This window comes from Punica granatum, chromosome 1 (assembly GCF_007655135.1).
Source record: "Punica granatum isolate Tunisia-2019 chromosome 1, ASM765513v2, whole genome shotgun sequence".
Lineage (NCBI taxonomy): Eukaryota > Viridiplantae > Streptophyta > Magnoliopsida > Myrtales > Lythraceae > Punica > Punica granatum.
The window spans coordinates 11,943,456-12,085,913 of NC_045127.1; the positions used below are offsets into that span (position 1 = coordinate 11,943,456).

The 142,458-nt window shown below is 38.1% G+C and overlaps 12 protein-coding genes, 1 long non-coding RNA gene, 1 other non-coding gene and 2 pseudogenes across 18 annotated transcripts; 9 read left to right on the plus strand and 7 right to left on the minus strand.

Moving 5' to 3' along the window:
* The first annotated feature begins 355 nt into the window (after positions 1 to 355).
* Positions 356 to 1,585, plus strand: LOC116187756 (60S ribosomal protein L29-1-like). Its single transcript, XM_031516688.1, has 3 exons — positions 356 to 510; positions 627 to 730; positions 1,302 to 1,585. The coding sequence occupies exons 2-3, from the start codon at positions 629 to 631 to the stop codon at positions 1,383 to 1,385; spliced, it is 186 nt and encodes a 61-aa protein (XP_031372548.1). The 5' UTR covers positions 356 to 510; positions 627 to 628; the 3' UTR covers positions 1,386 to 1,585.
* Positions 1,586 to 1,880: 295 nt separating this feature from the next.
* LOC116187747 (dihydrolipoyl dehydrogenase 2, chloroplastic-like) lies at positions 1,881 to 8,447 on the minus strand. The gene is made up of 15 exons (XM_031516676.1): positions 7,921 to 8,447; positions 7,251 to 7,397; positions 7,029 to 7,163; positions 6,718 to 6,823; positions 6,414 to 6,538; positions 5,507 to 5,632; positions 5,293 to 5,373; positions 4,900 to 4,962; positions 4,734 to 4,808; positions 4,580 to 4,658; positions 4,389 to 4,489; positions 3,994 to 4,107; positions 3,412 to 3,525; positions 3,087 to 3,158; positions 1,881 to 2,268 (listed from the first exon to the last, which is right to left on the minus strand). The coding sequence occupies exons 1-15, from the start codon at positions 8,263 to 8,265 to the stop codon at positions 2,221 to 2,223; spliced, it is 1,731 nt and encodes a 576-aa protein (XP_031372536.1). The 5' UTR covers positions 8,266 to 8,447; the 3' UTR covers positions 1,881 to 2,220.
* An 18,758-nt stretch (positions 8,448 to 27,205) lies between these two features.
* Positions 27,206 to 39,541, plus strand: LOC116193128 (serine/threonine-protein phosphatase 4 regulatory subunit 3A-like). Its single transcript, XM_031521899.1, has 24 exons — positions 27,206 to 27,502; positions 28,971 to 29,051; positions 29,156 to 29,255; positions 29,380 to 29,464; positions 29,575 to 29,624; positions 30,622 to 30,701; positions 31,338 to 31,397; positions 32,765 to 32,864; positions 32,943 to 33,020; positions 33,232 to 33,296; positions 33,461 to 33,529; positions 33,609 to 33,686; positions 33,769 to 33,864; positions 34,184 to 34,254; positions 34,418 to 34,495; positions 34,685 to 34,778; positions 35,825 to 35,923; positions 36,693 to 36,910; positions 36,999 to 37,113; positions 37,514 to 37,645; positions 37,749 to 37,856; positions 37,938 to 38,047; positions 38,143 to 38,244; positions 38,998 to 39,541. The coding sequence occupies exons 1-24, from the start codon at positions 27,458 to 27,460 to the stop codon at positions 39,539 to 39,541; spliced, it is 2,658 nt and encodes an 885-aa protein (XP_031377759.1). The 5' UTR covers positions 27,206 to 27,457.
* A 1,512-nt stretch (positions 39,542 to 41,053) lies between these two features.
* LOC116193129 (outer envelope pore protein 16-2, chloroplastic) lies at positions 41,054 to 44,235 on the plus strand. Its single transcript, XM_031521900.1, has 7 exons — positions 41,054 to 41,578; positions 42,304 to 42,355; positions 42,526 to 42,594; positions 42,852 to 42,883; positions 43,101 to 43,134; positions 43,243 to 43,310; positions 43,815 to 44,235. Exons 1-7 carry the CDS (start codon positions 41,441 to 41,443, stop codon positions 43,956 to 43,958), a joined length of 537 nt encoding a protein of 178 aa, XP_031377760.1. The 5' UTR covers positions 41,054 to 41,440; the 3' UTR covers positions 43,959 to 44,235.
* Positions 44,236 to 46,008: 1,773 nt separating this feature from the next.
* On the plus strand, positions 46,009 to 46,705 carry LOC116193715. The gene has a single exon (XM_031522464.1). The coding sequence runs from the start codon at positions 46,153 to 46,155 to the stop codon at positions 46,513 to 46,515; it is 363 nt and encodes a 120-aa protein (XP_031378324.1). The 5' UTR covers positions 46,009 to 46,152; the 3' UTR covers positions 46,516 to 46,705.
* A 1,914-nt stretch (positions 46,706 to 48,619) lies between these two features.
* On the plus strand, positions 48,620 to 50,691 carry LOC116192520 (zinc finger CCHC domain-containing protein 10). Of its 2 annotated transcripts, none has more exons than XM_031521087.1 (2): positions 48,620 to 48,733; positions 49,523 to 50,691. In XM_031521087.1, exon 2 carries the CDS (start codon positions 49,592 to 49,594, stop codon positions 50,366 to 50,368), a length of 777 nt encoding a protein of 258 aa, XP_031376947.1. In that variant the 5' UTR covers positions 48,620 to 48,733; positions 49,523 to 49,591; the 3' UTR covers positions 50,369 to 50,691. The 2 variants fall into 2 exon arrangements, with proteins under 2 accessions (XP_031376947.1, XP_031376948.1); XM_031521088.1 differs by lacking the exon at positions 48,620 to 48,733 and adding an exon at positions 48,770 to 48,976.
* Positions 50,692 to 52,012: 1,321 nt separating this feature from the next.
* Positions 52,013 to 53,683, plus strand: LOC116187676 (lichenase-like). The gene is made up of 2 exons (XM_031516568.1): positions 52,013 to 52,169; positions 52,501 to 53,683. Exons 1-2 carry the CDS (start codon positions 52,073 to 52,075, stop codon positions 53,526 to 53,528), a joined length of 1,125 nt encoding a protein of 374 aa, XP_031372428.1. The 5' UTR covers positions 52,013 to 52,072; the 3' UTR covers positions 53,529 to 53,683.
* A 128-nt stretch (positions 53,684 to 53,811) lies between these two features.
* On the minus strand, positions 53,812 to 53,883 carry TRNAH-GUG. The gene has a single exon. It is a non-coding gene; the product is annotated as a tRNA-His (tRNA).
* A 4,597-nt stretch (positions 53,884 to 58,480) lies between these two features.
* On the plus strand, positions 58,481 to 60,426 carry LOC116187692 (annotated as a pseudogene).
* Positions 60,427 to 65,208: 4,782 nt separating this feature from the next.
* LOC116187684 (probable bifunctional TENA-E protein) lies at positions 65,209 to 67,127 on the minus strand. The gene is made up of 3 exons (XM_031516580.1): positions 66,744 to 67,127; positions 66,145 to 66,362; positions 65,209 to 65,847 (listed from the first exon to the last, which is right to left on the minus strand). Exons 1-3 carry the CDS (start codon positions 66,888 to 66,890, stop codon positions 65,538 to 65,540), a joined length of 675 nt encoding a protein of 224 aa, XP_031372440.1. The 5' UTR covers positions 66,891 to 67,127; the 3' UTR covers positions 65,209 to 65,537.
* Positions 67,128 to 69,735: 2,608 nt separating this feature from the next.
* On the minus strand, positions 69,736 to 71,875 carry LOC116192510 (DELLA protein RGL1-like). Its single transcript, XM_031521068.1, has 2 exons — positions 70,651 to 71,875; positions 69,736 to 70,544 (listed from the first exon to the last, which is right to left on the minus strand). The coding sequence occupies exons 1-2, from the start codon at positions 71,779 to 71,781 to the stop codon at positions 69,912 to 69,914; spliced, it is 1,764 nt and encodes a 587-aa protein (XP_031376928.1). The 5' UTR covers positions 71,782 to 71,875; the 3' UTR covers positions 69,736 to 69,911.
* A 1,431-nt stretch (positions 71,876 to 73,306) lies between these two features.
* On the plus strand, positions 73,307 to 75,917 carry LOC116202063 (ubiquitin-conjugating enzyme E2 32-like). Of its 4 annotated transcripts, none has more exons than XM_031533786.1 (5): positions 73,307 to 73,535; positions 73,696 to 74,028; positions 74,163 to 74,247; positions 74,656 to 74,819; positions 75,252 to 75,917. In XM_031533786.1, exons 2-5 carry the CDS (start codon positions 73,771 to 73,773, stop codon positions 75,609 to 75,611), a joined length of 867 nt encoding a protein of 288 aa, XP_031389646.1. In that variant the 5' UTR covers positions 73,307 to 73,535; positions 73,696 to 73,770; the 3' UTR covers positions 75,612 to 75,917. The 4 variants fall into 4 exon arrangements, with proteins under 4 accessions (XP_031389646.1, XP_031389473.1, XP_031389489.1 ...); XM_031533613.1 differs by having other exon boundaries at positions 73,912 to 74,028; XM_031533629.1 differs by lacking the exon at positions 73,696 to 74,028.
* Positions 75,918 to 76,082: 165 nt separating this feature from the next.
* Positions 76,083 to 78,890, plus strand: LOC116202339. Its single transcript, XM_031533901.1, has 3 exons — positions 76,083 to 78,098; positions 78,303 to 78,463; positions 78,550 to 78,890. Exons 1-3 carry the CDS (start codon positions 77,797 to 77,799, stop codon positions 78,582 to 78,584), a joined length of 498 nt encoding a protein of 165 aa, XP_031389761.1. The 5' UTR covers positions 76,083 to 77,796; the 3' UTR covers positions 78,585 to 78,890.
* A 10,331-nt stretch (positions 78,891 to 89,221) lies between these two features.
* Positions 89,222 to 89,773, minus strand: LOC116203366. The gene has a single exon (XM_031535065.1). It carries the CDS (start codon positions 89,771 to 89,773, stop codon positions 89,222 to 89,224), a length of 552 nt encoding a protein of 183 aa, XP_031390925.1.
* Positions 89,774 to 121,171: 31,398 nt separating this feature from the next.
* LOC116203374 lies at positions 121,172 to 126,462 on the minus strand (annotated as a pseudogene).
* Positions 126,463 to 140,541: 14,079 nt separating this feature from the next.
* Positions 140,542 to 141,817, minus strand: LOC116193217. Its single transcript, XR_004154217.1, has 3 exons — positions 141,665 to 141,817; positions 141,303 to 141,461; positions 140,542 to 140,715 (listed from the first exon to the last, which is right to left on the minus strand). It is a non-coding gene; the product is annotated as an uncharacterized LOC116193217 (long non-coding RNA).
* Positions 141,818 to 142,458: the final 641 nt, after the last annotated feature.

The window sequence follows — 142,458 nt, forward strand, 5'->3', positions numbered from 1 at the left end:
TGATTTTCAGTTCTCTCTATATAATGTCTATTTCAGCTGCAACCATTAGAACTGATGTCCTATGCTAAAAACGTATACATTCTTAAGCAGTTGGTTCCTCGAAGGGGTTTACGTATTGTTTGACCAGTACCCATCCACTTTTCATTATTTTGTTGAACATATTCAGCCCATTTTCCATAGATTGCAACACTCTCAAACTACTGAAAAAAAAAAAGTGAAAAGGAGAAAAAATTGTAATGGCAATAAACCTGAACATGGGCGGGCGAAAATTGGGCTCGACTCTTTTAGGCCCGGAAAAGGTTCGGGCCCCCTGGGCCGGTAATACGGGCAGGGCCTGCGAGTTCGAAGAGCCTGGGAGGGCATTCTCGTCATTATGTGCTCCCGGAGTCAGACTGCTGCTGCTAGGGTTCATTTTCTAGCTCACAGTCTTCTCCGTCGACCGCGAAATCGCCGAAAACCCTCGGCCGAGCCTCCGACGTTCACAATCTCAGCTCCTCCCTCTGATTCGCGGTAATTCCGCCGATCCCTTCCCTCTGCTAACTCTGTTCTTCCTATCGTGGAATCTATATGTTTCGGAGTTCCATTAAATGAAAAAGAAAAAAAATAATTTTGAACTTTTGTTGCAGAAATGGCGAAGTCGAAGAACCACACGGCGCACAACCAGTCGTACAAGGCACACAAGAACGGCATCAAGAAGCCCCGCCGCCACCGCCACACCTCCACCAAAGGGGTAATTTAGCAATCGCCACTATCGCCCCTCAAAGAAAATTTATTTAGTCTTACTGTTCGCTTCTGCTCGTGCTTCCATATCGATGAATTTCTGAGCGGGAAAGTTTCGTCTTGCCCGCTTCAGTTCGATGTCGATGTTTTCGTCTCATTTTGCACCGTTGCCCTGTTGATTTGACCGTTAGCGGCCACTTCTGAGAGATTAGAAATTGAATTTTGCGGATTGAATTTTCGATTAAGGGGTTGATCGGGCAACTCCCGGCTGGGGGGGGAATCCTGCATTGTCGGAAAACTTGTGTTTAGATGGATTACTTCTCATTGTGCAACTCCGTCAAGGATCCTGAATCATCCAAATGATTCCTTTTGGAATTCTCATAGAAACATATGGCGTAGGATGGACTCACATTCAGGTTTAATGTCGTTGTCTGTTAAATCCATGGAAAGTTTCTGGATCGTGCGGTGCAAGGATGGGATTAAAACCGAAGTTTGGTGCAAAATGGTTCAAATAGAATGCAATTCAATCTAGGTTTCGGACATTATTTGATTGATGTTTGATTTGATATGTCGAATGATAGATGGACCCAAAGTTCCTGAGGAACCAGAGGTATGCGAGGAAGCACAACAATGTGAAGAACGAAGCAGCTTCAGGGGACGAGTAGATTCGGGATGATATCAGAGAGGCCATGTTCATTCTCTCTGTTACTCTTGACCCGTTAATTAGGAATCCTTAGCACGATTCCACCTTGCAATTTTGTTTTTCTTGTTGATGATCTTGTTTGCTGTTTCCTCGTGTTGATTATCGACAAATTTGAGATGTTATTGAACAATCAGTTATTGACGAGGTTTGTCTTCACTCCTACCTCTTCATGGGTTGCGGCTGCAAATTGCTGACTTTTACATTGTCGGTTTTGGAAACGAAGAACCCAAATATGGCATTTAAATTTGGGATATGATGCTTGCAAGAATCAGAAAGTACGCTTCATCAGGGTACTTGGAGGCACCGAATTTTTGCGTTTTTCATCATGATGCTTTTGCGCCCAAGTATGTTCTACTAGTGGAATGAAATTGCCAAACCGAACAATTTGATTTTTCCCTATGGTGACTGTTTATGTTCCTTCATACCAGTCGGAGGAGAAGTGATAAACATGGCGGTCTTCTAAAATTGCCAACGATAAGGAGAGCTTTCTTATTGCATATCATGTCCAATTCTAAAGAAAATTCGAGAATATGTCTCTCCATGGCGAATAGATAAGGGACAAAAGTACATCTGTGAGGCAACAAATAGCAAAATCAATAAGCCAGGGCACCATTGAAGCCTTGATCCTTTCAAGCCAGGACTTCCGCGACTTACTCGCCGAGTCCGTGTTCCATTTGACAAGGTGGCTCTTACGCTGATCATCTATCCTGTCGGAGGCTGAATAGTTTGTTGAATCTCCCTAACACAAGCACATTCCTTCAAAAAAAACCTATACTCGGATTTCGATGAAAATCTTATCAGACTGCGACTGGTTCACTTACTGGACTGGGAGCTTGAGAGTGGACCTGCGTCCATGCAAGAGAGAGGAAAGATAAAACCCCTGCCATATGTTCTTTTTCCTTTTTATGGGAACTTTCAGTTTTATGTTTCCTTAACGGTGTGTTTGGGTGTTTGGAAGTTTTTGAGAGGAGAGGAGAGAAGAGGAGAGGAGAGGAGAAATTAAAAAAATATATAATAAAAGTTTTAGAAAAACTATTATAAAGAAAGTTGTGTAGAGGAGGGAATAGAAAATAGATGAGTTCCTCTTTCTCCTTGGAGGATTAGGAGATTCTTAACAATGGAGGGAATGGAGGGAGAGTGTTTCCCTCCAAATTCCTCCTCCTCCCTTCCCTCTCCCTCAAATAAATCTCCCAAACAAGGGAAACACTCCCTCTCCCTCCAAATCCAACTTCCAAACACACCCTAAGTGGAAAATATGTGTTAAGGTGCTCTTTCCTAGACCACGTTGTAGAGAACAAGTTATTTGGTATTTTACTTATTAAAGAAAGAAAAAGAAGAAGAAGGTGAATTGTTACTTTCATTTATAAGAGATCGCAATTTTGCAACCACAAGGCAAACTTGACTTTTCCATCTCTATTTATCAGCCATTTTCTAAAAGGAAAAGCAAAGGTGTGCTGGGATGAACTCAAAACTCGAGTTGAGGATTCCGCTTGAAAAGAGAGGGTGTTCATTATTGAAAATTCTATGTTTGGTTGAGGCCACAGCTACAGGGAAACATGTGATGCATGTGGAAAATTGAAGTTAGGCTCTCAACCGGAAAATCAAGATGCAATCCACTGTAAGCACTCAACAAGCAATGAGAAGTCTAGTAATGGATGTTTACCTTTGCCGATTTGAACAGTTCATCTACCACCTCGGACAAGGTCGGATGTGCATGAACAGCGTATTTTATCTCCTGCATTTTACAAAATATAAGATTGCAAAGTGTTACCATGGAATGCAGCTATCACCCCATCAATACTTCTATAACAGATGTCGAGATTAGCTTGGGACCAAAGAACATGACAGTAATGATATTTCTCATCCAGGAGGTAAGAATAGCACATCAACCGAATGGAATCACTTTGATGCTCAAGAAGGTGACTACTAAGAATAGCTATTAGCATCTAAAGCAAAGCATACTTCAATTATTAATACAGAACACTTACATGAATACGTGTCCCTAGAGCAATTGCATTTGATACTTCGTGGATGAGGTCAGCAGCGTGCAGCCCGAATATATGGACGCCAAGTATCTCTCCATTGTCTGGTCTGTATATCAACTGTAAGAAAGATGGCATATAGAGGTTAGCAGCGGCTTAGTGGCATGACTCAATGATGCAGTTAGAATGTCACAACTGCACTAGGAAGAAAGCTATATCAACTGTAAGAAAGATGGCATATAGAGGTTAGCAGCGGCTTAGTGGCATGACTCAATGATGCAGTTGGAATGTCAGAACTGCACTAGGAAGAAAGCTCATATCCTTCAGGAAGTTGCCGCACCTATTCATGCTTCTCACAGTGCATTAAGTCTAAAGGGTAAAGCATTGATGGAAGGGACTATAGACAGCTGATGACAGTAAAGCTTTGATAACAAGGTGAAACATGAAACTGAGATACAAACAATAGGTTTTAAATTCGGGCCTTGGATCCTTTCAAAAAATGCATACTCTACATTATCTAGATAACAGAAGTTTATTGTGCACGAGAGAGAGAGAGCGAGAGAGAGTGAAGGGTTCAAAAATAATAACCTTTGCGAGTCCTTCCCCCTCATTTTCTGCTAGGGCTTTTGTGTTGGCCTTGAAGCTTGTCTTTGCAACACTCACTTCAAATCCCTCCTTTTCTGCTTTTTCTCTTGCTTGTGGCTGCAATATAAGATGTCCGACGTGGGAAAAGAAAAAAAAAATGTTTTTTTATATCACAGCTAAAAACAGGAAATAAAAAGCCATGCAGAAATAAAAATGAAAATGTTCATATAACAGTCCACGAGAGGAGAATCGCGAGCAATAAAACCATAATGAGTATGTTAGTTTAATTACCAGCATAGTCATTTTAGAAAGCTAATCTGGGAAATATATTTTGTGTAATGTATACTCAGGATCAGATGCAAATATCTGGAAGTTTGCAAGAAGGATAAAGATTTTACCTCAGTTAATCCCACCATACTGATTTCAGGATGCGTAAAACAAGCTGCTGGGATGCTGAGGTGATTGAGCACATGATCCTTTCCAGTCACTTGTTCAACCACTGTTTTATGATCATGCAGAAATTTTAGGGGAGTGAAAATGGTGGTTCAGTCAAATTATATAGACGGTGAAGAGCAAGAGAATCTTTGACCTGAAATTCCTTGTGCACTAGCAGCATGAGCAAGCATCATTTTACCATTTGCATCACCGATACAGTACAAGTGAGGAACCTAAAGCAAGTGAAAATTAGTAACTTTTGCCCTTCTTCTGCAGGAATAAAGTCCCAAAAGGAAACAAGAACTAACCAAATTCCCATTTGCATCAATTACTCGCATACGTTCATCTACGGGAACAAATCCACGTTGCGTCACTACATTGACCTGCGAAGAAGCAATGATTAAGTAATATTTTTCTTTTTTGTTGCTGAAAAATCCTTAGCATGCACTATCAAATCATTTAGCGAGTTCATACGTTTTCCAAGCCAAGACCTTGAGTAAATGGAGCCCGCCCAGTTGCAATGAGTGCTGCATCTACCTGAACATAGAATGAAAGATTTCGCAGATGGCATTACATAAGCACGTAGTCAGGGGAAGAAGAAATGCTGCATCAATCTCTTATGAATATAATTGGCCAGTCAAAAAAGGTGATGCAAATGACCACTTGAGTTTCATATTGATTGAGAAGTTATGTCAAAAGAGTACACACTAGATAGCTATTTATGTAGCATAGAAAAAGATTTCAAAACAACAATAGAATAATTAGACATAGCCATATTCAACCATTTGCTCATATTGCTAATTTCTCAAATAAGAAGCCAATATATTTTTTTTCATTACAGAATTCTAAAACAAGGATGCATAATACCTCCAATGTGTCTTTTGGTTCCTTGGTCTTAGCATCGATAAGCTCTATGGTGACTGGTTTGCCATCCTTTGCTGGGGTGATCTATAAACAAATGGAAAAAGAGAAGTACATAAGCACATGCATTTCTCTCTGCTTTCCTTTTCCTAGAGAGAATTCCAAAGGCAAATTGAGGGCCTCCTAAACAAGCTTGGCATTTGTAAATAAAGTAAGTTACCTTGCTAGCAAAGACTCCTGTGTGATAATCAATCTTCCGTGGATTTATCAGAACTCTTTGGGCCAATTTGCCAATTTCAGGATCAAATCCAGGCATAAGCTGATCTAGAGCTTCAATAAATGTTACCTAAAAGGAAGCATAAAGATCAGTTAATATAACCGAAAGGATAACAATAAGCAAAAGAATAAAATAAAAATCTAAAGAGAGAACCCAAGTATTTCCCAATATCTGAGGCTCAGAGGAGAAACAAGAACCGGGGCATGGTAGCAAACGTATTTATTTAAAAAACAAATAGTAATTCAGTGGTTGACTTGTTCAGGGTAATCTGAAGAGAAAGTGGCAGATAGGCCTTAATTGACATGTGTACGTCACAAGTTCTTTCAAATATCTGAAACAAAAAACAAGTGACTTTTGCACACAAGAGGCCTAACCACAAAACATCTCAAATTTATCATAAAAGCAGCTAAGAGTATTCTGTACCCACAAGTTGCAAAGAAATTGCAAAACGGGAAACTAAGAGGGGACAGTCACTTAGATCTAAGGTGTATTAAGCGGAAACTAGAAAAAATTTCATATTAACTTTCAATGAAAGGACCGTCAGCTGATTCATGTGAAAAAGAGCAACATAAGAAGTAGGGGATCCAACATAAAAATGGGCCATAGTGTAAAATGATATGTATTCATGTGAAAAATCGGAAAGATGGAGATAAAAAGAATAGTTCTGCACATGAAGCTGAAAAGCCAAGAATTTATCCCAAAAGATTGCCTGATCTAATCATTAGAATACCACTGATCCAGTGAAAAATGCAAGAAAGATCAGATAACTCGCTCAGAACCATTCCATTTTGTACCAAGCTCAGATGACAACTGTCCAATACTAGCATGATTATATAGAAAAGGAAACTACCTCACTTCCAAGTGCAGTATACACATCACTAAATTCAAGACCAATGTAACCACTTCCAACAATGGCTATCCAATCAGGCACAGACTCCAACTTCAGAGCGTGGTCACTAGTGATAACAGTCTTCCCTGCAGGTTGTTTCAAACATAGACATGTGTGACTTGATCAGCATGTATGCAAGAGTTCAAGGGAGAAAAAGAGATAAGGAAACGATCCTCAATGCATCCCACAATTCCAGGGAGGAAGGTCAAATTGAAGCTTCAATCATATGAACCAAATTTTCTTTTCTCAGGAAGAGAAGGTTTACCATCAACTTCGATGCCCCTGGGGACAAAAGGCACAGAGCCAGTAGCGATGATTATATCCTTTGCAGTAATCACGTTGTCCTTTCCATATTTCACTTTTTGTGGGCCCTGAATGAATTAAAAGACATTTCAATAGTCAGGAACAGGATGGAGATCATCTTACAGCATGACAACATAATGCCTTTATTTGGCATATTGATGAGATACTTTTTTTTTTAATTAAGCTACAGCCATTAAATCAAGTCAAGATAATCATATCATTTCCTAGTTAGCCGAGTCTCCGTGCCTAGAGAAGGATTTATTATAACTTTACCAAAACTGTGCCAACACCAGTAAGAATATCTACGCCAAGTGCCTTCATGGAATTCGTCAAATTGTTCCGTATTTTCGAAGCAAGATTATTTGCATGATCAGCCACCGCTTGTCTGTCATACCCAGCAGCTGCAACCTAAGGCAGGAAGGATATAGACTCTGGACATGAGATCCAACAATAGGAAAATCTAACAGTTCAAATGGCTACAATCATAAAATGTACCTGCAAACCCAAAGCCTTCAAGTGATGATCGCTCTGAAGTTCCCTCATCCTACCACTTACTGCCAGCAGGGCTTTGGAAGGAACACAACCTCTGTTCACACATGTTCCTCCCACAACATCACCTTCAATGATGGCAGTTTTCAGACCCTGCAGTTATGCAATTTAATTTAGAAGTCGAGAGAAATCATGATCTTAGAGCTCAATTTCTTACTCTAGAATCATAGCACAAGAATTTGAACAAGTTATCTTTTTTAACGTCCTTGGTTAAATTCAAGACTAATTTTTTGAGATTAAAGCATAAATATAGATGATCATTGCACCACTGCAGAAGAAAATTCACCGCAATCAGTAGACTGTGCTATTCTGTTTTTTTCAAGAAGAAAAATTTCCTCTGTCCTAAGAACAAACACAGGCCGGAAGATCGATGAGAGCCTGGACATGTCAATGGAATTTCGTATGTACATAGAATATTTGAATTTGATAAATAAGTAAAATAGTCATCAATGCTAATACAACGTCAAATGAGCAAGCTCAGCTTAAGTAAGCGATCCACTGAGCTGTAACTGATCATTACTGCATAGCGATGGCTAAGAACGAGCACGGACAATAAAAGCTGCAAATTACTGGAATTCGTAGGCTTAGTTCCAAATTCATCGATGATCGACGTTACCATTTCCACGGCATTAAGTGCGGCTCCATGTCCGCCGACGCCAGCTCCAATTATGACGAGGTCGTAGTCGAACGACTTCGGAGCGCTTCCATTGTCAGAGGCGGAGGCCGAGACTCGCCCGGGAGCGCGGTTCTGGCTCGCCACGAGGACGCTCCCGCTGGCACCGCAGCCTGACTTCCTGAGGGAGCTGAATCCAAGGGCCTCGCGCCTGAGGCCGCAGAACCTGAGGCTCGCCGGCGCCGCCGGAGAGGCTAGGGGGAGGGAGTCGGGAGAGAGGCGCGATCTCGGGGCCAGAGCCACGGCGGAGGAGCCCTGGGAGAAGGAGAGGGAGAGAGAGGACTGCATTGTCGAAGCAACGAATGAGGGAGAGAGATCTGAGGGCGCGCGCGAGAGAGAGAGAGAGAGCTTTGGGATGTCCGTTGGGGAGGAGCAGGGGAGGAAGGAGTTAATGAGTGAGTAGGGGGGTGAAGGGAGGCGGAGATATCGAAGTTAGAGCGGCGGATAAACCACCATGTCCGCGCTGTCCCCATTTCCTTGTTTGCTGGTCGACAGAGACGGAGAGCCGGGCAGTCGTTGGATTGGAGGAGTCGCTTGTTTTGCTTGGCTGCAGCTTTATTGTTTAGTGGATCGATCCGACCTAAATTAGTAAGTACTCGAAGAAATTTCCAATAACAAGTGACGGAAACCGAAAAAAATCTAAGAAACCTTAATCGAATGGGAGCATGCAATTTTATTTTTTTTCACGGAGATAACAAAAGTCTCCGTATATTATTTAAAATAATGATTCAGACATTGATTTGCCATGATCATAAAATACTTCCAACATTACAAGTGAAATCTTTCTATTAAGTTTCGGATCACCAAGGTCTTGCTTTTATGCATTATCTCCATGGGGGGCATCTAGTCGAGTGAACCCGATCCAAAACAACCTGATTTTTTTTAAAGCCAAATTCTAGCAACACAACCGAACCAAAGAAGAATCCAAACCAAATCGAAGTGAATATTTGGGTTCGGTTTGAAGAGGGCCCAACATACCCAACATTGAATTAAGGATAATGTTATAACCAAGATTGTCAAAAGACAAGACTATAAGGGGTCCAAAGTTCGGAGATCAGGGATCTAATCCACGATCATAAAATCTTACTTGTAATTAAAAAAATATATAAGGAAATATAAATCTATATTTCCTTTGAATTTACCACTCACTAACTCTCATCTATATATACTAACCCTCACGTACGCACGAGTGCGATTGCTTTCGAGCCTTGGAGCAAACTCGTATACCATTTGGACTGTTAAACCAATAAGCGAGTTTGCTTCAACATATTGCTTTCGAGCCGTCAAGCAAATTACAAATCGTTGCCGTGGAGCATGGGAACAAACTCAATTATGGGATTAATGGTCCGATTCGTTGCGTTATTACATTCCACGTAATTAAAACCTAAACACGTATGAACTTAATAGCCTAAAGAAATTGCTATTGAGTATTTAGCAATCGCGCACGTGCTTCGCGTGTGCATGATGGCTAGTATTAGTAGAATGAAGTTGCTTTTTACAACATCGATTCTCAATCAATATATATTCATAGGATGTAAAATGAGTGTATACATACCATATTTCATAGTCTTGTTCCTTTTACTGCTTTGAAAACCGTAATTACAAAATGAAAATGACATATGCACCAAATATTAGAGAAAGAGAAAAATCGAAACTATAAGTACGAAATGAGAATGCTTTGTACCGCAATCTCTTTGATTCAATTATACCAGCAACTTCAACAAACAAATTAAACTTTAGATCCACATAGAGATATCATCGAGGCAACCAATGTAAGAACTATACGTTACAAGCAAGAATACATCTTCTTCTAACTCTATACGGAAAATGCCAGATACGAAGAATCCATGCTTTGCCATCTATATAGGCTAAATGCAAGGAGGTTTTCAAAACTCATTGGTTCTGGGAAAGATACTTCCTGGGCCGTTTGGATTCAGAGTTAAAGTTACTTTGATTTTGATTGTGGAAAAGGACAAATGAGATGTGATTATAAATTTGACTTGGGAAACGTGTGTTTTTGTTGTGTAGTATGTTGATTTAAAGTTAAAGTTAAAATTTTTGAATTGGGAAATGTGTATTTTTGTTGTGTAGTGTGTTGAGTTAAAGTTAAAGTTAAAGTTAAAGTTAAAGTTAAAATCAATTGACTTTGAATCCAAACGGGGCAGAATTCATATATCCAGTTAGATGCATCTATAACCGAATAGCATCAAATGGGAGTTCGAACAGGACAGATGAAACAATAAGGGGTTACTCCATCATGCGCAACCCAAAAGAGCATAATTTTAGCAGAGTATTAGTCACCAAACCTCGAGAGGACAACTAATTGATTTACTTGAAGCAGAGATGTTCTAACATTAAAGGGATCAAATTACCTGAAGAAATGAATGGAAGGATAGAGAACCAAATCAAAAGCAATAAAAAAAAAAATGCAAGCAACTACCTGTAGAAAGAGGCTCCATCGTTGCTCTATCGCTAAAACCCCTGATTAAATGCTAATCAAATCAAAATCATCCGCATGAATCCACTGGAAAACTCCAGCTAAAAATGCAGGATCGCTCAAGCATGAGAAAATCCATAGAACATAATTATATATATATATATATACATAAATCAAAGTTATACCTTCTTGTAGATATTTCACTTCTTCCAAATCCATCCCTACCTGCTTCTTCTTCAATCGAGGTCAACGTCAATTGATGCCGGTAGTGGCATCGGCATCTACCAGGGGAAGCAAACTGCATGACAGTAATAATATAATTTGAAAGCCACTACTTGTTTAGTATTTGGCGGTTCGAGTTGCAACCTTAAATGGAGTTACAAGGAAACTATATCCATATCATTTGATTTAATTAGCTCAATGTCAGCTAAGAGGCCTAAGTTGTTCCATCATAGAGCAATAAGCCAATCAAGAATGAACCCCAGAGTCTCACTTTCATCTACATGCCCAAATTGACCCATTTCTATACTCAGCAACGAAATAAATAATTTGTCATAGTATTTAGATTGGAGGTCTAAAGAAAGTAAATATTTACAAGATAATGCTGTCACTTGTATATAAAAAGAATACTCCCACTTATAAATGTGTTTATGCCCATTTTTCGCACTTCGCTGTAAATACAAGTCTTGACATGTTAAGGAACCAATGGAGCCTGCAATTGGATTAGCCCGATGGAAAGATGCGGCCCCGAGAAGCTCATGCCCACGGAACAACCCGATTTGGACGGCTTCAGGTGAGAATTTATTTCTATAATCAAAGGATTTGGTCAGCTTGCAACATTTACAAGAATTGCCATATTACTTGGAATTTTGCTTGACAGCAAAAGGAATGAGCACCAAAAGGAAATTGTGGCATTTTCTGAGCCAATTGAGTATGACTATGGACTTGCTTCTTGGGGCATGGTTCATGAGGAGATGGCCATGAGGTGGCCTTCCATATTTGCTCGGATATTATTCTCTCTGATTGATCTTAATTAGGCTATTAGATTCTCTAAATAAATGAAAAATATTTTCCATAGTTCTAGGATTAGCTAGTTGCTTATTTTGTTAGATGTTTTCTGATTTTGGTGGTCTTGGCCGAGATTTTATGAGTTCGACTATTGTATTTCCCCCTTTGGCCAATCCAACATGCACGTTTTCGTAATATCTTTACCTTTCCGCAACTTTTCACGTACTTTCATCACTACTTTCACACACCTTTAATTCTCGTACCAAGTCGATCCGTCAACACCAGGGGCGGAGCCAATGTTATGGCAGGGGGGCAATTGCCCCCCTGAACTTTTTTTTTTCAATTTTACCCCAAAACTATGAGTTTTTTTTATGTAAAATTAGTATTTTGCCCCCCTGAAATTTAAATTTTTTAAATTTTACCCCAAAAGTATGAGTTTGCCCTCCTGAATGGAAATCCTAGCTTCGCCCCTGGTCAGCACCCTACCATTCTACCTTAATCCAAGCTTCCGGGCAAAGAGAGGTCATCCACCCGAGCCTAGGCTTCCGAGCTGAGCATGGTTGCTCTCGGTTACCTCCGGCCAAGATCCACGCGATCACATTTCTTCTAAGTTTTGTGGTTGCAATGCTCCCAAGACAAGCTCTGGGCCATCCACTAAACAGATTCGGGCATTTATCGCGCTTACACTTGGGAGGATTGAAGCAACTGAATCCTCGAGCTACGACATCGTCTATCCAACTATATCACTTCCGGAACCTGGTCGCCAGCTAATCCTTTGGGCCTCTGGGACCGAGGAGCTAAGCGTCAAATTGGTGAGGATGGCTGGTGTTTCGCGATGACATCCTTGGGGCAGCACCCTAACATGTTTAGTAACTTAAACCGCCACGTGGAGGTTAGAGAGGTGCTCGTACGAATCTAAGCGAAACAATATGAAATGTCAAAAAGTCTATAGCTATAGCCTAAGAACCTAGTGAGCTAAGATGTCAAAGTCTAGCTTTGTTGTTTTATAAATAGATGTTATTCGTCAGTGGAAGGGGAAGCACGAAGATGAGGAGCACTCCAAAGATAGAAGTTAAGAATGCATCAAGAGGAGAGAGGATTATGAAGATATCCCGACAAGAGTGAAGCTTACCAAAAAGAGCTAGATATAGGGAGTGTTTATAGAAGAGAAGACAATTAAGACTCCCAAAGAAATTTATTTAACAATTTTTGTATCAACCATGCACAAACAACCATAGCCAATTCAAAGCCAATGCTCGTGATGTCCATCAAGAAGCAAAAAAGAGCACTAACCGATTTCTTAAAATGTCAAAATGATTTTATCAAGAAACATCTTAAACAACTAGATTTTGCTTCTTTCATGGATGAAAATGGGAAGAGGGGATCACTCACCACATAATAATCTTTAAAAGGGGAAGCAACAATTTCACTCATCCTTTTTTACGACTATCTAACACAGAGAGTAGTAGTAAAAAACCCCAACAAAGTTAGAATAGTTCATAAATTACACACACAGAATGTAAAAGCTATAACAACAAAAGCATCATTATTGGATAGAAACATGCTAAAAACTAACACAGGGTAAGAGAAACTTGAAATAAGCTCAGAGGTAGCGTTGGCACAACGGAGCTATCAATGAAGGAACTCTAATTGAATTAAGACAGCGAAAGGGATTGCTTACTCGCCGCATTATTGATAATACCCTGTGGCTGCGGTGGTAGCCCTTGAGTTTGCTAATGTCGGCCTAGTGGTCGAAGCCCTACTTCCACACAGGCCAAGGCGCTCCTCGAGCTCTCCCCCCACTCAGGCCGTGGAGTTCCTCAACCCACTCGAGCCCTGCAGTTCAAAGCGTACTTCCACTCGTTTGCCAATGGGTAATCTTATGAGATAAAATGATTTTGCTGCACTTTAAAGCCCTGTAGTTCTTTTTTTTTTTTGGAAGGAGATTTTCATAAGCGTGTTTTTTTTAAAAAAAAGTAGACTTTTGTATTTATTACATGATTTCTTTTTTTTTGGGGGATATAATGAGGGGTATACAATTTTAAACCGACTATTCTCTACGATTCTCATAAACACCTTACAAATTCTCTAGACATATTAATTCGACCACAAAAATACCGATGTCCAATGGGGAGTATAGTCTCGCATGATATATGAAGTATTCTGTACATGTTTTTCATTGTTGCTTTTAACTATTTTCCCCATATTTATAATTGTTTCTTTTAGTATTTTCTCTCCTTTTCATATGCATAGATGAGAACACACCCACGCTACACGTCCCACTATTAAAATTCATAAAAAAATAATAATATATCAAATAATAGCTTTTGGCTAAATGATCGATTTAACGTCAAAAATAATTTGTAATGATATACAATACATCATTTAAATAAGTAAGAACTAATTTATAAGTTTATAGGAAGAAATAAACCAGCGCTAGCTTCTTGAAAGTACTCTTTTTTTTTCCTTTTCTCACCAAAATATATGTTGTTGCCTATTGGGGTACTGAGAGAGAGGGACCTTCTTTATTTTTTTAGGAAATTAATTAATTAAATTGATCGTATATGTAATTCCTAGAGTTATTTTTCGATTATAAGGGAGGATCATGGGTCTAGCACAATGAAATATAAATTCTAAGTATCTAATAAAGGGACACGACTAGTCTTGCTTGAGTATTGAACTTGGGACCTTATGGTAGTCGAGGAAGTACACTACTGCGCTACACCCTTGTTGATAATTTCTCGAGAATTAATAAGGTTTTTTAAATTATAGCGACTCGTCTTTTTGGTTATTTTATTTAATACTTTTATTATAATAGTACATGTTTGAAAATCATTTTTAGCGCCATCTATTTATTTAGACTATTAAGGTTAAGTTCTAAAAACTATTACATTTAGATTTTATTATATCTATCTATATATAATGAATGAAATCGGTTTTAGTATGGATATGGAGTCATCTTAGCCTGCCACATCGTGCCATAAATTCTTTTGTCATTTTTTAATTTTTTCCATCCGAAAATTTTGTGCTCATGTTTTTATACCAATATACTCGACATTTTCCAATTTTCTACTCATTCCATTGTTAATATTTTCACTTTACATTTATCAAATAATTGTAAACAAATTTCCCCACTTTGTTGTAAATTTGGTTCTTCATAAATATTTTATAACGAGTTTCTTTTTAATGAGTTTTAAATTTTTTCTTTCAACACTAGTAAAATTTCCTCTTGTAATCATATTTTTCTCTTCCTATTTTCTCATCATGAATTTTAGTCACTAATCATGTTGTGGTATAATTTAAAAATTTTCTATAACACTTTTCAAGTTATATAATAAGTCCTGATATATCATAATGATTATCTTTTTATTAAAGATATTATATAAATTCTTCTCATATATTTCAATATCGAGAAAATGACACTGTTGGTCTTAAATATTTACCAATTTTTGACATTGAGTCCTAAAAGTTTCGCTTTGAAAAAACAAGTCCTAAAAAGTTTGGAAAAATGTCAGAATTGGTCCTAAACGTTACCCCCGTTAACGGAAGTGCCAGCAAGGCAAATGGCGCATCCAGCTAGCCGTTAAATGATGATGTGGCACACTCAACCGACTCCACCCGAGCGGACGGCCCAAATTTCGGAAGACCCAGAAGACCCAACTTTACACCCAACTCGAGCAGAGTACAAAGTTTGTAAAATTCCCAAATCGTAACCCTAATTCCTCCTTCTCCCTCCCCAAAATTCCCAAATCGTAACCCTAATTCCTCCCTCTCCCTCCCTCCTAAAATCGAGCGCCTCCTCCCTACCAAGAACCCCAAATCCGATCGTAACCCTAATTCCTCCCTCTCCCTCCCTCATGAAATCGAGCGCCTCCTCCCTAATCGAAATCCTAAATCCGATCATAACCCTAATTCCTCCCTTTCCTTCCCTCCTGAAATCGAGCGCCTCATCCCTACCAGGAACCCTAAATCCCAAATGGAGCTCTTCGATTGATCCCCTTTCCCGAACCTAATCCCCTCGGCCCTTCGATTGAGTGTATTTTCTGTCCCCTTCGATCGTGCTTCAAACTCCATTTCTTGACGCAATCCCGTGTTGAAATCTTGACCCTACCAGGAACCCTAAATTGAAGATCGATTGACTTTGTCTACCCCCTTCGATCGAGCTTCGAACTCCATTTGTTGACGCAATCTTGTCCTGAAATCCCCTTCGCAGTTGTCATGGAAGCGGTGATTGGTCGTGGTTCCAGAGGAAAGTCCCGAAGAGGGGAGACATGTGGTTCAAGGGAATCTGCTACCTTGTTTGGGAGAAGTGCGGGCATTTGTAGCTGCGGATTGCGACTTCAACAAAAAATTTCACGGACAGCAAACAACCCAGGTAGAAGATTCTTTGGATGTCCAAGGTACCGAAATAATTGGGGGGGGGGGGGGTATGGGTATTTTAGATGGATTGACCGTCCATTTGAAGCTTCGATTTCGGAAATTGTTGCTGAAGAAGAAGTTTCCTCTTCTGAATGGGAAATGAAGTACCTGAAATTAAAGATGAAGGAATTGGAGGAGGAGTTAAAACACTGACATAGTCATTGTTGTGATGTTAGGGTAGTTGTTTCTGCAATTTGTATCTGTATTATGTTTGGAATTTTGTTTGGGATATGGTTGGGCAGTCAATTATGTATTAGCAAGTAGGCTTGTACTTTGTACTGAGTCAGTTGACTGCTAATGAAATACAATTTCTTTTTGGATATCAGTGTTTCGATCGTTGGATATCAGTGTTGGATTTATATTTGGATATCAGTGTTGGATTTACATTTGGATATCAGTGTTGGATTTCTATTTGGATATCAGTGTTGGATATTAGTGTTGGATTTCTATTTGGATATTAGTGTTGGATATTAGTGTTGGATTTCTATTTGGATATGTTTGTTCAATTTTGATATCTGGTCAAAGGGTGCTGGTTGAATATGTTTGTTCAATTTCGGTTGGATATGCTTATGCCTGGTCCTGCCCTGTTTCCTCGTACTTAGTGATTATAGCCCAAGTTGTGCTGCATTGTCTTTGTTGTCTAGTTTGTCCTTGATATTTGGTTCAATTTCGATTGGATATGATGTTGTTGTCTTGTTTGTCTTTGCATTGTGCTACTTAGTAATTATAGGTGAAGTTGTGCTGCATTGTCTTTTAGGTTGGAAAGACAATGTTGTTGTCTTGTTTGTCTTTGCATTGTGTTGCTTAGTGATTATAGGTAATGATGTAGTCTTGTGTGTTTTTGCATTGTGCTGCTTAGTGATTATAGCTCAAGTTGTGCTGCGTTGTGCTGCATTGTCTTTTCGGTTGCATTGTCTGGTTCTCTTGTTGACATAGTATTACGCTTGCAGCTGGTTTGTCAAGTTTCATGGTATAGGCTTGCACTATTTCCTCCACTTTCCAGTTTCCCGTTTCCACTGTACATAGGCACTGCATGATCACACTTTGGACAGGGCAAGGAAATGGAATTTTGTTTTTCTCCTGCAGCAGCAAACTTGGTGAATTCTCGCTGCACCCAAGTTGTCCTCTGCTGCCCCCTAAGTGACAAAAGTGGCTCATTGTCTTTATATGTAATGTTGCCTAAGTTTTTGGCTATTCTGCAGTTCTATCATGTAATGTTTGGATATCAGTTGTTGGCTAAGTGTTTGTTATCATTTCTATTCAGAGTGTATTCTACTGAATGTTATCAGTTATACAATTTTCAACATAATACATCACATATCCGCTGTTCTGTATTGGCCAACAACAAATTCCATTTTTTCAACATAATACATCACATATCCATAGTTCTATATTAGCAAATAACAAATTCCATTTTTTCAACAGAATACATCACAATATCGACTATTCTATATTGGCAAACAACAAATTCCATTTTTTTTCAACAGAATACATCACATATCCACCGTTCTGTATTGGCAAATAACAAATTTCATTTTTTTAACAGAATACATCACGTATTCATTGTTCAGTATTGGCCAACAACAAATTTCATTTTTTCAACAGAATACATCACATATCCACTGTTTTGTATTGACAAACAACAAATTCTATTTTTTCAATAAATACATCACAATATCAACTGTTATGTATTGCAAACAACAAATTCCATTTTTTCAACATAATGCATCACCATATCCACTGTTTTGTATTGGCAAACAACAAATTCCCTTTTATCAACAGAATACATCACCATATCCACTGTTTTGTATTGGCAAACAACAAATTCCATTTTTTCAACAGAATACATCACAATATCGACTGTTATGTATTGGTAAACAACAAATTCCATTTTTTCAACATAATACATCACCATATCCACTGTTCTGTCTTGGCAAACAACAAATGCCATTTTTTCAATATGATACTTCACATGAACAAATTGTTTCTTCCATCAGACACGTTTTCCACTCGAACTTCCTTAAGATGATTGCAGGGCTATTTTTGTGCTCCTTGCTAACTTTTTGTGTGTCAGTCTCCTTTGTACTTGGGCTTGAAGTTGGTTGGTTGTCACTGTCTGCTTTGACATATCAGCTTCCCTAGCCACGAGCAATTCGCCTACACTTCTAGGCTGCACTTACACAGAAAATGTATTATACATATATGTTTCCATAAATTGTGTATATGTATTCATTACAACAATTCACTCACATTTATTACAATGTATTCTCTATTATCGAAAGGCGTTGTTGCTGCAATGCTTCTATTTTGTTCTGATGACTGAATTGAGGCTGCATGGTCTTCGTATGTAGCTGCACTGATCTCTGTAGTCCCCTTCTGTGTGTTGGTTTTTTTCGTCCTTCCTCCATCTTTAAAATTCACATGCCTTTTCTGCCCCTAATTATGATGGATATTTAAAGTGAGAAATAAAATGATACAAGGAAGTATGTATATGATATCTACTATGTAATAGCATACATATTTTTTTCCGAACATACCCTTAACTTTGTTGGGTTGGCATTTGTTGCACTGTAGAAATAGGGCCTGCAGTTCCACTTACAGCCTACATAGACAAATAAATAATTCCATAATTCCAATAACCTTAAAATGAACTTACACAAATTATGAAATCCATAAATCGGTTAAAGTAAAAATGAGCTTACCAGTTTAGTGTTGTCTTTGGCTCTTAGATTACACCTCCTCCTATTATGCCCAGGCTGCCTACATAGGCTGCACGTATTAGCTGTATCTTTACGAGACATTTGCTCAACCCCATCTTTTCCAACGGTAGTCTCCAACATGGTCCTTCTTCTCACTTTCTTGGGTCTGCCTTTCTTCTTCTTTAAGACTGGTGGTATTGGTGGTTTATGCATGTTAGTTTTGTCCCAAAACTTGGGATCCCTCACAGGCTCCATCATCTTCCCATAAGCTTCTAAAAACATCTCATTCTTGTAGAAGTTATGAACATAATCACTTGGGTCTAAACCCTTATGTAATAAGGCACAAACAACATGACAATAAGGAATTTCCAGAAAGCTGCCATGCCCTACAATCACATAATTATTCTTGATGTCAATCACAAACTTGGTGCCCTAAGCCTCGATCTCATAACAATTTTCACCATTCTAAATAACATGACAATACCTACTCAGTTTCAGATTTTCTTGCAATTTCTTTTTAATCCTAGAACCAAAATCATTCATCCATTTCTCACAGTTTGCTCTCTGAGTAGGGATCCTTTCCATCACTAACTTTCTAATATCCTCTAACATTGAATAAATGGATTTACACCTTGCTTCAAGTATTCTCCCATTGAAGGCTTCACACAGATTATTATCAACAACGTCACACTTAACCATGGGATTAAAGAAAGCCTTACACCAGTGCTTGTGATTTGGTTTTTCCAGCAAGTCCTCATATGCTTGGGGTGACATTTTACGGAGTAATTCCATATTTTCCTTGAAATCGACTTCAGCGATTGATTTGGCAATGTTCCAGAATTGCTTTTGTATCTTTGGCCCCTTATGACTTCCACCCCAATTAGCATAGATGTGCCTTGCACACATTCTATGCTTTACAAGAGGGAACAACTCATTGACCGCTTGTACCAACCCCTACATAAAAAATACCAAAATTATCACTTTTTAAAATTAAAATGAAGAGAATAATTAAGCAGTACATATATTATTTACATTACCTTTTGTTGATCAGATATGATTGACCAACCCAAGCCATCAGTTATGTTTAAGTCCTCCTTAAGCAGACTCAAAAACCAAAACCATGTATCTTTACTCTCAACTTGAACTACGGCCCAAGCAATGGGAAACATTTGATTGTTCACATCCCTACCAATGGCAGTGAGCAGTTCACCCTTAACCACTGTCTTCAGGAAATAGCCATCAACACTAATTATTTGCCTAACCCCTTTACAAATTCCGTCTTCAAATCATCAAAGCACACATAAAATCTATAAAAAATAGGTGGTTCAGCTGGTATTGGTCTTTGAACCTTCATACAAACAGAGGAATCCTTATTCGCTCTCTTCAACTCATCGGCATAAAATCACATCAATGCATACTCTGCTTTACTATCACTAACCAACAAATCATAGACATTTTCCTTTGCCCTCCTACACTGAGATCTAGATACCTCCACACCTAGCTGCTCCTTCACTAGCTTTTTGAATTCATTTAGCTTGATGGATGGAAGAGATCTGATTGTGCCCATGTAATGTCTAGCCAACCATTGGCTATTCACTCTACTATTCTTGTAACTGATATTGCAAGTGTGATTGTCAAACATTTTCCTCACCTGGTAAGCACAAATGTTCTTCATGAATTTAGCAACTATCTTCCAAGGACAGCTCCTTTCTTTACACCTCACTCCTATATACTCTTTGCAATTTTTTTTGAAGTATAGGTTCCTTTGGCTCTTCACAAAAGTCAAACAAATTGCATCCTTAAATTGTTTTCCATCTTCAAACAGTTGGCCTATTGTAAAAGTAGGCAACTCACAAAGTCGGTTCATATTGAGGGAAAGTACCCGACTTTCTGAAGTAACTTCTAGGTTGCTTTTCTCTCGCTGTGTGTTCATCATCCCCAAACTCCGAACTTGATTCACCAGAGTTAATACTGCATGCCTCATTCGAAGATGGATAATCGGTTATGTATCCTTCATCTCCTGCATCAACAACAACAATAGCGCCCTCTTTCTCTTTACCCTTCTTGTCTTGCTTCTCTTGTCTTGCTTCCCATATAACAGTCTCTAGATCCTTCTGCAACCGCAAATTCTTCAAATTTTCAGCTCTCTTCTTCTTTGCAATTTCAACTTGGGATCTAATGTCTTGTAGCTCAGGATCATCTTCTTCACTTAGATCTGCAGGCACATTCGTATATGCAAAATCACTCTCACTCCCACTGTTATTTTTTTCACTTTCTTCTACTGCTCGATCTACAACAGCATCGACTCCCTTCCTTCCTACAACACCTCCCTCAGTAGCCTCAACACCTCCCTCAGAAACTTTAGGGCAAGGGTCGGTTATGTGGTTCACATACAATTGGCAATATTTATATTCCAACAATTGCCCTATGAGTTGAATGACAGAACTATCCTTGTACACCTCAAATAATCCCTCTTTTAACCCCTTCCCATGGACCCTACACAAGACTACCTCTACATTACCTTTATACCCCATTTTTTCTAATTCTTTCACCATATGAGTGACAGAAACTTTGTCCCGATCAATATCCCAACGCAATATCTCACCCCCAATGTACAACAGTTCCCTTCCTTCTTCCTTAAAGGACCCGCCATGGTGTATTTCAAGAGTATATCTATGATAGTTCAAATTGTGAATGTCATCCATTCTACAAGACCAATGTAATAGAACAAGCATCACAATATTGATAATCTTTCATTAAAACACGGTTTGCCAAAAAATTTCAATAATTCATGAAGAGTACCTACTAAGGAAAGCTCCGTAAATAATCAGTACTGAGGACTTCTTCTTGTTTGGGTCGAGCTTCCATTTTCTTCTTCTTCGGGTCGGGTCTACTACTCTCCACCTCCCTCTCCTCCTCTCTCGTATAATGTGGCCTCATAAACCAATTGGGGGTGCTTTGTCTTGCTGTTCTCCTGCGAACAGAGACAATAACTCACAATCTTCTTCGGAACTTTTCTTCTTCAGAGCTGTTTTAAGCTATGAGCAAGCTCATGTTAGTCGATGACCTCTCATGTGAACAAACACAAAATATTCACCAGCAAGTACTCGTTTTTGTTGTTCCATTTTTAGATGTATGCTGAATATGCTAATTAATATCATCAGTTCAGTTGGTTTCTACGATATGCTTCTCATTAAAGTTGAATGATGAAAATCAAGAACACCGAGATATTGAAAGCTCCCTCATTTACTAAACTCACAAACTAGCTCAACTGGTTTCTACAAAATACATCACAGTTCAATGAGATTGGAAGAAATTAGAAGAAATTGGAAGCTCCCACATTTACTGTGCTCACAATCTTCGAAACTGAAGAAATTAAAGTTCACCTCCACGTCCACGATTTCGAATTGGAAGAAATTGGAAGCTATGGAAGAAATTAGAAGCTACAGAGCACCGACATTGCACCGAGATCTCCACATTTGGAAGAAATTTCAAGCAGGGTTGGGGAAAGGAAAAGAAGGGCGGGAATCCAGAAGTTTTAGGGTTTCGACCCGAACGGAACTTTTTGGGTTTCAACCTGAGATTTCGGTTCTCTATTTGGGCCAATGGTGCCACGTCATCATTTAACTGACACGTGGAAGGAGTTGTCGGCGTTACATCCATGGTGGCGGGTCGGTAACGGAAGCGGATGGAAAGGACCACCGCTGACAGTTTTGCAAACCTTTTAGGACCAATTCTGACACTTTTCCAAACCTTTTAAGATTTATTTTTTCGAAGCGAAACTTTTAGAACTCAATGTCAAAAATTGGCAAACATTTAGGACCAACAGTGTCATTTTCCCTTTCAATATCCCAATGAATATTGGTTGAGCAAAATGGCTTGATAAAATTTTAAAAAAAGCTTTGTAACTATTAAAAGTAAAATTTTGATAAACCACAAAGAGATATTATAGCTTTTAAATGTAACATATATTAATCAGTATACCTTATAAGAAGTTTAAAATTTTATGAACAATTAAGAGTTTCTAATTTTAATTCTATTACTATATGTTGAGGTTATATGTCATATGAAGTATTGTATGAATTATGATTATGATATTATTGGTGGAAAAATTTAGATCCCTACAGCACCATGCGAGCACTTTGCCTAGTTGTATTAAAAAATTAGATAGAAATTAACAATTGAATAAAAAAATGCCATAGAATACAACATAACTAATTAAATTATTATCTAGATAGGAATTAATGAGATTCTCACTCAAATAAAAATTAATATGATTTATAAAAAAGTATTCCGTTACGTTTATTTGCACTTAAAGCTTGTTGAGATGTTTAATTTAAGTCAATTTATTTGCGATATATTATTTTTTCACGAAAAAATTATTTGTTTGTCTCAGTAAATTTACAATTTCATGGTGCATATTTTATTTTTCATATTAATTAATTATAAAAGTGTAAGAATGAATACAAAATGAGAAGAAACGTACTCAAGAATACCTGTTTATAATCTTAAAAACAAAATGACAGATGAAGATAAAGAATTTGATGAAATGATTTTCAACTTTCAATTAATTTTGTGATAGAAAATGAATATACTTTAATTAACGAGAACGTATTAAAGATGGAATAAAATAAATATTGTAGCAAAAGTAACAAAATTGAAAAGTTTTATGGGCCACTTGCTAACTAAAGGAGAGTTATTTTTTTTCGATTATAAGGGAGGTCTATACGCCAAATACAATAAAGGAGAAATCCTAATAGCTAATGAAAGGGTACTAGTAGTCTCCAAGTATCGAATATGAAACATCTTGGTTATTAGGGGAATACTTGCGTCATTACACTACATCCTCTTTTGATCGAGAGTTACTTTAACTCTTATTTAGCTTATTGTATGAATATAGATATGAAAATGAATATGGATATAGCTATGGATTATGCATAATATGTGCATTTTGAGAAGGTAGAAGTGAGACGCAACATGGTCTTTGGCCTTTATAATAGTAGATAGTGGTAACTTTACGATTTTGTCTTATTCATAACGCATAATATTAACAATTTTGGAAGTGAGAGTGAGACAAAATTAGGTATTCGACCTTTATTAACAGTATAGAAGGGAAGATGTATGCCTATATTATCTTATGCCATATGGCCATAACATTATGTTTGGGAGAATGGATTTGGTGGGTGAGGGAGGGAGAGGGTTTGAAGGGAAAGAGTTTTTCCTTATTTGGGGGAGGGAGGAGGGGAGAGAGGGATGGATTTGAAGTGAGGCACTCTCTCACCATTTTCCTCCATCACAAAGAAATTCTCCAATCTTTCATGTTAGGAGAATTATTTTTCGGTTACAAAGGAGGCCAATTGCATAATACAATAAAAGAGAAATCCTAAATAACTAATAAAGGAAACCCCCAAAGGTTAGCGCAAGTGGTTAAAATGTGCGTATACTTTGTGAATAGTTCACAAGGTCGTAAGTTCAAATCTCCTCTTGCATGCGTAGCCCTTGGTGAGACCACCCACACATGTACTTGCATATTAACTTACCTGGATTCATGGGCTTGTGAGGTGTTCATGGGCCCGAGGAGAATAAACTCTTCGTTATCAAAAAAATAATTACATAAATAAAGGGACACGAGTAGTTCTACTAGGTATCGAACCTGCGACCTCTATGTCAACAGGCGAGAACCTACGTCACTGCAATACACCCTCTTTTGATTCATATTGGGAGAACTTGGAGGATCTACGCACTCCATTAATCTCAACTTTCTTAAAACATTTTTCTTTTACATTACACTCTTGTCCTATCTACTCCTCTTTTCTCCCGCGCTAATCTATACTTATAAGCTAATTGAGAGTCATAAAAGTGAACTCTCATTTGCTTGACACATGTCCATTAATTATTGGTTAATTCACTATTTTTCTTCAAAAGCTTACCAATATTATTTTTCATCTTCGTATGAATCCCTCTAACTTCTGAACAAATATTTTTCCTTTCAAAAGTTCCCATAACTCTATTAATGTAAAAAAGAACCTATTTAATATTTTATTCAACAAATTATATAGTTTTACATAAGTTTAATCTACATTATTTTGAATGCAACTTATTTCTATATTTTCTTTAACTTTCTATTTATTTTTAAAAGTATTTTTAATTCATTCAACGTTTTTTAATTCTCAAATGCAGTAATATAGTTCCCATATTTGATAATTTGAATTATGAAGGAATACCAGTGGAGTTCATATTAGAAATAATCAAATATAGCATATTCAAGAAAGTTAAAATAATTTCAAATTTAAGATAATTTAATGAGTTTCAATTTTTTTTTATTATGAGATTAGTCCACGGTAATGCGCGGGAATTTTTTTCTAGTTACTCTCAAACAAGAGAGAGAACTCTCTTCTCATGCCCCTTCATTATTTTACATTTAGGAAAAAAGACAAAAACCCCCCTTGTGGTTTGGGGTCGGAGCAAATTGCACTATCTTCTTTTGTTTGGGACAATTAGCCCCCTTGTAGTTTGCTCCGTTAGACATAGGGGGTTGCGACGTTTATTTTTTTCCATTTTCAATTATCAATCTTTAACCTTTTAATCATTTTGGTTCTAAATATTTTTCTTTTATCATTCATATTCTCAACTTTTCATTTTATTTTAGTCCTATAAAGAAAATTGAAAGGGAAGGAGGGATCGGGGTAACCGATTGGCAGCCCCAACTCCGAATCGACCGAGGACTGTTGGAAGTTCTCGGTCGATTCGGAGTTGGGGCTGCCAATCGGCAACCCCAACCCCTCCACCAAGGTCGTCGGCGTCCTCCGTGGGTACCGACGACCTCGATGGAGGGGTCGGGGTCGCCGATTAGCTGCCCCCAAACCTGAATCGACCGGGGACCTTCGACTCGGAGTCCTCGATCGACTCGGGGTTGGGGTCGCCAATCGGCGACTCCGACCATTCCACCGAGGTCGCCGGCGTCCTTTATGGGTACCGACGACCTCAGTGGAGGGGTCAGAGTCGTCGATTGGCGATCCCAACCCCTCCTTCCTTTTCGATTTTTTTATAAGATTAAAATGAAACAAAATGAAAAGTTGAGGATATGAATGATAAAAGAAAAAGATTTAGAACCAAAATGATTAAATGGCTAAAAATTGAGGACTGAAAATGGAAAAAAAATTAACGCCGTAACCCTCTATGTCTAACAGAGCAAATCACAATAGGGCTAATTGTCCCAAACAAAAGAATATGGTGCGATTTATCCCGATCCCAAATTACCATGGAGGTTGTTGTCTTTTTCTCTTACATTTATAATAGTAGTAAGTTACACTAATTTGATTCATAAAGTCAAATCGGCAACTGTTCTATCATTTCAATGTAAGTATATATCTTCTAAGGTAAGTCGAAACTTTCATATCTTCTTAATTAAGTTGAAGCTAATCCTAATTCAAAGTACCTTCCATTACATTTTGGTTATGATTCTGCCCATGGATTTCTCTGCATTGCCCGAACCAAATGCCACTTCAATCAAGCACTAAAATGAAACACATCCTTCAACAAATTAAAGGCGAGCTAAAAGCAACTCACATTTGAAGTTATGCGAAAACAAATAGATCGTGTCTTTCGTACTAATAATATTGTTATTGTGATCCCTTTGGTCGAAAGCAACACTGCCAGAACAAAATGCTACTTAATCGAATACATAAATTTGATGGTTGGATTAGTAGACATTTATTAGGTGAACTAAGAGAATTATTGTGATCACATTTATATCAAATTGCTTAATTTTCTTCATAGTCACATGCATAAAATGATTTTGCAGCAGATAAAGAATTGCATGGACCAGATGTTTAGTGATTGTTTGGATTGAGGGTTATGGAGAGGGAGGTCATGGAAGATTATGAGAGTTTCTGCACAATAATCTGCATACCCAATTAAGCTATTAATATAATCTATTTAAATATGTCATCAGCTTTCTTGATTACTTAACAAAATTATGAGATGCGAAATTGATACAATCTTTAATTTGAGGAGTTCCACTTGATGAAAAGCAACAGTATATGGATCACACATCATATTGGTCGTATAGGAAAATGAAATAGCTCGACTCCTTACTACACAAAGAAAAAAAAAATCTAGCAAAGTTGAATATTTGTTGTAACTAGTGCAGTCATGTCTATTGACAAGAACTGCCCTTTATTGTTGTCCTCACTCACTATGCTTTATAAGTTACAACCATTTTATATTATAAGGTGTAAAAGTCGAAGAACGAAATATCGTAACTCTTTTTGCTAATTCTCGTCTCTTGAAATTCTCATTTCCTTATTATTTTAAAATCATTAAAATTATAAATCATTGAATTGTTCTATTTTTGAACATTGCAAATGAAAATCAAAATTTTTCTCAAAAAAAAAAAATCTAATAAATTATACTTCACCAGTTGTCTTTAAACACCCGCACGATGAGAATGCCGGTACCTAATTAAATTTCATGGCGGGGGAGCCGTCTTCCAGGTACAGGCTATACCGGATTATCAAGGGCTTACTTGAGACAACTTAGTGTAAATTGGAAGATATTTCAAATTGAGAAAAATCAGGGGACCAAAATGAATTTTCCGCGGGGCTTCCAGACCTTTTTCATTTCTCTTTGGAGTCGGGAGATGGGAAGGTCGGGGAACAGACTACCACTAGCACGGAACAGGAAAGGGGAGAGAGAGAGAGAGAGAGAGAGAGAGAGAGAGAGAGGGAGGGAGGGAGAGAGAGGGAGGTAGAAGAATCGAAGGTCCAAGCTGCTATTTCAATGGCGGCCAGGTGTTATCTAGCGGCTAACTAATCCCCCCGAAGCCCTCAAATCTCAGCTCTCGTGCCTTCTTCCCGCGGTTCCCCCGCAAACCCTAGTTTTCGCGCGGTCCGGCCGAATTTCATCGGCTCGTGCCATGGGCCAGCAGGAGAAATCCTCGGCGAACTCTAATTCGATGCAGGTCAGTTGTTCCGTTCCAGTTCTGCTGGATTTTGTTACTGTTGTATCGAACTGCCGATCCTCTCAGAGGTTGGGAGTCAGTTCGAGGATGAGCTTGGCTGTTTGCGGGTGTTTGAGCTCTGTCTGGCGCTTTTGTTTTTGATTGAAGAAGTTGAGGATTTGTGGAGTTCGCGGATTCTCAAGTTTTCCGAGTTTCCAAGCTCGTGCTGGTTCATCTCAGTTGTTGGTGTTGTGGCAGAGTAGTTTGAGCAGTGGCTTAGCGCAAAGCTGCTAATTTACGTTTCGCTTTGGGCATTTTTGGTTGTTCGATTTATCTGTCTGAGTGGATGATCGTATGTTGACAGTTGAACTGGTTCATGCGTTTATGTGGCTGATACAGACTCTGTTAATAGGCACGAGCTTGACTCTAATGTATATAGGAGGTCCTGTTGCTGAATAAATGATGAAGTTTAGTGGTAAATGGAGACTGCTGAATGTTTCAGTAGGTTTTATTATGAAGTTGCACTGTGTGTGGCTGGTCCATGTTTGTGAAGGGATAGGAACGAAAGGGGCGAGAAAGGAAGGGATTGGGAAGAAAAATAGTCTCTACCTTGAAGGCGATCAGGGAAGAAGAGGATACTATCCTTGAAGATTTAAGGACAGGGAGAGGAAAGAAAAAAGAGTAGACCTACTTCTTCTGTTTACAGTATGCTTTTGTTTATCTCTGTGTAAATTACGTATACTCGGAGGGTTGAGGGAAAATGCATGCAATGGACGGAAGACAACCTCCTTTCTTTTCCGTATTTCTCCCTCCTAAGACAGAACTTCCAAAATGATGGATAATGCTCCCCTTCCAAATCCCTCCCATTCGAGTTGCTCTGAATCCCTCCATGCAAACAAAGCATTAAGGTTCAGAATGATGTCGTTTTGCCTGTCCCTTTTTGTGGGATTGAACGTTGTTTTGTTATTCTGCTGTGCAGCTACAAATGTCCTATTTGAGAAAATAGCAAGAGCTGATTGTACCTTTTACTCTCCATTCTCTTCTTAGAGAATAATTTATTTTCCATTCTTTATCATTCAGTCGTTTTGAATTCTTCTTCATGATAATATTAAATTAGGCAGTGTTGTTTAAGATGCTGCAATTATGCTATAGATCTCCAGGATCTGGTTTCATGTAATTAAAAATGGTATTCTTTACTTTGTGTGTTATTTTATTTTGCAACAGCTGAAAGTTTGTTTAGTTTTCTCTATAGACGTGTTTGTGGTGCGTTATGAACACAAGACAATATATTTGTAAATGGCTAAGTTGTTTACAAGTTATAAATAAGTTATTTGGTTATTCCAGCATCAGTGAAAATCTGGATAATTTAAAGCCCGTATATGATACTGTAGATTAGTAACTCTTGAATTTAGAAAATTTTCAAATTTTTTCGTTATATATTTTTTGTAACTGTAGAAATACCTGATCTTCTTTTCTCTCTTAATTGCAGCGTGTTAAAGTTTACTGCCTGAGCGATGATGGCAAGTGGGATGATCAAGGAACTGGGCATGTTAGTGTTGACTATCTAGAGGTTTGTTTTCATGGGACATCGCACTTAGTTTAAATTTTGATGTTATAGATTTTATGTTTAACGATGCAGCTTTGATCTTGGTCTGGATTTGAACGCTGATGCAGAGGTCAGAAGATTTGGGTTTGTTTGTATTTGATGCTGAAGACAATGAGACACTGCTTATGCATCGTATCAGAGCGGAAGACATCTACAGGAGGCAAGAAGGTCAAATGTTACTTTATAAGAATTAAGTGGCCGATTTATGCATTGATAGATCAACTTCGAATTCATTTCTATTCTTGCTAAATTACTTTGATGTGATAAATGACATTGTTTCTTTATTTTACAGACTCTATCATTGCTTGGAAAGATCCTGATTATGCTACAGAATTGGCTCTCAGTTTCCAAGAGCCTGCTGGATGCTCATTCATATGGTAGAGATTTATTTTAATTTAATAATTTTATTGTTATATGTTCCTCCATTTTATTCATATATGTTCCTCATGACTGGATTTAGTAGTCACAGTGTTCTTGTTTAATCCAGGGAACATATCTCTAATGTGCAAAGAAATCTGCAGTTTTCTGCTATTAACAGTAAGTCTACAAAGTAATCTTACATTTGTTAAATACATTCCTCTATTTGTTTATTTCTTATTAATTGATATTCAAGGGCATGTTAATGGTGTATGAGTTGGAATTAAACATTGAATTATGCTTCTCTTTTCCTTCTATAATGTTTTATTGACTTCTCAGTTACATAAGTTTTTTGCATCTCAGTTCCATAATTATGCTCCCTTATGGGGAATTGTTTGGGCGTCTTTTGTACATTTTTCTTTTTGCACCTTCTCGGTGATTATTATTGGATTTGTCTATCTTTTGTCTCTCTCTCTCTTTTGCATTTTTTTTTCTTCTGTTCTTCAATGGGAAGCTTGCTTATGTATAAATTATTCCATCGAGCTAGTAAGTTTCTGGATTTTGCATGTTATGCGGCATGTAGCTTGTGGTCATGTAGCCTACAATTATGTGGCCTTTATTGTCTATGTAGAATTGATATGATGAAGATTTATATGTGAGGGACTACAATTGCACATATATATTTTTCTGTCTAAAACCAGAATATATATTTCTAAGCTTTACATTTTTAGCAACTATTATGGCATGAAATTTCTATGTGACAGCTCAGTCCAAGAGTGGTTTCTCTTTCAGTGATCCTTCTTTTCATGTAGTTTTGTCAGAATTTCAGGCCATAACAGAGATTTGAAGCCAAAGATTTAAAATTGTTTTAGTGAATCTATGTCAATATTAAACACTTATTTGCACTTTGGAATCCTAGATATTGATTCAAGATAAATGCTTTATCCACTCAACAGAGATGGTCTTGCAGTCCCTGGAAATGTAGATTGGTGATGGACATTTACTTTGGCATTTATGCAGTCTGCAATGTTACTAAAAACTGATGAACAATGTACTTATTTGATGTGGAAATTGATACTTCCTGCAGATTGTACATTTTGATAGAGTCAGAATCTGTCTTTATTGAATTATCATTTGAGAATTTCTTATATCACTTTATTTGTTGATATTTCCACAGATGATACATTTCAAAGTGTGAATAGTGAGTTGAGGGAGCTGCCTGCAGTTGACCTAGCCAGCCTTCCGTTACTGCATAAGGTTCCAAATGATGCTTCACCTTTCCTTTTATTGCTCAAGCTTGTGTGGGATTCTTTAATCTCCTTCTCAGTGGGATTGACCAAAGAAAACTCAAACTTGGGTGGCGGTGATTAAAATTTATTGGCTATTAGTAGTATGGAGTTTCTTCATTTTTATTCTGTGGTACTAATGTCATGCTGATGAGTCTAATTATATTGATCAGTTTATGGATTTCTATTGAAGTTAAGAGGTCTACCTTTTTTGTGTTTTGGTGCATTTGTGGTGCACATTTGAATAGTTTGAGACTTTGAGTGCATGCAATATGAAACAGAGACTTCTGACTGGTGACATTTTTAACAACTCTTATGCTAGCTTTTCTATCTGGAATGAGAAAGGTTATGAAGAAAAAGGCAGGATAAGAATCTTCTCATACTTTTCGCTCTACTGAATGATGTACTTTGTATTGCATGTATGATGGTTTTCTAAGGTTTTTCATTATTTTATTTCTTGAAGAAAGAGTTGGATTCTATGGTCTCTCCTTTAGAGCTAGCATATGAAATTTCTGGCGTTTTTAATGAGTTATGAATTTTTTACTTGTACATTTGACTAGTATATATAATTTTTTACTTTAACTACATTGATTTTTTGCTTATGCAGATGGTGGTTGAAAGTGGGATTGCTGATCAGATGCGGTTGACGGAACTTTTATTGCATGATGTAAGCGTTTGTATGCAACTCATTGTGGATATCTAGGTGGAGGCATGGTATTCCCATTTTGATCTAATTCACAGCATTTGTAAAATACTGATGTTAAGTATGTTGGAGTTTTATCATTTCCTTCGCCTTTAAAGCTGTCTACTGATGTATCTTTTCTAATTTATTGGCTGGTATGGCGATTAGATTGTTGTTTAACCGGGAGTGGGCTCCTGCTTTGTTGATCATTAATATATAGAAATCTTTTGTGCTTTTTAATCAGTAAAAGAATGGAATAGGCATAATTATGACACCTCCATTAAATTTGTACCTGTAATTCTCAGTTTTAACTTTTCTTACTGGAAAATTGATTTCTGACATGGCACCTTAAGTATACATGTCTTTAACAGGGTAGTCTTTTTTTATGATTTAGCTTGTGATGACCTTTTACTGGTAGTCTGTCAAACGATAATGGACAATCCAAGAAGTGAAAATTACCAATTGGAAGTTTAATTTCTTAACATTAGCCGAAAGCTAGTTAGATATGTTTTGCTCCACAATTTGCTGTCATTGAGTAGCAAAACACCAGAGATTAGCCGTAGAGGGGGTACGAATGAGGTGATGATATCTCATCAACTATAAGCTCTTAAAAAGAGGACTTATTTGTTAAGAGTGATACCTCCTCTCCAAATGGGTCTTCCTTATATTAACGAGATAATTTTCTTTGACATTGTTCATGGTATTACAAAGTGGATAGTTCCTGTGTAAATGGAAGTAATAATTGTTCCTGCAAATAGAATCCTCGACAATACAATTGAATGTGGAGCTGGACCATTCTTTTAATGGACTATAGAGAGATGCTGTCTTACCTTTTTGTATACTTGACAAAGGAAAATTGCACTTTCTAAAAATAGCTGAGGGTGATCTATTTCCGTCTTTGCTCTGACATACTCCACATGCCTTCTTCTGATTCCATTGGATTTGCCAGTGCTTGATATATGATGCTCTCTGCATGCTAGCTGCCTTGTCATGTTTGGGAAGTTCTATGATTTTGCATGCCTTGGGTGTGTGCAATATGGTAGATGGGGGTTGGTGCATTGGAATAAGGTTTATGAATTAATGTGTGCATATCATGTTTATATTATTTATAACGTGCAAATCTAAAAGTAGTTGTCTTAATGTTAAAATTAAGATATTTTGCATCTATGTAAGAGATACTCTGAGAAGTTTGTTAAATAAAGCCCATGTAATTGGTGGTCTTGCTTCACATTCTTTCTATTTTGTTTTAAACATATACTTGATATGAAATTTTTTTTGCAAGTTTCTTCATATGAGATGGTTTACTGCTTTACGGAAGAGAATTTCTACTGATGGTAGATTATCTTCTGCAGCTAGATTTTTTCCAAAGGTTGATGGAGCTATTCAGGATATGTGAGGACTTGGACAATTTAGAAGGTCTGCGCATGATATATAGAATAGTCAAAGGGATAAGTAAGTACCACTCTATTCCGAACTTTGCTATCTTTTCTACAGTTTGTTGGCCCATTCTGAATTTGTTGCTTATGGCAGTCTTACTCAACAGCCCTCAAATTTTTGAGAAAATATTTGGAGATGAGCTGATGATGGATATCATTGGATCTCTTGAGTGTGAGTTTCTTTCTTCTTGACTTCAACAGGGCCTCTCTCTTAAGTTACCTTGATCATATACCTTGCTACACTTCCATCATAGTAGCATGCAATTTTAGTCTTGTGAATAGAAATGAACTTCCAGATGTATTGTCCACTAGTCAGCCTTTTCCCCCCTTTTGTGATTTATGATATGTTAGTTTATGACAGTTGGATTGTAATTGTTTGGCAGATGATCCTGAGGTCTCTCAAGTACATCACCGTAATTTTCTAAAAGAGCACGTCGTGTTTAAGGAGGTGAGACAAAAGTCCTTGGTCCCTGTCTTTATAACTTGAAGTACAGCAGAATTATGAATGCACTGAAGCTGGATAAGATGCCTGCGCATATGAGTTGATTCTTGGTTTTTCTGCATATGTTTTATTTTTTCTTTCCTTTTTTCTTTTTGGCTTCCTTTTTCCAGGCAATTCCAATTAAAGATCCCATTGTCCTGTCAAAGATACACCAGACATATAGAGTTGGTTACTTGAAGGTCTGGATTTATATTTGAACTTCTGCTTAAAAGTTTCCTTCTTTTCCAGTATTATTCTTACAACACCTTTCCTGTTTAGGATGTGATTTTGGCTAGAGCTCTGGATGATGCCACCATCGCAAACCTCAATTCCATTATTCATTCAAATAATGCTGTTGTAAGTAACCAGAATAAATTGATTTTTTAGTTTCCTGAATCCTGAGGTTCTGTTTCTTACTACAAAAAATGCTGTACTGTAGGTTGTTTCATTGTTAAAGGATGACAATACGTTTATCCAGGAGTTGTTTGCAAGATTGCGGTCACCCACGACTTCGTCAGAGTCGAAGAAAAATTTGGTAAGTGATTCTGGAATTGTCACTATTGGTGTTCTCACGCATCGGATTGTGGTATTCTGTTTGGCCCTTATCACAATTGTCATGTGCCTCTGCAGGCCTTGTTTCTATTCCTTTTTTTTTTTCTATGGATTTAGCTTGGAATTAATTTATGGAGAGATTACAATATTCTTCATTGTATGCGATTCCTTGCTGTAGGATTATCTGGATGTAGCTGTGGAAATTCATGATTATTATTATTATTTTTTTAGCGTAATGATTTGCCTAGAAAAAGCTGATCATTTGGTGCTCCTTTATGCTTTATACTCTTCCGGATTAATAGGTCTACTTCTTGCACGATTTTTGCAATTTAAGCAAGAGCCTGCAGATGGTCCAGCAACTCCGGCTATTCAGGTATAACCTATCTAAAGTTTCGGAAAGAAAGATCTTTCAAGATTTTCTTTAGCGGCTGCTTTTGAAAAGCTACTAAACAGCCAATTGAATCAGATGAAGGCTCTAATCTCTTTCCTGCTCTCTAAACGTATGCATCTTTTGATGAAAACTTATTCTCTTGTAGGGATCTCATAAATGAAGGTATTTTTGACATCCTTAAGGATGCTTTGCAGAGCCAAGACAATAGGCTTGTATTAACTGGGTATGTTGTGAACTCAATACTACTTTTCAAGTTAATCTACTCCTTATGCCTTCCCTCTTTCTTTTGTTTGCTTATCTGGATTGACCATGAGAAGAATACTGGAGAAATGCTTCGCTGCTGTCATTTATTATTTTACATATTCTCATGACAATTCTCTGATATTGACATGTGAAATTTCAATTTATGCAGGACAGATATACTTATTCTCTTTCTAAATCAGGACCCAAACCTTCTGCGTTCTTATGTTGTTCGGCCAGAAGGAGTTCCACTTCTGGGACTCCTGGTAAGATCCTTAAATGGAAGGTCTTTCCTGCTTTATAGATTGTTCCACGTACTTTTTAATTTGCAGCTTGCTTATGACCACATTGTCCTCTCCAGAGAAAAAAAGCCCTCAACCATTACCTTTGATGAGCACATAGGTCAAATTGGTCCAAGCTGTAATTTACTGACATGCTTAGATCACATGATCAGGAATTGGTCTAAACCTTTTTTAAGTTTTGTGATGCGAGTGAGAGGCATTTTCCTGCTTTTGTGAACCACTTTCACTCTGCCAGTAAACTGTAGATGGGGTTGTTGTTGTAGGATAATCTCCAGTTTCAGTTGAGACTGTTCTCATGAGATTGGATTCTTGCTCAGTGTTTCCTCAGATTTAACCTTTTTCCGGGCGCTCAATTCTTTTCTCGCACGAAGCATTTAATAGTAACTTCAGTGGACCTCCTTATCACATTTTTTGAAGTATTTATATTTATATTAATGGGGTATGGTCTGCAAAGCAATAATTTTATGAATTTGGCAGCTGACGCAGTTTCTTTGTCATAGTATTAGATTTTAGTGAGTCTCTGCCGACATAACTTTTTTGGTACATTTTTCTTTTATTTGTTTTTGTATGCTTAAAAGTATTCTGCCCTCTTGGCGCCTCTATAAATGATAAAGGATGAGTCATCGTGTCACCTTTTTTTTTTTTTTTTGGGTAACACCTCCCCACCCACCCACCCACCCCCAAAACCCAAATTTGATAAACATACTGGTAAAGTGCAAAACATATATACAAGCAAGAGAACAACCATAACGTACAAAATTGTTTCTCTAGAAAAAGTGTGGGAATCAATCATATCCTTAAGGACATGAAAGTCCCATCTATATACCCAACTACATCAAAAATTTATGGTCTCAACCCTGTAAAATACCTATTTCCCTCTGACATATCCATTAGTCATAATCTCTTATTTACCATCCATGATACACCCACAAAAGAAAAAAAGAGAAATGTTATTTTATTGGAATGACTCTTTGATGTTCTCACTACTGATTCTGCTTCTTACTTTGCAGGTTAAAGGGATGATCACTGATTTTGGGGAAGACATGCACTGCCAATTTCTTGAAATTCTTCGGAGTTTGTTGGATTCACATCCGCTAGCAGGAGGACAGGTTGTCTCTTGTTGTCAACTTACCCAATCGACTTATATTTTTGAGTTTTTAATGGTTCCTGAATCCATGTTGAAAATTTTATGGTTGGTTTTTCTATACCTGCAATTGATTTCATGAGTTATTGTGGCTTTCTTTTGGCTTTTTCTACCTGCAAGAACTTTTTATTTAGTGCAAGACTTGAGCTGGGATGTTATAGAAGGCTCAACTTAGTCTGATCAAGACACGCAAATGCCTTTTAGCATAGGACAGAACATTTTTTGTCTATCTCGGAAAATTATGTCACATTCTTTTTTGAAGTCCAAAATGTCCAATTTTCTTTTTTCTGTTGAAATCTGCTGTCATGTGCTGCTATTTTTGATTGTTCCGTGGTAAGCTTCTTCCTTTTATCTTAATGTAGTAATTCAATTAATACTATATTTTGTTATGACTCACTATGTATTCTCTTATTCAAATTGGATAAAATTGTTTCATTGTTAAAGTACATCGGAGCTCCAAATTTCTACTTTCAAATGAAGGCATTAGATTAAAATTCTCACTGTGCTTGGCTCTCCTTTACCTATTATGTTCTGATAAAGACCTGCATGTGCATATTAAGCAAGACCTTAAAATCCTAGAACAGGCAGGGCCTTGGTTTCCCCACATCTTGACCTGTAAAACAAGATTGTCATGTTTCCTTGGCTTCTTTTTCTTCTTCTTTCTTTTTTAAAATAATATTACTTTGTACTAATCTTGTTATGATGTTGACTAGTCTCAGTTTCTATTGTTTCAGAGGGACATCAGTATCATTGAGATATTCTATGAGAGGCATTTGGGCCAATTAATTGATGTTATCGTAGCATCATGTCCCTCAGGAAGCATTCCACCTTCATTGGGTAAATCAGCGGGTTCTCCAAGAGTTAAAAATCCCAAGAGCACAAAGCCGGAGATACTTTCAAACATCTGTGAATTGCTTTGCTTCTGTGTCATGCACCATCCTTACAGAACAAAGTAATTATTATGTGCGTTGTGCGACTTTCAATGATTTCCTATTGGAAGATAACCTGATAATTTATCTTTTTGGCTTTTCTGGTTGCAGGTGCAATCTTCTGCTTAATAACTTTCTAGACAAAGTTCTGTTGCTATTGCATCGAAGGGAGAGGTACCTGAGAGTTGCTGCTGTCCGATTTATCCGTACGGTTCTTTCCCGCCATGTAGGTGATTCTACACTAAATGATTCTTGTTCGACGTTACCTGATAATGATAGTGTAGAGAAAATTGGTAATTAATGGAAACAGAATTGGAGACGATTATTCATGGATCAGAAGTCTGGCATTATGATTGTAAGAATGCAAATGCAATTTTTGTTTGCAAATATAGAGACGAGGCGGAGCTTATGGGCATTATTTCTCATTCTTCATGGGAAATGCAAGTTTTTGTGTGTGTGTGTGTGTGTGTGTGTTTGGATTTGAGGTTTTTAACTGCTTTCACTCATAAAACGCTGGCCCCTAACTTAAAGAAAAAATTTTGGGTGTGACTGCTTTTTAATTATTAATATTATTTTCATTATTATAAAAATAATAATTTGTGATGGAACTTTTGTCTTGAATGCAGGATGAGCATTTGATAAATCACATAATTAGGAACGACCTTCTCAAACCAATTGTAGATGCCTTTGTGAGCAATGGTGATCGTTACAACCTTCTCAATTCTGCAATTTTAGATCTTTTCGAGTACATTAGAAAGGTGCGCATACTTTTGCTAAAGCACCGCCCTCTTTCTCATCGTAACTAAAGTATGCATTTTGAATATATAGGAAGTGTTTGTGGTGATGGTTCAATTCTTGCAGGAAAATCTGAAGTTGTTACTCAAATATATAGTCGACTCGTTTTTTCAAGATTTGGTGAAGTTTGAACGTTTTCCGACGATACAGGCCTTGAAAGTCAAGTTCGAGCAGGTAACTTCCTATTTGGTACAACCAATTCCTCCACATTCCTAAAGAATTATGTGCACATAATCGCTAGCTCCCTATTTGCAGAGCCAGGACAGTTCTGGACCTAAAAGCACCGGTAACGTCTCGGATCCTCGGAAACGCATAGACGAGCGCGCTTTAGAGAAAGAGGAGGAGGACTATTTCAATGAAGACAGGTTTGTATTTTACCTGCTAAATGCTGAGCATGTTTCATTCTTTTGGAAAGTTGTTCTTTGACAATATCTTTCTTTTTTTTTCTTTTGGTTTTCAGTGATGAAGAAGATACTGCATCAGCTTCCATGTCGCATCCCCAAAAGACACCACCTCAACCTGTTGCATCTAATGGAGTTTCACCGAGCTCCCAGTCATTAAGGTATGCCTTGACCTTATAAAGAGCCAATGGGGATAATCTGTTAAAATATAGTGTATAAATAAAGACGATCTTACTGCCCCATATTTTTTTTTCAATAAATAATCCTACTAGCCCATATTTTATATTAGCAGAAAAGAAAATACTATGATTGCTGTTAAAAGGTGTGCATCCACCGCCTCTGTCAAGGGCGGCGGTGACAGGCTTTTCTTATAGCAGCATGGCTAGGAGAGACCATTAGGGCCTTTGATTGAGGCCAGGCTGGCAAATCTTGATAGAATGGCTTCGGGTATCACCTGAAGACGATTGACCTCATCCCCTGCCCAGATGCTCTGAGTGGCCTTGATAAAGGTCGATCTGGCATCAGCCATAGAATGTCAGTCTACTATGAGATGATTTGTGCCGAGATGCCAAGATTGGCCTTGATTGAGTTCTACTTGTCTGCACCCTGAAAGATCAACTAAGAGGTGATTTGGCCTCGAGAGGCCAGATCCCACCTACAGGAAGCTGTCTGATATGGACTTTGTGAGAAATAAGTAAAACTGTGTTGAGGGGTTTCTGTTGTTCAAAAAGTTTTGGAATCCCGTTGAATGCTCTGCCTCCAGGATTCCTTGTCCCCCTTTTATCTGGTTGAATCCTGATCTCGTTGTCATCGAACAGGGATAGGAAATAGTAATGACCTATGTTTTGACTGCCAAACATTAGCTTTTTATTGTTGTGTTTATTTATGGGAATGCAATGATCTTTTTTATGTAGTCCAAGATCAGGAGGTCTTGTCGACTATGATGATGATGAAGATGACGAGGACTACAGACCACCACCTCGAAAGCAACCTGATGCCATGGATGAGGATGACGGAGCAATGGAGTCCCTTAGGTTGAAGAGGAAGCCTCTCAAGGAAAAAACGCCCGAGCTCGGGAAGAAGCAGCGATTGAACAAAAGCACTAAGTCGAAAGACAGCGTTTTTGCCGCTCTCTGCTCAACCCTAAGCCAAGCAGTGCTTCCTGGTAAAAGGGGGTCGAACTCAAATACAACACCGGGTTCTTCTCAAGCAGGGGAGTCTAACAAGGGTTCTGATGAGAAGAATGGACAGGAGACGGAAGCACTGATTTCTCGGGGATCTCCCGATAGCAGCAGTTCAAAGGAGGAAACAGGTAACAAGGAGGAGCCTTCATCTCCGAGGAGCTGCTCTGATTCCTTGCAGAACCAATCATCTGACAGCACGAGACAGTTGGGGGGAGAGGAAATTCCATTGGTGCCACCCAAGTCTTCGCCAGAAATGGCCGTGAATGGATCCTGACTTAGGTTTAGCCATTATCGGTCTCCTTTCTATTTACCTTTGTTCATCTTTAATAGTGGATTTGGTTGGTTGGAAATTCGGGCTTCAAAATACGAAAGAGAGGAGCTCTCAGGAAGATCAGGAAAGGACGAAAGGATGGGTGGGTGAAGGATCTGGAGGTCAGTCTCTTTTCAACGACTGGTCACTGGCATGAAGAGATTACTGTGCTATGCTATGTGCTGAGAAGCCTGAGATAGACGCGGATCAAATCGAATCGGTCTGGAGTAATCGTGATTTTTGGCCGAGTCTTTCTATTCAATTCTTATGCGGTAGAATGTTGTAATTTTTGCTGCGTGTAAAATATACTGAGCATTGAAAGACTCTTTCCTCTCTCAGGTACGATTTTGAGATCTTCCCCTGTATTTTGCCCCTGCGATGGGGGGAACTGATACATATGTTAGGGTATGAAATATAGGCCCGTCTTATAGTGTCTGTACATTGTATCTTGGTTTCGTGGCGGTTAAAATGTGGTTCCGTGGTGGACGAATGTTGGCCTCTATTCATAGACGTGTAAATCGGAAGGAAGGGAAAAAAAAAAAAGGAAAGAGGAAAAAAGTTTGGACATCTTCCTATTGTTGTGATTCAGTTTTTAATATTGTGAAACTCGTGGAGATTATCTTGTTACAGTCACTTCATGTAGTGTTACCCGTCGATATACTCTGCTTATCGATGTCAGGATCGGGATTGACCTGAATCCTGAATTCGTGCTCAAACTTCGGTTGGTCATGGGGGGAACATTCGTTAGCTTATGCTTTCGCTGTGGATCAGTTTCATTGTGCATCTAATTCTAGTCCTTGCTAAATTGAGCCAACTACACAATGCGCGGCGTATTGCATTACACACCCATAAAGTGTCACCGCGGCGCTGCCGTATAAGCTTTGGAAGCCTTCGAGGGGGCACGTCCAGCAAGTTCTGAGATACCGCGAGGCGTCTCCATCTCTGGCAGAGGCGACTAAAAAACGTGGAGTGATATGACAATGACCGTCGGAATGGCAGCAAAAAAACGTGGTGTCCTATCGTAACGAAAATTTTATATCGGGACCCAATTCCATCAATGATTCTGTTGGCTTCCTCACGAGACTATACTGATGCCAAGCCACATGGATCAATCTTAAATTGTTTCGAGCTGTAATGAATGGATGAAGTTTAGCTCAATCATCGTGAGCAATGCTACATGACAATGGGACGACATGGCACTCTCGGATGCCACACACCACACGAACCCTTTATCATTTTCAGCCATTGTCCTGGAGTAGGCCTCTTCCCCAAAATCATCATTGGTACCTTAAAAGGCTTTCGCTCCGTATATGATTTTCTTTTTCCCTTCTTTTCGGTATGCCCATCTGATATTAAAAATTCAGCACGTGTTCTATCTAATTCAAATTTGAATCGAATTGAGTCTGAAAATATTAAAGATTGTTTTATTTCGTTCACAACATTTAAATCTGACGAGCAGTCTACCCACTTGGGATCGCTTCCCTATCATCCATATGTGGTGCGATTTTTTTCCATTGGGAGGAGGCTGCTCGTGGAAGGTTAGGACACGTGGAGAGGCGGTTCTAGAGAATGCCACGGACATCGGATCTAACATGACACCTCAAGCTTTTACGGGGGACACTTGTCCGGCCCATTCTGACCGGCTATTCCCCCGCCTCTCTGATCTGATCTGATCTGATCTCCCCTTGACGATTGACTGAATAGTTACTTAATAAAACCACATTTATTCCTTTCTTTTTTATCCATCTGGGCGGTGTTTGCCTGATTCTGCTTCAGTTCGAGAGTGTAGTGTGCAGTGAAGAAACCAAAAAGGCGTTTTCCGATCATCATCATCATCATCATCATCAGAAGGAGAAGGTGAAAATGAACGGCGTCAGCAAGCTGGAGAGGGAGGGCCGGTCGCTGCTGAACGAGCTGCCGGGGTTCGACAAGGGAGGCTTCCTCGACCTCGGCCACCCTCTCCTCAACCGCATCGCCGATAGCTTCCTCAAGGCTGCTGGGGTCCCCTTCCCTTCCCTTCCCCTACCCTCCCTTGAATTTTCATTTTCTTTATTTTATTTTATTTGCGTGTGTTTATATATCTTCTCGACTACAAGGAAATAAAGGGACAACAACACACACGATGAGTATCGAATCCGGGATGATCTATTCGTATCGGCAACGGCGCGTGCCACTTATATGGATAGTATATTTTTCAGAAGTGACCGTTGTTGCAATCTACCGTGGATTATTATATGATGATCGGCATGTCGGTCCATTCTGATCTGATACCGTTGCTTTGCCATCCGTACCAAAAGTGGCTATGGCAGTAAATTAAATGGCGTTGCCTCGATGATGCCGTCCCCGCAGTTTCTTTTTTCCATCCCTAAATTTCTGCTTCTTTCAAGAATGCCACTAAGGTTTTTTGAGTTTTCAATTTCGTCCCGCCTTGTGTCATCGGTACATGAATATTATTTGGCACCCGTCTTAGTGGGAGCGGGGAAAAACGGGTCGCTTGGTTTCGGACCAGGTCATGCTCGTTCGACTCGACTTGACTCCGGGGATCCACTTTGCACGAGCAATCTGCGTAATTCTGTATTAGATTACATTTACACACGGGGGATGACAGGACATGAGGGTTACATGAAGTGATCGGTGATCATTGTTTGCTGATATATAGGAATTTACCATTTGAATTTCGATCGATACCTGATGTTTCTTTATGCTTGGTGGTGTTGTTTTGATAGATCGGGGCGATTCAGGCCGTGTCGCGGGAGGCTTACTTTATTGCCATTGAAGGTAATGTGATTCGAAGTGGGCCCTAACTCATGAATCCTATATAGCATGATGCTCTTGCCACTGTGAAACAAAACGTACACCTATATGTTCGTTTTCTTTAGAAAAAGAAAAAAGAAGAAGAGATCTGATGTGCCAGTAATTAACTTCTGGTGTTAAAGCGGTTGGTGCAGGCCTCGATTCTACCGATGGTGGCATGACAGAGGGCACCAAGAAGGCGCGGCGCTTACCGAACCTCAGAGGTAGGCATTAATCTGGATTTGAATGTGAATTTCGGTATGTATGGGTATTCCATCATATGAAGCTTCAGGTGTGACTGTGAGGTGTGATAGCTTGTCCCATCAAACAGAGCTCTGAGTGAGTTCGAGCTGAGTTGCTCGTGATCAATCGAGGACTAGTTACTATAGGATGAATAACCGAATTCCCCAAATAGTAGTTAACTCGTAATCATGTTCCTCCTACCGAGTTTATGACAGGCTATTGTTTTATTTGTTGGCAGGGGAAACCAACAGAAACTCTCTGGAGGCTTTGGTATGTCTTCCTATTTTAACTTATATTTACCGTAACACGAAAGTTCAAGCTGAATTGAACTTTACTATCCGTGCTGTCGTGTTGGGATGCAGTGTTTGTTTTATATGTAACAAAGTTGAAAGACGCTGGTGGTTTAGGATTTTCCAGTGTGGCAGTGGAAGCTCTGGTTATAGTTAATCTAAATGCTAACATATTAATTAATCTGAATGTCTGTCAGGTGAAGAGCACTGGCAAAGAATCTCTTCAATGGGGTAATAAGCAGCAGTTACCGGTTTGCTTTGTGCATTTGATGACTCATATGCTCAAAAAATTTCTGTGTATTCTCGGAGCTTATGCTTCGGTCTTTCATGTATCATCAGGACTAGCTGCGGGAATTTATTCTGGTCTCACTTACAGCTTGAAGGAGGCTCGAGGAGCTCATGACTGGGTGAGTTCTTGAATATCCTCTTTATCAATTATTGCATCCCTCTCTTCGCCGGCTGAACTTTTACTTTTTATCGAGTCCTCTTTTTAATTATGCAACTCTTTCTTTTGTCTTCTAATTTATCGGGATAAAGACACTGGGAGAAATTTCAACTTGCCCATTCACTTGCACAGCTTGGAATCTGTTCTATTGCAACGATATAATTTCAAAACACAATTCATTTTGGTTTGTGTTAGTTCAATTCAATTCAGCTGTACTAAACGAACTACTGTTATCTGGAATACCCATGAATTGAAGGGAAGTTAGAATACACTAATTTAGAAGTTTAGGTCTTAGATGCCTAATCGATGCGAAAACATAGGGAGGATTAATGTCAACTGTCTGAATTCTGAAAGCTTAAAATCTGGAATACCGCAGCTTATTAGTTGGCAGATAAAAATCTTGCCAAGGCTCGGTTTAGTGGAATGAGGCTTTAACATCTGCTGCTATGTGCAATTCCTTGTGCAGAAAAACAGTGCAGTGGCCGGGGCAATTACGGGCGCGGCACTCGGCCTCACGGCGGATGGATCATCACACGAGCAGATCGTGCAGTGCGCTATCACCGGCGCTGCTATCTCCACTGCTGCAAATCTCCTTTCCGGGATTTTTTAGATATCGGTTCTATAGCAGTGAATCGGGACTTTAATAGGATAGTATCCTTCCCTTTTCAAATGACTCTTGTGTCTTCTTTTCGTCTTGGATATTGAAATGTTGGTACTGTGCCTGTTTGTTTTCCATCACTTCAATATGTTTACCACTAAGTGATGGTTTTCTTCAGTGGTGCACCCGATGTATATCGGGTCGATGTTATGTTGTACGTCTGAGCTGTAGCTCTGCATGTAAACGCCCCTCGAGTATCGGGTTCTATTAAGCGATCCGTCATCTCTGAGCTCTCGTTCCATCTTAGATATATTTGTTAAAAACTTTCTACCTAATATTCACGATCAAGAAAGTTTTTAACTCCCTCCATTGCAAATTGCAAATTTGTTACACTGAAAGTGTACACATGATTCTGATTTTATCACCCGTTTGGTTTTGCAATCTGGTTTAAGATTTTAACTTTAATTTTAAGTATATTTACTAAATAATAAAAATTAACTCTTTTAATTCAAAAAGGTGAACTCTATATATAAATTCACATATAAATTTATTATATTCAATTTAATTTTTAATGTTAAATTCTCTCAACTATTTATTATTTTTTTAGCAATTCAACAACATAATCATTATACAATCATCATTTTCTCTTAATTATTCATTATTTTTTTTTTCATAATTCAACAACATAATCATTACAATTCAATTAAAATTAAAATTCTAACTCTAAAACTAAAACTAAACGTACCATACTTCACTTTGGCTTTTGATTCTATTTGTGAGGGATTAGTCATTCCGCTGATTTTGATTCCACTTGTAAGGAATAAGTCATTTCGATCATTTTAGTGTGGACGGCATGATCAAATTTTAGATGAATATCGAAATCAAAATGGGAATCAGACAAAATGAAATCAAAATGTCAATCAGACAAGGAATCAAAATTAAAACGAAATGGAATCAGAATCAAATTGATCGAAATAACTTATTCCTTACAAATGGAATCAAAATCAGCGGAATGACTAATCCCTTACAAAATAAAATTTTAGATAAAAACGAAATCAAAATGTGAATCAGACAAAATGAAATCAAAATGTCAATCAGACACGGAATCAAAATTAAAACTAAGTGGAATCAAAATTGTGTTTGGTTTTAGAGTTGGTTTTAGAATTGAGTAGAGTTGAGTTTTAGTTTTAATTGATTTGTAATGATTGTGGGGTTGAAGTATGAGAAAAAAGTGTGAAAAAGTAATGAATAGCTGATAGAATTTAGTATTAAAAATTGAATTGAATGGTTAAAAAAATTGAAGAAAAAAAGGAAAAGTAATAATTGTTTTGTTGAATTGAAGATAAATAGAGTTAAGTGGAGTAAAATTAAAAATGAATTGTAAAAACTAAACGGAATGTGATCTCACGGAGTTTCCAAATAAATCTGTACAATTTAAAAACTTTTCCATTACAATATTGGATTGTGATCTCACGAAGTTTCCAAAAAAAAAAATCCTTACAATATATAATATTGTTAGAGAACTTGCTTGTCTTCTTGAATATTTATTCTTGTAGATATAAGAGGTTTCTAACTCCAGACAGATGATCTGGTCGGACCGATACGAGAGAAAGATTTAATAAGATTCGAAAGCTTCGAAGACCCGGATCGTTATCGTTATGAAATAGAGGGGGAAAAGAGCATAAAGGCTTGCGTATAAACCTGAAGGCAACGGTACTTAGTAGGAGGCAGCTGTAACAATATGATTATGGATGTAAGAGCAAGTTAAGCCAAATAAAATAACCATTCCTATAATTAATAAATAAATAAATAAATAAATAAAAAAAGCCCCAAACACGGGAATCAACGGTACGAAACCGCTTAAGAATAAAAGGCCCCATCCCGCCGACTGAATAAAAACAAAGGGCAAAAAGGCCATTGCCACGTCCCTCCCACGGTTTTTATTAACGCCGCCCCTGTCCCCACACATCCAGCCAGTACTGATCTGCCGCATCCTCCGCGTTCGTCCTCATCCCCCCCCCCCCCCCCCCCCCCCCCCTCCCCCTCCTCCTTTCATGTCTGTCTCCTCGTCCTCTGCTTCCTTCCTTCCTTTCCCCTTTCTCTCTCTTTATATTCCTCTCACTCTCTCACATTGCTCAACGCTCACTCCCCATATTCCCTCAACACCCCCACACCATCCCAAACTCTGATCCATCCGAACTAGAAGATGATGACGATTCAATGTGATTCTTCCGCTCCCTCTCTCAGGCACCGCCACCTCTGCTGCTTCAGCGCCGGAGGAGACGAAAGCTCCCCGACCGGCTGCTCGTGGCTCCGGTCGAAGGCTCAGAACCTGCCGGAGATCCGCGACCGGTGCCGTCGACTGATCGGGCGGTCCCATAGGAAGGCCGGACACGGTTCGCCGGAGTTCAGGTATGATCCGCTGAGTTACGCCCTGAACTTCGAGGACAGTTGGAACAGGGAAGATCAGGACGAGGAGTCTCCTCGTAGCAATTTCCTGGCTCGGTTGCCGGCGACACCGGACAGGCGGAAGCAGGCAATGCTTGCGGCGGCACCTGGACTGGTGTAAACCTCTGTCAATGAAATGACTGATTAGGATTTGTATGTATGTAATGTAAATATCGCCACTTGGTGTGCCGCATTTTCTACGGGGTTGTCTCCATCCGTATATGATTTTTCAAGCACATTGGGGCACCTAAATGTATATATTTGTATTGTTTTATTTATGATCAATGAAGCCTAAAGTCATTTTAATCGTGCGGGATGCGGTTCGCAATTGCGAGATTAATAATCCTACCTAACGATGTACATTGTGCATAGTGATTCTCGATGAATGATATATATATTTCGGATAATCTACCATACATTCGCGATTCAATTGAAACAAGGAAGCTTATCCAGTCCCGACCAGTTGTGTCCGATGTTCTAAATGAATGCAGTAGATGGCAAGTTTAAACACAATCGGCTGCACCTTGACTCTAATTGATAATGTTCTACTTGTAGTCAATTGTGTTCATTTGTATCCTATGATGTACTTGCCACTGTGTTCATTTGAATCCTGTGTTGTACTTGCGATCGACGGACTGTGTTATACTTGCAGTCGACTGTGTTCATTTGAATTCTTTTGGATCGAATAATTTTCTCCAAAAAAATGAAGATTTACCTAAATAATTATTTACTTATATTAATCCCCATAAAAGTACGACTGCGGTTAAATACACATTTCATATGGTTAGGGTCACTCATTTCATTTTATGATAAATAGACAAAGTTATCTTTTTAAAATGGGCCCTATCCAATTGAATTTTATAAAGAGATAAATGGGAATTTTATCCATCTACCATAAAAGGAATAACTGTAGTCACAAAGGACATGCATTTAACCTCACCTTGATATATACATTACCATTTAGTGGCTTGCCCTTGACATACACGCTAACGTGTTGAATTTGTCCTGGATGGGTCAAGTAGGGATCAGTTCCCGTGTTACTCTTGTAGTAGTCGTATTACTAATGGTGGTATCTTTGGTGTAGTTCATATCAATTGTTCCTCAAGTTCCAAATGTATTTGTATATTGCCGAAAAACAACAATTCGCCTAAAGTATTATATAATTTGTTATTTTAAAGTAGAAACTTAAGTTGATGAACTGGCATAATGTTTCTTTTTTTTTTTCTTTTTTTTTTCCCCTTCCCAATAGTAATAAGAATTTTATCCTCACTTGAAAATGAGTGTAATTGCTTAGCGAAATTAACGAATGCTAAAATTTTGGTACTAAGTGATGGTTCGTGATTTTATAAATAACAATAATAATTTGTATTGAAATTAGAAAAAGTGAAATATTCAATTTTCTTTTTCACTAGCGACTTAACCTTTTTCATTTTATCAAAATTCCACTCTTTTTAGTTTTTTTTTTGACGAAATAATGAGTAAGAACCCAAACATTGGATTAGACTAATAATGATATAAATTTCGCATGCATCCTCTATAGCTTTACAATATATCAATGACATCCTTTTTTCTTCAGAGATAGGACATTTACTACTCATATTTTGTTGACGTGGCAACAGATTCAACATGACATTGGCCCTTATTGCTTATTTAGATTGCGGGTTATGAAAAATTATGGAGGAGTGGAATATGAAGGTTATTATACAATGTATACGGACCCCCTATAACCAACTCCTTTGTAAACTTCCATTAATATAGCGCATTTGGTGGTTGCTAGTAATGGACATTCTCACTAAGGTGGGAATCTACATTTTCACCCCATTCTATGGTAATTTACATTAACACTCAAGTGGGAATGTGAGAATGGAAATGCAGATTACCATGTTCAAACCAAATCATTTGGGTCTAGGAAATTTAAATCAACTTTCTTGAGAGTTCACATAAATTCTCACATACCGAACGCCACCCAACTGTAATCCAAATAACCCCTTAAGCTAAAATAGCATCCATGATATTAATATTTTAAAAATTAAAATAATTGTACAAAAATTTAAAGAAATGGAAATTTGAATAATATTTTTTGTGTGATTATTATTGGGTAAATTCCCGTTTCCAAAAGAATTTCGCGAATGAATCTCGGCCAAAAAAAAAAAAGAAAAAAAAATACACAAAGGGGGAATTTAGAAAGATACAAAAGTATAGGGACTGGATTGAGCACGAGTCAAAATTTCGGAATATAAATAAATAATGCAAGTCCTCTCCCTCTGTGCACCGGCACAGACAGAAGTGACAGAGGAGCTTTTTCTTCTTCCTCGGAGTTCCTTTCTCTTTGGGCAAAGGTATGATTCCTCTGAGCATCTGTGTCTTCAGATCTCTCGTTTCTTTAATCCCTCCGCTCTTCCTCTGTAGTCAATTTAATCTGCTCCAATCGCTTTCAGCTCGATTTGCATTGATTTTGGGCTTCTCAGGGAGAAAAATCCGATTATAGCAGCCCTAGGTTTTTAGGGTTTTGTTGGGTGATTGGGGATTCACGTCGTCTATTGTTCATGATAGCGAGATGTGTTGATAAATCGGGAAATTGGGTAAGTGTGAGATGTTAATTTTATTTTTCGTCGGGCCTGAGCTTGTGATAGTACGATTGTCTCATTGGGCAGCTCGAAAGGAAAGCTTTTCTCTTTGTGGTGAATGCAATGATTTCTTTTATAGGGCTGCAAGTTCCGGTTTTGTGTGCTGAAGCAAATAGTATTTTGGGTTAGGGCTTGTCTATGATGACGAGATAGCGATTGAAATTTGATGCAGTGTATCGGGAATTTGAGATGCCAGAGCAGTGAAGAGATGGAAAATTTTGTGAAATTAGTTGTTAGGGTAGAGGATGTGCATTTCCCTGCTTAATCTATATTTTACGTGGTTTTTCATTGTTTATTTATTTCTGAGATGATCACTTGGAAACAAGTAGAAGGAATCTTTGCGTTGCTTACTCACGTGTAGTTCATGTGTCAAAAAAGTTAGATAATTCAACCTTCTGTGATTTCGTTTTGCAATGGGAAACATCCTTGTGTGTTAGATTCAGGTTTTTTATGAAGATGCTGAAAATTGGATTCAATAACTCTGTTCACATGTGGCTGCAGTTCGAGATAGTGACTTGAAGTGGCGGCTTCTGGTGCTACTTTTCTGAAAGCAGCAGCAGGTATTAGATTATGTCGAGCAAGAAGGAAGACAAGGCTCAGGATGCGGCCGAGAGAATCAAGGCTGCAGCCCTCACTGCTGCGAAAGGCCTTAGCCGAGCTCAGGCAGAACGAGCAGCAGCTGCTGCTGCCCGAAATGTCAATGCTTACGGACAGAAGGAAGAAGGTCCGAGCAGATGGCAGGAGAAGAGGGAAGCAAAGAGGCAGATGTATCTGATGAGTACTGAGAAGGCCGTGAGGTTGGGTGAAAGGAAGGACTTGAAGGCTACGTCATCTACAATAGCGGGCTCGGCTCAGTGCCAGAAGTGTTATCAGTCCGGTCATTGGACTTATGAGTGCAAGAATGAACGGGTCTACATCTCTCGCCCGTCACGAACCCAAATGCTCAAGAACCCTAAGCTCAATATGGTGGGGCCTGTATCATATGACCTGGAGAATCTTGATGCCAAGAAGGAAGAGAAGACCGAGAAGTCGGACAAGCGGTCCAAGAAGAGTAAGAGGAAGTACCGTTCCGACTCGTCTCCTAGTGACAGTGAGGCTTCGGTGTTTGAGAGTGAGTCTGAGTCGGATTACTCTTCCCAGGAGAGTAGTTCAGACTACAGCTCATCCTCCGATTCGGAGGAAGAGAGGAGGCGGCGGAGGAGAAAGAAGAAGAAGCAGCAGAAGAGCCGGCGAAGGAGGAGGTACAGCTCATCCTCCGAGTCATCCGATTCATACACTGCCTCTGAATCGGATTCTGATGAGAATAGCCGGCGAAGCAAGAACAGGAAGCACAACAAGAGGCGTTGAAGTGGTTTATGATGAATTATAGGCATTCTAAAGTGTTTCATGATGGACCATAGGGTCAATTGCTCAACAGACCATCTCTTTCGAGATAGTTCGCTCTCTTAGTGAAGCATATCAGGGTTGTAGTAAGCATCTTTCTGGTTATAGACTGGCGTGCTTTGAAAGGATTTTTTTTTTCCCTGCTAGTATGTTTTTTCGGTACGATAATATTCTGGTTGAAGTTTGGTAGATCAGCTTTGCTGTATCGTTCTGTAGAATTTGATCCTCTGTATTTTGCTATGTGACTTAGATAATGCCAATGAAGCAGGCTTGCCCATTTGGTTAAACCATGGAGATCCATTCAGTTCTTTTGCTCATGTAACTAGTGACATGATTTAGCTCCTCTGCCGCTACATGTTAGAGTAGTCGGTCCAACACCTCTTAGCAAATTCCTTAATGAGTTTCCATCTTAAACGATAAATTTATAGAATGTGAGATGACTGCACCAACTACACCAAAAATCCATCTGCAGCCTGCAGAGGGTTATTTACCCCCCCCCCCCCCCCCCCCCCCCCCCCATTTTGAAGGGGTCCACATGTTTAGGTAGAAATCCACCGATAAGAGTTTGCAGTGACACAATTTACCCTGTGAAAACATCACTTCCATTGACATGAATGCTTTTAGAGGCATTCCAAGATAATCTGTCGTCATAACCATATCTCAAGGTGTTATCTCTTATTGTTTGATTGTTATAATATCTCATAGCCATCTATTTTGGTACTACAAATATGCATAGTCGTGTTGATTCAAAGCCGGGAATATATTAAAACCCGGGATTGTAGAAACATGGTCTGTTTTGTAATGCTCGGTTGTTTCCAGGTTGTGCTGCTGCTGCTGCTCTTCTTCTTCCATCATTTTCATAGGAGAAGAGTCTGGTCAAAAGTGCCCATCACAAACAGTGAAGCCGTCGGTTGCCTCTTTATGGAGATAAAGCCAAATGGCTTTGATGATTATCAATACAAAACACCAGACCTTAATTTGTCAAAATCACTTGGATGAGTTGTCAAATGCTCTTTAGTGTTCACTTTTGAGTCTCATCCCTTTTTTAAATCACTATCACCAATTTTGACTAATCAGCCTCAGGACCTGAAAGAGAAATATCCTCGACAGACACGTTTAGCCGGTGATGCGTAGTTGTGATACTTATCTTTGCCCGTTGAAGAGCCTCTTGCTAGACGGCTCGTCTTTGGTTCAGGAAGACGCAGCGAGCAATAGGAAGTTGCTCGGCGAAACGAAGACAGAAAAGAACAGAAAAGGCGAGCAGTCGGGCATTCCTAGGAGTTCGATTAATACCCACAGATAAATTCATGGTTCTGAGGTGAATGGAGCGGTATCTGACAGTTCGGTTTCGCTTCCTTTCTGTTTCTGCGCATCAAACGCGACACTGAAGTTATCTGCAGTTAGAACAAGATTATCGATATTAGACAAATTAATGAGATTATTAAAAAAGTTAAAAGACGACCGAGATGGTTCCATTTTTTGACTCTTCAAAAGCGTATAAGGGCAGATAAGCATGAGTTGAATCAGTAAAACCTGATTTGAGAACTCAGTTACTTGTGGATGACAAACACCTCAAAAAGAGAGGCCATCACTGTCACTTTTCTGCATATAAATTGAGTGATCAATGGATGAGTGCTCCATCCCCCGTCCCTCATTAGTTTCTTTTCCATGGCCTCAAACTTCCCTGCAGCATATCACAGTTCTTCCATGGCGTCGGCTGTGCTTCTTCTTCTGGGACTCCTTATGGCAAGCCTCGGTATAAAAGGTACGGAATATCCATTCACCGTCAGAAATTCATGCTCATGTCTTGCGTACGTTTACTATCATAATTTGCCAACCGATCTGGAGCTCAAGTCCTTGGATGGAGCTCAAAATTTTTGAACTATGTCTGATGTCGTAAGCTAATGAATGGCTTACCCGGAAGCTTGAGCCCGTGAAGATGGTTGTCATATATTTGTTAGCATTAAGCATTTATCTTTCAAATTAAGGACTTCAGTAGAGAAAAATTAAGTGCACAAACAATATACCGGATCTTACATTTACGTTTCGGTAGAGTACTGCAAAACTGATGCTTCCTGTAAAATTTGATCTCTCAGGCGTACAATCAATAGGAGTCTGCTATGGCATGCTCGGGAACAACCTTCCTCCTGCCCGGGAAGTGGTTGCACTGTACAAGTCACGCAAAATTAATCGGATGCGGATCTATGACCCGAACCAAGCGACCCTGCAGGCCCTCAGAGGCTCGAACATTGAGCTGATGCTTGGGGTCCCGAACTCAGACCTACAAGCACTAGCCAACAACCCATCTAATGCAAAATCTTGGGTGCAAAGAAACGTCAAGAATTACTCACCGGGCGTGAGGTTCCGGTATATCGCGGTCGGGAATGAGGTTGGTGCCACGTCCCAGCTCGCGAAGTTTGTCTTGCCTGCGATGAGGAACGTGCAGAACGCAGTGAACTCATTCGGCCTTCAGAACCAAGTCAAGGTCTCAACTGCCATAGACATGATCGTCATGGGGAATTCATACCCGCCGTCCCAGGGGGCCTTCAGGGCTGACGCGAGGGGCCACTTGGACCCAATCATCCGGTTCCTGGTGAACAACAAATCTCCATTATTGGCGAACATCTACACTTACTTCAGCTATGCTGGGAACCCAAAAGACATAACCCTCCCGTACGCCCTGTTCACCTCCCCAGGGGTGGTCGTGAGGGACGGGGCCCGCTCGTACCAGAACCTATTCGATGCGATGCTGGACGCCCTGTACTCAGCCCTCGAGAGAGCAGGTGGCGGAGCCCTCAATGTGGTGGTCTCGGAGAGTGGGTGGCCGTCTGCTGGGGCGGTAGGAGCCACGGTGGGTAATGCGGGGACATATTACAAGAATTTCATTAAGCACGTGCCTGGCGGGACACCGAAGAGGCCAAAGAAAGCCATAGAGTCTTATCTTTTCGCTATGTTCGACGAGAACCAGAAGCAGCCAGAGCTCGAGAAGCACTTCGGGCTGTTCTCACCAAACAAACAACCAAAATATCCGCTAAGTTTTGGTGAAAGCCGGGAAGGGATATGGGATGTTTCATCATCTAACTATAGCCATGGCGTGGCAGGGTCCCTTAGGAGTGACATATGAGAAAAAAGTAGCGAAGTGAATCTTTGCTCTAAGCTAGGAATCTTGATAGTGGTAATCTTTGTAGTTAAATAAGAGGATCACCATGACTTCTATGTAATGCAATATCGAAATATCGACTTGGTTAAATATCATAGAACTAAGAAGATTACCACACAGTGTTTGTGTCATTTGGACGTAACCACACCTCGAGAGATGGCTTGCACGAGAAAATGGAGCTGCAGCGGGGAAAAATTATAAAAGAAAAAAAAAATAATGATACAAAAGGAAATAAAAAGATAACAATTGTGGCTGCTGGGATTCGAGCCCAGGTCTCCACGGCCACAACGTGGAATTCTAACCACTAAACTACAGCCACATCTGCGCTTGATTTTCCAAAATTTACATTAACATATTTTTAAATAATTAATCATGCCATTTTGTCCTCTTCAATGTATAATTAGACGAATGCACCCGCCCCATGCACTAAAAAAAATAAAAAGAAAAAATGATTTAAAATTGAAAAGTATAGAAATGACGTATGCTACGATGATCAATTTATTTGTTTGAAGTACAGATAAATGTAATAATAATAATAATATAATAATAATATATAATTAAATAAAATAAACTTTTACTTTCTCCATTTGGTCGAATTTGATGCTGTGTTTGATTTGCAAATGTGATTTTAAAATCACAACTTTAATCTAATTCTACCCACAACAAAATAAAATAATTCATACAAAATCAAAGAGTGGACCCCATTTATACTACTTTTTTTCACAACAAAACAAAATAACTCATATAAAGTCAAATGGTGAGCCTCATTTATATCACTCTTTTTTAAAATTAAAATCTGATTTTAAAATTTTATTTTGAAATCAAACATAGCATGAGGCTTCAAGTGAGAGGTTGTCCATTCATATAATGAGTTTTTTCCCCCTAGAAGGTAATAAGGAATATATTATGAAAAATAAAAGAGAATAATAAAGAGAAGGGATGGGCTGGATGGCTTGGACGGGTAAATTGAAAAAAAGTGGGAGGTAATGCACTTTGATCTTCAGAAATTCCTCTCTTTACAGCATAATAAAATTCACTACCATCACCATTCATTTCTTACATCAAGTTAGAAATACCGGGGGGATTCCCTGTCAAAAACAAATCACAGTTGTCTACCATGTACTCGTTCATCACCCAGTTTGTGCAATTATATTAAGGAGCATTACAAAACCAGAAAAATTAAAGTCCTAACCCTTCGGACGTGCTTGTCACTATATATCACTTCTCTACCCCATCCCATGATTCTCTAGAAAACCATGGGAAGGGATAGAAAAAAAAAAGTCGTATTTAATGGTGAGCACATTGGAATCGCGAGGACCGTTAATTAATTTTCTGGCTTGGCAAGAGTCCCTTAATAATCGCAGGCTGGGCCATGACAAGTATAAGCTAGACTATTGTGATTTGTTTGCATGATCAGAACACCTATATATTATGCATCATCTTCAGGAGGACTTCCTGCGGGTCGAAGATGGTGAAGTGTGTTGGGGAAATGGGTGGAGACGATCGATTCGGAGGCGATGTGGGGTTAACACGATAGGATTCGAAGCGCGAATGACGCTTTCCAAATAGAACTATTTGTCCCCACACAAAGTTGCTAGAGGGTTAAGGTAAAGGTCCTCCCGAGATACAACGAAGTCTTATGAATTCCTTCAACTAGCAAAATCGAGGGATTCCCTAACTCTCACTATGATTTCTGGAATTTCTTAATAATAATTTGAGCACTATAGCGTCTCTATTTATATGCACTCAATGGACACTATCGAAGAGTCAGAACCCTTCGTATTGGATGTAACTCTTAGATGGAATATCACCCATGGATAAGCAATTAATGATCTTACATGAACACTTAATTAATGTAGACACTTCCATATACATTAGTTGTCTTGCACTCAAATGTATCCATTGAACGAATGAACCTTCACATCGTAATCCGAATTCGTGCAAGTACTCATGAATCACACTAAGTGACCCATTAATAAAATCTAATGAATTTGCAATCTATAATTTCGAACAAAGTGTCTCGAAAATAAACATTTTGAACTTTTGAAAACAAAAATAATAGTTTTATAAAATAAATAAATAAATTTACATCACTGTATATTTGAAGAATACATAACCCTTATCATATATGGAGAGAAAGGAGAGCGGACAGTAAATATTTTTTTATTTATGGAGAGAAATTCTAAAGACCCTAAAATAACTATCACAAACCTCTAGAAGCGTGTTGGGGAGCTCACCGCTCACAGTTTAGGATCACTTTCATATAATTATATATTGATAGCTATGAATGATATATATTTTTTTTTAATTTAATAATTAGGTATGTAAATTCACTTTCCATATTCTAATTCATATTTTCCTTTCTGTTCTTATGTCAAAAGATGGATGTATAAAACGTCATACCATTGACGTAATAAATAAATGTAGTTCTACTTCTATATATACAATCAAATTCATACCCTTTCTCCTTCCAAAATCGCCTTTTATCTCCCATACTTATGTTGGTCTTATGACTATGAACAAATTAAAAGTGAATTGTGTGATGCCTTTTGTAAAATTGTTTGAGCTTTTCAATAATATAGATTAGCAAATTTATAATAAATTACTGGCAAATGTGAAATGAATTGAGTATATCTTATAAGTAGAACAATTATATATATTATAAATTCAAAAAATAATTTTATTTACATATCAAGCAATAAATAAATCAGCCGTTGGTGAATATATTTTTATTAATGGCGCTGAATGAAGCTGATTGTATTGAATGTTTATAAGAAAGAATATCATTTATTTGTTAGATAAAAATCAATTATAATATATAAAAGTTGGGAAACGATATGAGAACGTGTCACGAATCACTTTTTTGAAACCCTCAACTCGTAGTTGAACGTGCTGCTCGAGAATTTAATTTCTTCACAAAATCAAATAAATTTTGAATTGAAAAAGATTATAAACCAATCCAGTTATGGACAAATATTAAATATTTTTCTTAAAAGCAAAAGGTTTTCTCGATAAACTAAATGAAAATTTTGTAATCTATGAAATATATTTCTGCAAACAAATTTAAATTTTTTTTTATAAAGTTAGCTTTCTCCATAAATTAGTTTATTTTTTTATATTAATTTCTTTTACACACCTCCAAAGCATGGATCTGTAATTAACTGTGTAAAAGTGAAAACAAAATGAACAAAAATGTCTGAATGTTAATAATATGTTATATTTTTTTTTGCTGAATAGTTAATAATATTTTCTTAATCTCATACTACACGTCATAAAATACTGTTTTATAGAATTTAAATCAAATCCAAAGTAATGGAGATCGTGAAAGTATATATTTACAAGAAAAATCTTAATCGAACGATAACAAGTTTGTGCGCCATATGGAGTGGTCATTTTTTTTTATTTCCCTTTATTTAATAAAGATAATATCCCCAAAATAAAATTTGCTAACAATGATAAATGTTAATTATAATTATTTAGCAATTGTTTCTGTATTGTCGTTTTCATTTGATATGAAATGTTACAATGATGTTAGTTAGGACCTAAAAATTGACTGTAAGCCCTTTTATATTCACATGCATGCAACCTCTGTGGTAAATAAAGCGAGCTGGAATTTTGTTTTAGTCGGAGTCTCTCTCCTCCCCAAATTTTATTAATTTATTTTTTAATATATTTTTGTTTAGCGACAGTAAAACTTAAGTCACTGGACTTGCTCATTGCGCCATGAATCCTAATTGAATTATATACATGTTATTTTCAAATATCCGTTGGTTGAAATCACTTGTCGTTTCATCCTTGGTGAAATCCTTTTGTTGAGGGACGGACTCAAGATATTCTTCCAGGACAAATATTATAAAGAATTTTATTAAAATTTGATAAATCATATATCAATTCTTTTACTACGGTGTAACATTTACTGTTCATTGATACCCGTCATATCAAACAGTGTGATAAATTTTTAAATAAATGAGCCTAATTTGGACTTAAGCTCATCTACAACTTAAAAGTTTAAGCCAATGAATTGCTAAACCTTTGGCAATTATAAACTTCCCCATTTTTCCTTTTTGAAAAGGTGTGGGATTTCTTTTGTCCCTACACCTCCAATTTTCTTCAACATCCCACCCTCACGTGATATCGTGTGGTTGGTACGCGTGCGCACTCATACGCGTAATCTGAGCTCTGATATCATATTGAATTTCCATTGGGTTTATACGGGCCTTGGCCTAATTCCACTTAAAAGTTCAAATTGATAAGTGTTAATACCAATATTTTATATAAACAAATGGACCTTAATTTATCTTTTCCATGTAAGATTAATATCCTTAACACAAATAATCTTTGAATAATTATACTTAAAAAAGAAAAAGAAACTGGGCACATGAGTTGCAATTTGGGATAAATTTAGATTTCAAATTGTATTGTTAGCGTCACTGTTGGATTTGTTTATGTTGAACATTGAAAAGTTAAAAAGATAGACTTTATTATGATAACAAGGGCAAAAATATTCGATATTACTGTATGAAAATATCTCATGCCAAAAACTGGCTTTTAAATTCAGCGTGTTTGGGATATATTATTAATTAGATAAAGGTCGAGGAAGTGAATTGCTCGATTCTTTATGAGAACATGCCCAATTTGAGAAGCCTTCATGTTGGACCATACGAAGACACTTATGGTGCGTTTGGTTTCAGAATTAAAGTAACTTTGATTTTGATTGTGAAAAATGATAAATAATTGTGTAGTGTGTTGAGTTAAAGTTAAAGTTAAAATTTTTGACTTGAGAAATGTGTATTTTTGTTGTGTAGTGTGTTAAGTTAAAGTTAACGTTAAAATTTTTGTGATTTAACTGCGAAATCAAATGGAGCGTTAAGATGAACCCTGCAACTCTCTTTTTGGTGGCACGTAAGTCTTGTTAATTAATTAAATGAAGACACAACGCTGAGACAACCTTTTGTCCCGAGCCGGACAGAGACATACACACACAGACATTCTCTCTTTGCAGCCTAATCTCAATTCCTAACCAAAGCTATCTGAATTTCTAAGGTTTTGGTCCTCTAGCCCTTCTGAGCTCCGATGACATATGGAAGTTTGGGGCCAGCTCTGGCACGTCCTGAATTGCCCAAATTCATCAGAGATTCACTCGGGTTGCTGTCCCGAGTAAATAAAGTAAGTTGATCGCCGAAGCCGCTTGGATACGCCGATAGTATTGGCAAATTCTTGTGTAATCAGTTAGATCTGTGGTTCGGGTGTGTATCGCGGCTCTTCAGTTCAGTTTGTATAGATCCGCTTCTTGTGGGCATAGTTGGTGGTTGAGGCTAGGAGAAGTTAACGTAACTAAGCTGCAAGGAAATGGCACTGGCTTCAACTGCTAAAGTGGTTCTTGGCTCCATAGCTTTTGCCATCTTCTGGATCCTCGCTGTTTTCCTGTCCGTCCCGTTGCTCCCAGTTGGGCGGACCGCAGGTTCTCTTCTCGGGGCCATGCTGATGGTCATCTTCCGAGTTTAACTCCCGACCAAGAATATGCATCAATCGACCTCCAGATCCTCGGCCTCCTCTTAGGATGTCCCACTTCCTGTCCCAAGAATCGAACAGGAGATTGAGTTCATCTCCTACAGGCATTCAAAGCTCTCCCAAGGCTAATGGAAGTCCAGTTAATCCCGAGACGATTAGGAACCGGCTGGTTTCAAGCGAGAATGAAATCCGGATGGCCTCATTGAACAATGGACTCAATGAAGACAACATTTTCACTACCTCAAAAGGTGTCGTGTCAGTGGAAATGAGATCCAACGATGGAAAGGAAACTCCATCCGCGAAATGGAAGAGGCTGGTGTGGAAATCCTGCGTTTATCTTGTCACGGTTGGGATGCTGGTCTCGTTGCTGATGGGTCTCAACATGTCCTGGACAGCGATCACCGCCGCACTTGCCCTTGTAGTCCTTGACTTTTAAGGATGCCGGGGCCTGCCTTGAGAAGGTAAAAAGAAATATGAACATACCAAAGTTTCTCGACTTTTTGGCTAAGATCTAGAAGTTCTACGATGACTCATCGTTTAATAATACCTGTTTCTTTAGTCTGTTGCTAAGGGTCGAGATGTATCCTTCAATATGTGCACGAAAACGATGTGACGACTTTCGTTTTAAATGGGGTGGTTTAGTCTTCTTCTGGTTCAGGTCTCGCACTCATTGCTGATCTTCTTCTGCGGGATGTTCATCACGGTTGATGGTTTCAATAAGACTGGTATCCCGAGCACGTTGTGGAATCTCATGGAACCATACTCGAAGATCGACCGTCCGAGCGGAATTGCAGTTCTTGCCATAGTGATTCTGGTTCTCTCAAACTTGGCTTCCAACGTACCAACACGTAATGAACTATGCAATACTTCAACTCATACAATCAATTCCGTAGTCAGCATATATCGATCTTTTCGGTTTTCAGTCCTGCTGCTTGGAGGGCGTGTGGCTGCATCAGCGGCTGCGATTTCATCAACCGAAGAGAAGAAGTCGTGGCTGATCTTGGCCTGGGTGAGCACAGTGGCGGGGAATCTCTCCTTGCTCGGATCGGCGGCAAACTTGATCGTGTGCGAGGAGGCCCAGCGGGCCTCAGGCCTGGGGTATACCCTTTCCTTCTGGGGCCACCTCAAATTTGGAGTTCCATCCACCATTATAGTCACTGCCATTGGACTGACTCTCACTAGATGATGATGAAACTATCTCAAGTTTGGGATTCCATTCTCTGTAATTAATTAGAAGGGAAATCTAAAAGTCACGACGACACAGGTGATACATCTAGTATTTCAGTTCGAGTGTTAAATATTTTTACTATTTGGGATGAATTATACTAAAATACTAGACATTTGAATTAAAATACTAAACAATTGAACTGAAAGTAAAAGTAATAAACACTTATACTAATCACGAGTAATAAAATTATTAGACGTGTTACAGTTACTTTGAGTCACGCTAGAAAGACCTAGCTAGAGACACCAACATCACTCAGAGTCAAATTGAAAATGCTTGGATTGTCGGTTCTCGTAGTTTTTTCCTTTATTTGATAAAAGATCATTGTCGCTTTCAGTCTGTTTGTTTCCTTCTACTTTCTTGCGTTATTTTTGACGCGATGGACCGCCCAGAGATGGAAAGTGTGATGCTTTCAATGCAAGACTGCCCTACAAAAATCAGAACCCGCCAGGAATAATTAAGGGCGTCTTTGATTTTTTTTTTTGAAAGGGTTCTTGGAGATTTTACAATTTTTCTTTATATTTTTTCAAATTATCATTAAACACTCTTAGAAATACATAAAACTTGGGAGATGACTCGTGATATGCACGGTCATCAATACCCGCTAATTATAGATCGTAAAATATAAATATAAATGATATTTTTTAGTTATTGTTAAGCAATGGTATGTCATCAAAGTATATATAGAAATTCATATAATTGATATATATCTATTGAAATAGTCATTACATCTTATATTTGAAAAAGAAAGAAATACTTATTTGAGCACGAAACTGAGGAGTCTACTTTAATAATCTATATATGTAGATCAATAGTTATTTAATATTAATTTACCACTAGATTTTTGCCCGTGCATTGCACAGGTCAGCTAATAAACTTGCTTATATTTTACTTATATAGCTTTTATAAACTTCATTCTATAAAAATATAATATAATAAATTAATTTTTTGGTGAATAAATAAATGAATGAATTTATTAAAGAATAATTCAATCATATTGAAATTTGCATTGTAAATCATCTTATTTTTATTCCTTTATGTAAATAAATCTTTGAAATACAATAAATCCTTATCTGTATTCCTAACAGAATATTCTGTATCTTCATTTATTAAAAGCTTGTTATTTTGAATATTCAGTATTAATTATGAGTGAATATTTTTAATCCCTATGTAAGGCCTACTTTTCAATCTTTCAATGATAATTATGATGCATAATAAGTTTGTACTTTGTGCAGATCTTGATACTGTAGATGTACAAATTAATGGCATGGAAAAAATTATACAGTATATATATATTGTATGTTTCAAAAGTTTCTCTTCAAATTCTCATGCCCGCAACCAGGCATGGAAATTAGAATAAGCAACTTTTCCCCTCCTTAATTTGGTTGTTCCAGACTTCGATCTATATAACCTGATCAAATGAATAGATAATCATCAGTTATAAGAAACAAAAACAATAATCAAATTATATGAAGATATTACATTGAAAGAGGAGTTTCACCTCATGAAAAGGAAGAATAAACAAAATATGGAATCACACTAAAAAACCGTGAATTTGTTGAATGAAAATATAAATAATATAAGTTAAGAAATAAAAAAATATAATTTTTTTTAAATTTTTTTAGTATTTTTTTACAAATAATCTATGAGCGTATTCACTCAATAATTAGTATATATTTAATATTATAACTTAAACATAAAGTATAATATTAAAAAATAATTTAATTCTCATCTCTCCAAAAAAATTAATTATTAAAAATTATAAATAAAAATCTTATTTTAAGTTTGAATTAAATTATAACTTTTATCAAGAAAATAGTAAATTAATGTGCACTCTAAAGTGGGAAAGAAATCTGAGTCTATATGTTGGGCCAACTTATTTTCATCAGAAAGATATTTTATTTCCTAATCTTCCAATATATTTTTAATTAGCTAAAGTTTATTCGCATCTTGAAAGTTTGTTATCCTGGGCAAATTGTTACTGGATTGGCTGTAGCATTACACTTTAGTCCAAATTTTGAAATCAAGAAGTCACCAAAAAAAAAAAGAAAAAAGAAAAAAGAAAAAAGAAAAATATATATATATACACACAGAAGCTCATGAAAAGTATTGAAGCTCTTTTGAGATGAATCTTGGAGTCGGGTCGCAATATGTTTAGTACACAAAATCTATAATCAGATTATTTCACAACATGTAACATTAATAGAACTTTTGCATAGATATAACAAATGTATACATATATATACTTATTTTATTTTCTATGGATATATAGAATTAATGTTTTTATATCTGTTAGGATATCTAAAAATATAATTTCATCTAATTAGGTATTCATTGATTCAACAAAAGGTTGATGAACCTTTTTTTTTTTGTGCGGATAAGTTAGAAGGTTGAACTTTTATTCACCTAGAAAGGTTGGATCATTCATGTACATTCAACCACCTATAAGAAGGCAGCATTAATACAATATTAAGAGATTAGAATTTCAATTTAGTGGTCTATATTAACTGGAGGGTAACGCACCAGCACTACGCGCATAAATTACACATTAAAAAGACTAAATTAGAAAAAGAACTCAATAGAAACAGAATGAAAAGAAAAAAAAAAGTTTATTTCTTTTTGCCTTCTACTTCCACTGCCGTGCTTCCTTCGAATTTTACTTCAATTGAAATGCTTCAACTCTTTTGTTTCCCCTAATATATCATCTAAGAAAATTACGTTGGTAGTTGCAGGAGCTATGTGAGTAATTTTCTTCGTAAAAGTGGCTGGGATTTTCCTTTTTTCTCTTTTATAGTTCAAACTTTGGTAAATCCTTTGTCTACTTGGTTTTTTGAAATTTTTGGTGGGCATTGTTGTAAATTCATTGAAGGTGAGACTTCCTCTCTATTATGCTAATAGATTAAAAATAAAATGCAAAAGGTAATCCGGGAAGGCAAAAGTGCGTACAAAGTCAAGTTTTTGCCGTTATATAATATTATAGATATATCTAGATACAATAAAAAAGGTGAAATCTTTTTTTATTTTTTTCCTAAGGAAATACATATTATATGTATACTCTTGAAAATATTGTCATCAAGGTATATATGTATTCTATGGATCCTCTTTCCCTGTGATTGTTATGTATTGTTTTCTAGAAGATTAGCGTTTGGTAACGAAGTTAAGTTTGATTTCATTCGATTTAGTTTGATTTGATGAGATGAAAACAAAAGTAGTTGAAAAAGTAGTATGTGAAATAATTTGAAGAAGAATAAAAAAAAGTATGATCGTGTTTGAGAAAAAAATGTTAAAATCGAGGAAAAAATATTGAATAGTTGAGAGGATTTAATATAAAAAATTAATTTAGATAATATATATAAAAAAAGTATGAGAAAATTTTTGAAGAAAAAGAAAAAAAAATGATTGTTTTAAGTTTTAATCTATTATAATTTAGTAGCAAAAAATGTGATTTGCCACCAAACCTTTGGACTCAATTTGCATTATGCAACCCGAATCTTTGAAAAGTTGCAACTTGCCACCCGACCTATTTAAAAATAAGCACGGTGCAACCTAATTGTACTTTCCAGTCACTTTTCCGACCAAGCTAAATCACATGCATGTCATGTGAGAATTTTAAAGGGCAAAATGGTCCTACACTTACTATTGCAAACACACTAAAAAAAACAAAAAACATAAAAAAAGGAGCTCAACCTCCATAGCATACGCATATCAACAGGTGAAGAAAAAGGGGCAGAGCACGCTGCCAAGCACCACCTACCACTCCACCATATTCTTTCTTGCTAAAGCTAAGCTCGACGCTGAGCATGAGTGCGACCCTCTTCTGGGTGTCTGCAAGCTGCGATAAGTAGACATAGAGATAAAAGCAGACATGAACAAATAGAAGGACACAGAGAGAGAAAGGGAACGAGAAAGAGGGATCGACACTTAGCTCTGGGGGGTGTGGCTCAGATGGGACATGCTGGAGTGAAGACCGTCAGAGCTCGCGAAGAGGGGCGCGGCAATGAGCTGTTGTCGTCGAGGAGAAGCCCGCCATGAAGGGCTAGACCGCGCGGAGGAGCAACGACCGTCATTGGAGTTAAAGGGGCAGCTTACGGTTGGGGGATGAGTTCGTAAGTAACGGGACACCTGCGAGGTGGCAGGGGTGACGCATGTCGCTGATAGCTGGGGGGGAGAGGTCGCTGTTCTGGCGTTGATCGAGTGGGAGGGAGGAGGGACCGTCGTTGTCCTCTTTCCCCTTCCCATCCTTCCTCCTTTCATTCTCTCTCTCTCTCTTTGTTTTTTTTAAATAATTAATTGGTGTAGGATCATTTTGCCCTTTAAAATTCTCTCTCACATGACATTCATGTGACTTGACTTGGCCAAAAAAATGGCTGGAAAGTATATTTAGATTGCACTGTGCCAGGTGGCAAGTTGTAACTTTTCAAAGTTCAAATTGTACAATGCAACTAGATTCAAAGATCGAGTGGCAAATTGCATTAACCCTTACAAACTATTAAGTGTAATACTTATGTTTATAATTAATGGAAATCATTGTTGTTGACTTACAGACGTAGTCTACTAGTACCCACTAGTTCACCTGGTGTCCATATTGAGGTACGCCCGGTCCAGTTGGATCGTGTTTAGTGAGTCATGTTTTGCGCTGAGTTGGGTCAAATCTGCTTGGAATCTATAGGGTTTGATTCGATTATATTTACTATGCAGTTTGCTTTATGGGTTTATCTTATTAGGGTCTATGAGGCTAACCGCATGATCGATGGTCATTCCTTAATCTATAGTTTCTTGGCTGGCCTTGTGGTCGACTATATAGAGGTTGTCGTGGCTGGCCTAGTCAGAATCTCGATGTAAATTGTAGTGCTTTCAACAAAATCTTATCGTTCAAACAAAAGAAAATAAAAATTATTGTCACAAATATTAAAAGAAAAAGTCCCCCGAAGTAATCACGGAAGGAAAAAAGGTCCCTTGTTGAAGTTAAAAGGGAGCCCTTCAACTATTTTTTTCCCTTTCATAAATAATAAAAATTATCCACTAAAAAATATATGAATTAAACTATTTTATTTTATCCACTAAAAACACAAACTAAAAGGGCAACATATTGATGAGAATTCCACCTTTGCCCCAACATCCTTATATTTGCTCAGTGGAAACACAGCAAGTCGCGTACTCCTATTTACCTTACGGAACCATAGACATAAACAGCCGAGCATGAACCTGAACACGCGCAACGGCAAGACCATAGAGATCTACCCACGGCTCATGTTCCAGAACTCGACCTCGTGCTCTAGGATGCATAGGAAGGTCACTTCGGCCTTTTTCAGCTCACTGTCGGTGGCCTTCATCAAGCGCCGATCGGCGATCATCCGGAGAGTGCTGCAGTACCTGCCAAACTCCTCGTTGCCCCATCTCTGGCATGTCTCCCTCAGGTCTGCTGGGGTGCTTGCGTCTTCCTCGAGGCAGTGTGCGAAGCTCTGCTGGTACACTACTTCGATGGCCCACAGTGCCGTGATGGCCTCCGTGTACTCGACCTCCAGGCCCATCAGGCTCTCCAAGAACCTGTCAGGAGAATCGAATGATCCATTTAATGAATTCTCAAGCCATTGTAATTACTAATAACGAGCAAATTGTAATTTAAACTCCAAGATCAGATCTTTTCTGCATCATTGCCACCCAAACAATTCCCAAACAACTGTGGTCATGTAGAATCACGTCGGACGAATATCGGTTCAAGAAATGCATTGATACCGAAAGCCCGATACACTTCAACAAGAGAGCACGACCCCTCACAGTTAACTTCAATTTCCCGAGCTCAAACTTACTAAAATCATATATGACGAAAGGGCTGAAAATTACCTGCAGTAGTTCTGGTTTACTTGCTGAGGAACGATTGACGATAATTGGACGCCCCACTTGGAGGCTTCTCTCTTGAACCAAGAGATCTCGTCGTTAAGGGAAGCAATGCCTCCTAACAGGACATCCATGTCGGAGCTATCGTCTGATTCCTTCCACGCTTTCAACAGGACACTCGAGGCGAAGGGAACAAACGTCCTCACGAACAAGTAGTCCTGTCCCTGCATCGAAATGAACATAACCAGACGTTTCTCTGTACCAAATCTTATCATAATCTCCGATGGATTACCGACTTTCTCTATGAACAAATATTATCATTTGAAGTCGTACGAGAAAATCCACGCCGAGAAATGAACAGATTGGCAATCTTCCCCGAAGAGACAACATAAAATGAATATTTTTTAACAGTCAATTGATGCATAGACGATCAAATGGAGGAAGTTATACACAAGTCACAGATTAGCACAGTATGGTGCAACGGGCACGCCCTCGCCTAGCAACCAAAATGTTCGGGTTTCGATTCTCAGTGTTCGAACTTCGAAGATACTTCGGAAGAAGAGAAGATAGACAAGGATGGAAGCGAATCGGCTCAGAGAGGCTACCAGCCAGCGCTTGAAGTTGTTGGGGTCGATGGATCCGTCGCGGATGGCGTGGATGAAGGGGTGCCTGGTGGCGGCGATGTACACGATGCTGTGCTTCTTCAGCCACGCGTCGGTGGTGGAGCCGACGTCCCGGTGGATGCCCTCCATTTCTTTCGCTCTCTGTCTCTGTCTCTTCCAAGTCCCAAATGCTCCCTTTTTTGACTTCTATAGGCTGCAAAGGGCTTCGAGTGGACCCGACCGACCGAGAAACTTCCGGTGCCGCCTGTCGGTCTGCATCTCCTCCGTGGCGACGTGTGGTGTATGGCTCTGGAAAAGATAAGGCCCTGTTTGGGAGGGTTGCACCTCGATGAAACAGTACTGAAATAATATAAATAAATCCGCCAAAAAATAGTTATGAATCTTTGTTATAATCACACGATATTGAGTTGTATAAGAGACGCCAATTCAAAATTGCCGAAGGTACCAACAAGAGTTGATCCCAACCAGGGACGGAGCCAGAAAATGATATCAGGGTGGGGCAGGGCTAAAATCGATGTATATATGAATGGAATTATATTTAATTTGTCCATATCTAAATTCAAATGAAGAAAAAAATAATAATACAAACGTGGATAAATTAATTACATGAAGATTGAGGAGAAAACTCGAATGAGAAAGAGGTTATCTATTGCTCGTAATTGCTCTGAACACTATGCTCAATTTAATTTCTTAATCGTGATTTTCTTTGAACTCTGGAGTTTTGCTTTTGAGAATGAGATCCTTCCAACTTAAAGTGAAAATCGAATTTTGGCATTTTTAAATATTTCGTAGATGTGATTTCTAAACCTTTAAAATTATATAGAAAATATCATATTAAAATTACCGAAATTTTCTCTACTCTACTAAATTCAAGTTTATTGCCGATAAATATCCGAGAAAATATTCTATTATCGGAATATGATTATTTATTAATCGTCTTTGAAATTTCTAAAACATATAACCTTAGATTTGCAATAAAATCTTCACACCTCTTTCATTCTTTTGTCGCATATGATTCTGAGGTGGCTTTTGTTTTGTTTTTTTGGCTATATCTGGGGCATTTACTTCGTTCGTCAGATAATATTATATTCTAGGGGGGCAACTTCTATAAATATGGGATAATATTAAGAGTTTTATAATATTATATATATATAGAACAAAAGGGCATTTGAGAATCTCGGGGGGGCAATTGCCTCCCCTTATGTCACTGTGGCCTCGTCCCCGATCCTAATGCACTTTGAATTAAAAGTAAGATATTGAGTTCGAGTATTAAAATTTTTGATTGCGAGAGTTTTACTTTAGTGGTCGATTCGGCTCAAACTGGATTAGTCATAATTCGTTTGGCTTTTGAATACTAAGATACACATCGAAAAGTATTGTCAAATGTTTGTATTGGTCGCTATGACCAGATGGTCGGGGCGGATTGCATTCCGAGACGAGCAAGCAGTAGGAACAGTAAAAAGTTTCCACAAGTTTATTCCTCATTAGACCTTATTCCTTCAAGTTCCGGAGGTTGGAGTAAGGTATTAGAGGAGTTGCAGAAAGGTGATAGAACCATCTATTTGTGTTCCAATCATACATTCTTTAGGCATGTGCCACTACTGCTTATTACTATCAAGTTCTGGAGGTTGTTGGAAGGTATTAAAGAATATGCATAGAGATATCAATCCCGGCCTCGGCCTTTTTAAATTGTCAGATCGCCGTTTTGGAGAGTCGCACATAGATAATAGTTACACGAGGCGAGGCCTGTAGGAAATTTTTCCCGTTGATCCAAGTCCATCCCATGAGTCCTGCGAAACAGTCAGACATATGATTAAGGCATTGTGGGTATGTGCCTTGATAGAGTTAGCGGATCATACGTAGGCCACCGTGATTTTACTTTTTCGTTTAGGCGATGCCATCCTGTCGGTGAAAAAATTTCCTTCTTCAGAAGACGGCAGCATCAATGGGGTCCGTGAAAGATTTCCCGGTGAGGCAAGATCGTCGTTCGCCTGCTGCAAATGTTTCGTAGCTACAATATAATAATCGAATTGATAATTACTCACTGGCTGGGGAAGATATAAAACCCATTAAGAGCTTCAAACTCCTGAATTAGATCGCTTAGGCAATCATCACCAGACAGAGGAAAGCTCGAGCTGATTGGTTGATAAGCTCGCCATTGAAATCACATCCAGGGCCATATGATGTGTCCCAAGTGCTCAATGGCCTTAGCATGCTAATCGTTGTCCCTACCGACAATGAGGCACCAAGACGACAATATTGTACTGTTTGATGCATTTGAGATGCCATAAGATCAGCACTGCGCGAAGGACATCCTTTTGGAAAGATCAGGTCGGTGCTCGTCGGACAGTAGAACCCAGAGAAATGGTTTTTCCAATAGTCCTTTGTCTGTTGCAGGGTTAAATAGGTTCGACCCGACCTTCCTGAACCATTTTGCTAAACATGGACTGGGACATGCCAGAATCGCAACCAAGAACTTGTTGGGTGAAGAGTTTTGTTTCCATAAACTCCCCAGCTGCGTATTTAACTTTTGGTTGGGACTAATGCAAAACCCGAACTATCTCCAGCAGCCTATGCAGGGGAGAAATGAGCTCCTAAGCATCATCACTTTATATTCTACAATTACAGACGCGTAATTCTCCTGAGCTTCTGCTCGGGAAGATGCAGCTTTCGATACTTTGCAAAAAGAGCTTCATAATCGTGGATTGTTATGAGAATCATGCTCCCACAATAAAATTTCATGTTCTCCATATAAGAATATGATAGCCTTTGATTTCCTCTAGTGGGCTACAATGCTCATGGCTGGTTATTCTACTAGAAGTAGTTCCTAATCCTTTTTATTTTTGGTTATAACTTTGATTTTTGAATGACAGAATTCATGCATTCATAACAGCATGCACTTTGCCAATCTCTAAAAAAAGTCATTTACCGAACGAAGGTATCATAAGACATCAGCAGTTGAGAGTGTTTTGGATTTAATTTCTCATGTCCTGCACATAATGAAACCTTACGCTGAAGATGAAGGAACCACATACATGATACATGCCATGTCATTATAATTGGAGGATGCAAATATGAGAAGAAACCCGGGATAAGAAGATGGACACTAGTCCGTGCAAACGAAGACCGAGTAAAGGAACCATCTCCAAACTATAGATGAGAGTCATCATACTTCTCTTCCTCTGGCTGTTGGAACTTCCATGCTGAAAGAGAGTGAATAGGGATTCCCTTCCACCTGATAATGAGGCTTTTCCCATCCAAATCAAGCGTGCACGAACTCCTGCATGGGAACCTCCTGACGACCAGCTCAGCCTGGTACAGCGAGGCCATCCCAAGATCCACCTCCTCCATCCCAAACCGGGTGAAGAAGGCCCTCCACACAGCAATCTTCACGTGCCGGATGTTTCTCTCCTCTCCCTCAGCTGCCAGAATTCTCCTGATTGCCTGCCCAAACAGGTCCGACTCGGTCATCCTCCGGTTCTGACCATCATCCCCATCTTCCATGCACTCATCAAGGCTGTCAAAGTAGGCGCTGTAATAAAACAGTGACTCCACGAAACGGTTAACAAAGTTAGGAGAATTGTGGTTTGACTCGACCTCATTGATCACAACCACACAAGGGTTGATGCTCTTTAAAACCTTCATCAACCACTCGAGCCGGTCTGGTTTGGAAATCATCGTCTTCAGCAGGAAATCGGCATAGACTACCACAGATTCCTTTTCCTCCTCGCCAAGATCAAATACGTCCTCTTTGAGATCGAGCATGTCCAATAACATTATTACCTTAGTTAAAAACATGGCGCCATTTATTAGGACATAAAAGATTATTCCTGAGAGTATCTGCATAGGATTTGTATTTCGATTTGATTGAGTCCTTGATATATCGTACCTTGTATGAAAATGGCAAGTCTAAGGTCTTGGCAAAGCTCTCCAACCTTTTTCCAGTCTCTGCAATGTCTTTCTCCAAACAAGTTGTGATCGCCGTTATCTTGACAAGCTCCAGTGGAGGCTCATGCCTTCTCGAGGCGAGGGCCTGCATGAGCACGGTCCAGTGGCACCCATTCCGTATGCCTAAGTCGATGATGTGGACCCTCCTCGCGTCCATGACGTGATCTATGATGACCTGTACGCCTGAGAATTGGAGAATCTGAGAGAATGGGATTCGCCGGTGGCAAGCCAGCATCTGAGATGTCGGGCCCATGATCACCTTGTCCAGATCAATGGTCAGCTTCTTCCCTAGTCCCTTGTCCGAGGTCTGACCGGTCTCCCGATCGATCTTCTCCCGTAAAGCCTCCGAGAAATAGTAGACTATTCGTTCCACTGGTTCCCCCGTATAGGAGCACAACTGATCGATCTCATCAAGCAAGGAACTTGCATTCTCGAACTGCTCATTGCTCACTTTCTCTACAGCATTCATAAGGTTCTCCGCGAGATGGACATTCTTAACCTCTATGCCGGTGAGGTCCGAGCAGTGATGGCCGTAACGATGACCTGGGATGTCAGAGGGATTATCCTCATTCATTTTGGAAGCAGAATGGACTAACTTCACCCCTGCAATCCTCATGATCTCGATCACTGACAACCTCACTCTATCAGGTCTTATTTGTACAGGGCAGGTCGCCTCGATAATTCTTTCCCCGGTCAACTTCTTAAACCCAGTCCCATGACTCTTCAGGAGCTCAAGTGAAGCTAAAGAAGGCGGATTTTTATGCTTGCCTCTTTTAAGATCTTCATTTGTTATTCTTTCCAACTTGGCAATCTCTTCCAGACAGGTGTGGATCGGTGGAGACGCCATATCGAGCCGTAGATTGTTGAGGAGGCCGTGATCAGAGTCCGGTGATTGCTGATAGTCTTCCTCCATGAAGTTGGAGAACCCATAATCAGGGAGAGAGTGGAAATTACTGTCGAAGTCTCCCTGACCTTCGAGTTCGTAACTCTCGTCACTTCTGTTGAAAGAGTTAAGTTCATCCATAACTTTTTTTAAATTGAGTTCGTCTGGAGGAAACATGAACCTTTCCATCTGAGTCAGGGCCGAAGATATATAGACGGTATTATGTTCTATGATGGAAAACTTATCTATTGAGGATCACAGATGAAGAGGAGTTTCAGTTTGGGTTTTTGGTTCAATTTTATCTTCTGCTAGGAAGCACTTGATGGATAAAGATATAGGCTAGACTTTGGGAGGCATGATCATCAGCTGATATCTTGTGATAGAGACTAGGTTGATTGTTCTGGACCCTACCAAAAATCGAATATCATGAGAATCTAACCCAACATAGTATCGGTAAAAACAGTAGTTTTCTATGCGCCGGGGAGAAGATGCTCTGACAAAGTACGTTCAGGGTACGAGGAGAAGTGGGATCATAAGTCCGGTGCTGCACCAGAATTCCTTGGAAATCGTGGAGACAAGGCTTGTCTGCAAAGATTTGTCATGTTCTGTCTACAAGAACCATAGCAGAGGCGGTCGATCGGGATACGATTTTGAGGACCAAGCGTGTCCGAAGAAGTAATATAACCCCGCAAAGAAGTTGAAGCTTCACAGCAGTTGGTACTATTTCCAGAAATTGTATCAGAGTCCTGGCTCTAGCCTGTACGTTAATAACTTCGCTTCCGATGTTAATGAAAATAGAATGATTCATTTGGTTGATAACCACTTCAAGATGTCAATGTTCCGTAGATCTACTTTCGAAAAATGCCAAGAAATGAGATATCTAATCAGCACATTCGGGGTCTCAGCGCTAACTTTCCTCTTCCTCTGTTTAGTGGCATATTTATTTGCCCGACCGGAAATGCGTAAAAACCGGCAGTGATTAAGACAAGTTGAATACGTAAATATGAACAGGGGCAATGCGGCTTAAGCACAAAAGAGTCTTTCAATGTAATTCCAACATGAAACGGCCAACGAGATTACACAACTTTGGAAGCGTGGAAAGGATCACGAGACAATGTTGCATGAAACATGGTTCTGTCTCTTCTCCGTGTCATTTTTCTTCAACTGGAATATGGACTACAGGTACAGCACAGCCCGCGCCTTGCCCATGGCTGAATATTCCCTGCAGTTTACCGGCATTCGATTTGGGGCGTGCGACCGTGCGTTGGACAGTGAATATTCTGAATTGTCCGATACAAATACTGCGTGTTCTAACCGATACATGGTTAACTATGGCATTGAACCGAGATCATATGGTGATCCAATATCGACAATAAATTCAGTTTACCGGTCACTGATTTGTGTGCGTTTGTCGATCAAAATTTATCGATGAAAAAATTCCCAGGCCCAGCCCAGGCTATTGAAGTGGACTGGGCCGCACGCTCGAGACTACTTCAGGCCTCGAGTCGATTCCCGCCACGGCAGGAGGCGGGCGACGAGTGACGTGTCAGGTCCGGCCAGGGAAGGATCGATGCTCCCGGTGTACGGAAAGACGGGAGCATAGTCTGCATCATTTCGCTTGGCTCATTGTGCACCGGGAGCACGGAATTATCACCGTCCCGCTTACCGCTGACGCTCTCCAAATGCAAAATCTTACCGCCATAAAGGATCCCTCCCGAGTCCGGTACCTTCTACCGTTCTACGGCTATTTCTCCGATTGTGTACGGTCGTACGGATGCGTATATTGTACGTATTTCAGGAGCGTAGGATCGTCGAGCGAGGGCGCGCCGATGGCCACCATGGACAAGTACAACCTGAAGAACCCGGCGATGAAGAGGATCCTTCAGGAGATCAAGGAGATGCAGTCGAGTCCCTCCGATGACTTCATGAGCCTCCCTCTCGAGGTCCGTCGCTGAGATCGATCGTTCTTATTTGCTCGCCCGATCGATTTCTGTTTCATTGTGATTTTCGTGATCATTAGTTTCTCGGACAAAGATCGGGTCGGTGGATTGCGGAATAGCTTAGACTGATTTCAATTTCGTTGTCGTTCCATTGTCATTACAGCATTGGGGTTCATGAGGATCTCTGAATGTGTGATCTTGCCCTTACTTGGCTCTTCGGAGCTTAATTTTCCGGCTAATGTCTCTCAGAAGTGATTTTATCAAATTTTGCGTGGACGATGATGCTCAAATTTATTTCGGTTTCCAAATTATCTTATTCTTCGGTTGGGATCATATCAATTCAGCTGCCGAATCTGATTCTGCTGTCTACGTATTCGAGTGGCAATTCGGTATCGCAGGTCCCCGTGATTCTGAGTTCGAGGGTGGGATTTATCACGGACGTATTCAGTTGCCTGCAGAGTACCCTTTCAAGCCACCTTCCTTTATGTTGCTCACTGTAATCTCCTCGTTCTTATGCCTTGTGGTATCCCGGTGTTTAAGCTCCATGGAACTGCCTTTACAAATTTCAGCTTCCTGCTTGTTCTCCTATTAAATGTGCTGACGCATGTTTCCGACCTTTTGCACTTGCAGCCAAATAGTCGTTTTGAAACACAGACCAAGATATGCCTAAGCATGTCAAATCATCATCCTGAGCACTGGCAGCCCTCATGGAGCGGTAAGTTCCGTCTTTACCTTTAGCTCCTCCTGACTCCCGAGTGCGATGAGATGTAGTGATTGCTATTCGTACTTGGCAACTGCAAACTGCAAACTCTATGCGACAAAGCTCTGTTTTTAAATGTTTCTGTCTTGGTCCTCAAATTGATGTTAATGGTCTATCTCGAACCACTGGTATCAAATAGAGTGACTCTACACCCCAATACCATAGCTTGCCAGTAAATGTTTTCTAGTAAAAATGCTGCGACTGGAGTTGTACGGATACATGAGCATCTAATCATCCTAACAATAGCTGCAATGTGCTCTGAAATTAACTGAGCTATTTTGCTGTGAAATTTGACTAGGACTTCAGTTTCAAAGTTGGAAGCTTTGCATTGTGCTAATTTTCTGTGTTCTAATCTGGTGACAGTTCGGACTGCTTTAGTGGCACTTATTGCATTCATGCCCACCAACCCGAATGGTGCATTAGGTTCCTTAGACTTCAAGAAGGAAGAGAGGCGTGCCCTTGCCGTTAAATCTCAGGAAGCTGCCCCAAGATTTGGTTCCCCTGAGCGTCAGAAGTTGATTGATGAGGTATAGTACAGGAGTAACTGGCTTGTTTACTTGTCCAAGAGTTCATAAAATTCTGTGTTTTCAGAAAATTGGAGAGACATTTGCTTTACTGAATTGATTTCCCTGAATGCTGGACTTTGTAACAGGCTGATTTTATCTTCACTTTGGAAAATTATTCCACTCTCCTTTTCTCTCTGATAATGGTTAGAAGATATCAATTTCTGCAGCCAGTACGAGTGATTGCATTTTTATTATCGGCATAAACGTTGAAAAATCATATTACCTGTAGAAACTTAGATTAAGAGATAAAAACCTGAACTTTAGTAGAGATGGAAAGTAGAAAATGAAAGTGGGGATGGAATCTCTTTTCCTAACCTTAGCATTTTCCGTTTTGTATCTCAATCGTACTCAAGTTCCTGTCTTTATGTATACTTCGAATCTCTGGTGTTGTAGATTCATGAATATCTGCTGACCAAGGTACCACCAGTTCCTCAGCCAGGCAAACCTGCACTCTCAGACGAGCATTCTGCCATCACACAGCCTGAAGAAGCAGCACGACCCACTGAACATGAAGAGGCCATTCAAAACCATGAAAGGAATGAGATCGTCGAAGAGCCACCAAGACATGTTCCTGAGAGACCAATATTGGGTCATGAGTTCCATCAGCCGCAGCCTCTGGCTCAGAGACGGAGGGTTCAGAGGTGTCTCTTAACTTGGGCCACTGTGGGTCTAATGATGGCCATCGCAATCCTTCTGCTGAAGAAGTTAATGAAATCAAGCGGCTATGGAGCCGTATTCCTGGATGACTCATGAGCATAATGTCAGTACATAATTGGGCTCTCAAATGCTGTAGATATGTTTCTACATCCCCATTTGGAGAAGAATGGTGAAGATTCCCGAGCAAGTAGAAGGATTTTACGGTATGGTATTTTACTAGTTGTCCATTTTGCAGATTCGGAAATTTGTACATAATGATCTCGAATTCAAACCAGCTTCTTGAGATGGTCTTCGAACCTTGTGATAATTGTAAGTAATAATTCTGAGAATCCAAATGGTAGAATAGAATTTCCAGCAAAAAAATGGTAGAATAAAATGTGGAGACACATTTCTGCTGCTTGACTCTTAGTTAATTACATCTTTGTCTGTTTGATTCTAAACCGTCTCAAAATGAACCATATACCATTTAAAATTGCAGATGAAAGTTCTCTAACAATTTCAATTAGGTTAAGAATCTGTGTTGTAGATTCACGAATATATGCAAAGCAAGGTACCTCCAATTCCTCAACCAGGCAAACCTGAGCTCTCTTACGAGCATTCCGCCATCAGGCAGCCTGAAGAAGAAGCGCGGCCCACTGAACATGAAGAGGCCATTCATAACCATGAAGGAAATGAGATCATCGAAGAGCCACCAAGACATGCTCCTGAGAGACTGATATCAGGTCATGAGTTCCATCAGCAGCAGCCTCTGGTTCGTCAGAGTCTGCGATCTTCATGTCTCGTTTTTGTAATGTTTGGTAATTTTATTTGTAGTGCTAAGGGCTTTGGCCACCTAGTTTATTTGATATCAGCCTATATGTACTGCTTGAGAGTACATATAGGCTCACCATCTCAAGGACAGATGAATGTCGATTGATAACCTCAACGAGATCTCTAAGACTTTGTTTAGACTGAAGTTCGTTAATAGATCGTTATGATTGAAGAGTTTCTCGTTGAGAAGGGACCTGATATCCCGTCCACCATGACCTAGTAAAATCCATAGCTCTCAGTTGTACGCGCAACAGTTGATTGGGCTGATATAAATAATGAATGCCGTCAATGCAGAAGATACGTCTGGATCGGTTCATACACTTTCTTATTATATCCAACCCTACCTTTTATCGATGTTATCCAACTAAGGTTATAGATGTATTTGATTCAAACCTTTATTTGGTTATAATTTGAACCTTTTTCGTAGGCCACGCTATCTCTCCATAACTGACGCCATCTCATCCGGCCTCTTCATAACCTGCAATGAGGTTTTGTTGAAACAAAATCACTCTCAACAGTCCGCCCGGTTTGATTAATTGTTAGAATGTCTCATCCTTACAGTTCATCTTAATGTACGAAACAAAAACTGCATCATTCACTTATATTATAAAGCACCACGTTCCTTCCTCAGCCTTTTCCATTGTGAATATATCCCTCTTAATGTACCAAACAAAAACTGCATCATTCACTTATATTATAAAGCATCACGTTCCTTCCTCAGCCTTTTCCATTGTGAATATATCCCAAGACAAAAAAAAAAAAAGAAAGAAAGAAAATTGTTCCTAGGAAATCCACAATTTTAAGGAATGGAGACTAAGAACATTACAATCCTGCTCCTCACCTTCACCTTTTTCTCTTCCTTGCTCCTCAACCCGAACAAGGCCTGCGGCTTGGTCCGCCGAGGGGGTGCATTACGTCATCTGTGTGTGTCGGAACTGTGCTGCAAGACCACCTACCCCTTGCTCTGCGTCTCCACCATGTCCCTGTTAATGAACAAGAGGTCCCCCTTCAATGACCCGTTGTTCGTCTTCCAGACCTCGGTCAAGGTTGCTGCTAAAGAGGCCCGGGCAGCCGTTGTGTGTGTGGATCGAATGATTAGGGCAGAGAAGAAGCTGGCCATGCTCGAGAGCCGCAGGCATTGCAGGGGCTTCTTCAATGAAGCAGTTGAGGATATCCAGAATGCTGTCAACGCAATCCCTAGGCGGGAATATGGGACGATAACAACTGCCCTTAGTAACGCCATAGGTGAATTCGGGTCATGCAATGAGGAGTTCACGGGAATGAACAAGCTTAGCCGGAGCAACGTGAGGGCTGACCACATCATTGATCGATGATGTCTTACTTAATTATTTCTTGGTTCTAATTAAGTTTCTCTCCAGAAATGCTGCCCAACTCTGCTCCTCCTTCCGAAATTGAAGATGCCATAATGGAAGAGTTGGGTCTAATTAATTGAGGAGGGGATGACACCATCATGGAAGGAACAATTTACGCGCTACGGGGCATTCTTCTGATCCTGGCCGTGATTATTTCCTTCGTGAAGATACGGATCAGCCCTAGTACGGAAATCGTCCCCACCCTCAACTCCTGTGCGGGACTCATGGGTTTCTTCTTCTTCAAGGTGTGGACGTGGATCGTCGAGCGATTTGGTGCCGCTCCCTGGGCTTCACAAGGCAAGGAAATGCAGTGCTTCAGACCTGCATTTTCTCTTCCTACCAAACCGCATTTAGCGATACGTAATATACTAATACCAGCTTTCAGCATTCAGCAGTACGGGTATGTATTCAACTTATAAAATGATTACTATAAATAAATAGAAATAATCTTTTCTGATTACCAGCTTTTAGCATTTAGTGGTGGTGAGTTAGCTTGAACTGAATACGTTTTATAATCTTAGTGTTTGCTCTGACAGTTCAGTATCCTTTACGTAATTCATGCTGGCTTAACTGGATATGCTTTTTCGTTGATGTCAAATGCCAGGAGGGTTCGGGAGTTATCACTTCGATCTGAGCGAACGGGTCGTGGGCCGATCAGGCGACCCAGGCACACAAGAGTTCATGAACCCGTCCCTGTTGTGGATGGCTGGGTTTCTCCTGCTCATCTGCTTCCCTGGCATATTGTTGATGATCCAACTCACGAAGGTATAACCCGCGGCGTTCGAACAACTGTACTTTTCTTTTAATTTAAGCTGCTCATTCATTCAAACAAATTAACTTTCTGTCGACAGATTATGATCGTCGACCTTGGACTCAGTTTTCCTAGCGCCACAGCTATGGGTCCCGTCATCAACAGTCTCAACACACCTCAGGGAGCTGAACTGCAACACTGGGCTGGGCTGGAGATGGAGAAGCTCAATTCTGGTTTGCAATTATGGGATAATTACTTTAGTCGACTGCAAGAAAATTATTTAGTTTCACTTAAATAATAACTAAACATATAGCCTGCGCATTGCGTGGGTAATCTTTGTAATAAAGCTTATAGATATTTTTTGGTATAAAAAATCCAAAAGTAAAGAAATTAATACTGTACAATCACATATACCGGTTAGTAAACAAAAACGTGCATAAAACGAAGATGGACCTAAGAAACGACCTCAATTGCAAGTATGAGAAGTTTGTATTATTTTGATCCCTCTGTTTGGTCATCACCATTTTCCTGTCATGTCAGCAAATTAGATAAAATTATTAAAGAATAACAAATGCGGCAATGCAAAAAAAAATTTGTGAATTTATTTGTTAAAAAAATTTTTGAGGCAAAATTGAAGAAAATGGCAAAATCCATAATTTTGTTTTGATCTGCAGGGAAGGGAAACAATCGGGTTATTTTGATCCGTAGAGAGGGAAAATAACCGGATCTGTACATGAAATATGTATGAAAATTTGGAAAAGTCTACATACATTTTATGAAAGACTTCAAAGGAAGCGAAATATGCATGAAAATTTGGGGAAAATTGGGAAAAGTCACATATATTTAATGAAATACTTCAAAGGAAGCTTACGTGAAAACTTCTTGTCGCTCCAGTACGTTTCCGTGGAAGCTCCTCGTGACACAAATGGAAGCTCCTCATCAACTTTTATGGGAGTACTTTGTATTACATAATAATAATATATAGATAATACCACTACCCCTACGTTTCCTCTGCCATTGAACACTGACAACCCATCAGGACCGGTCGGAGGAGGTCAGTCGGAAGGTCGGGGGGCACATGTCTACCAGCGGCGGGGATGACGTCTGCGATAGGGGAGTGGGTTGGGTTATTATTGATTTCTTCAATTTTGAGATTCTTTCTTTTTTTCATATCCACTGGGACTGGAGCACGACACATCCTTAATAATCTTGTGTGTAAATTATATTCTAACTGGATATATTAACTGCGTGGTTCTTATCTTTAGATTTGTTAATTTTATTCACAATGAAAGAGCTGGGGAAATATTCAGCAATCAGCTTCGGCTGGGCAATTTTCAAATGGCTTGTCAGCAGGCAACAAGAGTGTGGGTTTGATGCGGTTCCAACATTTGGTCTCAAGGCTTATCTACAGAAATACGTAGCAAATTGTCACCTTAGTTGTCCAGCTGTCACGTTAATTCTATATCGACATCTAATTGTTATTCTATTGTAACAAACTTTTTTTTTATCAACAGTTTCTATTTCGAATTTTCGGCAATGTATGTCGGTGCGGGGATGTGTTCTCATCACATCGGTGATATGCAAACTGGGGAATGAAATTAAAAATATGTAACTTTGTATATACATATACATATGTATAATATAATATTTCTCATGTGTGTATTTTTTGTCATTGGTTTTCAAGCAGATCTTTCATTAGTGTGGCTACATTTTGGTGGGATATATTAGTTGAAAAAGGGTGCATATAGTCCCCCAACCCTTGGTGTGTTCTCTAGGTTGTTTTCACGGTTGAGGTGTGAGTGGGCCTGTGGCCCAAACTCTGTGTGCGTGGGCTTATTCAATCTTTCATATATTCTAGTTGATACATGCCCGTCGTGTGTTTGGTCAATTATTTTATGACAGAATAAGAAGTCAACACATATTGTATATGGATCAATATTAATTGAAAATGAAGAATATATTCTACAAAAAAACATAATACACGCTATAAATTGTGAGTGAGATTCAAAAAATAAAATCGTGATAACAAACAAATACTTACTCTAATATTATGAAAATGCAAATTATATATAGTAAGAGATAGTGAGATGTATATACAGAACATATACTTTGTCGGTGCTAGGTGTAAGAAAAACTATAATGAGTGAATATGTGACGTGTAAAATGAATTTTCGTATCTTTTATTTATAGGATATATGGTACATTGAGTTAGAAAAGAATCACATTTCAATTATTGAGAAAGGTTTTAGCTTTTCAAAATTTTATTTTATTATATATATATATATATTATCATATACAAATAACATGGACATTTCTTTAAAATTCACTGAATATAACTCTAAACAAAATATAATAAATATACATTTAATTGGAATTGAAAAGACAATGCATGTGGAGCTAAGGATTCTAAAATTTCGTTATGTGGTGCAACCACATTCCTTGTCTTGGCTTTTTTTATATTCATATTGATTCTATCTGTAATTCTTACTTTTTTTATTTTTATTTTTCCTACCGTTAATTTTTTTTCTTTTTTAAATTAATCGATCCGTGAGCATATTTGAAAATAAAATAAAATTTGAATGTTAGGCCTTGTTATGGAAAGGTTAAATTAAATCCATCCATTGACCCTAGTTGGCTAGCATCCATAAAAGATTGGATTGCATTAAATCACTAAAAGGGATTTGGACACACATCCAATCCAAAAGTTAATTTCTAGGTTGAGAATGAGCAAGAAAGCATATGAAACGAGACAATCTCTAATTTTCCACCATCCTAGTTACTAGTTCGCGCTTTGCACAGGTATCTGCATGTTCTATTTTTCTAATTAATTCTTTTTAAATTGAATTTGTGAAAATTAATTTATTAAATTTGATAAAGCAGGTGAAATGTATTAAAAATAAGGTAATTGTAAAATACAAAAGTTCAATAAGATGACATGAGAATATAATCATAACTAATAAGATAATTTGGGTCTTATAATCCATATATCATGCTCTTGTTATAATAAATGATCTATCGTTAATGAAACAAAATTATCAAATTAATCTTTTAAGAAGATAAAACTATTAACCTAATTTCTATTATAAGGTTAATATCATTATAACATATAAATTTATGATTATATAAAAAATAAAAAAATTAAATATTTGAAACTAAATGTCATAAAATTTTATATTTAAAAAATGTGTTATTGAGTTTGTGTATGTATATATTTATAGTAAACCTGTCTAATATACAAACGATTAAATAAATATACATTTAAACATTAATTGAGAGATGTTAGTTGCATATTTATTGAATCATTCAAAATTAGTCTAACTTTATGAATTAATTATTGTATAAAACTATAAATTAATCATTTAAAGGATTTTATTGTGTTAAGAATGAATCGGAATAATTATTATAAAAATGCTACAAGAATGAGCTAAAATAAATATATACAACACAAGTAATATAAACACCATGAAAAAATTTAATTGATAATATATAGAACTTTTAAAACAATTGTGGTCCTATAAAAGAAAATTTTATAACATACTACTATGGATTTAATCTCATAGATAAAATAAAAATAAAACTTAAAATTAAAGATGACAAAATACTATCTTAGAAAGAGGACAATACAATTTTTTATTCTAATACTAAACTTAATTAACGTCAGTGACAAAACTATATTAACAATAAACTTAAATATTATTATTATAAAAACCTATTTAACCACGTTATTATAATAATTAACTTACTCTAATTTTTAACAAAAAAATTGAAGATTACTATATAAAAATTACAATTGCTTATTGAAAATATTTGTAACAATAAGATTGATATTTTAAAATGTAGCAATTATAATAAGAACATGCATAGAGATGTATAAAGAAAACTGTAGCGAACGGGGTAAAAAAAGACTAATCTATCTACATATATATAAAGTTCTATCCCCCATAATAAATAGGGTTAGAAAAGCAATTATATATATAGTATAAGGTCATAAAGATAAATGTCTAAATAAATAATTATAAATGTATATACAATTAGAACTAAATTACTAAACGCATATAAATCATTAAATACTTAATAATTTTATTATACAAGCACATTCTTGATTTAAAATATATAATCTCAAAATTTATTTATAAAAGGTACAATTTCTTAAAATAAATATCTATAAAAGACTTTTCGACATAATTGGTAACTAAAAGAAAAATCAACTATATGCAATAAGTATGTTTAAATATCGAACACTTTTGAGTAGTAATAAAAAAATCTATTTAAAATTATTAAAAATAGATGATTTGCACTTCTTTTTCTTTTTTACAAAATACATGGAGGTCATCTATTACAATTTTTTTTTTCAGGATTTGATGTTTAAGAAAATGTAATATATTTTCTAAGTAATATCATTTCCTTCATCCATATTTCGTATTATAACTTATTTTCAATTATTCTAATTTATTATTGTATGTACTAATATTTGAATACTTTCAATTTTAGAATATATATATATATATATATATATATAACTTAGTGAAAATTTTAATTGTGATGTTAAAATTTTTAAAGATTCATCTAAAATTAACCACTCTAAATAATAATCCATACATCGAATGGGCAAAAGAGCTAGTATATATAGTAAAATCGACTCATCTTTGCATTGAATATGGTCATATTAGTAGGGTTAAAATTGTCAATTTATAATTAGATAACAATTAAATATTTAATTAGATATAATTATATAACTTATATTGAAAAACAATTAGTTGATCATATATAGGATTAAACCATAAACTATTGGCATGCTAAAGAAAATAAAATATATGAAATTGAGTATAAGAACATATAAATCAAATTTGTAAGAGAAACTAAAAAAAATACTGAATAAGTTAGTTAGTTTAAGTTCATCGAAGGTTATTATTCAAAGATTGTTGCGTGAATTTTAATTTTTTTTGATATTTTTGTGATTCTTAAGAAGCAAATTATTTTTTAAAAATATATAATTTTATATAAATGAAATAAATGTATGGAAAAATGAAACCACGTATAATACAAAGATAGAACACTAAAAAATAATTATTTTTCATAATAAAAAGCACAAAATCACTAATTCTATGAACCTATGGTCATATAAGTAAACTTAGCTCCTATATTAATAAATGGTCTCTCATTATTGAACATAATTTTAAAAGTTTAAGAGAGTTGATTTATTCATTTGATTTTCATTTATTTAATATTGGATGTTAACTTAATTTCTATTATAAGATTAAATTATTATTATTATTTATGAACTTATGATAATATAAAAAATCAAATAAGGATGTCACAAAATTTGCATATTTAAAAATGGGTAATGAAGTAAATATGTATGAACTTATCTTATTGGAGTCATTTACAACAAATCTCTCTAATATACTTAATATGAAATAAACATATAATATAATGCTTACTAAATGGGACAATTTATTGTAAAATATATATTGAATCCTTCAAAATTAGTCTAATTTTATCATTTAATTATCTTATGAAACTTGAAATTAATTATCAAATATATTTTTCTTGTGTTAAGAAGCCATTATGTTTTCCAAAAATTCAGAAAATATTGTTACAAAAATGATATACAAATGTTTTAAACTCATAAATAAAATATAATTTTGAAAAAGGTTATGGTCTTACAAATGAAAAATATTATGATATAATGCTATGAACTTACTCTCATAAATTAAAATTAAAATATAATTTTTAAAATAAGAATCTCATAAATATTGTTTAAAAATAACGAGTGAAATGAAGTTTTATTTTAATTACTGAACTTAATATATGTCAATCTATATAGATAATTTAAAAAATATGTTGGTGCATATCAATTGAAATAAATAGTTTCAAAATATTATTATAATTAATAATTAATTTTTCATTTTTATCATAAAATGTGTGTTTAACAATGTATATATGAAAACGAACCCATGCAACGTACGGGATAGAAAACTAGTATATAAGTAAAATGGACTCCTATTTTAATAAATGATCCATCATTAATAGAACAAAATTATTAAAACAATTTTTTGAAAAGATAAAACTATTAATCAAACTCCTATGATAAGATTTAGATCATCATAATATATAAAGTTATGATAATATAAAAAATACAAATTGAATATTTGGAATAACTATGTCATAAAATTTTATATTTTAAAAAAATTAATTGAGTTTGTTTATATATATTTGTAATAAATCTATGTAATACAAAAATAATTAAATAAATATATAATTGCACAGTAATTGAGAGACATTAGTTGCATATTTATTGAGTCATTCAAAATACGTCTAATTTTATTAATTGATTATCGTAAAAAACTTGAAATTAATTATTCAAATATTTTATTTTGTTAATAAGGAAATATGTTTTCTAAAAATCGGAATAATTGTTTAAAGAAATTATATATAAATATGCTAAAACACACATATACAATGCAAAAGATATAAACACAACGAAAAAAATTAATTGATCAAATATATAGAATTTTCAAAACAACAATGGTCCTATAAAAGAAAAATTTATAACATATCATTATGAACTTTATCTCATAAATAAAACAAAATTAAAGCTTAAAAATAAAGATGACAAAACACTATTTTAAAAGGACAAAGCAAATTTCTATTCTAATTACTAAACTTAATTAATATAAGTGACAAATCTATATTAATAATTAACAATTAACTTAAATATTATTATTATTATACTATATTTTGAACACATTATTATAATAATTAGTTTACTCTAATTTTCAACCAAAATATTGAAGATTACTATTTGTTACAATTACTAATTGAAAATTATTTTTAATAAGAAAACTAGTGTTTCAAAATGTAATAATTATAATAAGAACTTAGATAGTGGTATATAAAAAAGAAACCACGCGATACACGGATAGAAAAAGACTAGTATAATCCAAATTTTACAGGCTTTCATCAAGTAAAGGATTTCAAATGATGTAACATGATAGAGGAACAATCACTTTCAATAAATCGGACTTATGTTTCCTATAACAGGGCTTATGCAAGCAAGAGTTCGATATATATATATATATATATATATATGCATATACATATATTATATAGTATGGAACCTCCCATTCGAGCGATGAGGAATTTTCACGTAAGTGTTTTGAGTAAATACTTAGCTCATGCTTAATCGTGTCTTCATATTCCCTACATTAATGAATGTAGGTTATCTAATTTTTATTTCTTCTGTTGCTTTCTTTGCCCAGCCAAATTCTTTTTAAATACACCCAACAAATATTAAAAATTAAAATTTCTAAAGATGTTAGTCCCATGATTTACCAAGGACAAAGAAATTACTAAATGTGAAAAAACAAATTCTTCAAAATCAGAACTCCTGATGTTGTCTAATGAAAGGCCAAAGAAATTATTAAACGTAAAATAAAGTAATTTCATTTTAAGACATGGTGATTTAATAATGCAATTTTCAATCTCCATTTAAATAACTAGTTTTGTGAGTTTGGACCTCGTCCGATAATCAAGGCAAGCCATCCCCATATACGTTGGAGACACTCAAGGTATGACCTTTACATAATGAAGTGTCTAGTTTCATCACTTGATTATGAACCTTTACTTTAGATTCAAGTATTCATGACGTATGGTTTCTACGCGTCCAGGTACATCCAACATTTACTTGTATTCTCCTCTTTAGAGGATTGAAGTTGTTTATTATTCAACCAACATTTTGTCGATGAGATATATGGGTTTTAATCGGTTATGATGGAATCTGAACTCTTTAAGTAGGGGTGGCAATTCGTGTTGTGTCATGTTTATACGTGTCGTGTCTAAACGGGTTCGTGTCATCGAAGTCATAATCCGTACACGACACGATTATTAAACGGGTCAGGTTTTGGAAACCCATACACGACACGTTTATATCCGTGTCAACCCGTTCAGACACATTTAAATCTGTTTATCGAAATGTGTCATAATAGGTACACGTATACACGACACGATTATAAACGTTATATGGACACGTTAACACAACTTGTTTATCCGATCAACTCAGTTACCCGGATACATTAACACGATATGTTTATCCGATTAACTCGTTTACCCGAACATGTTAAGACGACATGTTTACACGTTAACACGGAGATTGAGATGGAGGGGAGGGGGATGTGGCCAGGGAAGAGGTGGGAGCCACATCCGAGGGAGGTAGCATCGGCGAGGATGACATCGAGCCATGAGGCGCATTGGCTTGAGCGGGAGCCAGTGAAGCGGTAGGCTTCGAAGGGGGGATGATGGAATTGGAGTCGGCGGCGAGCTTGGGAGCAGGGGAGGGCGAGATTTGAGACGGATCTGCGGACAATGCGAGGTGCACGGAGAGGAGAGCAATGAGAGCAAAGAAGCAGAACTTCGTCATTGATGGATGAGAAGAATGAAATCAAATCGAGATGAGATCTGAGGGAGGGTAGTAGAGAAGTAGAAGTAGAAGTAGAAGTGCGGTTGTGCTGTGTTGGACTGAGTGAAAGAAAGGGAATGAAATTAGGTTAGAGACTTAGGAAGTTATGATTACATAAGGATATTTTAGTAAATCCAAATATATAAATGGGTTAACTGGTTATATGATTATAGTAACACAATTAAACATGTCTAAATAAACAGTTTTAATCGTGTATAATCGAGTTATACGGGTTCAACCCAGTAAGACACGTTTATTAACCGTGTTTAAACGGGTTTGACCCGTTTAGACTGATTATCAAAAATGTCCAATCCAAACCCGTTTAACTCCGTATCGTATCCGTGTCGTATTATCCTGTCGTGTGAAATATTACCAGCCCTATCTTTAAGTCCCCTCGAGCAATCATCTCGCCCTTCAAAATTTTAATAGCCAAACCCATAATAATGAGACCTCTGTGGATCATAGCACACAATTTAATAACTATGAATCCAAACTAAGTGTTAAGAAGGCTCGTCATGGTTGTCGATGGACATTCAGTCTATGACAAAGCTGGGAATCTAGCCACTTGATCTTGAAGGATGTAGGCACTCCATACAATCTTAAAGATTTGCTAGATTTTCCTTTTTTGGGAAAATGGGCCGTATTCGAGACAAATTAAACTAAGCAAAATGGGGCACAGGTACCCCATACGGAGCCTCCTAACAAAAGAATGACTAAACGGAAAATGGAAAGACCCACGCTGCACTAATCTCCTAGTTGGCCTCAAGTTCCAGTCTTTCACAGTCCAAATTTCAAGCTAACCAAAGCCCGATAGAACTTCTCTAACTCAAACTGTTTAAAATTAGGCCAATAAAAAATCGGACTCATCTTCAATGCAAAAGTTCAAGATGACAAATTATGGTATCCAATTTTATTAACCCATGGATTTCTTTATATCTTTTCGATGTGGGACACAGTGACTCTGAACAAACTGAAGATGCATTCCAGTACATATTGCGAGAGAGGCTGCTCATTCGATTCGCACAGGCATCTCTAATGATACTTCATGTCTCGGCAGGACCCCTCGTGATTTTGTTATATACCTAATGTGCCATTACTTCTAATGGCTGAGACTATAATTGGTTTATTATATTGTTTTTCCTTTACTTGGTATGTATGCACCGATTTGTCCTAATTAAATGTGTTCCTGCATTACTCATGAATTGTGTCAAATCTATGAATGCCAAGTATGAGATAATATAGGATTTGTCATAAACACTTGTAGTTGGAGTTGACAATTAACATAACACAAGCCAATCAAGAATAGTAGAATTTATCAAGAGAGGGAATAGCACGGTGGTATACCTCTCGCCTAGTGACCAAGAAATCTCAGGTTCGATATCCAGTGGAACTACTCGTGCCCCTTTATTAGATATTTAAGATTTATATTTCAATGTACTAGGTCCATAAGCCTCCATTGTAACCGAAAAAAAAAGAATAGTAGAATTTGACCACAATTTTGGTCAGTTTACTGAATGAAACCTTGCCGCTTCATGTCTATAGTACTTGAGTTTTGATGCAACATGATTGTATATCCAATATGTACAAATATCATGTCATGTTTGATTTGAAATCAAAGGTATATAATTACATTTCAGTTTCACTTGAAACCAAGAACTAATTTAGATTTGACTCTCATCAAAGGGCTTCTCACGTGGCTTATATCCCTCAATCTCTACTAATTGAGTGCATCTACCCCGAACCCCATTTTTCCGACTCGTCAATTTTTTGTCCGAAGAAATGGTTCGGAAAAGGGAATTTCGAGCATATATAAACCACCCTCTATGTTCTGGTTCCCCCCTCCCAAAAAAAAGCATCTTTAATGTTGTAAATTGATGATTTAACTTGGAGGAAGTTTATATATGCTTGAAAGATTCTCTAATGTTATACATTGATGATTTGGAGAAGGGGGTTATAGCGCGGAGGCACTGTTTTTGATTTGGGATGAAAAAAATTTAAATTCAATTATCATGATTGGAAATCTCTATACTTCTATATTTTTCATTCTTATATATTTCCTTTTAAATCTATATGTCTGGCTTATAACGGAAAAAAAAGTAAAAGTAAATTGATAATTTATGCGTGAGAAGGTAAATTTAATTAATTAACCCAAATAGCATTTATACGTCCTCAACGATTTTTGAAAAGAATGACTTGCGCCAATAACACACAGCTACACCATCCATATTATGGCACGCTTTCTGTGGCTCCGCATCATAATCAAAACCAGGACAAGATACACATCTTGGGATGACAAAAAAATTGTCGAAATTAATTACCACCTGGCGAACCCAGCGAGGGCGAGGGCGTTATCGATGACTCCGCGAGCACGCTGGTTAATCTTGGCCATCTTGTTAACTCTCGGCTCGAAATCGTCGCCGCACGTACTGATCTGGCTTATTGCTGAGCTGAGGGTGCTCATGACGGAGTTGTAGTTGTTGTCAGTCATGGCCTCCTGAATCCGCGCGATTGCCTCGTTGTAGTACTTCTTGCACGAGGTGAGGCAGTCGAGGTCCATGGGGTTGTCCACCGCCACGATAAGTCTCTCGGTTTTGCTGATGGCGGCATTGGCCTCGGCGACAGCGGCCTTGAGAGCGGTCTTGAAGATGGCCGTCGAGTCTTTGACGCCGACCGTGGCATCCATGTTGGCGCCCAAGGTGGTGGCGCAGAGGTCGGGGTAGGAGGTCTTGCGGCACGCGGCGGTGATCTGGAGGTTAGCCATCCCGTGCAGGGCAGGGCGGCCAACATGGGCCTCGGCCGGGTTGAGGAGCAAGAAGGAGAAGACGGAGAGTACAAGGAGCAACATTGGGTTGTTCTTATTCTCCATCCCTTAAAATTAATTTGTAATTTTTCAAGGAAGAATTACTTGGGAATTTCAAGGAATGGAGGGGGAGACGGTGAAATGGAACAAAAGGGGATGTGATGCTTTTATATAGGAAGGAAGAAGTATGGTTGGGAATTTGGAAAACAAAATGGTGTGTTCAGAGTGAATGTAGTAGCCTCAGGTTTTTTTTGGGGCCAATATTGGGCTTTGATTAAGAACTACAATTTGTTTTTAGTTAGCAACTAGTCGGATAACCGCAATTTACGCAATATTAGTTAATTTGAAAAATCAATTACTACCGTTGAAAACTTAAATGGGGACAAAGTGAACAACTATATTACTAACGAGGAAAGAATTTCACTTGTCTCTCAAAATTTGTGTTAATTAAAAATCGAAACCCAACGTTTCAATTGTTGCAGAAATTTGCTAATAATGGATTCCGTTAATCATGTCATCAATTTTTATGGCTTTTCATGATAGTTTAATAATATGAGACCATGTAAATTTTAGAACAATGAGGAAACCACGGAAATCTTTGAAAGTTTTGGCCGCACATCGCCACTGTCTGTGATAAGGAGGTCGATTGTATACCGCATTACTTGCCACACAGACTTGTGGATGAGGAGTTTGAAGACAATAGACCTTGACAATATAACCTCCACGGAGGAGTCTGAAGACCGTAGAAGAGAAGTCTATAGACTTGCATAAGGGGAGTCTGAAGACAGTAGATCTTGACAGTATCCTTCATGGACGTTGGAATAATCGAAAGTGACCCATTTTGACTATTCAAATGTCTGAATTTGATAGATCGGGACAACAAAATTAATTAATATGTGATAGTTCCATTTTTGTAAAAGTTTCAAACAATAGGCCCTTCTTTCGCACAATTGAAACATTAGGATCTATGTTTAATTTGTTGAAAACGTTCGATTTTTTTTTTTTACAATTATCCCTTTTGTAAATTATCCTCCCAACAAAACCTTCTAATTTCTCTCTTTTTCTGCTTTCCATAGTCCATATTATACTCATATTCTCACTTCATCTCTCTTCCAAAAACTGGCCACACTTTCACCCCCAAAGAAAAAAGGCCACACTCCTTGTTTTTTTTTCTTTCGTATTTTTTCTATTTTTCGATAATTCTCTAAAACTGTCCCCAGAACTCTCCTGAAAATTAGGAACTTAACTCTCTTATTATATTTTGGTTAAAAAAAGGAAAATAACACTGTACATTCCAATGTTTGATAGCTGCCCCAATTTTATCTTGTCATTTAAAAAACTTATGAGGCATCCTAACATTTCATTTCGGTTCTAAATTTATCATGTCTTTAATTTTCCATTCAAAATTGACGAAAGACATCATTACTATAGCATAAATTTATATTTAATTTAAAAATAAAAAATAAAACTTGGCCGAATTGGGGGGTGTGGTAGTCTGGTCATCGATCACCATGCCCCCCGAATGACGTTGTCGGCAAAACCAGAACTTGTTGGCAACCTCATTGCAATCTTGCATTGTCATCCAAATTGAGGGGGTTTCTGGCCCCACCCGAGAGAATCACCCCCTAGATGAGGTCGTCGGCGAGCTCTCGCTAGTGACCTCATTCAAGGGGGTGATGCCTGGTGGAAGTCGCCGCCATTGGCTTGCTGATGGTGGATAAGTTTTTATATATTTTAATTTTAATTTTTTAGGGTTTTTACCTCATATAGTATATGGTTTATGCGTTTTGTCAAATCTATCATATGCTTTAAAAGGTGTCTAATATATCTCATGGTTTGCATTTTGCTTCAAATCTATCCCGCCATTATATCTCCGTCAACGTTTTTGACGGTCTTGCCATTGTAGCATGGTATATTCGGGATAGATTTGAGAAAAAAATTAAGACCATGGAATAGATGTGGAGCCTACTAACGTTTTATTAACGGAACATATAATGCCGAGATAAATTTAGAGCAAAATGTAAACCATGAGATATATTAAACACTTTTTAAAACATATGATAGATTTGACAAAACGCGTAAACCATGTGATAAATGAGGTAAAAATTCCTAATTTTTTCATATTTTTATGAATTAAATATAAATAAATAAATAAATATATATAATATAGTACCGTAGATCTCAAGAAAACATGCCACGTCATATTCTTCATCAATTTTCGACGGAAAATTGACAGCAAGATTTATTTGGAGCAAAAATGTACTTGGAACATAAACGAAAGGCTATGATGCCTAAAAAATTCTTTTAAGAATAGACTACAATTGAGAGAATGCCCAAACATTGGATTACGTGGTTTAATTTACTAAAAAAGGAAACAAAAGGTACCAGAGGAAAACTAACATTGTTTGGTTTTTTTTATAATACTAATTGAATGAAAATTTTAAAATATATCTAATAATGCGCTAGAGTGAGCATGAAACTATCTGAATAATGTGAAAGATTCTAATATAATGATATACGTCTTCATCTCGAAGTAAGAAGTTATGGAATTGTTTTTTTTTTTTGGGTAAACATGGACTTCTTTCTTCTTCTTTTTTTTTGGTAATTATGGACTTGGTTCTTATTAATAAGGATTCTTCGTGCATTTATGTTTTCCTTTTCCAAACCCCTATAAAGATAATGAGTTTCCGTTTAAAATGAATTGCCGTTTAAAGATGTAAACTATAGTTTCTCTTTAATCTGATGACACTATGTTATATACCTCTTACATGCAAGACCTTTGATCTCTACTCGAATGGCCTCTTTAGTGCTTACAATGGCTCAAGCATGGCCCTTTTCTGTATCTTTCACTTTTATCTTCTCCCTCATTTTTTTTTTGCTAAATTAGTGCTCATACCCAAGAATATTTTTCGATTTACTTCCATTAGGTGCAGTATTGTTCCATTATAATTTACAATATGTGATTTTATGGCTATTAATCTACATAACATAAAAAACCCTAATTACTAATAGTAATAATCAATTACTAACTTGTCGATATCCATAAACGTTGGGCATCATATTAGTTAGGCAGTAGACAAACAATACAATCTTTAGAATCTAATTAATATATCAAAAAATGCTATATATTTTTCCAAGATATATAAAGATAATATGGTCCATATGCTTGTGAACTAGTATAATGTATATATAATTTGCGTACAGGGAAACTTATCCATTTGGTTTATCTTAAACATCAAATAGTAATATCATTAATGTGTAAATGTGTTATGAATCTGTCCGATAATAAATGTTCATGTCGTTAAATTTCATTATATTTTCCGGTGTTGTAATTGACACTGTATGCCATAATCATTTAGGCTAGCTCATAGTCGAATTTATATATATGTTCAAGTCATTAACAAACATTAACCACCAGCGTCCATTTACATACAAATGCAACTTCTTGATATTTTTACGTCCCGAATATTTATAACTAGCCGAGAAATATTAAATAATCAATATTCCTTGCACAGCTAGGTCCATCTTCCAGCTCGCGTGCATCTAATATAACAAGTCTTGAACAAAAACAACATCTAAAAGGATATGTTTTGAAGGGAGAAAAAATCCGAGGACGGATTGGAAACCAAAGAGAGCTGTAACTTAAGGAATCGAAGAGCAGGAAAGGAGGGTCAGATTGCGAATAGATGGCTATAGAGCATCACTAATCTCTCATCAGCACGACACTTACATTGATTAATCGAAGAAAGAAAAAGTATGAGGGTCAGAGTGCAAAATTCAAAACTTGCAACTGAAGTAACTACCTATCTACCCTGACAATCAACAGCCAAAGTTCTCTCATTCTCTCCTTTTCACTTGAAAACCGTTCTCACATACTTTGGCGCCTCTCTGAGAAACAAGAAGGATCTGGCTTGCTCTGCAGATTCGCCCGAGAGCAAATCAAAGGTATTGCACTTCAGATATTATTGACTCCCTCGTTCACTCGCAACTCCCTTCGACAACTAACATCTCATCCTTCCAAACTTTTCAGAGCACAAGAAATGGCTGATCACGGTACTGCTGTCATCTTCACCGATCTGGTCGCTTTCTTTCGAAGGGTAAATGGAAAGATCGAGTCTCTGCTGAACGAACCAGAAAGCAACAGCAGGATAACTGGGGAGATCGGAGAATTGAAAAGTATTCAAAAAGATTTGGAGATGAGATTCGATAAGATAATCAACATGTTCTACAACTTAATGGCCAAGGACGATGATGACCATCTCGAAGTATATGCGACCAGCCCAGAGGGTCTCACAGTCTTGAGGTCGCTGGACCAGTGGTTCCACCAGCAAGAGGAAGAAATGGAAGCTCTAGTGGATCTGCTCTCTGCCTCGAAAGATGCGGGTTCTGGCAGTCCCATTGATCCTTCGAGGAAAGCAGAAGGAAAGGTGCCACAGAAAGCAAGAGGCAAAACTACTCGAGCGAAGCATGCTGGTATTAAGCTTGAGCCAACAAAAGAAGATATGGTGGCAGAATTTCCGGGAGGTGGAAAAGCTGGTACGAGAAGCGCAGCACCTGAGACCAAAGAATCGGATTCTAGCAAGAGCGTATCGCCGGTATTAACTGGAAAAGAGGCTTCTGCAGGGGAAACCTCGACTTCAGTGAGTGAAATCATTGAAGTTCCAGAAGCCAGTGATAAAGATCCGAAAATCCACCAAGCATCCAAGCTTCTCAGGGATGTGCAGAGTCCAAGAAAAAGGTTGGCTGATCGGCTAAACTTAACCGAGATGAGCGATAATGAATGGAAGCTGGTCGAAGGTATCTTGGCTGAATCCGCAGTGCTTAGCGTCGAGATCTCTCTCTCGCTAGTCGAACTGTATGTCCAATTATTGCCTGAAGACAAGGAGAAGGGAATGTCTCTCTACCTAGATTTCTGGTCTTCTCTGGAGGACTTAGTGCAGCAGGATAGTAACAGAGAGGTAGTCAAGTTGATCATTCATGTGCTATGGGTGGCAGAAAAAGAACTCGGTCATCTAGAGATTGTGGCAGGTCAAGGAGGGACCTCGACTGCTACGGAAGTAGATCGTCTGCTCTGCAACTTTATGTCGGCAATTGCCGATCTGGAAAGTCTTGCCAGTTTCACTCGTCTTCCACATTCTCTGACGTCAATAAATGAGGCAGTCGAATTGATGCAGGCAGACTTGAAGCATATCGAGAGGGCAACGAGAGCAATCAAGAAAACTGTAGGAGAACGCAAGATAAGGATGAGGTACGGTTGTGTTGCTCCACTTATCAATGGAATGGTTAAGAACATTTGGATGTGCTTCGTGCGTTGGTCTTATCGCGGAAAGGTCCGGTAATCGATTCTGTTGGAGTCCTGCTATTTGCTGTTCCGCTGTAAATTCTTCATGGTTTGATTCTTTGCTAGCGGCAAATTGATTGGTAGGCTTTAGGATTTCACATTGCCAGGATTAGAATGTGAATGTTAGGTGATGGGCTGCACTGAGAACTCAGATTGGAAGTTTCTGGCATTGATTTTATGTTTTCTTGTTGAACATTTCTTCATCGAATCAAATTGGAACTCGCAGTTGCACCATGTTTCTTTGAATTCGTTATCGCTTCAACCTCGAATGTGAGCTTTCGTCTGTTTGAAGCGAAAAATCTTAACAGGGGAAATCACAATCTCGAATCTCTTGCTCGTAGCTGAACTATATGGGGTTTAAGTATAAAAATTATGTCATAAAAAACTATCCGAAGGAACCTAATGTAACCTACGTTGCCTGAATAGATGACCGACGACTCCTACATTTTTTAGTATATGAGCAAGGAGAGACGTTCTCTGCGAACAGATTCACGTTTCTGGATGAGAGATCTACTAAGCTGGTGAAATATTCGCTACCCATTGCTTATAAGGAGTTTGAGGTCTTTTTTTTTATTTGTTTTTTTGGCCAACCTGGGGTGTTCAGGCTTCGCCTGACTAATCTCTGGCGCCCCGTGAACCACCGGCGACGCACGAAGCAGGTAATCACACCAAAAACGTTCCGGTGGCTCCAAGAGGTTTCAAATCCGGGATCGGAAAAATACTTGAGCTCCTTTAACTACTAGGCCAAACCCTTGAAGCTAGGAGTTAGGAGTTTGAAGATTCAACATGGCTCAATATGCACCTATGCTGATGATAAATGTTCTTTCAAGCTTTCATTAACGAGTTTTCAGTTTGGCATCTTTTAAGAATTCCATGATGACATCCATCTATGAGCATATATGTGTGTATATTTTCCTTAAACTGCAACAAATAAAGCAAGGAAATATATTCCACCGAACGTTTCAATATTTTGGTCGAGTGAATCGTCGTAAATTTATAATCACTTTCTATACAACTATGATCAAGAAATATTCTACAACCGAGACACTTGATATTCCCATTTTACAAGTATGAGCCCTCAGGCTGGCCTCAGCTTGCGCGGCCACCACTGCTATGGCTAGCTCGCCGGCAGGCCCAGACGCATCCGGCACCTCCCCAGGTGTAGTGGTTGGCAGGGATTTCTGGCACCCTTTATCACCCTTTATCAATTTTCTGTGATTTTCTATTAATATTTTCTTTTGTTCAAGATAGATCATCTAATTTAGAGTTTAAGAAATTATTATATTTTTTTAAAAAAATATTAATTATTCTTTATATTTTTGGAGAAAATTTTACCTTTTGTATAGGTGTCGTGTGTGTGTGTGTATATATATATATATATATATTATATACACATTCAAAAAATATCTTTGGACTTTTCCTCCTAAAATTTCCTCCATATCATGTATATCATAGATATAACTCTCGCAGGAATATGAAGAGCCAAAGCTCTTATGAAGTTTTCTATCTAGTGATACTTTGAAATATTTATGTGTTTAAAGTTTTTTTTTTTTGGATAAGTGCTGTTTTATTGCTCAACCACAAAATATTTTCGGAGTCTTAAAACAAACAAAGCTGAAACATAGATCACAAAATCCTACACCACTGCAAGAGTTCTCTCGTATGTTGAAAGTTTTTAATCATTATTTTTTTGCTTTTATTGAAAAAAAATCATGTTTCAAATCATATGACTCATTATTGTTTTATTTTCATGATTAGTTTACATCATATTTTTTTTAAGGATTTTATATATTTAGTTTTCATAATTTATCAATTTTCCTTGACAAGTGATAATTCTTCTAATATTTAGAGTTTAAGGAATTGTTTTATATAAAAAATTTGATCTTAGTTATTCTCTATATACTCCAAGAAGAATTCACATTTTGTATTACTGATATATATATATATATATATATATATATATTCACTTTAAGATTGAAATGCAAAAGCGCATTTTTCTTATATGCTATGTATATTATAAGTTTAATTCTCTTAATTTGTAATGTTATATTATTTGTGAGTATTGTAATTTTTTTTGAAAAATTTCAATATGATAATAAATTAGGGTCACGTTGAGAAAAATTAATAAATGTCCATATGTATGTGCAGATTTTCAATACACATTATCTAATTGTATATCAGTAAATGTAATTCTTTGTTTTCTTACATTTTCATATTTTGTAATTTATATTAATACGCATCACAAGATTGAATGTGATAAATTTTTTAATATGAATAACTTTATTTCTCAATTTATTTATTTAGTTCTCACCGCATCACTGTAGCAAAATCAGTGATTTCTTTCTCTCGGTGCACACCTGATATCTGGAAGCTCTAAAGGCCCCAACTAATCCAATTGGAGCTAAGTCCACTCAATAAGGGATCAAGTTCTCCCGACGTGGATTTTCTCTATTCATAAAACTTGAACCCAAGATTTTACTTAATGGTACAAACACCAAATTGCTTGAATGAAGCTACATTGGTAAAATTGATGATTTTATCAGTAGGTTTTAACTGTGATAATTATCACATAGAAGATAATTAATTTTCCTCGAATAATTAAGTACCTTGATTAATTTTCTTTTTTAGTTATTTATTTTCCTAATATAAATATTTAAAATTGTATGTTTTTCTATATTTAAACAGCTGGCACATTGCTTCTTTTTTATGCACAAATCATTTTTAATTTTTTTGATCATAAAGGAGGCCTATGGGCCCTGTACAAGGACGGGGTGCATAAGTCCCATTGACTAGAATCGAAACCATAATCCCTTTATTCTGAGTCGGCTTTTTATGCCACTGTACTAAGAACCATTTTCTCAATCATTTTTTAATTTCCAATTCTATAACTTTCAATCATTTTACTTTCCTAAAATATCTATCTTAGATCGCGTGATATCAGTTGTACGATACAAAAACCCCACTTAGGATATCAAAATCCTGCTCCTTGATAAAAATAAAATGCAGTCATCCTTCACTGAACTCAGTTAATATTCATGTGAAACAATATAATTTAGAATATATTTTTCTTAGTTAAAGAATTCATAATGTATACAATTTTTGCTATTAAATAATTAATTTTTTTGTCGCCCAAGCGTGGATTTTCACCTAATTTTATATATTTAAAAGTAGATTCTATACTATTTTATCATCCACATTTGCAATAATCTAATCTATTTACCAAAGGCATTAATTTTACAAGGCAATCTATAACTTAGGAAAAATGATCTCATAATTAAATTTTTATGTAATCTTAACGTATGATGTAGTCTAACAACACTCGATCAAACACCCCCTTAACGTAGAACTGAAATAACTACCCCCTTATAAACCCAAAGTTTCCATGCTTTTTTATCTCAAAAATTTAACGAGATCGTACTTTAGTTCAGTTCTCATTAGTTAATTTATCATTTCATTCCCTCTCTTTGATTTATACAAGACTACAACCTCTTACTTACATCTCTGATTCTCACTGTCACCAATGGCTGGGGAAGATCGTGAAAGCAAAATCCTGGAATTCGAGTCAGCTTGTTAGAACTAACCCGTTTCATCAGAAGAATTGGCAAGAAGATCGAGAGCTTGTTGAATGAAGTGAGAGCGGGTGGCAATCATGAGATGATCTGTGATGTTGAATCACTGATGAACAATTAAGAAAGCACGAAGAGGAAGCTGTGTGATGTTACTCGAAACCGTTGAAGAAGACGACACTTTTGTAGTCATCACAAAGACCAAAGGGGTCATCCAGGTCTTGGAGGCACTGTTTCGTTGGTTCTTCAAGGTGGAGGAAATAATCGATGCTGCACTGAACAAGCTCCATGAACTTCTCAAAGAAGCACAAGGCAAGAAAAAATGGTCGATCTGGGGATTGTGTTGAGAGTGAGGAAGGGCAAGAAGTGGATATATTCAGCTTGAAAGCACCTTAGAATGCAAGTTCAACCACGAGAAGGAGCAATGGCTCAAAGATTGCTGCATATGATGAATTTGATTCTGGTTCCTCAGATGACAACGGCACTACTTCCGATATCAGCGGTAACTACATTGGTGGATGCGCAAAATGTACATCAGAACTGTTGCATTCAAGTGGACATGGGGCCGAAGCAGGAAGTGTAGCCCCCGGGATAGACGGAACCAATTATACCAATCACGGACCCTTGACTGGTAATGTAAACTAGCAAGAGAACGAAACAATTCCGCAACCTCACATTTGGTTGGGAGCATTTCTTTGGGATTGTAGATTCACGAATTTGGTTTACTCCAGCCAGCGAACAACAGAGCCACATTGCAATAGATGATATATGCGGCATTCATCGACCAGCAAGAACCTGTGCGAGATCGATCCATGCAGTCTTGACATGCTTTTGCAATGTGACTGGCGTCGAGAAGAAAGACAGGAAGCTAGTTAATTGGGTGTCGAAGTCTTGATCAGAGAGTGGCTGATGGTGAATTCATTCCGAAAGTTGAATACATGAGAAAGGGGACCTTGATGGCTGAGACCGATGGAAAATTAGTCGAGAAGCTGGTCTATCAGTTTATCATGGCTGCTTCTAATTGCAAGGTTTATTGAATTACATGACAAAGTTACGTACCTTTCAGGTATGCACATTAAAATTCGCCAGTTGCAAAACTTAACTGACACAGATTAAATCTGTAGAATCTATAGTCCATCCAAAGCTTCAAGAGCTCCGGTCCAATCCAGTCTTGCTCTGGTTTGAGGCTTTGCAATTAGACTGGCAACATGAAATCAGCACTGATCAGCAAATCTCTGGTTATACAATCCTCAAAAGATCTCTCTCACCAATGGGCTATCACGTGTGATTGATAATGTTGCATCCAGCAAATGAACTACGTGCTCATTCAGTCTCACTAGCTTCCATTAAGTATTGTTTCCTAGCATTTGGAACAATTAACCTCATAATGCTTCTCTTTCTAACCTCGAGGCTGGTCTGGCCTCAGAGGATAAACAGGCATCGAAAGAGGCCCGCCGTTTGAGGGATGTTGTGGCATATATGAGGAGCTCATAAGAATTTAACTGCTCAGGCAACAAAGAGGAACAATGAGAAAAAGACCATAAAAGCAGAGAGTTTGACTGCATGAGAAATAAGTCAGAGCAGAGGACCAAAGTCTAACCGATAGTTATGATTTCAATTGCATTATGATAACCGACATAACTACCTTATATAGAATTTGACTCCTCTCTCCCCCTCTCACATCATACAAAGCAAATCAAAGGTGATTCGATTCTTGATAGTTATATCATTCCCTATCTTTGATCTCTACAGCCTCTTACTCCTCTATTTCTCGGGGATCACCCATGGCCGAGGAAGATCGTGATCGCACTCATTCTGTTAGTGTCGACAGATTGTTAGAACTAAGTCATTTCGCAAGAAGAGAAAGCTGTATGATGTGACCCAAATGTTACCCTCTATTGAAGAATATGAACTGCACAAAGTTCAGCCCATGGAGTGCAATTCGCTACAATTCACATTGTTCTGTCTATGGAAACTGTTCATAATTGGCCAATTCGTCAATTTGACATTAAAAATGCATTTCTCCATGTGATCTCGATGGTCCCTTATTATTTTTATAAAGAAGTATTATGCAATAATATGCTAATTGACATTAAATAATTTTGACTTTGTACCTGCTGCTTTGGTAGAATTTTTCTAAATTAAAATAAATAAAAACAAGATCTGCAACATTTCAAGAAATGTCATTTGAATTAGTTGTATTATCAATTATAAAAGAAATTTTATATGTGAATGATTATAAAAATTTACTCAGTAATCTTGCATCTGAAAATGTTAGAAAATTAACTATTAAAGATAATGAGAGGCCTCGTATCAAACTTCGGCTTTAGGCCACAAATTCTCTTTGGTCGAACCCCTGTCATTTTCAAATGGTGAAACGGATACTTCGTTACGTTCGGGGCACTTTATATATTGGGCTTCGCATCCTTGCACATAGTTCTCTGGATTTTTCGGCATTGGCCGATGCAAACTAGGCTGGATGCAACCTTACCCGATGATCTACTAGTTGTTAGTGCACGTCTCTTGGAGCTAATTGCGTCTCCTCGTCTGCGAAGAGGCGACCTACTATTGTTCGATCCACCGTGAAAGCCGAATGTCGTGCACTTGCCTCGGCAACTGCCGAACTGATGTGGATATGTCATATATGCGGTGACATTGGCATCCCTCAGCAGCGACCCTCGCTTTTATTCTTGGATAATATCTCCGCACTTCATCTCACGACCAATCCCGTCTTTCATGCCTTTGCAGTGGGTACTTATGTTGGGTTTCGGTCCAAACTTGGTCTTTGGCAGCTCCCCTTGACTGGTTTGAGGGGGACTAATGAAGAAAATGAACTGCACGAGGCTCAGTCCACGGTGTGCAACTCTCGGTCCACTAATGTTTTTTATCACAGTCAGCAAAGATTTGGGCGATTTTCTATGGCAGGCAACTGTCATGATATTTTCTTCAGTTTCTTAATTGTGTTTGTTATTACCTTTTGATTGCTTTCTCATTTTAAGGATATTTTGTAATCTTCTAGGATCTTGTCAGTTATTCTTAAGAGAGCTTCTCTGTATATATGGATGAGTTTGATCAATGAGAAGGCTAAGCTGATTTTCACCCAAAAACCTCTTCGTGCGTCAATTCTGATTTTTCTGTACTTTTCAGTTCCACCATCAACAAAGACAACATTATCTTCGACATTGAAAACTGGGAGGTGGGTCTAGCTTTCATGGAAGCAGTGGTTCATTGGTTCTCAAAGGGTGAGGAAATAATCGATGCTGCACGGAAAAAGCTCCATGGACTTCTCGAAGAAGCACGAAGCAAGAAGTCCAAGGGATCAAGTGAACTTTGCTCCCGCGAAGAATGCGAAGTATAGATAACTGAAGAGGACACGTGGGAACTGTTACATCTGAGTGAACAGGCTGAAGCAGGAAGCGCCTGGGATGAGTTAAATAGATCTGTTTGCACCAGCCTTGGTCACTTGACCGTTACTGATTTCAATGCCGAAGAAGGGTCTAAGGAAAATCGAACAAGTCCAGATAAGTCATCTGGCTATTTCTTCTATCTTGGCAAGTTTCCTGGTGTCAGCTCTAGAGATGAGGACCGGAAGAATGATGCAGGAGCTCTAGAGGTAGCTGTTGAGATCGAGGAAAGCAAAAGGCCCACAGAGGAGTTGGTAGCTCGAGTTGCTGATATTGAGGACCAGGTCTCTCGCTCTTGCTACTCTGGATCATCGTCTTACTGTCTATGAGCAGGATGGAGATGTCCGAGTTCCAGGAGTTTGAGTCTTCCTTGAAATCGCTTGCTGAGAAAAATAGCAACACCAAGCTTGTTAAGAGGATACACAAGTTGGTAATAAGGGCAAATAATGAATTCAAGAAGATGGAGGTATATGTGACTCAGAAGCTGCAAAGCCAAGTAGGAATTAACTCGAGATCGGATCAAGTGACTGATGATCACTGAAGCAATAGGATCCACAAACTGGTTGAAGATGTGCTCAGTTGCTTCATCGTGGAGGTTGTTAAATTGGACAATTTCATGAACTATGTGGGTAATCTCGAATCACAATCTTCAGTGGAAGGAGTGATTTTGGCATTGAAGCAGAACATGAAGGATATGGAGACTGAAGTGAAAGCCCTTGAACAGAAGATCAAGAAACTGAGGACCTCACTGAAGTACAGTGATTTCGTCTTGACTATAAAAGTACTTGCTGATGCTTGTGGAATTGATCTCAAGAAGTAGTAGATAATATGATACTTAGGAAGTGCGAAACAGTAGGCCCATACTGTGCTTTACTTGGGCACTTCAATATAGTTTTCTTCATTAGTCGAAACCGAATGTTTTCGTGTTCTTTTCAGTTTTCCCTGCGAGGCTTACTGGTCATGTCCATCAAGTTGTTTGCATAACTCCCAGAGATTATCGTATAAAAGTTTTTATCATATCCTTTGTAGGATGCAAACGTCCCTTCTAAATCTCAAATGGCTTCATCATAGAAGTGCTCGGTGGCTGGTTAATGAGGTACTTGATGGCTTCATAGTGGAGGTTAAATTGGGACTGGATTAAAAGCTATTGAATGGATCATCAGGAAACTGATAATCCAATTGCAGCACCGCGTCTTTGGCTCGATTATTGTAGAAGAACCTGCTAGCTTTTGGATTGGATTCCGAGTAGAGTAGATGGGCTGAAACTTGAAAGAGTAAAAGAGTAGGCCTAAATCGGCATTCATTTTAATGAAAACAAAGAAGCGTATCATGCACTTTCCAGTGAAGCTTGGTCTTTCAAGCGAATGGACAAAGGAGTGCTAACATTCATGTTATCTTCTGTCGATTATTCCCAACGTGGAAACTGTAAAATTGGTAAACTTTTAAAAGCAGGACCAATTTCAAAGAGTCTCTTATGAAACTACCTGGCCCCATTAAATCTTCATCATGGTTTGGTCAGCGAACAGGACTACGTCAATATCATGTATTTCTTAAGTTGTAGATCACGTATTTAGTTCTACTTCTAGCAGCGGACGGGATAACAACAATATCAAAGGTTCTGTCTGAATCAGTAAAGCTACTGGCTAGCAATTACCACAGACATTGTAAGCGGCATTCAACAAGACGCAAGAACTCATGTGAAATCGATCCATGTGGTCTATCGAAATGCTTTATTCAATGTGACTGCTTTGGAATGAAATATAAGAAGCCGGTTAATCGATGGTAAATTTATTTTAGAAGTTTAAAACACAAAAAAGGAACTCAATGACTGAGGTGGGTGGTAATTTAGTCGAGAAACTGGTCTATCAGTTTATCAAAGTGGCCACTCCTAATTTGCAAGGCTTAACAAATTATATGAAAGAATTCTGAATATATGTGCCTTCCTGTATGCACATTGAAATCCGTCCATTGAAAAACCGTAACTGATTGAGATGAATTCTGCAGAATCTATACTCTGCCGAAGCTTCAACATTTCCCAGTCCAGCCCGCTTTTTTTGAAGCTTTCCAGTTAGATCATAACATGAACTCATCCACTGATTCATAATCCCAGATTAAACCGCTGCTCGTATGACCTTTCACCAATGGGATATAACACTGGATCGAGGATCCTGGAAATGAACTAATCCACTAAGGTGTGTCATATTTGACAAGTAACTTCGAAATGCTCCTCTTTTGAACATAGAGGGTGGTCTAGTAAAGGATGGATAGGCATCTCGAGAGGCCCCCATTTGCCTTGACGGTGGTTGAAAAACAGTGGTTAAGGCAGGGAAGGAGTTATTTCTGGCCATGGTGATGCCAGAGCTTTTATCAGCTAAAGCTTGAGTCACCGGTCATCCGTTCCAATGCTAATCTGATCCCTGCTCAAGCATCGACTTAGCCCTAACCCCACCCACATGAAGCAAAATTCACCAACTGCACGACATTTGTTCAGAATTTTATCTTTGATCAAATGGCATATATATGCGGCTAATAAGAATTTAACTGCCTGGGCAAAACAGAGTACCAAAGAGGGAAAAAGAGGATGCCGATTCTTTCTCTATGCCACCCCATTTTGTTGAGGGGTACTCGGACACGTCAATTGCCTCCAGATCTTACACTGACGTAGATAATTCGTGGACTCCTGAGACGTGTACTCTCCTACGTTGTCCGTCTTTAAGCACTTTATCTTCCTGCCAATCTCGGCCTCGACCTTCTCCTTAAACTCCTTTAATTTTGCTAGAGTCTCCAACTTTTCTTTCATAAAGTAAACTCAGACGTATCTGGAGTAGTCGTCGATAAAGGTCGCCATGTATCTCATGCCTCCGACAGATGGTTCCTTCACTCGTCCGAACAGTCTTAGTGGATAAGCTCTAATGGCTCCTTTGCTCTGGCCGGAGACTCCTTGTAGGGCAGTTGATGGGCCTTCCCGTACTGGCACCCTGGACCGACTGTATCTTTACGGACCTCAAGTTGAGGCAATCCCTTCAGCATCGACTTATTCATCATCACCTTCAGCTTACGATAATTTACGTGATCGAGACGTACATGCCATAAGTCTGCGGTCTCATTCTTTTGTACCTTGTTTATGTAACTATTCTTGGCTGACATTACGTACCGCCTTCCTTCCATTCGTTGTACCGGAAAAAATTTAGAAGGTAGTCCATATATCTTGACGACTTTTCTGGGCCAAATTGCAAAAGAAAAAAAACTGATTTTGGAGTTGTCTGGATTGGATTGGAGCAGTCCAATGCACGAAGTAAGTCAAACTAGGGCTGATTGAAACTTAACTGTACTCAATCGGACACTTTATAGTCAGTTTCATCGAGCTAACCTCAAAAAAATTTGGCCAATCTTCATGTTCAGAGACTGAGCATGGTCTTGATGACGGTAGGAACGAGCTCAGCTAACGCCAAGGCCGAGCCTAGGTGTAGGAGTCGATGGGTATTTGACGCGATTGGACCAGTTAGAATTCAAGTACCTAAACTTCGTCAAGAGATTATATATATATATATATGTATGTATGTATGTATGTATACATATATTATATCTCTTCATTTGGTCTTAGAAAAGTCTTAGAAGAATGATCTTCGGTAACACAAATATCTAAATACACTAGTAAGGAAAATTTTATTATAAAAATTTATATATGAAAACAATGATTTGTATAAATGTAAAGTTTATATTTATTTAATATCAATATTATCACAATGTCACTTTTGTTAATTTTAATGAAATTTGCTCAAGCGCACGGTGTCACGTGTCTCACAACAGTTTACCTTTTATATAAAAAGTGTATTTTGAATATTTTATTAAAATAAAAAAATAAGAAGCAAAACCCTAATATGGAGGAGTGTAGAGAGTCAAAGAGTCCCTCATCTTAATATTCACTTGAAAAATACAAGTTTATGAGAGATTGGATACATATAATTCACTCTGATACCATATTATAATTAAGCTTATACGGGCTTAGTACATATATAGGTTAAACTGTGAAGGAAAAGGGAGGAGGGGATCAATGTTAGGAGCCTCGCCCACAGCTCCGCACATACACCAGCCGAAGGAAAAAAGAAGAAGAAGAAGGAATTACAGCTAGTTTCGCTCAAATGTTTTTATCACCTTATCTTATAGAGGTGAAAAATATATATTAACTATCCCTCAATCTAACATATTAAACATTAGGTGAAAAATATATATTAACTATCCTTCAATCTAACAAACTAACCATTGTCATAGTATTTCGGGAAGATTGCATTTTACGACATGTTATTTGAGTTTTTTCACCATGCAATATATATCGTGACATTTTCATTAGATAGCACGATACATTGAAATTTTTGTATGGCACAGCACACCGTCTATGTTTTGTAAAATTCTAGACGGGAAGCTAACGATGTACTATGTGATGAAAATGAAATAAAACTGTGCTATCTTGTGAATACATTAAAAAACTGTCATGTCCAGTGTAAAGTTGATTTTGTGCTATCCGATGAAAATGAAACAGAATGTACTATTTCGTGAAATTTCGTTAAAAAAATTAAGTTGAATGGTGTAGTTTCCCTTTTATTTTTGTTTAGCTTGCCATGTGTGTGGATTTGAATTTTGTCTCGTCAAGACCCGCATGCATGCGTGCTAATGGCACGGCTTGGGAGTGTTCACTTTCTCGGGGGGACGCATGACGGACACACGTTAGAAGGAGTTGCCACTACTTGTTTACGACCTGGAGATTGAGAGCCGATGAGTTGCCCGGATCTAGGGGTAATGATACACCTAGTTTGCTGAGGCATATGGTCTTGCGGAACCAGGAGTTTCGAATTCGGGGGTTCTGTTACGTGCAGGCCTATATCCCGCACGCGTATCGGTACTCTAGTTTGTCTAACGCTTGCCATTTTTTGTTTATTTATAGCGTTGATTAGGTTTTGCTCATGTCGCTCGTTTTGACACCGTAAATTTGTGGAATTGATCGTTTCGGCTTAAAAGACCGAAAGAGGAGAAGATCCTAAGGTCAGGGGATCGGTCCACCGTCCTCACATCTCGGTTAACCGGACCGTGATGACCGGTTCACTATGTGGACCAGTTCCGTGACTCGTGTGGTCTCGCTCGTCTAGGGGACCCGTAAACCGACTCGACCGGTTCCGGCTCTCAGACTCCACGCTTGCCGACTGTGATCGTTACATAAATAAATGTACAAATAAATACCTCACAATGTACTCTCAAATAATAATAAATACAAATTACCACAAATAGATACTGGTCGGCTCACGTTCGGCCAAATATTCCGCTTGTACTCGTCGTGAGTTTTGGAAAGACCGAAACTGAAATTAATGCGACAAGGGTTCATGGGCGCCGGAGGTCGGGTCCGATCGAACCAATGGATTCAAGGAGGGAGAAAATGGTTCTCAAGATAGTCTTGGGACCAGTCAAGCTCCCAAGTGATTGCCCAACTCCATTTCATGCATCCCGACCCAAGTCGTCCTCCGCTTGGGTCCTACTAAGGCCGAAACGGTGACTCGAGACTAGACCCATACTACACTCGGGTCGCGCGCACACAGTGTGTGGTAGCGTTGGACCCCGTGATTGATGGTTAGGGCGTTGGACCCCGTGTGAACCGTATCCTATGGGTTTAGGCTTGAACCGCCATAAAACAAACAAAAACAGATAAAAAGATAAAAACGGATAAAAACATATAAAAGCAAATGGACACAAACAAGTTGTGTGTGGATTACTGTGTTTACATGATTATCAAATTATGATCCAGGTTTCTTAACAATCGCATTTCTACCCTAAACAAACAAACAAAGCAATTATGGGTGGTGATAAATGGCCATGGGCTGCCCTGAAAGGGCAAGTAGCATTTGGCATTGCTGGAAGAAAGGGCTTGACAGACATAATGTTTGTCATCAAGCTCTGAGTGAGTGAGTTTCTTTTAAATTCTTTTGTTTTATGATGCTTCTAGATTAACAGATTATGATAGAAGTGTGTTTTGCTGGAATCCTAAAATCCAAGGTTTTGCCTCGCCCATTTTCTTGTTTTTATTGCGTCGATTGTGTATTTAGTCCAATTTTGGTGTTTTGTGACAGATAAATCCGATTTAAGCACAAACTTTGGGAAGTGGGGACATAAGACACCACGGGGATGCCCAAAGTCTCTGCACATGTCCCATGAGAGACCAAACAACCTTTCACGGGCCATCCTCGCTCGCGCCTCTGGTCCACCTTCTAAGCGCTTGAATCTATGCTAGAATGACAAAAACAATTCCGTCCGGTAAAGAGAGCAATGCAGACGACACCTGTGCCTGCACAGGCTACCCGTCTTTACCCATGGCACGGATTGTTTAGATCACTCTAACCCTAGGATTATCGGTAAATCATGATCCGATAATCTTGCCCTTGAGACCAAAATTGATTTGCAAAAATGAGACTACGAGATGCGGACCACCTTGACCAGTAGCCGGAGTTGATCGATCCCTTGGATCCACCAAGATCATATGTAAACCTCGAGGGAGCCAGATGACCCGTTGGTCTGCCCATAAGTGGTCTAGGAAGAACTCACATATTCCGACTTGAGCCGCCTCAAATCGGGCCCAAACTCAAGTCAGGACACAGGGATCCTTCCTAGATATCTATGCTACACGGATCACGCTTCTCAATGTTGATATAAAAAAAGTAAGTTTGAAAAATGGCACGATTATCGATTCATGATTTATCGACTTGATTACAAATTATTAACCTGGTTCGTATAATTTATTTAGGAGTCAAGTGAATTAATTAACCGAGTGAGTTGCCCCAATTCACTACGTGTGAAATTTATTAGTTTGAGTGAATTCGCCGAATGCTTTGGTTTGCGAGTTTCGAGTCGTCGAGCCAGCCACTGTTCAATAAGATCTCAATCCCTAACCGTCTCGAAATTAGATCCGATTTTTAACCGACTTTACTTTATTAATCCGATTGGTGTGAGAATTTGATCAAAGACGCATTTAAACATCCCAAAGCACAAAAACACGGACATGCAAGATCACATTGATGTTTAGATTGTCGCTTTTAAGCTCGAATGATCGATTAAGCCGGTTTTGGTGCTTTTGGTCGCTTTTATCCCTTAAAGCCGAGTGAGCATAAAATTGATTCACGTGAGTTCGTTCTCATTTCAAACAACCAATTTTACGTTTGATTCTTTAAAAGTCAAGTTCGTGGTAAAGTTGGTTTATATTGCACGTCGCGGTTTTAAAAGTCAAGTTTAATTAACAAACCGGTTAGTGCTAATGTCAATAGAAACACACATTTCATAACATCATCATTCCTGCACCCGTTAAATCAAAACTAAATGGAACGCTATGCATGTCACTAGGTTCAAGTGTTGTACCTCTCCCAAGCCATGTCGGGAGGCCACCCGTAGATCTTCAAGTTCCTCACGAGAGAGGCTCGTTATGTGTTGTCCAACCACATCGAAGCAGCACACAGAGGCAAGTACCAGCTTAATGGTAATGAGCAGCAACACAAGGGAGTTCGGATAACGGCAGCAACCGCCACAATGGCTCGTAGGGAATGTCGAACCTGCAGATAGAAGGAAAAGCCCAGCAAAATAACACGAAAAGGGACATCATAGCACAGCAGCGGTTAGAAGAAAATAAGGGATAATGAGCAGCAGAACAGCCCCGAGAGGTCGAGGGAGGGGAGCCGGAATGACGATAACAACTTCCGCAATTCGAGGAGGAGTGGGGCAGCAACGGCTGAGCTCTTGTGAGCTCAAAAAGAATAGCAACCAGCAGCAGGGAGCTCAGGGAGCTCGAGGAGGGATAGCAGCTCATCCCATGGAACTCGGGGCTGTCCTGAATGTCGCCTAAACTCGAACACCTGCCACAGAAAAAGGAAAAGGCTGAAGAAGTAGAACAAAATCGAGACAAACAGAAGCAAAATGGCACAGACAATCGCTGGAATAGAGGGAGAAAGGGGTCACTTAGCTCGGTGAGGGCCAGGAGGTCTGGACAGCAGCAACAAAGGAGACGAATGGCAGCTGGATTCGATCAGGATGTTCGAGGCTGAGCTGAACAACTTGCGAGACGGTTCAGCGAGCTCAAGAAGGGCTGGATGGCAGCACACCAGCGGCAACAAGCAGTGACAGAGATCCAGGAGTCCGAGGAGAAGCACCACAGCAGCGATTCAGCAACTCAAGGGAGCTCGGGGAGGCAGCTGAAACGAAATGGAGAAAAAAAAAAAAAAAAAAAAAGAAGAAGAAGAAGCAGCCGAGACTAGGATAAGAGATTATGCTGGTGATGTAAAGTGATAGAGGGTGGTCTCTGTGAGCTGATGACCGGGGAGTTGGGATGATGGCAACCGGTTCAGGACAAGGGAAGAAAGGAAGGAAAAGAAGAAGAAAGGAAAAAAATGGGTGGTGATTTGTAGGTTGCAGCCGAGAGAAAGCAAGAGAGTGAAGATGATTCAAACTCTTGTTGCCGCTGCTATTTTTTGTTTCTCTTTTTTTTTTTTGGCCGAGAATCCCCCAGATAAGAAAGAAGAATGGAAAAGACCGTGATCTCTGATGGCCTGTCTGGGAGCTGCAGCCAGTGAAGATTGAGAAGAAGCAAAGAATCGAAGTGATGGAGAAGTGATCGTGAATGAGGCCTTGCCGAGGAGTCAGCCGAAGAAGCAGTTTGCAGGGGAGTTGGTCGCCAAAACAAAGGAAGCAGGGCATGGGGTTCTCTGATGGGATAGGTGCCAGCAACAGAAGAAAAAAGAAAGCAGAAAACATGAAAAGATTGCATGGGGGTCGGCCTACTTGGCCACTTGGGACCGACCCCTATGCCACCTATTTTCTTTTTTTCCTTTAAAGCGTCAGTAGTAATTACTCAATTATTTCAAATTTCTCGTCTTTTCAAATGGATATCCAAAAAATAATCTGAAAACACCGTTGTGTTCAGAAAAATTCGAGTATTGACATTATGCAAAAAAAATATTTTTCAAGCCCGAGTATTGTCCTGAATTTTGAAAATCGAAATTAATGCATGTATGCTAGAAATTCTCGTCTTTTCAACCAGATATTCGAAAAATAATCCGGGACCACCACTGTGTTCAGAAAAATTCAGGGATCGATATTAAGCAGAAAAATATTTTTCAAACCCGAGTTTTGTTCTGAATTTTGAAAATCGAGTTTGACTCGCGTAAAGCCTGAAAACGTTCCGTAGAGTATTTTTTTACTTTTTATTATTTTATTTTATTTTTTTTGAAAATATAAAATTAGAGTTAAATTAAAGAGATGCCACTGAGTTCAAAAAGCAGTAAATGTGCCAATGGTCCTCGAGTGCTAATGGACCAAAACGGGGTGCCGACACAGCGTCAACATTCCATCCATTTTTTGCGGAAAATAGACAATGTTTTGTGGCGTGTAAAAATTACAAAATATCGAGCTATATGGTGAAAACAACACGATACATTCTCAAAATATCATATTATACTTTTTCTACTATAGAAGAAGAAGAAGATGGGAATTAATCTTTGAATCATATTATACTTTTTCTACTATAATTTGTAAATTATCAACCTTTTTTCAATTCAAATGGTGACCTCCATATCAGCTCTTCTGTGATAACAAATAAGTTTACGAACACGTTATAGGTAATAGTAGAGTTTTTTTCTATTTAAATTTAGTACTTAAAGATTTATATTGAAGTGCTTTTATATAATTTTTTTCCCGTATAGAAATAACTAACATCTAGAGACCAAAGTGAATGAATTAGAGGAGGCAATAGCACTGAGAAGGATGGATATTGGATCTAGGACTACGAATGACGTAGGATGTGCGTTTCTTGAGAGGAGATTTGAGTGACGTGAGGTGCGGTCAGAAAAGCATGTTTCCTTGTTGCAGTATCTTTCTAGTTTCTTATTGTTATGGAGGCCAATTTGGTTCATTCACAATCTTTGGCTTTGGCAATAGCTTCTTTGAGCTGGCTTAAATTTATGCACATTTTTTTTAGGAGGGCCCAAGGATCTAGTAGGGAAAGGAAAATGGAGAGTCACAGGATGTCTTGTCATGAGAATCGAGTTCAATATTTATTAATTCTAGGGAGAAGCGGTATACCACTACATAGAAACTCGTTTATTTCTCATATGTCTGGTGACATAATAATTTCCCAGCTTTCCTTGATGAATGTTCGTCTTAATTTGCTGTCGGGACATGCTCGGCCACCTTCTTCTTGGAGCTATGAAACAGCTTCTGTTAAGGGAAGAGAGAAAGGATTACCAGAGTTAAAAGGATATTATATTACATTCTAATAAAAAAAAAGGATTGGATCAGTATGATCATATGATCTTATGATCCTGCAGGAGATCCCGATCCGATCTTAAAAAAGAGATGAAGTGGTTGCATGGGCTCCTCGTTTACCCCATTTGCACCGCCATCCATTCCATCTCTTTTCTTTCCTTCTCTTTCTTTCTTTTCTTCTTTGTTTTTTCATTTGTTTCTTCCTTTCCTTCGCTCTGTTTTCGGGCTGGAGAAGAATGGAGAAACAGAGCACGAGAGAGAGAGAACAGAGCAAGATCGAAGAAGAAGACTAAGCTTCGGGGAGTAGCTTCAGCTCTATTCTTCTTTCTTTACAAACTGAACAGCAGAGAGAAAACTGAAACAGGGAAGCTCAAGTTTGAGAAGAGGAAGTTCATAACCAAGAGCAAAATTCAGTTTTCGACTTGTAAGTTGATCCTTCCATGACTTAGAGATTCGTATCTACTAAGTGTTAGTGTGGATGATGGCTTGTTTTAAGTCTGTTCAGCTGAGGTTAGAGTTGGATGATAGAAATAGTTTTTATGCAAGTGGGTACTATGAAATTTGGTAATTTGCCGGCTTGCTCATATCGGAATTGGTTCTCTTATAACTAAATGAAGTATGTTTTGATAGACTGGGGGAAAACTAGCAAGATTGGTTGATGATTTGGATATTTATACTTAAATATTGTTCTTGATATTAAAGATAAACAAATTGAGCTTAGTCGTGACAAGTTACTAGAAAAAATCAGTTTAGGGGTGAATGTTTCAGTTTTATAGGGTCAATGGAAGATTGAGTTTGTGTGGTTGGTTGTGATTGACATATGTATGAATTAGTTTATTGATAGTCGAGTGCTCTTGGTCAAGGTTCGATACTCGGTTTCTTGGTTTGCCTTTGTAGAATGCCATGAGTTTTCTGGATACAGCTTAGAAGAAATGACATTATTATTCACATGCTTCATTCTGACAACGGTCAGCCAAAATATCCATTTGGGTCTAGAACTTTGCTGCTCAGTGTAAGAACAAATTTTCTTGAGAATGTGTCTAACTGGGTAATCGTTGTTGCGAATTCAAGGATAATGAACTACTTGAAGTACTAAATTGAGAAATGAGTTGGTTAATTGGCTGGAGTTGGAAGTAATAGTTTAGTCAAGATTTTTTTTTTGTAGAAAGCTAGGAAACATTGGAAATGCTCCTATGGAGTTTATTGTCGACGTATCAACTGATTTGCAAATTATTCACGTTCATTTGCTTAGACAAATTTTGGGTAGAAAGCCATATAATTGATGATTTGAGAAATACCAAAAGCTAGCTATTGATTTGATATCTTTCGTTCTTTGGTTGTTTTCATTTTTGTTTTTCATTCAGATAAATATAAGTTCATCCCTTTATGGTATAACTTAATTTAGAGTCAGTAACTTCAAGTTAGATTTCCACCTGTTTTCTTTTCAAATAATATTGTTGGTTTTGTTGGATTTTCAAGTCTTGGTTACTATTTCAGCTTAGGCAAATTGTAAATTTTAATACAATAGATTATGGAATATGGTTGGTTATTTGTTAAAGGACAGTTAGTTACTGCCCTAAGTCATCTTTTATTGGAATAACTTATTCATTACTTATTATAAAAGATTGAAGTTGGTTCATTCTTGAGATTCTCAAGGGCAAGTAAATACGAAAAAATTCCTTCTTTTGGGGCCAAATGTGACATGTTTTGTTATAAAGAATATGTAAACAGCATGAATATGCTTTATAAATTGTTTCCTTGTTATATTTATGATTTATAGGATTTGAAGAGACCAAAAGCAAGCATCCTGAAGGCTCGATTCAGTGGACCATATGTTGGTTGTTCAATAAGTACTCTATTACATTGTAAAATGATGTATTATAGTTATATAAATTATTTAAGAATAATATTGTGATAGTTAGAGATTAAGAAATGGTCTTACTAGGTTGTGTGAAAAGATTTGGGAGATATTGCCTTTTATATTTCATTTTGACTTGGGATATGCGGTGTGATTGTGTATAACAAATCTGATGATAGTGTGATACCATTGTAATGTGATTTAGATTGTGTTTGTGTATACTGATATTGCTTGATTATAGCCATGGGACCGCTAGACCCGGCGGAATAGAAAATTGGACCCGAATGGCCACTGAGCCCGGCGGAATAGAAAATGAGGCTTGAACGGCCGCTAGACTTGGTGGAATAGAAAATGGGGCTCGAATGGCTGCTAGACTTGGCGAAATAGAAAATGGGGCTCGAACGGCTGCTGGACTCGGCGGAATGGAAAAAGGGGCTTGAATGAGATGTGTGGGGTCACGGTACAGTCCTAAATTGTTGCAAGGAAATGCGACCATGTGGCTCTATTGTTTGACTAGTGTTGTGCATTGTTTGGTCATATTGATTTAGATGAATGTGATGATTGTTGAGCTTGATCTGTCAAGTGATTGTGTAGTAATTTGCTATGGAACGCTAAATGAATGAATAATTGATGTTTATGTGATATTGGATATTAGAAAAAATATTTGAAGAGTTGTGTAAATTCATTAGTAGGACTTAAATTTAATTACTATATTGGATGTAATTATTAATATGGCATATCTCTCTCTCTCTATATGTATATACACCGTATATGCGTGCATGCGGTGATCTGATAGTTGAATTGAATGTGATTGTATTATTTATTTGAATATTTGGTTGTTTGCAATTAAATATTTATTTAATAATAATTCATTTTGCTTTGAAATTTAGTACTCACTGAGATATAGTTCACACCCTACATATATTTTTCAGATGAGCTATGAACTAGACTAGCAGCACAAAAGAACTTTTTATGGACATCGGGGATCAGCTCGAAAGACTAGGTAAGGATCTTAGTTATTTGATAAGTAATTTTTGTATAGAATGCATTTGAATATGTTATGACATGAAACTTTTGTTTAGCTGGATTACTGATGTCGGCGAGAAAAAGTAATTTCTTGAGAAGCATTTATACATATTAGAGTTTGCTAGATCAGTTATACGTATTTTGAAGTTTATGGGAAGCAGGTCGTTATATGAATAGTTATGTGATAATGGATATCAAGAAATTTAGGGGAAACTCTACTGAAATTTTGGGTCGTGACAATTTTGGTATCAGAGCATAGGTTAGGAGATTCCGTAGACTTAAGTTGAGGCTTGATCCCCGAGAAATTTTTTTGATAATTGTGGAGATTTTGATAGGATTTCCTTTGAATTCCATGCTTATTAAACGTTTGAGTCGTTTATGTTTTGGATTTGTTAATGAATAAGTATGGGTTATGTGTGTTTGTTAAAAGATACATAAATACAAAATGCAGGTTATGTGGTTTATTTCGATTATTTGGAAGACTTATTGGAGTAGGAAATTTGGACAATGATCTAAGCAGATGTGGTTGAACTTTAATTGAAATTTCCTTGTTTGGTTGCAATGTTAGTTATTCGATTAGTTTCGGCCTCATTTGCTTTATTTAATTATGAGAAACTTTTAATATTTTACTGACATATTATTAAGATTTTTCAGAGGTTGATGTTATTAATTTTTTTGTGTTTGGTTAAAAGAAATAAGCTTGGGACTGATTTTGCTGACTATCAATAATCTAATGGCATATTCCTTTGCTCATGAGGTGAAACAAATTTGCTGATATCGAACCTTAGATTTGATGCATGAGTTACTTATTTGATTAATGTCCTAATTATAGTGTTTGGTGTTTGTATATATGTTTGACCTTGAGTGAGTTGTGGTTCTTTTGAGTGAGAGTTTCATCTGGTTGGGAACTCTTGTTCTTAAACTAGTGTTGTTTGATTTCCGTGATGTGGTGGGATATTTTGATTGCCCTTGACTGAGGTTGAGATAAGTTCTTGCTGGTATCCTCCTGTATATATTCCGCTTAACTTGTAATATTTAATATTTCAATCATTTGGGTTGACATTGATTAAAGTTTTGTTAATTTTAACGAAATTTACTTAAGTGCACGGTGCCACATGTCTCACAGCGATTTACCTTTTATATAAAAATATATTATGAATATTTGAATAAAATAAAAATAAGAAATAAGAAATAAGAAATAAAAAGCAAAACCCTAACACGGAGGAGTGTATAGAGTCAAAAAATCCCTCATCTTAATATTCATATGAAAGATACAAGTTTATGAGAGATTGGATACACATAACTCACGTATATATCATATAAAATTAAGCTACAGGTTTAGGTCTATTTTCAATCTCAAAGTTTACGCTGATGTGATATACAATCCCTTATAAATTTGTAGTTTTATTTTTTATCAATATTTCAAGGGACTTTTTGACTCTCAACAAAGAAGAAGGGAAGCCGATGGTGGGACCTCACTGCTGGCCACCCCCACCAATCCGGGCCGTGAGCGACTTCTGTGTTCTCAAGTGACTCTCTATGGGCGACGGTGGCGTCCGATGAGGTTCCAACCACTCAATTTTATTTAAAATATATACATATACATATATGAGGCTCCAACCACTCAATTTTATTTAAAATATATACATATACATATATGAGGCTCCAACCACTCAATTTTACTTAAAATATATACATATACATATATATATATATATATATATATATATATATATATGTTAAACTGTGAAGGGAATGGGAGGAGGGGATCGATGTTAGGAGCCTCGCCCACAGCTCCACACATACCCAAGCCAAGAAAAAGGAATTACAGCTAGTTTCGCTCGAATGTTTTTATCACTTTATCTTATAGAGTTGAAAAATATATAGTAACTATCCCTTAATCTAACATATTAACCATTGTCATAGTATTTAGGGAAGATTGCAAAGCTAACGATATACTACATGATGAAAATGAAATAAAACTGTGCTATCTTGTGAATACGGTTAAAAAAATGTGATGTATTGTGTAAAGTTGATGTTGTGCTATCTGATGAAAATGAAAGAAAATGTGCTATTTCGTGAAATTTGTTAAAAAAAATCATGTTGTATGGTGTAATTTCTCTTTTATTTTTGTTTTATTTAATTGTTTAGTTTGTCACATTAGCATTCAATCCATTTTTTGCGGAAAATAGACAATGTTTTGTGGCATGTAAAAGTTACAAAATATCATGCTATATGGCGAAAATGCCACGATACATGCTACTTGCTGGAAAAAATAAACTCAAAATATCATATTATACTTTTTCCTATTATTTTCTACTATAATTTGGAAATTATCAACCTTTTTTCAATTCAAATGATGACCTCCATAGCAGCTCTTCTGTGATGACAAATAAGTTGACGAACATGTTATCGGTAATAATAGAGTTTTTTTCTATTTAAATTTACTACTTAAAAGATTTATATTGAAGTGCTTTTCTAAGCGTCAGAGACTCGGAGTGCCAGTGGAGATTGGAGCCGAAGGGGTCGGAGGGACTCGGCAAAAATGGGTCGAAATCGAAGAAGAAAGAGACTTGAGACTGCGAAGATCTCTGTTTGTTAGTGGGAAAAGATCTTAATATAAGTACAGCTTGCTTAGAACGTCTCTACAAATCTTGTAAACTAAATTCACTTCAGGGGTAAGCCATATAAAACAAATTATTAATAGAAAGCAGATAGGTAGGTACATTATTCTGAATGATAAATCACATAAAGTCAACTTCCAGAATTATCTTTTAACCGTGCAATCAATAGGATTACTGAAGTTGAGATCTTATCAATGATGATTCACCCTCAGCCTGAAACCTGTTTGAAGCTCCAACTCCAACAACAAAACGGGCTTGGGGTATTACTACATTTGTCACCTTAACATAATGCATTATGACCATTAAATCCTTTGGAACGCGCATAGGCCGGGATGACGATGACTAAGATATGTGACTGTGTGCGACTGACATTGAAAGAAATCAAACAAGATAAGTTTAAGTCTTCTTAAGTTCTTTTCGTGTTAAGTTGCGCACAACGGGTGTAATTACCATGTGTAAAATAGAAATAACCACTGTTATCAGAACCGGACCGGACCGGCTAGTTCGATTAGAAACCTAAGTCTTGATCGGTCCGGTTCTGTATGCATAATTGAACACATGAACCCATAGAATTGATTAGTTTTTAGGCAAATTTACAGTGAAGTCGGTTGGGCCGGTTTCTCCTATTTTTTTTAATAAAATAACTGAAAATGAGCTTGACTTCAGAGTGGATTGAAGTCCTGACCTATAACACTCCAATGAGGAAAATGCTTGACTTGCTAACCACACCACTTTCACTTCCTTTATGTAATAAATGTAGATTTTTATTCATTTTTTTGTAAACTCAATTCATTTTACATTAACCATCACTTAATATATTAATTTGCTATTATAAACACTTATTAAATTAATTTAGCACACTTATTTATAATTTAATTAAACCTGCGGTTCGACCCATTGAACTCAAGTTCAACCAAAAAAACCCTGAACCCAAGCCTCAACCGGTTCAACGTCTGGTCTGGTTCTGATAACACTAAAAATAACATGTGATGTCTATGTTTCAGTAGCAATCATATATATATATATATATATTCCTTTTGATAGGAACAACCATGCAGCATAATTTTTTCTGTATCCATATCAAGTAACTCAAGTTGGAAGAGAAAGCATTTCATGACTATATAATCTTAAATACTAAATATTTTTTTCCATAATTGTCTACCCAAAACAATTTAGTCATCATAAATGACAACGCGTCTTCCTAGATAAAATTAGAAAATACGAAACTGACAAGCTCTTTCTCATATGCCTATGAAGAACAATAGTGAAGAAAAAGAGTTGACACTGTATGCTTGTAATGTGTACATACACATGTTTTTCTCTTGGAGCATAATCACAATATTTACACATTTATACCTCTATTAGATCTATATATAATATATCCTTCGAATTTCGCTTCTCTACATAGGAGAGAAAACATCAAAAAATATATAATAAAATGTAAAGTACAGAAAAAGAAAAGAGTGTGTTCTCACACAAGATATCGAAAGGGATAACCGATGTTGATGAACATGGATTTGACCAGTTTCAGGACCTAGGGGAGTTGAGAAGGGCCTAAACTTTTGGCATTAGGAAGATTATATATTTTTCTTTGATTTTTGATGGAAATATTAATGTTCGCTATCCTTAATTTGAAAACCTACCAATAAATTATATGTGTTGATATATACACCCGCTGTCTACACATTATGTGGTGCATTATTCCATCAGTCTGCCCAAATTTGTGGTTAATTCCTGCATGCGAAATTATTTTCAGACAATAAACTAATTAGAATTTGTCCTCACAATGGACCAAGTCTGTAATATATAGGTAATTCGACCTATGGCCCATTTGGCTCCACAGACTTGTTACTCTCGTACTTCCTCCAATTAGGTCTCCCTGTCTTTCTGTACAGCCAAAAACATGCCACTCTGGCCCATTTGGCCTTCTCTGCATGGGTACAGACGTTTGTGGAACATTCAATGCTATATATCAATGTCGTTATAATTTTCGTTAATTCGGATCAGCTCAGAAAATTCTCGTTGTTTTTTGGGTATATCATAATTAAATCGCCTATTACCAGACCAGATGCAAGTGCTGAATGTCTAGTTAGAGTTGTTGGTGCTTGAGATTGGTCTCGTGCTACAATCTTCCAGTTGTTTTTCAGGTTTTTTGCACTCTTTATGTATACTTCGTTTTGATACAAGTCCATGGTAGATTCATAAGTGCACTTCAAGTATACGCCCGAAAATATATGTATATACATATACACATATACATATATATATATATATGTGTTATAGACACATGTATACATATATGCATATACATATGTATATATATATATATGTATGTTATATATACATGTATACATATATACAATGAAGAAATTCTTTTCTTTTCATTTTCTATTACATTTTGCTTACTTTCAATTAAAGTGAATACGTAAAATAACTCTTGCTTTAACTGTTCTTTATATGTATTTAAATCTTGACCTCTTTTGAATAATGGCGTCTGATAGATCTTTGGAATTTTTGATAAACTTTCTAAATTATTTATTCTTTCTAAGTTTTTGATAAACTTCTTGCACGTTATGTAGATCTCGGTTAGATTCCATTGTTGGCGTAGAAAATTCCATTTGAGCAAAGTGAAAAGAATAAATACTATTAATATCTGAACTAGCACTTTATTTTCGATGAGAGTTTTCTAAATAGTTTCATCTTCTTCTTTTTTACAAGATCTTATGTAAATTGAAGAGAGTAAGTTTAATCTTAAGTACCTTTAGGTACTATGCAATCTCGCCGCTGACCAACGGTCTCACTACCTCCTCTCTGGGACTTACTGTCAGGACCACAATTAACCAACAAAACACTTTCAAAGGACCTAAGTTTAATCTTACTTATTGCAATTTCCACAATATCTTGCGAATTAAAATTAATATATCTTGCAATATCCATTATATGTATATATGTATATATATATGTATGTATATATATATATATATGCGGAATCAACTGCTTACTCGGTCTAAGCACAAAAAAAATAAAAATAAAAAATTAACATGTACTTCAATTAGAGGCCGGAGGATGTAAAGTCGGACTAGCTGATCAAAGGAAATACATAATTTTATTAGTTGACTGAAGTACACGAAAGAATTCCTCATGGTTCATACATACATATATATATATATATATATTATTATTTTTTTCTCCCGGTAACATATTCAAACAATGTATTTTTTATCAAATCAACTACCAGAGGCAATAACATTTATTGACACATGCACAGTTTCAACATTATCCAAAAAACGACCAATTCTCCAATTGATCTCAATCAATTCAATTCAATGGACACCTATCTCAAGAATAGTTCAGCTTATTTCGAGCGAATCACACCTTGCTCCCCGGTCAGCGGCTTTATATTTCCCATCTTGACCATCGACTTGGCAAACTCTGCCCAGAATAATTTCGGGTTGTACTTGTAGTTCTTCACCAGTTGATCAGTCGAGACACCGCCAAACAATGCCTGATCGGAGTGCAGGAGCCCCTTGTGACTCAGTAGGTTAACGAAGTACGACGCGTCGAAATGGGCTGAGGTGGAGTCTAGCCCAGCAAAGTTCGTGTCCCCATTCCCAGCAGCCTGTGGGCAGATTTGATGGGACCAGCTCAGCACCGGAGGTCAGGAGGAGTCAACACCGAGCCCATCCGAACCCGCGATACGCCAATTAGGCGCTTATCCATTTTATTCGTATTTTTAGTTATTTTCTATTTTCGTAATAATTTACTATCATTTAGGATTGACAGTTGATCTTGCGGGTAGGATTTGATCTCGCAAGGATTTGGGTGCTTTGTTATCTTCTGTTACCATGCTAAACCTTCGAGTATATACTCGGGATTAGCACATCGTTGAAAGGGGAGCAAAAAACTAGTATTTCCTTCTTGTTCTTGATTGACAAAAGCATTCGATACCTTGAGATTACATCAATTGGTATCAGAGTGAGGTCACGATCGTATCGGGACCCAGCTCAAAGCGAGGTGGAGATCATATCAAGGTCTCAGCAACGACGATGGCAACGAATCGGGAATGATTCGAAAGGCTCGAACAATCTGTGGAGGAGATAGGGGGTGGCTCATCCAGCTTGTCGCGGTCATTTCGTCGCAGCAGTCCGACTCTCGGCAACGGTCGGGGAGGTCGGGAGGCCACCGCAGCAGTGGGAGCAATTCATCGATATCAATGGCAGCTACGAGTCATAGGTCGGAGGTTGAGGACCGAGACTCGAGTTCTGAGGCAGAGGGCTTGATTTGGAGCTCTAGGTCAGGGCACAGGACGGAGAAGCTAAGGCGCGTGAGGATGGAGTTTCCACGATTTTCAAGGGAGAACCCGTGCGTTTGGTTGGACCGCACAAGGCAGTACTTTGCGGCACAAGATGTAGACAAAGAGGAACACGTGAGGCTGGCGACATTCCACCTGGAGGGAGAGGCGAATCAATGGTGGCAATGGTTCAACCATGTGAACCGTCGAAAGAGGATGTCGTAGAGGCGGTTCGAGAAAGGATTGCTAGTAAGGTTCGGGTCGTCGGAATATGAAGACGCCAATGAGGCTATGAACAAGCTACGGGAGAAGGGGGCCTTTCGGGAGTACTTGGGGGAGTGCGAGCGCCTAATGAACACTCTCCCTCATTGGCACCCGAGTGCGCTACTCGGTGCATTCATGGCCGGGTTAAAAGAGGAGATTGCAGGAGATCTGCGGATGTGGAGGCTGAAGGATTTGCAAACCGCTATCGAGATCGCGAAGAGGAAGGACGAGCAACTACAGCGTGCATGGAGAGCAGGGGGCGGTTCAGCTCGGTCCGGCTTTAGAACTGCGACTGGAGGAGCGGGCACACAGGTTGCTCAGCCTCCACCATGAGCTAATCTCGAACCAACGCATCGGTTAACATGGGAGGAGATGCAGCGGGCGTAAGGAGCAGAATTTATGTTTTAATTGTGACGAGAAATTCGTTCCTGGACATAAGTGCAGTTGAATTAAGGCGATGGTAATCGAGGTTATTGAAGAGGACGAGGGGGAGGCGGTCGAGGAGCCGCTAACGGAAGAAACTGAGCACATATCGATTCATGCATTGACGAGGCAAGTAAACTACAAGACTATACGGTTTGGTGGGCGAATCGGGCGGCAGAAGGTCCAAGTGCTTCTGGACAGCGGTGCAAGCCTGAATTTCACAGGCCCACCGATGGCAGAGCGACTAAAGTTGATCGAGACAGGGCAGCAGCCCTTTGCGGTGTGGGCAGCCAACGGTGAGCGGCTACTATGTAACCGGCGATACGAAGGAATAATCCTCGGGGTCCAAGGGGTTGAGTTCAAGGTGACTCTTTATGCCTTGCCGGTAATCGGAGTAGAGGTAGTTATCGGGGTGCCGTGGCTAGAACAATTGAGCCCGACAGTCACGGATTACAAGGAGATGACGATGGAATTCGGGGCAGAGGATAAGAGGCACATTTTGAGGGGAGCAGTTCCGGAGGGGACGAGGGCAGTGGAGGCCTGATCGTTAATGCGAGAGGTGACGTTAGGGGCGCAGTTATTCATGGCAATCGAAGCAAGGGTGAATGTAGTAGCTGAGGGAGGAGCGAAAAAGCAGATAGTCGATGACGTGGCTTGATTGCTAGCCGAGTTTGCTGAGGTAGTGGCCAAACCAAAGGGACTTCCCCCTGCATGTGAATTTGACCATCGCATTCAGCTAGTGGATGAGTCGAAGCCGATGAATGTCGCCTCGTACCGTTATGCCGCTATGCTCATTTTCAAAAAGACGAGATCGAGAGGTACGTCGAAGAGATGTTAGCGATACTAGAAGCGGTGCGTTGTTGGCGAACTTATTTGCTCGGACGCCGATTTACTATCCGGACTGATCAAAGGAACCTTCGATATCTCCTTGAGCAGCGTATCGTCACGCCTGAATAGCAAAAGTGGATCACCAAATTACTCGGATTCGACTATAGGATCGAATATAAGCCAGGAACCGAGAATAAGGCGGCCGATGCCCTTTTCCGAAGAGCGGAGGTGGCAATTACTATGGCTGTCACAACCCCCTATTCGAACTTGTGGGCTGAGATCGCGCAAGCAACCGAGGGCAATCCACACCCGGGATCGATTTTACAGAATATTCGTTGGGGGGAACTATTGGAGGGGGAATTCAATATGAGATGAGGTTGCCTTATAAGGGTCGGTCGAGTGGTGGTGCCCAACACACTCGAACTGAGGAGAAAAATATTGCAAGAGTTCCATGATTTAGTCATAGGAGGGCAATCAGGAATTTTGCGGACTTACAAACAAATCGGGCAGATTTTCTCGTGGCCCGAGATGAAGACGAATGTGGTTCATTATGTGCAAGAATGTGATACGTGCCAAAGGAATAAGAGCGATTCACAGAGACCGGCCGAGTTACTCGAGCCACTACCGATCCCAGATAAGGTATGGTCCGACATTTCTATGGATTTTATTGAGGGGCTGCCGAGGTCACAGGGAAAGGACTCGATTATGATCGTGGTAGATCGGTTATCGAAGTATGCGCACTTTTATTGCGCTCGGGCACCCCTATTCAGTCAAGGAAGTAGCCGAGGTGTTCGTTCGGGGGATCGTTCGGCTACATGGCATTCCAGAGTCGATCATCACGGACTGTGACCGCATCTTCATGAATTCATTTTGGCAGGAGCTGTTCAAGCTTCATGGCACAAAGCTGAAAATGAGCTTCGCCTATCACCCGCAAACCGACGGCTAGACGGAGGTAATTAATTGATATCTCGAGCAATATTTGCGTTGTTTTGTCTATCATCAACCGTGGCTATGGGAGCGCTATTTGACATGGGCAGAGTATTGGTATAACACGACCTATCAAAGATCCATTGCCATGACGCCTTTTGAGGCAGTGTATGGGAGACTGGCGCCGTTGTTGGCGGGGTATGAACCCGGTTCCACGGCTGTCAATGAAGTAGAGAAGCAGCTCCGTGCTCGAGATGCGTTATTGCAGGAGTTAAAGTCCAACCTCGTGGCAGCTCAAAGCCGCATGAAGGCAGCCGTCGATAAACATCGCCGGGATGAGGAGTTCGAAGTCGGGGATTGGGTGTATTTGAAGCTCCAAACATACCGGCAACACTCGGTGTTCAAGAGAGCTAATCAAAAGCTCATTACCCGGTACTTCGGGCCATTTCAGGTTATTGCGTGAGTCAGGGCAGCAGCTTATCGGCTAGACTTACCGGATTATGCAAAAATTCACGTTGTGTTCCATGTTTCGCTGCTGAGGAGACGGGTAGGCGACGGGCAAGCTGTGCAGCCCACACTCCCTCCTTATGCGAGTGACAGCCTTCCTGACTTGGCACCTGTTGATGTTCGGGACTATCGATGGGCCGCACATGGCGGGGGGCGCACTCGAGAAGCCTTGGTTCGATGGAACTCCTTACCAGACGAGGACGCGACATGGGAGCCGGTCGAGGTCTTGAAGCAGCACTTTCTAACCTTGAACCTTGAGGACAAGGTTTGACTCGAGGGGGGAAGAGTTGATGGGACCAGCTCAGCACCGGAGGTCAGGAGGAGTCAACACCGAGCCCGTCCAAACCGGCGATACGCCAATTAGGCGCTTATCCATTTTATTCGTATTTTTAGTTCTTTTCTATTTTCGTAATAATTTCCTATCATTTAGGATTGACAGTTGATCTTGCGGGTAGGATTTGATCTCGCATGGATTTGGGTGCTTTGTTATCTTCTGTTACCATGCTAAACCTTCGAGTATATACTCGAGATTAGCACATCGTTGAAAGGGGAGCAAAAAACTAGTATTTCCTTCTTGTTCTTGATTGACAAAAGCATTCGATACCTTGAGATTACATCAAGATTTCCCTGAGCTTATCCGCAAACATAGGGTCGATGTTGGACTCGTTGTAGATCCTGTCCCTGAAGGTGAAGCACTAAGCAAAACCTAAGGTGTGCCCACCAGAGAGAGCAACGAGGTCCTTAACATTGAGCCCTTGCTTGTTGAAGGTGTCGATCAGTTGAGGGAGGCCCATGTTCGGTGCAGGAATATCTTTGTTGGCTATATCTAAGTACGCCCTTGTCGAGTCCCTTCTGCCGAGAGGGACTTGATACCATGGTCCTCCAAGCTGCACATAAATATTTGCAAGTTCATGGGTTAATTATTCACAATATAAAGGATGCATTTGGACATCTTCTATAATAGACGCTATAAACAGAAGCACATGATTCTTACTGCGACAACTGAATCCTGAGCTGCAACAGCCAAGATGTCCGCACAAGAGACCACAGAGCGGCCACAAGCTTTGTCCACCTCCTCCTTAATTTGGTCGATCACTTCGACTCCTCTAGCGGATCTCAGACTAGGACAGGCATTTCTTTCACTGTTGGGGGTGGATTCGTCAAGGAGAATGGAGGCATCACAACCCTGAACATTCGAAACAGATATGACGCATTAGTATCCACCATAAAAAATGCATAATAACAGTGTGGTTAGAGTTTCAAAGTTCACAATATCATACATTTACGAAACGGTCGTGAACTTTGAAACTAAGAAGTGAGGAAAAGAAGTGCGAGAAGGACATTCAAGACACCCGAAGCCATTGATTTGCCTTTGGAATCAAGGTATTCTGACAAATTTGGGGAACGATTTATTTAGCTATATGGACTGAGTTAATGTTTTTCGTGGAGTTTAAAATCAAGGCAATCAGCTATATATAGTGTTCCAATGGAGGTTGAATGCTAGGGTTTTCGCGTGTGACGATATGTGGAAATTAATTTATTGGACTTCGCCAAGGAGACCATGTCTAGATGACATAAAATATACATATTAGCTCAAGAAAATTTAATAAGCATATATGCTTGCCTTAGAAACAATTTGAATTAGTCTATATACGTATGCAGGTTAGTTAGGGTCCGGAGATTAATTTATTGCTTTATATTCAATGAAACTTCTTTTCAAATACATTTCTGTAACTTATGATCCAAGCTAACTAAGCAAATGCAACTATATAATATCTTTATGATATAACGTATGAAAAGAAGCACGTCTTTTTCAATATATATGTATGTATGTGTGTATATATATATATATATATATATATGTTCCAGTAAATTTGTTCTCCCAATTTACCCCAAAAAAGAAAACTGTTTCCTTAGTATATGCTATAGCACACACATATACTTTTGGCATACAATAAATTGCAAATTTTCGTACAATTAAGCAATTTAAAATGACTCAATCAATTTAAATAAAACCTTAGGATACAAGGGAATCGACCGATGCTACATTTGGATCTTTGACGTATGATTAATCCTCGGAGCATATATATATTTATATGGCCTTCAAAAGCGGCTAATAGTCAATTTGATTTTCTAATAAAATAAAATAAAAATTATGGTTTGAATTAGCACATAGGAACCTGACCAGCTCTTTCTTATATGCCCATGAAGAACAATACCGAGGAAAAAGAGTTAACACTGTATGCTTGTAACGTGTACATACACATGTTCATCTCTTGCAGCATAATCACAATATTTACACATTTATATCTCTAGTAGATCTATATATGATATATCCTTCGAATTTTGCTTCTCTATATAGGAGAGAAAACATTAAAAAAAAAAGAAAAAGGAAAAGAAAAGAAAAGATAGTGCTCTCACACTAGATATAGAAAGGGAGAACCGATGTTGTTGAACATGGATTTGACCAGTTTCAGGAATGGACCTAGGGGGACTTGAGAAAGTCTAATAAACTTTTGACATTAGGAAGATTATATATTTTTCTTATTTTTTGATAAAAATACTAATGTTCACTCCCCTAACTTTGAAAACTTACCAATAAATAAATTTAAAAAAGAAAATTTACCAATAAATAATATGTGTTAATATATATATCTGCTCTCTACGCAATATGTTGTGCATTATTTCCATCCGTTTGGCCAAATTGCCGTCGGTTACTTTTTCATGCTAAGCTTCGGAGAAATCTCGGCCTTCCCAATGTTGGCGATAGGCAGCTTTGTGTTATATGCCAACACAATCTGATTATCTCCTCTATAGGTTGGCGTACTCTGAAGCTTCTTCTGGTCACCGATAATGTGGTTGGAACACCTGGAATCAATGATCCATTCATTACTACAATCGACTCCACTGGACTTCGGCACTGCTAGTGCCAGCCTCTCTGTCTCCTTCACCACTATACTTGTCACCACAATTACCTCTTTTCCCTAGGATGACTCCGTCTCATCCTCATTCCAATATTCATTATCTTCATGGGACTTCATCGCTGCGTTACCTTTAGTAACTTTCATCTTCAATATGCAATCCTTGGCGAAATTGCCCTTTCTTGCCGCATTTATAGCATATAAGGTTGCGCCTCCAAGACCCCTACATTTGGTCTTCACTCTCTTGGCCCCGACGAGCTCCCCCAGCTCAGAAGCTCTTCTCCTGGTTGTCTGTTGCTCCTCTCATTGCTATATAAAGCTTCTTCTTCGCTTTTCAAAGAAACTCATGCCATTTGTTGTGCTATAGTCTCCTGATTAGCGAGAAGGTTCTCGAGGTCCTCCACGGATGGCTGGACTGGCCACCCCTGGACTGCTGCAATAAAACTCTTATACTCGAGCCTTAGTCCATGAATTATTATCCTCCGTATCCTGCCTTCATTAATTTTCGACATGGAATCCAGCTTCGATATTTCCCGGCAAATTGACTTAATCTTTGTGAAATATCTATTGATATTCATTTCTCTTCGTTTAAGGCCCATTAATTCATTCTCTAATAACTGCGGACTAATATCGTTCTTCTTCGTAAACCTTGCAGCTAGAATATCTCAAGCCTCTTTTGGACTAGTGCCTCATAAGTTCTAGCATATCTTCTTCGATAGATACCTTAATGGCAAACATGGCTTTCTCGGCCTTGATCTTCCACTTTCTAAGTGCGATGATGTCTTCGGTGGGTACTGTGGTCTCACTGCCGCCAACGATTTCCAAGAGATCTTGGCCCCAACAAATATGACTCCATGAATGTTTTCCAGGTGCTATAATTCTGATTGTTCAATTTCTTTACGTTGTCGATCGTATTGAACTCTGCCAGATCTGTCGCTTGGCCTTCTCACATGCTTGCTATGGTCCCAAACCTATAACTCACAGTCCTTAACTGTGGTCGCTCGCAGCACCTCCCCTCGGTCCCTGACCGATTTCTTGGCTTAGGCAGAACGTCCTCCGAGTCCGATCCCTGACTGAACTTGCACCGGGACAAAGTGTCGACACTTTCGCGGTCCCTGATCAACCCGCTCTGATACAACTTGTAGGTGCTCCAATACAAACTGTAGGAGCTCTCCCAAACACTAATCTAGTAAACTTTGGTTCAGGTGTGGTGGGCCGAACAACAAACTTTTTAGTAATCTCGAAAATATTACACAATACAAACTCACACTCACCCACTCCTATCACACACACGCTCGCTCTTCCTCTCTCTTCTCTTTCTCCTATCTGCTTTCTTGTGTGCCTGTATTCTATATCTGCACCCCACACACACACACATCTATATATATATATATATGAAAGCAACATACGAGGTGGGCTCGGCCAAATGGCCTCAAAACGCTATATTTTTTAATGGAATTTTCTCGATTTTTTTAGTTTTAAAATTTTAAATAATTTCTTATAGTAAAATTAGAAACAAAATCTGGCAAAATTATTTTTTCATTACAATATTCCCTTTTATAAGGATCGAAAATACCATCAAATCTTTTAGATATCACGGTAATCTCTAATTGAATGCAATATAACTTTCTAAACGTACTTTTTTACTTTTTTACATTTTTAATCAGATTTGTTCACTGAGAAAGGAAGACAAATCAGATTATATTTTATCTAAATTATGTACGATAGTTATAAATATGAATTATCATATACAAAAACATGGGACTATTCAACTCTCAAAGAATACGTTTATAACTAAAGTGAGCTCTCGAAACGTATATCTATCCCTAGATGCAAACGAGTTGATTAAATTATTTTTCTTTCTTATTTTATTTTTCATTATCTATTTGCTTTTATTTCCTCTTTTCTTTTTTCAAGATTAGTGATGTGAGTTTTGTGTCTCGAAAGACACCGCTAGCTCCATACGTGAGCTATCAGAAAGTAAGACCATGTATTACTAAACTTAAAGTTATTCACTGCCTCCTTTCAACCGCCATCCAATTGCTTCTTCTTCTTTCTAGAATTCTCTATTACTACCCCTAGATTTTTCCTTCTTTCTTTTCCTCTAGATGTTTCTAGTTTATTCTACGTTGGTCCTTATACTATATCTAGATTTTTCCAAACTAATATCTAAGATATTTTACATCGCTAATTATCTTCATAGATTATTCTACATATCTCTAGACATTTCATTAATAAAAAATTAGTGTTGATTTCCAACATTAAGCTACTACTGGTTGCCCATAGATGATGTACTACAAGAAAGAACACACGTAGAATCAACCCATGCAGACTCGGCATGTTCGATGCAATGAACTTGACCTCAAGAAGAAAGGTAGGAAGACGGTTAATTGGATGCCCGAGTCCCAAAAACAGCAGATGGTGAACTTATTCCAAAAAATGAAAGCACGAGTAGGGACCTCGATGACTGAGTGGGATGGTTAATAGTCGAGCAATTAGTTTGTCAGTTCATCTCAGTGGCTGCTTTTAATTTCCAAGGTTTACCAATTACATGTCAAAATCCGGGTTTTGACAGATGAGTAGTTCAAAGGACCTCGATAAGAAAATGTTGGCTACTGGTGGCTGGAACACAGAAGGACAATAAATCGATTGATGGTCTTTTCTCTCCTGTAGTTCAACGTCTCAACTCAGTTTCAAGAATACTGAAAAAGAGTTATACAAGCATAACTGATACTTGGAAGTCCCAATTTCGTCCGTTTCAGACAAGCTGGGAAAAATTTTGTCATGTAGCAAAAATTCTGAATAAACGTACCTTCTGGTATGCGCATTAAATTCGTCAGTTCTAAAACCAAAAGTGATTGAGATGAAATCTGCAGAAACTGCAGTACATCCGAATCTTCAAGATCATTTCCCGTCCGGTCCCGCTTTTGTTTGAGGATTTGCAGTTAGATTCTTAACCTGAAATCTATCAACCACTGAACATTAATCTCGGGTTTAACCAATACATGAAGGATCCCTCATTGACGCAGCGTACACACGAATAACCTGTCATAGACTCGTTGATTCACGCACGAATACCGGAACTACAATCTTCTATCACTTGTTGATTCTACGAATACTAAGGAATAGGCATCAAACTCGAATCAAATCCGAGATTGGGAAAAGAGCACGAAAGCTCCAATTTTTATTAACTGATCAAAAGACAAAAACGTTCTTAACCTATGGCTTACAAAGCTTAAATAGGATTTAAAGAAAACCTAACTTGCACAAAAAAAATAAATTTTTCCTAAAATTGTAAAAACACTCAAATAACATAAAATTGCATGTTTGAGGTCCTAAACAATGGAATTTGCCTTAAATATTGAAAAATATTGCTCCGGAGACCGTTTCCCTTGAGATAGAGCCATCAAAACCTATTTTTCTTCAGGTACCGATTTGCTGCTACTTCAGCCGCATCACTCACCATTGGGATATAACATTGGATCAAGGCCTCCCATAGATGAGCTACATGTACTTACTTAGTACCAGTCATAGTAAGTGTTTTTCTCCTCGGATTTGGAACAAGTAACCTTGAAATGCTTCTTTTTCTGCATATCTCTATCTACCCTCTATGTCAGTCTGGCTTCAGAGGATAAATAGGCTTTGAAAGTGGCCCGCCATTTGCGTGATGATGTGGCATATATATAGAGCTGATAAGAATTTAACTGCTCTTGCAACAAAGAAGACCAATGAGAAAAGGACCACAAAATCTGAGGGTTTGACTTCATGAGAAATAATTTATAGGACCAAAATCTAAGCAACAAGAATCCTTTGAGTTTTCTTCTGTATCATAAGGAAATAACTAACTCCACGCTTAACATATAAACCCAAAGATATCAGTCTTTAGCTCCTCTTTCCCTCTCTCCCATCACACAATTGAATGCAAATCAAAGGTTCTTCAGTAGTTTCTCGTTCTGTTCCCTTTCTTTGATTTCTACAGCCTCTTACTCTAATTCTCAAGGACCATCCATGGCCGAGAAAGATCGTCATTGCACTTATTCTGCAAGTCGTGACAGATGGTTTCAACTATCCAGTTTCATCAGAAGAGTTTTTTTTTTTTTTGCTGAATTCATCAGAAGAGTTGAAGAAAAGATCGAGAGTGTCTACAATGATGTGAAAGCGGAAGGCAATAATGAGATGATCCATGATGTTGAATCATGGAAAAGCAATCATGAAAGCTTGAAGAGCAAGATGTATCATGTGACCAATATGTTATTCCACACCATCCGAAGAGACAATGCCACCGCAGTCATCCTGGACCGTGAAGAGGCTCGAGCTGTCATGGAAGCAATGGTTCAGTGGTTCTCAAAGGCGAAAGAAATAATCAATGCTGGATTGAACAAGCTCCAAGACCTTCTCGAAGAAGCACAAGGCAAGAAGTCCAAGGAATCGAGTGAACTTTCGAGCGATCTTGATCAATAGGGGGATTGCACCAAGAGCGAAGAAGATGTGAAGGGCTCCAGTGATGAACGTGAAATAGAGATGATGGTGTTAGAAATTATGGCTAATGGGTGAATGAAGAAATTGCTCACGAGCTAATGACTCTTGATTTTCTTGGTGGTTACAAAAAATGAATGAATTGCATTCATGAATAATCAAATACCATTAACACATATATTGAATATATGTGAGTTATTTCCCATAAAAGGAGAATAGGAAGAGTCATAGAAGCCTTGATCCCATAGTCTATAAAAGGGCACACGGCAAAAAGGAAAAAGGACAAAAAAAAAAAAGAAAAAGCCTCCTGCCTTCCATTGTTTCTTGTAGCCGATTGAAAAGTAGAAGAAAAGTCTTCCCTTGGTTGCAATTCCCTAGAGAAGAACAACTTCCTTTTACTGAGACCAAAGGAAATTGCACAAGTGGTTGGCTACAATTTTTCTACGAAGGATTCGACCTCAAAAGTGTTCACGCTTCTCTTCGAGTTCGCTGAAGCTTTGTTGTTTGTGTTGTTGCTTCGCTTGTTGCCGTTTTATCCTGGGAAACGATTGTCCACGTAACCTCAAACACCCAGGAGGGGACAATTCTGTTTCAAGGGGTTTGTGTCTAACACAGAACTCGGCTCTCTCTCGTATCTTTCGGTTTCGCCTTTGTTTCGGTTTGAATTTCCAAGTTCTTACACTAATTAAATTCAGTTAATTTTATAGTATTCTATTTGTCTGAATAGCTATTTGAATTATCGTTCAATTTTTGTGACTTATTACGGCTAATTAAATTTTTTTTATTACAATCTTGAAACAGACTTTGTTATTTGAACGATTCGAATGGCGTCGAGGAACGATGGAGATACGACTAACGGAAGCCGGACTACTGGCTCCGGCCCTGCTCCTATCTTGCCTAACCATTTGGTTAGCCAAAACGTGGCTGCTCCCTCGATGGTCCCTGTGAACCATGTCGAGAAGCCCGAGAAGTTCAATGGGTTGAACTTCAAGAGGTGGCAACAAAAGATGCTATTCTACCTCACAACTCTTAACCTTGCAAGATTCTTGACTGAAAATGCTCCAACCCTATCTGTGGGGGAGTCAGATGTGCAGGCTCTCAGTGCGGTTGACGCTTGGAAGCACTCCGACTATCTTTGCCGAAATTATATCATGAATAGTCTTCATGATTCCCTGTATAGTGTCTATCAGGGGTTTAAGACGGCAAAGGAACTATGGAAATCCTTGGACCGTAAATATAAATCAGAGGATGCCGGTGCGAAGAAATTTCTCGTGGACGATTCCTCGATTTTAAAATGGTGGATTCAAGAACCGTAATGAGTCAAGTGCAAGAATTGCAAGTGCTCTTGCATGAGATTCAAGCTGAGGGGATGGCTCTAAGTGAATCCTTCCAAGTGGCTGTTGTCATTGAGAAGCTGCCTCCTGGTTGGAAGGATTTCAAGAATTATCTGAAGCATAAGCGGAAGGAGATGACAATGGAAGATCTTGTTGTCAAGCTTCGAATTGAAGAAGACAATAAAAACTCCGGAAAGGATCTCATCCTCCCTGCTGCTAAGGTAAATGTCATGGAGCAAGGGCAAAGCTCCAAGAACAAAAAAGGCAAGAAGAAGCTGGGTACGAATGGAGGAGTCTTCAAGCCCAAGTTTCAGGGGAAATGCTTCAACTGTGACAAGAAAGGTCACAGATCTGCTGATTGCAGGCTCCCAAAGAGGAAAAAGGACCATGAAGCAAACGTGGTCAATGAAATGGCTCGAGATGTGGCAGACATCAACCTATCTGCTGTGGTTTCAGAGGTGAACTTCATTGGGTCCAACCCAAAGGAATGGTGGCTTGTTACCGGTGCCACCAAACATGTGTGCTCAAACAGAGACCTATTCTCTATGCTCAAACCGGTCACTAGGGAGAGGATCTATATGGGAAACTCTGCCCATTCTGCTGTTGAAGGTCAAGGCAAGGTAGTCTTAAAGATGACTTCAAGAAAGGAGTTGACTCTAAACAATGTATTGTACGTACTTGAGATTCGAAAGAATTTAGTCTCTGAGTCAGTGCTGAACAAACATGGGTTCAGGATGGTTTTTAAGTCAGACAAAGTTATTTTGTCCAAGTCTGGAATGTACGTAGGAAAGGGATATGTGCGTGATGGGCTTTTAAAGCTCAATGTAATGACCATAATCAATAAGAATTCTGGTTCTTCTACGTATTTGATTGAGTCTGCTGATATGTGGCATGGAAGACTAGGTCATGTTAATTATAATACTTTGCGTGGATTAATTAACTTGAATCACATACCTACATTCCAAATTGATTCACAGCACAAATGTGAAATTTGTGTTGAAGCAAAATTGACGAGGTCACCCTTTCAAATGATTGAAAGGAACAACGAGCCACTTGATCTAATTCATAGTGATGTATGCGATTTAAAGTTCGCAACAACAAGAGGTGGTAATAATTATTTTATTACCTTTATCGATGATAGTACAAAATATTGTTATGTATATTTGTTGAAAAGCAAAGATGAGGCCATAGAGAAATTTGTTCTCTATAAAAATGAAGTTGAGAATCAACTCAACAAGAAAATCAAGAGATTGAGGAGTGATAGAGGAGGCGAATACGTAACGCCTTTCAGGGAATTCTGTGCACAATACGGAATTATACACGAAGTGACTGCACCTTATTCACCTCAATCGAATGGTGTTGCTGAACGCAAAAATCGCACATTGAAAGACATGATGAATGCGATGATATTAAGTTCAAGATTACCTCAAAATATATGGGGTGAAGCAATATTGTCAAGCAATTACCTATTAAATAAGGTGCCTCGAAAGAAAAGGGAAAAGACACCTTATGAATTATTCAGAGGTAGGAGATCATCCTACGATCACTTGCGAGTGTGGGGGTGTTTGGCAAAAGTAGTCGTTCCGGCACCAAAGAAAGTAAAGATCGGTCCTAAGACGGTGGATTGCATCTTTATTGGCTATGCACATAATAGTAGTGCTTATCGATTTCTTGTGCATGAATCTAAGATTCCCGATATACACAAGAACACGATAATGGAATCAAGGAATGCATCGTTCTTTGAAGATGTATTTCCATGTAAATTGAATGAGGCATCGAGTTCATCGAAACGAACCTCACGCACTATGAATGATGTACTTCATGACGTAGATCATGAAAGGCAGGGTTCGGATGAAGAGATTGAACCTAGATGCAGCAAAAGAGCTAGAATTGAAAAATCATTCGGGAATGATTTTCTGACATATTTGTTAGAAAAGGAACCACAAAGCCATGCTGAAGTAGTGAATTCCTCTGAGGGACCTCTCTGGAAGGAGGCAATCAAAAGTGAAATTGATTCGATTCTGCGAAATCACACTTGGGAATTAGTGGATCTCCCCACTAGTTGTAAACCCTTAGGATCCAAATGGATCTTTAAAAGGAAAATGAAAGCAGATGGATCCATTGATAAGTACAAGGCCAGACTTGTAATTAAGGGATACAAGCAAAAGGAAGGCTTGGACTATTTTGATACTTATTCTCCTGTGACGAGAATAAATCCCGTTAGGATGATACTTGCAATTGCGGCATTGCGTAATTTGGAAGTTCATCAAATGGATGTGAAAATAGCTTTTCTAAAAGGAGATTTAGATGAAAAAATCTATATGGAACAACCCGAAGGGTTCGTGGCTCCAGGAAAAGAAAGGAAAGCCTGTAAATTGGTTAAATCATTGTATGGGTTGAAACAATCACCAAAACAGTGGCACGAAAAATTCGATAATGCAATGATTTCCAAAGGATTTAAGATCAATGAGTGTGATAAATGTGTATACATTAAAGAAACAGAAAATGGTTATGTCATTTTATGTCTCTACGTGGATGACATACTCATTGTTGGTAGTGATGACAGAATGAACAAATCTACGAAGAATATACTGAATTCGAGATTTGATATGAAAAATATGGGACTCGCTGATGTGATTTTAGGAATTAAAATCATGAGAACATCAGATGGACTAATTTTGAGTCAGTCACACTACATAGATAAAATTCTGGAAAAATTTACCAAAAATGATTCTGGAATTTCAAAGACTCCAATAGACAATAATCTTCATCTATCAAAGAATAGAAAAGAGAGTATTTCTCAATTAGAATACTCGCGGGTCATTGGAAGTCTGATGTATCTGATGAGTTGTACTAGGCCTGATATTGCATACTCGGTTAGTAGACTCAGTAGATATACGAGTAATCCGAGTGGAGACCATTGGAAGGCAATTGTCAGGGTACTCAAATACCTTAGATACACTCGAGATTACGGGTTGCACTATACCAGATATCCAGCTGTCCTAGAAGGATATAGTGATGCGAACTGGATATCTGATATAACGGATTTGAAATCCACTGGTGGATATGTGTTCACACTAGCAAGTGCAGCAGTTTCATGGAAGTCCTCAAAACAAACTGTAATCACTAGGTCCACAATGGAATCTGAGTTTATTGCTCTGGATAAATGTGGAGAAGAAGCTGAATGGCTACACCATTTTCTAGAGGACATTCCTCAATGGGAAAAACCTATGCCACCAATTTGTATCCACTGTGACAGTCAAACAGCAATTGGAAAGGCACAAAGTAATATGTATAATGGTAAGTCTAGACATATACGTCGTAGACACAACACCATTAGACAACTGATCTCAACTGGAATTATCTCTATTGACTACGTGCGGTCAAAGGATAATATAGCGGATCCGCTAACCAAAGGGTTAAGTAAAGAGGAGTTTGAGAAGTTGTCAAAGGGAATGGGTCTACAGTCTATTAGAGGAAAAGTTTTATAGCGGACACCCAACCTAGCTGACTGGAGATCCCAAGATCTAGGTTCAATGGGACAACCAAGTTATAAAACCGAATTAAATCACTGTGGGGGAGAAAATCCCTAGACCATTCCTTGATGAAACAGTGATAAACGGATAAGGCTAGCAATCTAAATTGCTTTAATGATATGTGAAATCACCTATGTGAGAGAGAAGTGGGGCCGCTTTAGAGAAGAATTTTTATGGACTTAATTCTTTAGAAACTCTCGCAGAACCAGAACGGTGTTCCATGGCAAAAAATGGACACGACTATGAGAACTGAAGGAAGTCAGTTGACTCTTGTGTGAGGTGCGTGATATCTTTACACAAAACAGCGGAACAATTCAAGGACTTCGTGTCTATTGGACTGCTAGTAAAGTACATGCATTTTCACAAGGGAAGGTTTAAGGGTGGTGACATCTACCTATCCTATAGAGGCTCAACTGGTGAACACTATCTACGAGTCGAAACAAAACAATTTCCATTCATGTGGGGGATTGTTGGAAATTATGGCTAATGGGTGAATGAAGAAATTGCTCACGAGCTAATGACTCTTGATTTTCTTGGTGGTTACAAGAAATGAATGAATTGCATTCATGAATAATTAAATACCATTAACACATATATTGAATATATGTGAGTTATTTCCCATAAAAGGAGAATAGGAAGAGTCATAGAAGCCTTGATCCCATAGTCTATAAAAGGGGCACACGGCAAAAAGGAAAAAGGACAAAAAAAAAAAGTAAAAGCCTCATGCCTTCCATTGTTTCTTGTAGCCGATTGAAAAGTAGAAGAAAAGTCTTCCCTTGGTTGCAATTCCCTAGAGAAGAACAACTTCCTTTTACTGAGACCAAAGGAAATTGCACAAGTGGTAGGCTACAATTTTTCTACGAAGGATTCGACCTCAAAAGTGTTCACGGTTCTCTTCGAGTTCGCTGAAGCGTTGCTGTTTGTACTGCTGCTTCGCTTGTTGCCGTTTTATCCTGGGAAACGATTGTCCACGTAACCTCAAGCACCGAGGAGGAGACTATTCTGTTTCAAGGGGTTTGTGTCTAACACAGGACTCGGCTCTCTCTCGTATCTTTCGGTTTCGCCTTTGTTTCGGTTTGAATTTCCAAGTTCTTACACTAATGAAATTTAGTTAATTTTATAGTATTCTATTTGTCCGAATAGCTATGTGAATTATCGTTCAATTTTTGTGACTTATTACGGCTAATTAAATATTTTTTATTACAGATGGAAGATATTATGATGGAACTATTACGTCAAATTGGACTGGCCGAACCAGGAAGTGCTGGGCACGGGATAAATCGGGCTGTTTGCACCAATCTTGGGCTCTTGACCAATCCTGAATTGGAGGTTGCAGGAGCTGCAGAGGTAGCTATCGAGAACAAGGAAAGTGAGAAGCCCAACAAGGAGTTGATAGTTCGAGCTGGTGATATTGAGGGCCAGCTTTCGCTCTTGCTACTCTGGATCATCGTCTTATTGTCTATGAATGAGATGGAGATGTCCAAGTTCCAGGGGTTTGAGTCCTCCCTGAAATTGCTCGCTTCAAAAAATAGCAACACAAGGCTTGTCAAGAGGATACACGAACTGGTTATAAGGGCGGATAATGAATTCAAGAAGATGGAGGTATATGCGACTCAAAAGCTGCAAGGCCGACGAGGAGCTATTCCGGAATGCTATCATGCTACTGAGGATCAATGGAGCAATAGGACTCGTAAACTGGTTAAAGAGGTGCTCAATTGCTTCATTGTTACAGTCGTTAAATTGGACAGTTTCTTGAACTATGTGGGTAATCTCGAGCCACAGTCTAGCAGAGGGAGTGGTTATGGCGTTGAAGCAGAACATGAAGGACATGGAGACTGTAAGTGAAAGCCATTGAACAGAAGATCAGAAAACTGAGGAACCTTCTGAAGTACAGTGATTTCTTCTCGACTGTAAACGTGCTTGCTGATGCTCGTGGAATCAAGAAGTCGTAGATAATGTGATACTTAGGAGGTTTGAAGCAGTAGGCCAGACTGGGCTTTACTGAGGCGCTATCTTGTGAATACAGTTAAAGAACTGTGATGTATGCTGTAAAGTTGATGTTGTGCTATCTGATGAAAATGAAACAAGATGTGCTATTTCGTGAAATTTGTTAAAAAAAAAATGTTTTATGGTATAATTTCCCTTTTATTTTTGTTTTATTTAATTGTTTAGTTTGCCACGTCAGCATTCCATCCATTTTTTGCTGAAAGTAAACAATGTTTTGTTGCATGTAAAAATTATAAAATATCGTGCTATATGGTGAATATGCCACGATACATGCTACTTGCTTGGGAAAAAAAAAACTCAAAATATCATATTGTACTTTTTCCTATTATTTTCTACTATAATTTGTAAATTATCAACCTTTCCTCAATTCAAATGGTGACCTCCATATCAGCTCTTATGTGATAACAAATAAGTTCACCAACACGTTATAGGTAACAGTAGATTTTTTTCTATTTAAATTTAGTACACGAACACATACTTCACAAGCAGTGCATTTATCAATATCCTTATGAAAAATTAATTACATCGGAACGTTTCTGTGGCCGAATCCATTTTGAATTTGATTAGCTGAATTTTAATTGTTTTAAGTACTACTTCTGCCTTTTATTTTTATTTTTAATTGTGTTTTAATTTTCAGTTGTAGGTTTTACAAAATCTAAATTTATGTTATTTCTTATCATTTTCTGGTTGTTCTTGTAATGTTAACTTTTTTAAAAAAAAAAAATATGAAACTTGTGTAATTTCTTATATTGAAATGTTTTGAAATTTTCTGAGTTTTTGTTACTTTTGTCTAGATTTTTATATATTTTGTTTTATTACTTAAAAAAATTTCAATTTTAATATATTTTTACAATTTTTTGAAAAATTAAACTGGATAAATCTTTAAATTGTTACTTCGTGAACGATAGAAGAAGAAGAAGAAGGAGAAGAAGGAGAAGAAGAAGACGGGAATTGAGGACATAGGATGTGCGTTTCTTGAGAGGAGATTTGAGTGACGTGAGGTGCGATCAGAAAAGCATGTTTCCTTGCAGTGTCTTTCTAGTTTCTTATTGTTATGGAGGTCGATTTGGTTCATTCACAATCTTTGGTTGTGGCAATAGCTTCTTTGAGCTGGCTTAAATTTATGCACTTTTTTTTTTCTTAGGAGGAGGGCCCAAAGGTCTAGTAGGGAAAGGAAAATGGAGAGTCCCGGGATGTCTTGTCATGAGAATCGAGTTCAATATTTATTAATTCTAAGAAGAAGCAGTATACCACTACATAGAAACTCTTTTCTTTCTCATCTGTCTGGTGACATAATAATTTCCCGGCTTTCCTTGATGAATGTTCGTCTTAATTTGCGGTCGGGACATGCTCGGCCACCTTCTTCTTGGAGCTATGATTAGCTTCTGTTCAGGGAAGAGAGAAAGGATTACCAGAGTTAAAAGGATATTATATTGCATTCTAATTAAAGAAAAAAATTGATTGGATCGGTATGATCATATGATCTTATGATCCTGCAGGAGATCCCGATCCGATCTCACATTTCGACTCCCTTTCCCAAATCGTAAGATCTCCAACAAGCTATCCTGACAACCTATAGCTAAAATTACCGGCCATGCCAAAACCGAATATTCTCATCACGGCCTTGGCCCCTTAAGCTCAGCGCAGATCAGTTAGGTGTGCTTGGTGGAAAGACCTCAGTGAATAGATGAATAAGCAAACAGGTAGAAAGATAAAACAGGTTACAGATCGGACACTGACCGACTATATAATCTAGCTAGGTGGTCATATTTGGACCACCTAGTTAACGTATTAGCCAAGCTAATGGAACCCAAGCAAGATAGCCATAGCTATAATTTACTTTGAAAATTATACATTAAATTAACAAACAGTATAGCATTTGTTTGCTAGATCCATGAACCTTCTTTATAAATGGAGGGAAAAAAAAAACACGGAGAGCTATGTCGGGCTAATTTAGTTTATTAATTCTTACTTTTGCAGCAACAATCTGGCTGGACGCAAAAGCCAGTATCAGCTCCGCCGTAACTTGTGCAGAGTCCAATGCATTGCGTCAAGTCGCAGTGCGGACTCATAGGAACATATAAATAGGTATATTCGGTGTTGTTGAGCGGACATTGTGCGGTTGTTGTCCCTGATTGGCATAAATATTTTCGTTCAGCTACAATTCGCACACACACACATATATATAATATACATATGCAACGTGCATAGTTTCTTTCAGCTACAATATATATATATACACACATATATATTCAACAATTATATGTTCAGCTACGATAAATAGATAAACCAAAATAATTTGGAACATGATATGGAATCCTCGGGGACAAGTACCGGCGACGTAAACCAAGAAGAGGATGGCTAGAAGAACGGAGGAAAGCAGGCGTGAGTGCTTCATTTTCACCGCCGCCGGACTTCGTATTTTCTTTTCTGCTTTTCTTGGAAGACAATCGTCTGTTTAGACATTGTAGACTATTTATAGACATATATGAAGAGAAAAATCTCTTAAATTAGTTACTTTTTTTTTTTTGGTATATATAAAAGTAAGGTCCCGCAAAAGAAGGGACGTGTATAAATGTAATTAATTCGTACCAAAAAAGAGATAATGCAGATAATCCTTAAAGATATACCGGAACAGAAAGGACAATCCTTAGAGATTGGGTCAAACATATCCTTCCGTCTGCATAGAATAGAATGTAATTAATTTGTAGCATTTAGGATAAATTGCACTGGTGGTCCAAAATATTTTACAAATATTTTATTATGGTTCAAAAAGTTTTTTTCGCTACATGATGATACAAAATGTTTCAAAATTGTTTCATGATGGTACAAACCGTCAAGCTGACGCTGACGTGGCTACTACGTGTCACCTCCTTGCTGACGTGGCTGAAAAATTTTAAATAATTCTAAAAATTTAAAATTTTTAAAATAATTTTAAATTTTAAAATAATTTTAAATTTTAAAATTTTAAAAATAATTTTAAATTTTAAAAACTTTTAAAAATAATTTGAATATTAAATTTAAAATAATTTTAATATTAAATATTAAATTTTTTAAAATTATTTAAAATTCTTTTTTTTAAAAAAAATTCTTTAAAAAAATTTAAAAATAATTAAATTTTTTAAAAA

Coding starts and splice junctions, on each gene's coding strand:
- LOC116187747 (XM_031516676.1), bottom strand. CDS start 8,265: ATGCAGTCCTCTCTCTCCCTCTCCTTCTCCCAGGGCTCCTCCGCCGTG. Junction 5,633..6,413: donor ATACTGCACTTGGAAGTGAG/GTAGTTTCCTTT, acceptor GCTTCCTTTTAG/GTAACATTTATTGAAGCTCT. Junction 3,526..3,993: donor AGGGGGAAGGACTCGCAAAG/GTTATTATTTTT, acceptor TCTTTCTTACAG/TTGATATACAGACCAGACAA.
- LOC116193129 (XM_031521900.1), top strand. CDS start 41,441: ATGAACGGCGTCAGCAAGCTGGAGAGGGAGGGCCGGTCGCTGCTGAAC. Junction 42,356..42,525: donor TTACTTTATTGCCATTGAAG/GTAATGTGATTC, acceptor CGGTTGGTGCAG/GCCTCGATTCTACCGATGGT. Junction 43,135..43,242: donor CAAAGAATCTCTTCAATGGG/GTAATAAGCAGC, acceptor ATGTATCATCAG/GACTAGCTGCGGGAATTTAT.
- LOC116187756 (XM_031516688.1), top strand. CDS start 629: ATGGCGAAGTCGAAGAACCACACGGCGCACAACCAGTCGTACAAGGCA. Junction 731..1,301: donor GCCACACCTCCACCAAAGGG/GTAATTTAGCAA, acceptor GTCGAATGATAG/ATGGACCCAAAGTTCCTGAG.
- LOC116202063 (XM_031533786.1), top strand. CDS start 73,771: ATGTCTCTCAGAAGTGATTTTATCAAATTTTGCGTGGACGATGATGCT. Junction 74,248..74,655: donor CTGGCAGCCCTCATGGAGCG/GTAAGTTCCGTC, acceptor ATCTGGTGACAG/TTCGGACTGCTTTAGTGGCA. Junction 74,820..75,251: donor GTCAGAAGTTGATTGATGAG/GTATAGTACAGG, acceptor CTGGTGTTGTAG/ATTCATGAATATCTGCTGAC.
- LOC116203366 (XM_031535065.1), bottom strand. CDS start 89,773: ATGGAGAATAAGAACAACCCAATGTTGCTCCTTGTACTCTCCGTCTTC.
- LOC116187684 (XM_031516580.1), bottom strand. CDS start 66,890: ATGGAGGGCATCCACCGGGACGTCGGCTCCACCACCGACGCGTGGCTG. Junction 66,363..66,743: donor ACAACTTCAAGCGCTGGCTG/GTAGCCTCTCTG, acceptor ATTTCGATGCAG/GGACAGGACTACTTGTTCGT. Junction 65,848..66,144: donor GTAAACCAGAACTACTGCAG/GTAATTTTCAGC, acceptor TTCTCCTGACAG/GTTCTTGGAGAGCCTGATGG.
- LOC116192510 (XM_031521068.1), bottom strand. CDS start 71,781: ATGGAAAGGTTCATGTTTCCTCCAGACGAACTCAATTTAAAAAAAGTT. Junction 70,545..70,650: donor ACTTGCCATTTTCATACAAG/GTACGATATATC, acceptor TTTTTAACTAAG/GTAATAATGTTATTGGACAT.
- LOC116193128 (XM_031521899.1), top strand. CDS start 27,458: ATGGGCCAGCAGGAGAAATCCTCGGCGAACTCTAATTCGATGCAG. Junction 27,503..28,970: donor CGAACTCTAATTCGATGCAG/GTCAGTTGTTCC, acceptor TCTTAATTGCAG/CGTGTTAAAGTTTACTGCCT. Junction 34,496..34,684: donor AATAGGCTTGTATTAACTGG/GTATGTTGTGAA, acceptor CAATTTATGCAG/GACAGATATACTTATTCTCT.
- LOC116193715 (XM_031522464.1), top strand. CDS start 46,153: ATGATGACGATTCAATGTGATTCTTCCGCTCCCTCTCTCAGGCACCGC.
- LOC116187676 (XM_031516568.1), top strand. CDS start 52,073: ATGGCCTCAAACTTCCCTGCAGCATATCACAGTTCTTCCATGGCGTCG. Junction 52,170..52,500: donor GGCAAGCCTCGGTATAAAAG/GTACGGAATATC, acceptor TTGATCTCTCAG/GCGTACAATCAATAGGAGTC.
- LOC116202339 (XM_031533901.1), top strand. CDS start 77,797: ATGGAAGGAACAATTTACGCGCTACGGGGCATTCTTCTGATCCTGGCC. Junction 78,099..78,302: donor TTCAGCATTCAGCAGTACGG/GTATGTATTCAA, acceptor GTCAAATGCCAG/GAGGGTTCGGGAGTTATCAC. Junction 78,464..78,549: donor TGATGATCCAACTCACGAAG/GTATAACCCGCG, acceptor TTCTGTCGACAG/ATTATGATCGTCGACCTTGG.
- LOC116192520 (XM_031521087.1), top strand. CDS start 49,592: ATGTCGAGCAAGAAGGAAGACAAGGCTCAGGATGCGGCCGAGAGAATC.